Source organism: Plecotus auritus, assembly GCF_963455305.1.
Source record: "Plecotus auritus genome assembly, chromosome: 4".
NCBI lineage: Eukaryota > Metazoa > Chordata > Mammalia > Chiroptera > Vespertilionidae > Plecotus > Plecotus auritus.
This window is the reverse complement of record NC_137775.1, coordinates 10,881,164-11,025,342: the sequence shown is the minus strand read 5'-3', so window position 1 is coordinate 11,025,342 and position 144,179 is coordinate 10,881,164. Positions and strand designations below refer to the sequence as shown.

Here is a 144,179-nt window from a genome sequence, read left to right as displayed (position 1 = left end):
AAATAGTAGTATTTTAACACATAATACAAAGTCAACCAGTTATATTTTAACTAATGCAAATATTTAGAACTATACATTGCTAATTATGACACATGTTATGGACTGAATTTTTGTGCCACTACCCTTACCCCCCCCCCTCAAATGTCGAAGCCCTAACTCTCACTGTGACCACATTTGGAGATAATATTTATGAGGAGCTAATAAAGGGTAAATGAGGTCATAAGGGTGAGGTCCTAATTGGGCTTTTGCCCTTTGAAGAAGAAGAAAAGACACAGGAGCTCTCTCCTCACACCACAAATGAGAGGTCAGGTGAGCACACAGTGAGGTGGCAGCCACTTACAAGGCAGAGCCGATTAAAACAATCAATTTTATGCCACATTTAATACTGACACTTGCTAATATATGTAGGCCACTTATCACAAAGCACTTTTATATAAACTGTTCTGAAATTCCAGTAATAACTAATATATGGCGGTGGGCAAAAGTAGGTTAAATTACCAGCCCATATTACCTAAAAGATAAATCATAAGAAAGGATATGAAATAATAACAAGAAGGAGAAGAGGAAAAATAATAAGAAGAAGAAAATATCATAATTAATAAATAATAATACAAGAATAAACTCTGTTTCTCATACTCACAGCTATAAACCTACTTTTGCCAATCCCTGTACATAAGTTTTCCTTTTTTTTTTTCAAGAGGTAACTTTTTGCCTAAACTCTTTTCTCCAATAGAATGTTGATCCTATGTACAGTAAATTATGTTAATGTTTTTAAATTGTCCTTACAAGTTAATTATAACATATTCGCTGTATCTGTGCTGTCAGACACTCGTTTAATAAATGTTTGAAAGGGCTAAATATATGCAAAGGTGTTTTAGTTTGAACATGCACTTTTTAAAAATCTGCTTGCAAATTAATTCCTTTCACAAGCCACTGTTTCAACACTACAGATAATGAAATACAATGCAAATGAGATTAAGTCAAAGAGGAAGGCTGTAATCTTCAAGAGAACATATGAGCTACGTAAGCAAATATTACCAGAAATTAATTCCACACTATGCTATCTGGAGCGATTTACAAACCAAATTATGATTTATATTTCAGCTTAAGCTAAAGAATTAGACTGATAGCATCTATGCATAGCCACTGAATCAGACTTGAGAATGGTTTCCCTGAACACATACGTACAAGTGAAAAGCAGGAAGCATTGGGGAGAAGCAAACTTGAACTGAAGCTGACTCTGCCTTGCTGCCTAGCAAGCAGCCCCCTGGAGGCCTGGAGGCCTTCCTCAGGTACTGCGTCCGAGGCTGCCTTCCCCAAGCTTCTCCACCCCTCTCCCACCAAACCTTATCTGCTTGGCCCTCAGGCTAGTTTTCTGTTCGGAAACTGATAAACTAATCTCTCTACAACGGGGAAGTCACTGCTTATTATCACTCCTTCCTGCCAATTAAACATATCTATATTTAAACAATGCTCTTACAGAGACCATGCTTAAACTTATGCAATCATTTTGATGATGCCAATGCTAGTCTTTGGTCTCTAGTTGTATTGGCTTTATTGATATCTATCAAGTTTGATTAATGATTTTCTACAAAGGAATATAATATCACAAGAGTCTCTTAAGGTTCGAGATAATTCAATATCACCCTTAGACCCATTAATACAATTATCAGTAAAGAGTAATTTTTAGCTATAAATCAAAACCTATTAGTACTTTCAAATCTAAATGAACCTAGTCTCTTTCTATTTATGGTTATTATCTTGTCAGCACAGGCTGCTATAACAAAATACCACAGACTAGGTGGTTTAAACAACAAATATTTCTTTCTCACAGTTCTGGAGGCTGGGAAGTCCAAGATCAAGGTGCCAAGAGATTTAGGTCTGATGAGACCCACTTCCTGGCTTGCTGATGGCAGCCTTTTTGTTGTGTCTTTACATAGTGGATAGAGAGAGGGGGAGAGAGAGAGAGAGAGAGAGAGAGAGAGAGAGAGAGAGAGAGAGAGAGAGTTTTGTTCCTGTTATAAAGATACTAATCCCATCATATACTCTCTACCCTCATTACTCCATCTAAACCTCATTACTTCCCAAAGATCCTACCTCCAAATACCATTACTTTGGGGTTAGGGTTTCAACATATGAATTCATACAGGACACATTTGGTCCAATGCAGTTAGTATGTGTTATTACAAGGTACATAGAATAAGAAATAATTCCTCCCAATGAATGGAAATTCAAGACTTAATCTCTGACTCACAATGTCCAGGAGACATGTCCTCTGGGGTTGAACTGCCAGCAAAATGGGAGTGTGCCCAATGTATGGTTTAAGAGAATTTCCAATGTGAAACAACATTTTCTTGAGGAGCATGTAACTCTTCATTTCTGGCAATCCCCCATGAACCCCAAGGCCACTCTGGTTCTGGGAGGTTTTGCCAGGGAGAAAAGGATATGACATAAGGATAGTCCATCTACTCTTCATGGGTCTGTGAGACTCATCCCCAAACACCATCAAATCCCCCCGGGAGCTTGACCCCTGGACACACCATCCTACAATGGCAGTCTGTGTGAGTCTTGGGTCACCAGGGAATTACCAATGTATCATGCCAGGAAGTGCTTCCTAAATGCTAACCCTGGGAACCCAGCCCTTTTATCACTTTGTAATAAACTGGAATTTCCAGAAATTAGAACCCGAATCTAAATTTCTGTGTTCTTGAAATCTAAAACGAGAGAAGAAATCAACCAGGCCTGCTGTTGGTCTCAGCATCTAAAATAGTTGCCTGCTGATTCATAATGTAGGCACAGGGGTTAATTTCCTCCTTTCAGAAATCTGCTTGTGTGCACCCAAAATTATGATTATCTGTGTTCAACCATGAGAGCATGACAAGCTGATTGGCTGCCAGCTTGGCCCTTTGCCTTTCCCGATTTAAATAAATAGATCTGGCTTTGGGCAGGTTTTCCAGACTGACGTGCGCTCCAGACATGCATGTTATTGTATTAAGATATATAGCGACATAAAAATATTTGTATAATCAATATATCCTGCTCAGCTCTAAAATCCAGGACAGGTTTTCAAGTAATCTCGTTTTCATAGATCAAGTAGGCTAGTCAGAAGCAATGACGAATGTTGGAAGAGACGGCATGTTTATTTATAACAGATTGATATTATATCTAGTTTCTGTGTACTAGGAAACGGAAATAAGTTTGTACAAACCTTTCCCAGCCCCCATCACCTAAAACACAGGAGGTACCTCATCGGAGCCCTTTTACTATATAATGTAAAATTTATCTTTACACAGGGTTATCAATGGCCTATATTTTCACCTATTGACTTATCCCAGGCTTTTTTTGCTTGACTGAAAACATTCCGTTAGAGTAAGGCTGTGCTTTAAAATAGACCTTTTCCTAACATGGTCCCTTTAACGGGTCCCTTTGAAGTATCCTACCTTTCCTAATTGTTTCACTTTAGTATACCATCAAAGGGGAGGAGTGAATGAAAACAAATGAAATTGAAACCGGGACCTGGCTAGGGGTGCTGACGGCTCTTCATTTAAGAGAGTGGTTTCTTTTCTCTTATATTGTAGAATCTGAAAATACCCCTTGAAATTTGGTCAGCCCAACAGGATCCACCTCCACACTTCCTTCTTCCTGGATTCTCCCATCTCATTTGGCAAAAAACTGTCAGGCTCAGACTCTTGTAGTGGGCAACTGAAAAAGACACTAAAGAAAGCAAATAGCTGGGCCCGCTGTGGCTCAGTGGTTGAGCATGAGCCTATGAACCGGTTCACGGTTCACGGATCGATTCCCAATCAGGGCACATGCCCAGGTTGCAGGCTTGATCCCCAGTGTGGGGAGTGCAGGAGGCAGCCAATCGATGATTCTTTCTCATCATTGATGTTTTTTCTATCTCTAGCTCTCTCCCTTCATCTCTGAAATCAATAAAAATATAATTTTAAAAAAGAAAGCAAATACACGCTATGAACCCAGGAGCACATAATTTAAGTTGGAATATGACTGATATAAAGAAAGATACATTAGACAATGCACGCCAATAAGATGTAAGCACTCACAGGTGCTACCAAAGGCAAACACAAATACTGAGGCTTTCGGGAGTATTTGGAAACAACCTAAATAAGGAAGGATCTCAGGGATGGATTATCCATCCTCTGTTCCTTGCATTTCTTCAACATCAATTTAGTCTTCACTCCATGGCCATTGGATGAACATGGTTTGTTTTTTAATTCTCCCGAAGATTCATGAGTGGAGAGCTTAGATCAGCCGTGGGCAAACTACGGCCCGCGGGCCAGATCTGGCTGTTCTATCCGGTTCTCTTGCTCTCCCCTCCGCTCCTTTACTTTGAATTTATATTAGTTCACACAAACACTCCATCCATGCTTTTGTTCCGGCCCTCCGGTCCAGTTTAAGAACCCATTGTGGCCCTCGAGTCAAAAAGTTTGCCCACCCCTGGCTTAGATCCTTTTTTTCTCACATCAGATCGCTTTAAAATGCAGTTTTATATTCTAGAATATGATGTAAAATCACCATGACATTTTTCCTTGTTTCTTCTTCCTTTTAAGATCTGGTTCAAATTGTTTCTTTAACGTACTTAGAAATCAAATTTCAAGTTTCAAAAGTAATTCAGACTTATTTCCCTAAATAAAACAATCCATGATGAAATTAAACATTATTTCTCTTCCTAACCTCCCTCCATTTTCCTTTCCTGAGATAATATCCTTATCCATGCTTACACAATTAGATATAATACATATGCACAAAATTAGGGTGTTTGTTGTTTCTTTTTACTAATATGAAAGCAGCGCACACTTTATTCCACTGCTTACTTGGCTCACTCAGTATGCGTCATGGACAATCCTCTAGTTCAGTGGTCGGCAAACTCATTAGTCAACAGGGAGGCAAACCGCGGCCTGAGCCACAGTTTGCCGACCACTGCTCTAGTTGCTTCTCTTGCTGGTCACACAGTATCCCACACCACCAGCGTTCCTCCGTTCCCCTACTGATTGCTGCTTTCTACTTTTGTGTTTCTCCAAACAATGCTAAAATAAATATTTCCATATATCCATCCCTTCTTCTACCCACTAGGCTTTAAAAATTATAACAGTGGTCAGTGGACTTTTGACCTAAGATGTACTCCTACCTCAGAGGAAAATGGCTGCCTAGAATTTGCTCCTAAAAACAATTAGCCTGTCCAGGCCTAAAAATTCAATTGTGATCATTAGTAGCTTAGTTCTTCTAGGACAGTGGTCGGCAAACTGCGGCTCTGTTGACTAATGAGTTTGCTGCCCACTGTTCTAGGACACTGTTTTCCCAGCAGGTTTCATCAAACCATTTCCAGTAAATGAAAACTCAGATTTTTTTCAATCTACTTAATTTGCACCATTGAAACAAAACTTTTTATAAAACCACTCATTGGAAGTTCTTATGTTGTTTTCTGCTAGACCAGTGCTTTTAAACATAAAAGTTGAAAGGTCAAACAGGTCACAAGTTGGCAGTAGGGGCTCCTGAAAGGGCCATGAACCCTGAACTCTTTGGCATGGGACCCCCCAAAGTGAAGAAGTTGGGAGCCAATGGCTCACGAGGAAGGCCTTGCTCTCATTCTGAAGAGTTACGTGTTCTTTTGACACCCCTTTCCAATATTCCGACCTCAGATTTATTCTTATTGACCAAAAAGACTAAAACAAAACAGAAAGTTCAAGGGTTCTGCTTTCTCCAAGCCACTTGCTCAGCTCTCCATGTCCCAAGGTCATGGCCAACTTTCGGTTCCTTAACTGGGCGGGCTTCCACCTCCTGCTGCTCTTTGCCCTCTCCACCCTCCTCTTCCGGTCCTAGTCTAAGTAGTTCTCCCTCAGTTCAGCCTTCCCTCTCCCCTACACCCCCTACGTTGGCTCATTTGGAGTTTGGAGATTTCTGACACTATTCTTATGCTGACCATGCTCCTTATTGGTTTTTATCTTGAGTATATGTTTTTCACACCAGCGTTTGTACCTGTCCCTTGAGATCTAACGCTCATTGGAGAGCTCCTGGTGCATTGGTTCTGTTGGGTGTGGCATGGGAGTATGGGCTCCCTTTCATTTTCAATTATACCAGTTGTAATTATACAATATGAGTCCCAGTTATGAGGTCATCAGGCTTTCTTGAGCCTCCCTCTCTTCCAAATCCTGGGCCATGGATTCTGTCCATCTTTCCCCTGAATTTTAAGAAATCAGCACTCCGAAAATTTAGAGTGCATAAACACCATACACAGCTGAGTTTCTCTTGCCAGCTATGCCACGCTTTCTCCCAAGGTGCCCATAAGTAGCACTGTGTGAATTCAAGTGTTGCCTTGTTCATTGAAGTTTATTGAAGGGAACAGTTTCCCTAGTCCAGCCATGGGCAAACTACGGCCCGCGGAGCCGAAAGAGCAGAGGGTTCTCTTGCTCTCCCCTCCGCTCCTTTACTTTGAATTTATATTAGTTCACACAAACACTCCATCCATGCTTTTGTTCCGGCCCTCCGGTCCAGTTTAAGAACCCATTGTGGCCCTCGAGTCAAAAAGTTTGCCCACCCCTACCCTAATCCCTTCTGCATCATCTGGGAAATGATATTATCAACAAGCTAAGTCAGGAATTTTTCTGGGGCTCTGCTCTAAAAGGAATGAGATGTCCAGAGGAGACTACCGTCACTGTTTTTCTTGACCTGTGCCTGGGAGTGTCTGCCATTTTCTCTGTCTTATTCCCACCCCCAGTCACTATCACTTCTACTCACTTTCTGCAATAGTTCTGCCTCTTTTTTAAAAAAATATATTTTATTTATCTTTTTTACAGAGAGGAAGGGAGAAGGATAGAGAGTTAGAAACATCGATGAGAGAGAAACATCGATCAGCTGCCTCCTGCACACCCCCTACTGGGGATGTGCCCGCAACCAAGGTACATGCCCTTGACCGGAATCGAACCTGGGACCTTTCAGTCCGCAGGTTGACGCTCTATCCACTGAGCCAAACTGGTTAGAGCAGTTCTGCCTCTTTAAGGACATGTGGAAATCCTCCACTGTTCCTTACCCCATCCTCCCAAAAACATACACACACACACACACACACACACACACACACACACACGCCGAATCACACAGAAAAGAAATGCCAAATGGACACAGACACATTTGCCAGATCCCACCCTATTTTCTTTAATTTTCTCTTTGCTCACCTAGTTTCAAACTTGTCTGTGCTACAGCCTCTTCTCCCTGTTCCCTGTCCCTCACACACACTCACATTCACACTCACACTCACACACACTTATAAGCACTTATCCTACTAGACACAATGCCAGTCACATCTGAGAGTTTAGCTTGGTGCCTAGGGCATGGCTGATGTCCTAGGCAGACAGAACTCTGCTCCTGAGGGGTTCAAATCACCTCCTAGCTTATCTTCCATATTCTCCTCTTCAGCACTGGGTCCTCCAAAACACCCCACCCAGAGCTAGAACTGTTTGGAAGTCTCTCTATCATCTAACTATCTATCTATCTATCTATCTATCTATCTATCTATCTATCTATCTCTCCTTCACTCATCAATCCCATTCACCCTGTGCTCTCACGTTTCAGGTTTGTGTTTTTCCATGCAAATGTGTCTCCTTCATTCATTTCTTTGCTCATTTACTTCCATTAGTAGCTGCCTACCCTGTTTCTAGCCCCACCCCCATCACTGATTTTACAAACCAATTCGAAGTATAGATAAGCAATGATAATAAATTCTAAGTCCTACATTTGAAATAAAAACTATCAGTTATTTGACAACAGAGAAGGGGGCAACTATTCCTGCCTGACCTGTGAGGGAAGACTGCAGAGAAGGGCTACATGTGAGTTGGGTCTTAAAGGATGGGTGGGAGAAAGGTCATGGTAAGGCTCAATATGGGAATAAGCAGGGGCCTGTGTGCTTCAGTGTGGGAAGCATGTGTGGGCAATGCTTTGTTCACCAGTGTCATGGAGATCCTGGAAGAGTACACAGTGGGCCCTTAGTATTTATTTTGGATTTTGGATGAAGTAGAATAAAGCAGAATTTTAAAGAATATTCTATGCCATGCAGGGAAGTCTAAATTTTAGTTTATAGACAGTGAGAATTTACAAAACTGTTTTACTGTAAATCAAGGAAATGGCATAATTACATCTGGGTTTTTAGAAAGGGGTAACTCAAGTCTGTGTATAAAATAGATTTCTAAGGGAGAATTTAGGGAGGTTGTGAATAAAGCATCATGCTAGCAAACTATTTTTAACGGCTATATTGATTTGTATAAAGTTTATCCCTTCCTTTGCTGTATTTATTCCAAATCTTGGTTATTCTTGGGGAATCATACTTACCACCCTGTGTTAGTCTCTTAACATTGACGTTTAGGTCTGTCACCATACAGTTACCTGCAACCAATTTTGTTTCTGCCCCTCCCAATAGTTTTCTCTAAAAATCTCACTCATGTTCACACTTTTTTCTAATGATACTTGCTTTCCTCCATAATATCCAGCTTTCAAGGATTTACACTCACTCTCTGTCTCCATTTTCTTTTTATTTTTTTTTTAATTAAGGTATTATATTCTGTCTCCATTTTTAATCCCATTGGCTGCTCTGTCACTACAAATCTGTCACTCTCTGAGTTAACTTGTGAGCATGTTGGCCTTTTGACAAACCTCTGGGAGATACAATGCCTTAAGTACTTACATAAAAAACTGTAAGGCCAAAACCGGTTTGGCTCAGTGGATAGAGCGTCAGCCTGCGGACTGAAAGGTCCCAGGTTCGATTCCGGTCAAGGGCACATAACTTGGTTGCGGGCACATCCTCAGTAGGAGGTGTGCAAGAGGCAGCTGATCGATGTTTCTCTCTCATTGATGTTTCTAACTCTCTATCCCTCTTCCTTCCTCTCTGTAAAAAATCAATAAAATATATTTTTAAAAAAACTGTAAGGATGAATATTTTAGGCTCCATATCAGGCCATCATGGGAAATGTTTGGAAGCTAACAGTTCACTTAGCAATTGGTCAGTTCTCACCACATAACAAAATTCTTATTTCTCCTTGGTTTGGCGCCAGCCCCCACCCAACCCCTCCTTTCTGTAAGTTTTTGGGTGCAACTGGATTTGGGGGAGGTAGTGTCAGATGAGGTGGCAAGGTGATTGTCACCGCCATATGACCCAGCATATAATACCCACTGGGATACATTTAAGAAGAAATAAATTATAGCTCTAGCATTTCAAGCTAGAGAAGAGATTTGCTTTTTAACTAAAACAATCCTAGAATTTTGGATCCGATCTTTTTTTCCTTCTGGTTTCTCTGAAAAGTATTTCCCGCATAATCCTGTGGCAGCCCACGGGCCCATGGCAGTTCCACACACAATGAGCACTCTGAACTTGGGACGTCTTCCCTTCCCGCTGGCATCCTCAGTGCTCGGATCAGCACATCACTCACCACACAAGACAGGAGAAAGGTTTCCCTGCACCAACATACAGTCTTGAATTCCTAAGCCAATCTCATTTATAAAAAGCTAAGCACCCATGGCATAACTTGTGATTGATCCAAAAAGACTTTCCCTGCACTTTGTCAAGACAAGTACTGCAAATAACATCTAAAAACATTATCAGACTTGGTCTCTAGACACTCCCTGTGCTACCCCATTACTTTTAATTTTTCTGGAACTTGTACCAACTGTCAGACTAGCAAAAGAGAAATGTACAAGAGCCATTGAATGGAACTTGATTTTTGTTTTTATTTCTTTTTATTTTTAACAAAGAAATCTAAAGAAATATTTTATTCATCGGGATCTCTTATGGATATTTTTCCTATTAAACTTCTTGAAGATTTCCAGGATAACTGGGCACTTGAGCTGCAGACCTAGAAGGAAACAGGCAGACAAACCTCAAGAGGGCAGAGTTATTTTTATGCCTCCTAAGGCTGAGGCCTGAGAGTCCTATAAAGGGAACATTGTGATTGGTGGTCTATGGTAAAGTAAGCTGTTGGCCCTGATTCTTTACCCTTCTCTATACCGATCCTGTCTTTTAAATTTTGGTATTTTGCTCATAATGGATTTTTTTTTGCATTGTTTTTTATTTTAAAACGCATTTTATTAAGATATGGTTTATCTTGATTAAATATCTTGGCGCAACGTTGAACTTTTCACTGAAGACAAGTGCTTACTTGCCACCTCACCCTCCTCTTTGCACTGCCCACAGCCTGAGCCATGGGATTTTGAAGTTCCTCCACCTACTAGACACAGTATATTTCTTCTCCTCTTTAAGCTTAGCTGGGTGACATGCTGTGACCAATAAAATGAGACAGAAGCAATGGTATGTCACTTCAAAACCTCAGCCTGAAGAGGCCTTGCATGCTTCCACTTGCCTTCTCTCACTTCTACCATCACCATGAGAAGAACTTGCCTGTGGTCCCAGGAGAAGAGGCTCTATGGAGCAGCGAAGAAGAGATCTGTGAGCAGAGGCAACCCAGCCAAGTCCCATCAGCTGGGCCCATTCTATACCAGACAACCTCCAGGCAATGCACAGACCTATGAGCTAAATAAATGTCCATTGTTAAGCCTTTGTGATTGTTTGTTACACCAAAATGTAGTACACATAATAATTATTTCACCCTGGCTGTTTAGTGTGAATTAGTCCTATTGACCTTTGTCAGTAATTGGCTTCAGAATGGAGATGTCTACGCTCAATGCAGACAACAAAACATAAGAGAAATTTCTGGAACCTTCAGGGGAAATTACTCCTTTCTTTTATGAGACATATCAAGTCCACTCTTTATTCTTTCTCTTCCTTACTTCTTTGTGGATAAGAAAGCACTGTAGCTCTGATGATGGCCAATAGCAGCCATTCAAAGACCTCCAGTGGAACTAGCCTGAAAACAAAATCAGGCAATAGAGGAATACAGAGCTGTGACAATAACAGGAAAAATAAAGCAAAAAGCTTGATCAAACCACACCTGAAGTCTGACCTACCTCTGGATTTTCACTCATGTGACTCAGTACATGCCCTTATTGTCTAAGCCAGTTTGAGTTGGGCTTATGTTTCTTGCAGCTGAAAGCATTCTTACGAGGGAATTCAGATCATATGACTACTGGACTCACTTTAGAACCCTCTCTTTACATCAATCTAGGCTTAATAAATGAAGCTTCTGAGTGATCTGACCTAAACTCCATAAATTATTGAAAGTTCCATGCTTCTTCCCTCAGGCCTTCCTCCATAGAGAGCTTTACATGGCTTAACTGCCTTCATTGCAGAGCATGCCTCTCCCTGCCTCGATGTGGCCATAATTTCTCACCATTCCCCATGCTATTTCTACTTTAAAATGGAAAAGAGAGGGAAGTTATTAAATCAATTATAATATTTTTATATGATAGAATATTTTGCATGCATTAAAAATAATTTATTAACTCAGCAAATATTTACTCAACACCTACTCTGTTCCAGGAACTGTACTATGGAAGGATACTTGACGATATAGTGAATGTTAAGTATAGACTATAATACATACTGTGGACGAAAGAGGCCACATGCTGACCTGACAAGCTCAGGGGAGGCCTGCATGGCAGTCTTGCAAACTCAGAGACCTAAAGTAACCACAAAGCATGGTCTGAAATTAAACTTGAACTAAATGCAGTTATGGTGGACAGTTACAACCTAGGCCAGTATCTTCACTGACAAAGTCAACCTTTACAGGAACTGAGCCTATCTGTCTTTTTGCATCTATGATAACATACCCTTGAAATGTCTGGGTAACTTGTAACTTCCCTTTTTCTGGAGCCCCTGGGGCACAACCAAATGTGGTGGGTGCCAGGACAGATACCACAAATTCCTTCATTATCATGTTAATTGTTCCTGCATCCACCTAAGTATGTGTCCATCGTTTCATTTTTTATCCAATCCCAGGGGTTTTCCCAGCTTTGCTTTATCCCACCTCCTTAATCTATCACCAATGAATTTCATGTAACACACCTATGTCCCTCCTTTGATGGCAATGTATAAATACAAATGTAACCCGCCATTCTCCAGAGCATTATCTCAATTCTTGAGGTTCTGCTTCCTGGCATATGTGACAGTTTGGCTCAAATAAACTCACAAAAATTATTTACAGGTTTCAATGGTTTTTTTACGTTAACAATACTTACAGTATGGTCTTAAATACTGCATGTGAAAAAGGAGTGTGTACACATATGTACACAGACCTACAAAGAAAATAAGACTGGAAAGATATTCTAAAAATAAAATAAGGATTATCTCTGAATAGTGGATTAATGAACAGTTTATTTCTTCTTTGTGCTTTTCCATACTTACTTATCATATTTTTATGATTAACTTCTATTATTTCTGTAAACAGAAAAAGTACCCCCAAAAGGAGATTATGCTACATTTTTAATAAATCTTGAAGTGTTTATTATCTAACCTCGCTAACATTTCTTTCCTTTTTTTAATGAGCCTTGATGTTTAATAGATACTTACACAAGGTTGTTATGTGTCAAAACTAGAGACAGAACAAAGGAAAGGAATATTTTTTAGTAATCTAAGAGTCATAGTTAGTTTTTCAATTGTGTCTCTTTTCATGCCAGATTTGAAATTTGGAAAAGGGTAGAAGAACCAGACAGATGCTGCAGACTACGTTTTCTGCTCTGACCCCCTCAAAAGCCTGAGTACACTTCTAGGGGCAGGAAAAGGAGAAATAGAGAGGGTGTCATGAGACTCAGCAGTCTGGGGGCTACAGAGACAGTGCAACTAACTCCTTCCATCCCATTTAGCAGGAAGCAGCTGACGTACCTTTCACCCTCTGACGGACCAGCGAGGGGAAAACCCACATTATGCTGAAACACTTCCAGGGCCAGCCTGCTTACTATTTAAGGGAAACACCATTTTTAAAAGAAAGGGAAGTAGAAAGGAAAATGAAACTTTTTTATGATTTCATTTCAAAATGATAATACAATAAGTTATCCTAAAATATAATACAGTAACTTTATCTCAAAATGATAATGCAATACTTCTATTGTACTACTAGAAGGAATTGGAATAAAGGAAGATAAATTGGAATTGTTAAGGCTGGATTGCTTTACTTGCATATAAAATTGAGTATGCATAAACTACATTCAAAAATTATAAATATATTTTTATTGATATTTTACAGAGAGGAAGGGAGAGGGATAGAGAGCTAGAAACATTGATGAGAGAGAAACATAGATCAGCTGCCTCCTGCACACCTCCCACTGGGAATGTGCCCGCAACCAAGGTACATGCCCTTGATCGGAATCGAACCTGGGACCCTTCAGTCCGCAGGCCGACGCTCTATCCACTGAGCCAAACCGGTTTCGGCTCAAAAATTATATTATATTATTACAAACACATTATCTTATTCTTATTGATTTTTAAAACTCTTTCACAGATGTTATTACATTTGATTCTCACAGCCTCCCTAAGGAGAACTTAAGACAAATATTCTTCTCCCTATTCGTTATTTCCCATAAATGAGAACCATAGAGACAGGGCTAGGATTCAAGCCCAAGTCTTACATGGTCCAGGATCTTTTCTGCTAAATAACTCAAATATATTTGTTTTGCTGATTAGACATTAAAAAATACTTCATTTCCCTCTTTTTAACATGTGTATTGAACTAAAAAAATTGATCACACTGGGTAAAATTTTCCACACATGGAAGCACCCAGTACAGTCCCCACTTTCAGTGGCTATTCCAAAAATATAAGATGACTGACATGCACTTGATCTTAATAAGGAACAGACCTCTTTAGAAAATTATAGCCTTTATATCACATTTTTTCATTACTTTTCTCTCTACTTGAAAATCGCCTACATGCTACTGAAAGATTGCATCCTGGGGGATAAAAAAAAAATTGTCTCAAATATCAAAGGACTTGAGGCCAAAGTCTCTTAAGGTAGCAATTTCTCCCTCTCCTTTTTTTTTTTTTAATCAACTCAGTAGAAATTAATTTGAATCATACTTTTAAAGAAAACCAATCTGATCTCGAATAGCTCATGTGTAAAATGAAAAAGAGTAAACTTAGGAACCACACAACCCTCTGAAATCAGTTCTGCTAAGAAAATTGCCACAGTCAGAATGGTTTGCTGCTAAGAAACAAGTTGGGCTGGGTTTGGTGAAGACCGAATCCTCCTCTCAGACAATCAGCGTGGTCTGTGTCTGCACGACAAACAGTAAACACACATGGATGTGTTTATTGAAAAGTTTAATAAACCATTCAGATGGTTTCAAAAATCAGAAGAGTTGGGCCCAACCTTGGCAAATGTGTGAATTATTCATGTTTCTACCTGATAAAGTTCTCAAAGGAAGTATCCTCCTCGCTGGGAACCTGGGAATGTGGTGCTCTGCACCACCTGCCTGCATAAGAATCATAAACTTTGCACGCCAGATGGAAAATCACTTCCTAGAGACTAGGGTCTATGTTTCTTTAAAATGACTTGGTTAATTTCCCACTGAGAACCCATGGTGTGCAGACAGAAAGAATGCAACCACAGGCTTCCAGACACTTCCAAGCTGGACAGTCGGGTGTGGCCATGAACCTCCTGCCTCTGAATCACCTGGTACTTGTCATAATGCGGATCCTTGGGCCTCACCCAGACCTTCTGAACCAGAAGCTCTTGGAGAAGAGCCTTGGAATATGCATGTTTAACAAGCTCCCTGGATGATTCCCATGAATTTTGAGAGCCACCAATCTCCTAGTTCCTAAAGATGTAAGATCAACCCAAGCAAGGGTAAGCTAATGTAATTCAGAAAAAGGGGCTCAGGCCCAGCGAGGGTGGAGTACAAACAAAGGAATGATCATAGAGGATTGGACTGGTCAGGCCAAACACCTAAGCAAATGCTAGACAGAGAGAGGTTCAAATAGTAGTGAGTAACAAAGAAACAACCTTTTGCCCACAGGGGAGTAAGCTGAGCTCCCCATCTAGCCCACACCTATGATAGCAACTAAAGAGGTCCAGACAGTATTGACAGAGCCACCAGCTGGTCCTGATGCATTGTGGGATCTGCCTCTTCTCCAGCACCAGGCCTGTATTGCCACACAGTGTTGCTGTGTGCATAAACTGAAAACAGTGAGGTTCTACCCCAATGGTGTGCTGATTAACATTTAACAATGGGTTCTCCAGGAAGAATGAGACCCTGACTTATAGCATTTGTCCATTTCCATGATATAAATTCTCCCACCATGGCTAATTTCAAGCCATTTAACATGATGTCAATGAATGTACACTTAGGAATCTAGTTACATAATGGTTCTCATAAGCCAATGTGAACCAGCAAACATACCACACACACATATACCACACATTTCTCACATAAAGAGAGTCACCACTTTCATATCATTTTGTCCTCACATTCCTATATCTAAAAGAAGTGTTCATCCAGTCCTATAATTGAACATATAACTATTCTTTGCTAATAATGCCTTTAAGAAGGTATCCATTTCTATACAAAAAATGATTTTTTCCTCTAATTAAATAAAAAGTCTGAATTCAGAAAACATTTACCACAGTTAACCTATCCATTAGAATCAAATAAAGAAATTACCATGTGTCTATGTGGTAGCAGAATAAGGACTCCCCCACCACCAAAAATGTCCACATTCTAATCTCTAAAACCTGTGACTCGGCTAAATTACATGGCAAAGGGGAATTATGATGGAAGATGGAATTGAGTCTGCTAATTATCTGACTTTAAGGTAGATTGTCCTGGATTATCTAGATGGGTCCAGTGTTATCACCAAAATCCTTAAATGTGGAAGCAGAAGGCAGAAGAGTCAGGGTCAGGGTGACGGGATGTAAGAAAGACTAAAGGCCATTGCTGGTTTTGAAGGTGGAGGAAGCAGCCAGGACCCTAGCAGCATACATGGGCCTCCTCTAGAAGCTGGGAAAGGCAAGACAATGGATGCTCCCCTGGAGCCTTCAGAGAGAAATAAATGCTGCCGACACCTAGATTTCAGCCCAGTGAGACCCATGTTGGACTTCTGACTTCCAGAATTTATTACTCAGGAAAATAAATCTGTGTTGTGTTCAGCCACTAGGTTTGTGGTCATTTTTGACAGTAGCAATAGGAAACTAATACAGCCTGCTTTTCAGGAATGAGGCAAACTAACGCAAGAACAATGTATAACTAGAAAGCCATAAATGGCCCTGGAAATGCTGATCACATTTGCCTGTAGTACAGAAATCTCTAATTTGTTGCCTTTACCTTTTCTCTAAGTGCTAAGAGACCCATTGGTCAAACTGTCACATATTGCAAGTGAGGTCTAAGAGAGATTAAGCGAGTGGCCCAAAGCCACCCTTTGAGTTCACTGGCATCAGAACCAAGACTCAGAGTCTGAACCCTGCTCTCAGCCCTTGGTTTCTCCACTACAGCCCATGACTTGGATTCTGTGAAAGACAAAGACATAGAGCTTTATTTTATCCTCGGGAGTCAAAGGACAGCTATTGATTGTTTTGAAAAAATAAGTAGAAATTATATAGGATTGCAAACGATAGGAAAGGGCTCCTAGTCCCTTATCTCCTTACTTTGGCCTCCTTACTACCCTCTTTCTCAATCTTCCTCAAGATGAAGAAACACTAAGATGGCTTTTGAATGCAAATATTGACTGGGCCACATTTGTTCTGGGGAAGGATCACTGGATTTTAAAATGTCAGGCACATTACCTTCTATCATGTTTTCATTTCCACATGACAGAGAGGTAACTAGCCCAGAATCCACCTCCTTGGGACAGGTTCTGGCATCATTCTCCTTTTCCTGAGCATTCCAGTCTTGGTACCACATGGTGGTTGGATAATGGTAGATCCAAGATGTGGGTTGGGGTTGGGAGGAGAAAGGTGAGCTAGAGGCCTGACCTGCCGTGAGCTCCAGCTCAGACTTATCAGAGCTCTGCTTTGGAGTGGAGATGTGAGTAAGAAGTCTTACTGGGCACTTGTTCAATGAATAGTAAAGTAACATGATTTTTGTTTCTTATGGCTCCTTAGATATATGGCTCCCTTCACCTCTCAAGAGGAGAGGCATTGCAGAAAGCCATCTTTAGGAAGGCCAAGGAGGAAAAAAGAAAACAAAAGAATGAACTACTGCTATACACAACATAAGCAAAGAATCCTACAGACCTTATATTGACAGAAAGACGCCAGACACAAAAGAGCATGTACAGTTCTGTTTCCATGTATATGAAGATCAAGAACAGGCAAAACTAATCTACGGTGGATGAGTGGTTACAAGGAGAGTTGAGAGAGTGGAATGATACTAAGAAGAGCCTAAAGGGAGCATTCAGTGTGCTTAAAATATGCTGTGTTTTGCCGAAACTGGTTTGGCTCAGTGGATAGAGCGTCGGCCTGCGGACTGAAGGGTCCGGGGTTTGATTCCAGTCAAGGTATTATATTTAATGTACCTTGGTTGCGGGCACATCCCCAGTGGGAGGTGTGCAGGAGGCAGCTGATCGATGTTTCTCTCTCATCAATGTTTCTAGCTCTCTATCTCTCTCCCTTCCTCTCTGTAAAATATCAATAAAATATATATTTTTTAAAAATATGCTGTGTTTTGATTTAATTGGTAGTCACACAGGTGTATATATATGAAAGATATTTGTTGACCTGTGGCTAAGGGTTGGGAACTCTAATACAAAATCCTGTTTCCTACGTGAAATGCTAATTTTCAAATAGTTCTGTAAATGAAAGTGCATTTCTAGTTTTAGAGCTCTCTGATATCCTTAAAATTAGAAACATAGAAGCTACATATACTCTTGTTAGGTATAAAAGTATTTCATTTAAGTCATGTTAAATTGCAGTTCTCAGCTTAAATTTTCTTTCTAATGAGAAAGATCAATGGAGAGGCCCCACATCATCCAGTGTCTCCAAAGGGTCCTTTTTTATTTGAGGAAAGGCAAGGCAAGAATTAAACATTTTAAAAGAGTTACCACATTTGGGTTTATCTGTAGAAAGCCAAAGTGTTTGCCAACATTTGAGATTGTTCACTGTGTCCTCTTTGCTGCATAAATTTTATGTCCTAAATCTCTTTTTATAAAAAAGGAAATGAAGAGGCATATAAAAGTCGTTTCAGAGAGGTGACTGTGGTATACAAAAATTTTTTAATCATCTTGTTGAAGAGTTTAGAGGCGATGTTATAAAATATGCATTTACTGGTATTGGAACAGATGAAAACAGTATTTTAATTTTTAAAGACGAAAAGAGCTATTTTAAAAAGCATGTGTTTTTCATAGCATACTTTATACCAATGATTCTAAGGTTTCTATTAAACAGAAAAACAAATTACAAGTCTGGCAACCACAAAGATGGAAGGGGGAGAAGTCTCCATAAGTGAAAGGGATGGTAACCAATAGTAAAGTGATGACAAAATACCACGGCATATTGACAGCATTGTTAAAGCTCCAAATTATATTTAATGATAGCTAGCTGATGTCTGGGGGTACGAGAGCCCATGGATGTCTGACTGTTGACGAGAAAAGAAAAAAAGAGAAATGAGGGCTCACGTCTTCTCCAGAGAACAGCTAAGTTAAACTGATCCAGCTGAGACACAGCAGCTTCCAGGGTAAAATAACTTCTATTCTAATCAAGTAGGTACATGGATCAAGCCTGGCCCTCCCTTGCATGCACAACCCAGGCTACTTTATCAGCCCGTGGGGAATAAATTTAGCACCCCAACAGTAGGTCTGGATCCAAATTCCAGAAACACCAGTTCAGGTCAGGACTCTTGTCTCTAAGCAGGTGGAACTTTGCTTGTCAAAGGCAATTTAAACGTGGTATTGAGTGTCATTTGAAGCTCAGCGAAATCCCTGTTCCTTAGAAATGTAATATTTACCAGGAAATTGTGAGCTAAGTAGACTGGGTCTGGTGGAAGGGTGTGAGTGTTTAAGGGTGTCTACACTTTTAATAGAGAAACTTAATATTTGCATAAGCAAAGAAGATTATTAGGCTAACTGATGGCCGCATTCATATGCCAAGCATCAAAGTCAGACATTATATGGTCTGCTTTTCTAGGTAACGATTACAAATGCTAGACTTGTCACCTGGCAAAATATATTTGGAACTAATGGAGGGAACTTGAGAGGACTGTGTTCCTTGGCTGAATAAAGATCCCTGCCATTTGAGGAAACAAAGGATATCAAGAAGAAGCAAACCCACATCACTACCCATCATTTCAGCATCAACCGGTAGATCCCACTGTGAATTGGTCCCATTTGTAAAAATTAAACCCAAGAGAAAAAAAAAACCTGAATTTAATATTTAAGGCAATATTCTCTTAACTCTTTTTAAGAGTTCAACATTCTTTTGTGAAAGAAATAGTCAACTGATCAAAGTTTAATTATGTACTTTTCTCCTGGTTTTAGACAAAGCACAAACATTGAGAAGTTTTGATAATGATGTCTAATTCTCAGAGCTGTTAAAATGTTGTTACTCATTAGGAGAAAGGAGTCACGCTATCATTGTTACAGAAAAAGATAAAGATGTTTTTAATTAGAATTAAATGGGTAGTTTCTATATCAAAACTTTTTTTTTACCTAAATTTCACAAATTCCTATGACTATCCAGACACAGAAACCTGAATTTAATTTGGCCACCTACCATGCACAAAACATGATGTTGATGCTGAGTGGAAGCCAAGATTTTTACCCGTCACCACCCTCCAGAAATTTACAGCATGAAAGCTGGGTGCAGGCAGTAAGTTCAGCAGGAAGAACTGCCATTTTAGCCAAACCAAAGGATTGGTAGGATATCAACATACGAAGATTGACAGAATTTTCCAAATGAATGTCATGAACAAAGTTTCCTCTGAATGCTGGAAGATACTCCCTCCACGGCTCTGAAAATGCAGAGTAACTTAATAGCTTCATTTCTACAAACCCTGGCATACAATTTCCCTAAAAGGAATTACTAAAGTTCCTATGGGGCGGGCAGTGTTGTTCATACAAGGAGCTCCCCAAGTTCCGAATGGACACGCCTCTCACACAGACCCATCTCTGCAGGCTGTTAGGTGGGCAGTCAGTTCTGGGGCACCAACCAGAGCTCTCCTTGACTTTGGACACTAAAGAATCTGGCAGGGTTGACCTCTTCTTTCCATGGCATAGGCCCAGCCTGCCTCTTGCCAGCTTCAGGGAGGGTCAAGTGAATGCTTTGCAGAGTGCACTGAAAGAGGAACCTATTCTGCAGGCCCATCACAGGAGTTCAGAGATGTGAAGGCGGCTGCTGTGGGTTGTGTTGGTCTGAGCACCCAGTGGAATGAGCAAATGGCACCCGGTCTGAGCCGGTTAATCAAGGGAGAGGAACGAAGGCTACACTGTAGCTTCTTTGGTAGGGTCTGGAGGCCAAGGAATCCCCTGGCCTCACAGTGAGGTGGGAATGGATGTGCTCGGTGCAGGGACTGTTGGTGACCATGGACAAGAAAGAACTTCTACTGTAAAGAGGCAACATCTGCCCGTTCCCGGAGGGAGTGTGTCCCCACAGAGGGACTTTATGAAAACAAAGGCTACGTCAAATGAGCGTTCTGACATTAATGCTGAGGATTGGTATGTTAGCTATCTGTGGCTGACAGGAGCAAAGCCTTCTCTCTACGTCAGGGGTCTGCAACACCGCGGGAGGGAGTTCTCATTCCATCCAGGAACTGCTGAAGACCAGGTAACTGGGAAGCAGAGCGGGAAAGGAAGCAACAGGAACATCAGTGCGCCTGCAGAGATGGGGACAAGAACAATGTTGGCATGGCAACCACATCCCCATGACATAGCGAGGTGAGCCACAGCAGAAACCTGCCGAGGCGAAAAAGAGTGGGTCAGGTATGTGCGGCATTGGCCTCGGAGAAGAACTTCATGACCAAAGAGAAAGTGTGAGCCATGGCAGGAAAGCCGTGACGTGGCTACGTCTCCCTTGATTTCCTTGGTAGAGGGAGAGTTAGCCCTGTGGGTTAATATTTTCTTGTTTTTACCCAACTATTTTGCTCCAGTGCAAGCTGAAGTAGTTTGGGAATTTAGGATATACCTGTCTTCAGAATTGTATCATTTCTAAATCTGATCTAGACAAAGTTAATAGGTTGGAGTCTTAAAAAAAAAAAAAAAAAAGGCGGGGTGCGGGGAGGAAGAGTTTTGACTCATTTGAAATAAGGCTGGAAAAAATGCATTTTAAATGACAAGGGTTCGGAGCCCTGTTTTAAAACACAGCAGTTTCCAAGGTTTACAATTTTGTGGGTCTCTAATGGCGAAGACCCTACAAAGCAAACCCAGCGTTGCCAGCATTCTCTTTTAGAATGTTCTTGGAATTTGGTTGAGGTTAAGGATATTTCCATAACGTAAGTCTACACCTTAGCTGTTTTCCAGCATCTGAACATCACTGTTACTGCGACTGCTTCTCTTATATTTTACTGTGGCCTTTCTCAGCTTCCCACAATTGGGATAGTATTTCATATCCACAGGAATGGAAATAATAACCAATAGCTCACTTTCCTCTTCTGTGGTTTCTGTTTGTGTTTTTCTCCTGCTTTCTTGAGCGTCCTCAGCACCCCTCCTCCACTACCACTTACCCCTTCAAGCACTGCTTCAAGCATCTTTACTGAAAGCAACGTTTTATTGAAGAGTAAGATAAAAGGAATATAATGAGGGCTAATGCCTAGAGGCTGACATCTGAGGAGCACTGAACTTGAAGCCAGAAGGCCAAGGTTTCAAGCTAATCCCCAAGCTCCACACCGAGTCTGCAAGATTCCCTAATGACTATAAAAGGTACAAACTCCTTCGCCTGGAATTCAGTGTTTTCCCCAATCTGACATTGACCTGCATCAGTGTGCTACCACAGTACCCACATGAATTCTCTTCTCCTGCCAGCTGGGAAGTCGCCCCTGAGCAAGGCATGCTCATCCCCGATGTCTGTGCTGTGCTCAGGGCTCCACTTGCCCATGACTCCAGCCACATCCTTCCCCGCAGCGCTCTTAATGACCTGGAACCTGCTCACAATGGGTCACCATACTCAGCTGCTGAAATAGGGTTACACCCCCAGTTAAACGCAGGGTATATTAGGTGATATTAGCTTTCGGTGAAGTCACCTTAAAAAATCTTTAAGTCAAAAGAATAAAAGGAACCGAAAATAGCATCTGGTGTTACTTGAATATAAAAGGGAGCAGTAGTCAAATCCCAGTGCTGAAAGGATGTGTCAACAAAAGAAGGACTGGTCTGCGTGAAATCTAGAAAAAGGAAACCCAACAGTTTACCTGGCAGACTGCCCCTTAGCAGGGAGGAAAATGCTGAAATCTCATAATCTGGTCACCTCACTGCTGAAACCGCCCCCACTCCTTACTTTTAAAAAATATATATATTTTTATTAATTTCAGAGAGGAAGGGAGAGAAAGATAAAAACATCAATGATGAAAGGAAATCATTGATCCACTGCCTCCTACATACCCCACACTGGGGATCGAGCCTGCAACCCGCGCATGTGCCCTTGACCAAAATGGAACCTGGGATCCCGCAGTCTACAGGCCACTGCTCTATCCACTGAGCCAAGCCAGCTAGGGCCCCACTCTTCACTTTTGCTCAGTATTCATGCTCACCCAGGAACCTCTGGTCACATTTATATTCCCATGCAGGTTTCCTTACAGAAGAGAAAGGCTGATTGGAGAGCATGAAAATCTCAAACCTATGTCATCGGTTTTGGACTTCGCACCTTCATCTTCTGTGCATTTGTTCCGCAGGCACCCATCACTGAGAACCTAGCCAACGTGAGGCACACCAACCAAATCAAGTCTGTGAGCCGCACAAGCGAAAAGCCAGAGCACAAATGTGGTAACTCCTGGAGGCAAGGCTTTCAGAAAGCCCTGTGTGGGAGGCCAGCCTGATCCCTGCAGCCTCACCCCACTGTCCCTATACCTGCCACACAATGTCCCCTTGACCAGTCAGGGTCTGGAGAAGAGGGGAACCCACACCAGGTACCTTAACAGCGAGAACTTAATAGCAAGAATTGGGCACTAGGCGGTGACCAAAAATGCAAAAAAGGAACACCAAGTTTTCATGGCTTTAACCAGTGCAGAAAGTAGCACCCACCCCTAGGGGTTGGGGGAACAAAAGAAAGAGGTTTGGATTATTACAATCTAGAAAGTTAGAGTAATGTTATGGGCTAAATTGTGTCCCCTCCCATTCCCCCAAAAATCATAGGTTGAAGTCCTAACTCCCAGCACCTCAGAAGGTAACCATATTTGGAGATGGGGTAAAGAGGTAACTAAGCCCTAACCAGTTTGGCTCAGTGGATAGAGCGTCGACCTGTGGACTGAAAGGTCCCCGGATCGATTCCGGTCAAGGGCATGTACCTTGGTTGCGGGCACATCCCCAGTAGGAGGTGTGCAGGAGGCAGCTGATGTTTCTCTCTCGTCGATGTTTCTAACTCTCTATTCTTCTCCCTTCCTCTCTGTAAAAAATCAATAAAATACATTTTTTTAAAAAAAAAAAAGAGGTAACTAAGTTAAAATGAGGCCATTATGGTGGGCCCTGGTGCAATATGATTGGTGTCCTTATAAGAGGAGGAGATTTGGACACAGATGGGCATAAAGGAAAGACCAGGAGAAGATAAAGGAGAAGATAGACTTCTACACGCTCAGGAGAGAGGCTGCGGAAGGCGCCAACAATACCTACACCTTGTTTTTGGACTTGTAGCCTGCAGAGCCATGAGAAAATAAGTTTCTGTTGTCCCAGCCACCCAGTCTGCATGCAGCACTTTGTTAGAAAACTAACACAAACAGAGAGGAGGGGGTTCCTGCAAAGCTGGGACTCAGAAAGCTAAGAAGGAGGCATGAGCTGCTGGTATTGGCGTTTCTGAGAAAGCAGGCGAGCAGGAAAGAGCATGCATACCCTTCTTCCTCTTCCTGCAATCCAAGTTCTCTGTGGGGCCCCCTATTGGTAGAACCTAGCAAGGATCCAACAGGCAAAGCAGAAAAGTGGTTTGCTAAGTCCCAGCTCCATTATAGTAAAGCAGAGGAAGAAGGATGGTTTGAAACTAAGACAATAGCTTAATAACTGACATCATATTGTATTTATACATATTCGTCATCATCTCTCCTCCAGTCAGAAGTAAGCTCCACAGGGAAGAGATTTTATTTTGTTCACTGTTATGCCACCAACATCTAGAATAGTCTCTGACATATAGTAAGAATTTAATAAATAGATGTCAAATAACTAAGTGAATTTGTATCATCACCCAAAAAAAAAAAGGGTAAAAATCAAAGACTATAGTGACATATGCTCTCCAAAGTACCTCATAATCAATGCATTAGTTAGGATTAGGTTGGCTTCAACTACCAAAGAGAAACAAAATGGTAATGGCCTACAGCCATGGTCGGCAAACTGCGGCTCGCGAGCCACATGCGGCTCTTTGGCCCCTTGAGTGTGGCTCTTCCACAAAATACCACGGCCTGGGCGAGTCTATTTTGAAGAAGTGGCGTTAGAAGAAGTTTAAGTTTAAAAAATTTGGCTCTCAAGAGAAGTTTCAATCGTTGTCCTATTGATATTTGGATCTGTTGACTAATGAGTTTGCCGACCACTGGCCTAGAGTAAGGCGGTTATTAATATTTCCTAGCATATGGGGTATTGAATCTTGAATACAGGTGTTGGGTTTTGTTTTTTTTTTCCAAGGACAAAGTGCATTTTTCATGGTACTTGCCCCAGGCTTCCTTTGGACTTCAGCCACGGCTTTGCTTTATCTCCACGTAGACACTGGAAAGCTCCAAGACCGGAAGCGTGTTGGCTGCTACTAGCTGAGGGCGAGTAGGGCCCTCCCTTTCTGTAGGGCCACAAGGAGGAAAATGTTCCCCTCTCAGTTCCGGAAAAGAATTTGCTGGTGCTATCCTGAATGTAGACAGGTTACTTTGCCACCGTGATTATAAAAGCAAATCTTCCTTCTGCATTTACTATAAATGATATGCATCTGCAACTGCTTGTATGTGATTATCTATAATTTCTAATTTCCTTATAATGAATATGTATTTCTTATGTAATAAAAACGTTTTCCAAAAGCACAGTACAGTAGTTGTTTCCAATTTTCATGGTTACAGAGTGAGACAATCTTTTTAATGCCTTTTTTCTTTTTCTTTTTTCTTTCGGAGAGTGACCTAGTAGAAGGAGCGTGAGTCTGGGAGCTGGAAACTTCCAAGTTCTTCTCAAAGCATCGCGAGTCCCTTGCTGTGTAGACCCTGCAATTCCTTTGACCTCTCTGAATCTTGGGTTTCTTGTGCAATAAACAATGATACTCAGGGACACTGAAAAGTACAATTGGTTAGTGTTCACTATACCCATAAAGGCACAACTTTTTTACTTAGAATAAGTTGAGAATTGAGTCAGAGGCATAACATCTAAATAAAAGCTGCTTGTATCAGCTCTGTGCTGTGAAAAAATGGTGCATCCTTTGAGTATATTGTAAAGATCAAGTGTTTCAGTAGGCCAAAGCCTCACAATTCAAAACCTGCTTTAGTTGCCATGGAGAAAGAAGATTGGAAACATTGCTGTGTACTTTACTCACTTGCCAAGTATTTACTAAAAGCAGTCTATGAACATAGCTCACTTGTGGTAAAGGTAGCCTCCCCCATGTTTCTTCTTAAATAATCTAAGCAGGGGTCCTCAAACTTTTTAAACAGGGGGCCAGTTCACTGTCCCTCAGACCGTTGGAGGGCCAGACTATAGTTTAAAAAAAAAAAGAAAACAACTATGAACAAATTCCTATGTGCACTGCGGGCCTGGGACGAGTTGGCTGCTAAGCAAGACAGGCAGCGGCACCCGGCAGGCTGGATAAAAGTCCTCGGCGGGCCGCATGTGGCCCGCGGGCCGTAGTTTGAGGACCCCTGAAATGTATGCCCAGAGATAGCCCTGGCGTCTCTGTTCATTACACAAGCTCTCTCCAACCACAGCGGACTGCATTGAAGTGAAGAGCAGGCCCATGAGGAACTGAGCCGGTCAGATTCAGTCTCTGTGGACTGAGATTGAGTCAGGGATCACTTAGAATTTGGGGTGGCTGCCATATGGGGCCATGGACAAGTAAAAGAGCCTGGGTGCAGCCAGGGCAGGGGAGCGTGCAGAGTGGAGAGACCTTGACACCAAGGAGAGAGAAAATGGGGGTGGGGAAGAGAAAACTGCCTGAGGCTGGGTGGTTTCCACAGACCAGGAAGAGCTCTCCAGCAAACTCTTTTCTCAGAACAATTTGAGCAGGTTCTATTTTACTGCACCAATAATCCCTGATTTAATTTATAGAACCTCGCCTTTCATGGCAGTGAATCCTAAGCTAAAATTGCATACACCAGGAAAAAGTCCACCAAAATCCGGGAACTAGTAGAAAGTTGCCAACTTCTTATTCTGCCAAATAAGAAATAAGAAATGTTACATTGTACTATCATCAACACAGTGTTATAAATTATAATGGATGTGTAATATATAACATTTTAAAGTTGAATAGTTTTATTTAAAACTCATTGCATTGTTCTTTTTTCTATTTTTTATTAAAGTACAGTTTGCATATAGTAAATATCACCCTTTAAATGTACAGTTCTTCAAGTTTTGAAAAATGCATAAAGCTATATAATCCCACCACAATGGAATAGTTAAATAGAATAGTTCCATTATCCTAAATGATTTGCATGAGCCCTTTTACAATCCACCCCTATCACCACCCTCACCTCCTTGAAACCATTGATCTGTTTTCCATCATTATAGTTTTGCATGGGAAGATCTATAACAATAAAAGCATAATATGCTAATTAGACCAGACAGTCAAACGACCTTCCAGACATCCTTCCCGACGAAGTCACCATGGTGGGGGCTGAGGCAGAGACGGTCAGGGGTGATCAGGCAGGCAGAGTGGTTAGGGGTAATCAGGCAGGCAGGTGAGCAGTTAGGAGCGATTAGGCAGGCAGGCAGAGTGGTTAGGGGTGATCAGGCAGGCAGGTAGGCAAGCAGTTAGGAGCCAGCGGTCCTGAATTGGGAGAGGGATATCTGACTGCCAGTTTAGGCCCGATCCCAGAGGTCCCGGATTGCAAGAGGGTGCAGGCCGGGCTGAGGACTGCCCCCCCCCCATGCATGAATTTTGTGCACGGGGCCTCTAGTTAGTATATAAGTGTAATGATATATGTAAACTTTGAGTCTGACTGCTTTCACTTATTGTAATGTATCTGAGACTTAGCCATTACTGATCCTGGCATATGCATCAGTAATTCACTTTTTATTACTATGTAGTATTCCATTAAATGAATGCACTGCATTTTACTTATCTGTTACTCAGTTGGGAGACATTTGGTTTGTTTCTGGTTTGGGGTGATTATGCATAAAGCCACTGTAAACATTCACATATAGGTTTTTGTGTGAACATAGGTTTTCATGTAACTTGGGTAAATACCTAGGAGAAGAATTGCTGGATCTTACATTGAGTGTATATTTAACTTTACAAGAAACTGCCAAACTGTTTTCCAACGTGGCAGTTCCATTTTGTAGCACACCAGCAATAGATGAGAGTTCTAATTGCTCCTATCCTATCCAATGCTTGATAATGTCTATTTTTTGTTTATTTTAGCTAATAAATATTTTATAGTATTTGTGGTTTTTTGCATTTCCCTAGTGATTAGTGATGTTAAACATCTTTTTATGTGCTCATTTGCCATCTATGTATCTTCTGTGATGAAATGTCAATTGAATTCTTTTGCTCATGTTTTAATTGGTTTGTTTGGTTTTCCTATTCTTGATTTTTGAGAGTTCTTTATATAGTCTGAGAATAATTCTTTTATTAGATATATGCTTTGCAAATGTCATCTGCCAGTCTGTGGTTTTTCTTTTCATTTTTTTAACTGCTGTATTATTCTTCCTTTTTTTATTTTAACTTGAACAGTTGAAAATATTGTCAAGAACATCATTGGCATGACAGTGTTTGGGAATCCCTACTATGTGGAACACAGAAAATAATGACAATAATTTTGAATAATTTTGTTCGTGAGCTAGTGCACACATAACCTTACTTTAAGATGGGTAGGCAGCTCTACTCCATGAGGTCATTCAGGGATCCAAGTTTTATCTATCTTGTGGCTCCATCATCCTCTGGCATACTGTCTTCATCTATTTAATTGACACTAATTCACCATCCTTTAATTGCATTCCTACCCTAGGGAAAAGAGGAAGTGGAGGGCAACTACTTCCTTTTTAGGACATAACCCAGAAGTTACTAGTCACTGATCCCCAGCTAGCTGCTAGGAAGGCTTGACAGTATACTCATGATCTGGGCAGTGAAGTGCTCTCCTTAATTCTATTACTATGGAAGAGTATATATTGGAGGACAAGCACAGTTCACCAGAGATAAGAAATGGAGCTATTGTACCTCAAATCAGATTTTCTTACTCATACTCATAGACAACCAGAAAGCAGTTTCTTTTTAAAAGCTAAAAAAGGCTTTGCCCAAAGCTACTTTTAAGGTAAATATAAAGTGGAATGTGATTTTCCTTTGCCTTGGAATTCACAAAAGGAGTTGGCAAAAACTGAGGACAAAAAGGGAGCCAAGCATCAATTGTGTCAGACACTCCCAGGAAACCAATACCACACACCTCCAGCCTCCCCCAGCCTCCCAAAGGCTGAGTTAGTGAAGAGGTTAGATAGAGGAAGTTGTTGAGTAATTGCCCTGTGGGAATGTAATTTTCTGTGGTAAGAGATCATTTCTTCCTCATCCTAGGAGAAGGGAAAAGAATGTGTAACTTCTCAAAGCTAAGTGAGCAAGGCTCAAGAAAATCACTCCTAAGAATGTCTTATCCAGGGGAAATTTTGCCCCCCGGGGAAGATGACCAATAATGCTGGTTTGAGTTGGGACCGAGGAGTTTTCTAGATGTCTTAGTATCCTATTGCTGCTATAACAAATAAGCATAAACTTGGTGGCTTACGATATGAAAATGTATCATCGTACAGTTCTGGAGGTCGATAGTCTTTCTACACTAAAATCAAGGTATTGATAGGACTGTGTTCCTTCTGGAGGCTCCCAGGGGAGTCCATTCCTTGCTTTTTCCAATTTCTGGAGGCTGACTGCATTTCTTAGTTCGTGGCAACCTTCCAGCTTCAAAGCCATCAATTGCATCACTCTGATCTCTGTTCTTGTAGTCACGTCTCCTCCTCTGACTCTGGCACTCCTGTTTCTTTCTTATAAGGCCCTTCATTATTACAGTCATCCAGGATAATCTCCCCATCTCAAGACACTTCACTAAGGGACTTTATCTGCAAAGTCCCTTTTGCCAAGTGAGATAACATACTTATAGGTTTGTGGAATTCGTTTGTAGATCACTTTGGGGTTGACATTATTCTGTGTACCATACCAGGTCATGGGGCTTTCAGGACAATTGGTCACCAGGAGACATTTGGCAATATTTGGGGATGTTTATATTTGTCACACTGTCATCTAGAGGATAGAGGCAAAGGGTGCTGCTAAATATTCCGCAATGCACAGGGCGGTCCTTCCCAACAAAGAATTCTTCAGCCCAAAATGTCAAAAAGGTTGAAAAACTAGATTAGAGGTACCTACAAAAGTCATGAATGGCACTGTAAGTGGTGAAATTGATGATTTTCTCTCTGCCTACCTGAACTGGGCAAATAGAAGACAGATGTAGGAGATTTTTGCTGAATACCTTTTTATAACTTTTGATGTTAAAACTACATAAATATACTACCTATTCAAAAAAAATCAAATGTTTTGAAACTCTACCTTGTAAAACATAGAAGATCGCTATCTATGACACGTAATTCTTACTCAGATAAGAGAGAGTCTAAATGCACATACCATATACTATAGTTAATTATTATACTTCCTATTTCCTTTAAATGAGTCAGAACAGAAACATCAGCATTAAAGTCATGAAATTAGTATTTGCTACAGCTTTTAGTTGCAAACAGCCTAAAGGTAGTTTTAGAGGCATTATTTGCAATACATTACAACACTCTCAAATGCATCTTAAGTTAAAGGATACTTAAGTTAAATGATACCACATATAAATATAGACCTACACAGAGCAATAAATAGCATTGAAAATGGTAACTGCTTGGGTAAATATATAAGATTGTTTTCTATTATTATTTAAATTCCCTTAAGAGAAAATTGATTTACTGTTTAAGTAAAAACAATGACAATGAAATTTAAAAGTATACAGGAGAAACCAAGATGGCAGCATAGGTAAACACATAAACTGCTGCCTCGCACAACAATTTCAAAACTACAACTAAAAGACAAAACAGACATTATCTAGAACCACAGGAAGGCTGGCTGAGTGAAAATTCTACAACTAGAAGGAAAGAGAAAAACACACTGAGACTCAGAGGAGCTGTAGGAGGCAGAGGTACTGAGACACGCGCACACGGAGAGGACTGGCAACTGAGTGCACGGCTGGCTTTCTCAAGCAGGAGGGAGACAAAAGCTCCCGACTGCGCTGAACTCCAGTTCCGGGTGAGACTCTGGGGACCCAGACTCATTCAGGGAGAAACTGGACTGTCTGGCAGTGGGCAAAACTCGAGGGCGGCTTTCTCTCAGAGGTGTTTGCAGCAATTACCACAGGACACTGAGACACAGGGGCCTATTAGGGCAGGGCTGATGGGAAACCAATGCTGTCTGCTCTGCCCTGAGACTCCACCCCATTCAAGCTGAGCACAGAGGCTTTTGCAAGTCTTCTCCCATAAGGGTGTCTCCAGCACAGAAGTTCTCCAAGCATAGACACAGCTGATCCTCACAGCCAATTGGCCTGGAGGTCAATTCCTCCCAGTGATACCAACAACAATCAAGGCTTAACTACAACAAGACTGTGCACACAGCCCACAAAGGGGTGCACCAAGGGTGTCCACCTCAGGTAACTGGGGAGGCTGAGCCACTGGGCCCTATAGGACACCTAGCACACAAAGCCACTCTATCAACTCAGGGAAGCAGCAAAAATGTGGAGACAAAGAAACAGATCACAAATGACAGAAATGGAGGAAAACAAATGACTGGATATAGAGTTCAAAACCATGGTTATAAGGTTTTTCAAGAATTTTCTAGAAAAGGCTGATAAATTTAGCGAGACCCTCAAGGATATGAAAAAGGACCAACTAGAAATTAAGCATACACTGAAATAAAAAATATTATACAGCGATCTAACAGCAGACTAGAGGATCGCAAGAATCAAGTCAAAGAAGCAAAAAACACTCAACTGGAAAAGAAAAAAGAATCCAAAAATATGAAGATAGTGTAAGGAGCCTCTGGGACAACTTCAAGCATACCAACATCCGAATTATGGGGGTGCCAGAAGAAAAGAGAGAGCAAGATACTGAAAACCTATTGGAAGAAATAATGACAGAAAACTTCCCCCACCTGGTGAAAGAAATAGACTTACAAGTCCAGAAAGTGCACAGAACCCCAAACAAAAGGAATCCAAAGAGGACCACACCAAGACACATCATAATTAAAATGCCAAGAGCAAAAGACAAAGAGAGAATATTAAAAGCAGCAAGAGAAAAATAGTTACCTACAAGGGAGCACCCATACTACTGTCAGCGGATTTCTCAACAGAAACTATGCAGGCCAGATGGGAGTGGCAAGAAATATTCAAAGTGATGAATAGCAAGAACCTACAATCAAGATTACTCTACCCAGTATTCCAAAAAATTCAAGAGGAAAGAACACTTCCAAGCTCCTTCTATGAAGCCAGCATCACCCTAATACCAAAACCAGATAAAGACAACACAATGAAGGAGAATTACAGGCCAATATCCCTCATGAATGTAGATGCCAAAATCCTCAATAAAATTCTAGCAAATAGGATCCAGCAGTACATCAGAAAGATCATACACCATGACCAAGTAGGATTTATCCCAGGAATGCAAGGATGGTTCAATATCCGCAAATCAATAAATGTGATACATCACATAAACAAATTGAGAGATAAAAATCACATAGTCATATCAATTGATGCAGAAAAAGCATTTGACAAAATCCAACACCCTTTCTTGATAAAAACTCTCAACAAGGTGGGAATAGAAGGATCATACCTCAACATCATAAAAGCTATATATGATAAACCCACAGCTAACATCATACTCAATGGGCAAAAACTAAAACCATTTCCCCTAAGAACAGGAACAAGACAGAGATGCCCACTCTCACCACTCCTGTTTGACATAGTACTGGAAGTATTAGCCATTGCAATTAGACAAGAAGAAGAAATAAAAGGCATCCAAATTGGAAAAGAAGAAGTAAAGCTGTCCTTATTTGCAGATGACATGATATTGTACATAAAAAACCCGAAAGACTCCATCAAAAAACTAACAGACTTAATAAATGAATTCGGCAATGTAGCAGGATACAAAATTAACACCAAGAAATCTATGGCATTTCTATACACCAACAATGAACTTACAGAAAGAGAGACTAAAAAAGCAATCCCATTTTCCATCGCACCAAAAAAATTAAGATACTTAGGAATAAACCTAACCAAGGAGGTAAAAGACCTATATGTGGAAAACTACAGGACACTGAAAAAAGAGATAGAGGAAGATGTAAACAGATGGAAGAACATACCATTTCATGGATTGGTAGAATCAACATCATTAAAATGTCCATACTACCCAAAGCAATCTATAGATTCAATGCACTCCCCATTAAAATACCAACGGCGTATTTCACAGACCTAGAAAGAACTCTCCAAAAATTCATCTGGAATAAAAAAAGACCCCGAATAGCCACAGCAATCCTGAGAAAGAAGAATAAAGTAGGAGGGATCTCAATACCAGATTTCAAGCTGTATTACAAAGCCACTGTCATCAAAACAGCCTGGTACTGGCACAAGAACAGACATATAGATCAATGGAACAGAATAGAGAATCCAGATATCGACCCAAACCAATATGCGCATTTAATATTTGACAAAGGAGGCATGAGCATACAATGGAGTCAAGACAGTCTCTTTAATAAATGGTGTTGGGAAAATTGGACAGATACATGCAAAAAAATGAAACTAGATCACCAACTTACACCATACACAAAAATAAACTCAAAATGGGTACAGGACTTAAATATAAGACGGGAAACCATAAAAATACTAGAGGAATCCACAGGCAGCAAAATCTCAGACATATGCCAAAAGAACTTTTTCAGTGATACTGCCCCTAGGGCAATGGAAGCCAAACAGAAAATAAACAAATGGGACTACATCAAAATAAAAAGCTTTTGCACAGCAAAAGAAACCATCAACAAAACAACAAGAAACCCCACTGTATGGGAGAACATATTTGCAAATGGTATCACTGATAAAGGTTTAATTTCCAACATCTACAGGCAGCTTATACAACTTAATAAAAGGAAGATAAATGATCCAATAAAAAAATGGGCAACGGACCTAAATAGAAGCTTTTCGAAAGAAGACAGAAGGAAGGCCAAGAGACACGTGAAAACATGCTCAAAGTCACTAATTATCCGAGAGATGCAAATCAAAACAACAATGCGATACCATCTCACACCTGTCAGAATGGCTATCATCAACAAATCAACAAACGACAAGTGTTGGCGAGGATGCGGAGAAAAAGGAACCCTCGTGCACTGCTGGTGGGAATGCAGACTGGTGCAGCCACTGTGGAGAACAGTATGGAGTTTCCTCAAAAAACTGAAAATGGAACTCCCATTTGACCCAGTAATCCCACTCCTAGGAATATATCCTAAGAAACCAGAAACACCAATCAGAAAGGATATATGCACCCCTATGTTCATAGCAGCACAATTTACAATAGCTAAGATTTGGAAACAGCCTAAATGCCCATCAGCAGATGACTGGATCAGAAAACTATGGTACATCTACACAATGGAATACTATGCTGCCGTAAAAAAGAAGGAATTACTACCATTTGTAGGCACTTGGATGGAATTAGAGAACATTATGCTAAGTGAAATAAGCCAGTCAATGAAAGAAAAATACCACATGATCCCACTCATTTGGGGATAATGAAAAACATTATAAACTGATGAACAAAAAGATAGTTACAGAGGCAGTAAAGCATCAAACAGACTGTCAAATTACAGTGGTAAGGTTAGGGAGAGGTGGGGGAAATAAGAGATCAACTGAAGGACTTATATGCATGTATATAAGAGTAACCAACGGATGCAAAACATTGGGGGGTGAGGGCATGTATGGGAGTGGGGTGGGGGTGGGGGGCAATGGTAAGATATGTACACATATAATACCTTAATAAAAATTTGAAAAAAATAAAAATAAAAAAATAAATAAATAAAAATTAAAAAAAAAAAGATTACTCTACCCAGCAAAGCTATCATTCAGAATTGAAGGGCAGATAAAGAGCTTCACAGATAAGAAAAAGCTAAATAAGTTCATCACCACAAACCCAGTATTATATGAAATGCAGAAAGGTATTCTTTAAGAAGGGGAAGAAGAAGAAAAAGGTAAAGATAAAAATTATGAGCAACAAATACATATCTATCAACAAGTGAATCTAAAAATCAAGTGAATAAAAAAATCTGATGAACAGAATAAACTGGTGAATATAATAGAATCAGGGGCATAGAAAGGGAGTGGACTGACAATTCTCAGGAGGAAAGGGGTGTGGGGGTGCAGGAAGAGACTAGACAAAAATCGTACACCTATGGATGGGGATGGGGGGCGGGGGGGTAAGGGTAGAGGGTGGGGTGGGAACCGGGTGGAGGAGAGCTATGAGGGGAAAAAAGAGGAACAATTGTAGTAATCTGAACAATAAAGATTTATTAAATTTTTTAAAAAGTATATGAAAAGCCATGTAAAAATATAATAGCACAAAAAGAGGGAGGGGTAGAAATGAAACTATTGTAAGGTTCTATGATTCTATGTGAAATGGTAAAATGTGACTTCAAGGTAAACTATGATAAATTAAAGATGTTTACCAAAACCCTAAAGCAACCACTGAAATAACAAAGAAAAGAGTTAGAACTAATAAGTCAGCAAAGGAGATAAAATGAAATCATAAAAATAGTTATTAATTCAAAAGAAGACAAGAAAAAAAAAAGAGGGAATAAAAAACAGCTGGGACAATCAAAATAAATAACAAGATGACCAATTTAAATCTAACCTTATCAGTAATCATATTAATGTTAATGGAGCCTAAACATACCAATTAAAAGGCAAAGATTACTCATAATGAATAAAAAAGTGAAACTCTTGCCGAAACCGGTTTGGCTCAGTGGATGGAGCGTCGGCCTGCGGACTGAAGGGTCCCGGGTTCGATTCCGGTCAAGGGCATGTACCTTGGTTGCGGGCACATCCCCAGTGGGAGGTGTGCAGGAGGCAGCTGATCGATGTTTCTAGCTCTCTATCCCTCTCCCTTCCTCTCTGTAAAATATCAATAAAATATATTTTTTTTAAAAAAAGTGAAACTCTATATTTTCTAGAAGAAATACACTTATATAAAAAGACAAAAAAGGATCAAAAGTAAAAGGATGGGAAAATATACCCTGTTAACACTAATCAAAAGAAGACTGGAAGCTATGCTAATATCTGACAAAGTAGACTGCAAAACACAAAAATTACCAAAGATTACAAAAAGTAATTTTATAATGTAAAAGTGTCAGTTCATTAGGAGAACATAATAAATGCTTATGCCCCTTGTAACAAAATGTCAAAATATACAAAGCAATTGTTGATAGAACTGTAAGGACAAATAGACAAATCCATAATTGTAGCTGAAACATTCAATAACCCCTCTCAATAACAGGTAGAACAAACAGAAAGTCAGTAAAAACATAGAGACTCAAATATATCCACCAATTTGACCTAGTTGACATTTATAGAAGAACACAAAATACTCTTTTTTAGAACACTTACTATTTTAGATTATAATCTGAGCCATAAAACAAATCTCAAAAAAATCTAAAGGGTTCAAGTCATACAAAGTATATTCTCCAACTACAATGGAATTAAATTAGAAATTATGAAAATGGGGCAAGAAATAACTATGATTATTAAATGTGTGATTAAAAATGTTACTCACTGCATTTTTCTGACCATATTTTAGGGCAATAATCAGAACAAATACAAATTTAACAGGAATTGACTCTCTCAACTCAACAAAACCCAAGACTACGACTGAGTCACATGGATTAGTCACACACTGAAGGGGCTCTGCCTGCCACCGCTCTCAGGGAAAGCAGCTCTTGCCATGTACAAACAAAAAAAACCATTGCCTGCATTTTAAAAAATCTCTTCCCATCCACCCAAGGCCATAATACATCCCAGAAAAGCATTTTTGACTGTTGATTCTTAATACATTGCAACTGACTGGCCATTTAGGAGACCTGTAGAGGGGGGGAGAAAAGGGAGAACAGTCTTTTGTGAAGATTTTATTCCCTACCTTAATAAACAAAAGGTTGACAAATGACCACCTAGAGCAGTGGTCGGCAAACTCATTAGTCAACAGAGCCAAATATCAACAGTACAACGATTGAAATTTCTTTTGAGAGCCAAATTTTTTAAACTTAAACTTCTTCTAACGCCACTTCTTCAAAATAGACTCACCCAGGCCGTGGTATTTTGTGGAAGAGCCACACTCAAGAGGCCAAAGAGCTGCATGTGGCTCGCGACATGCAGTTTGCCAACCACGGACCTAGAGAGAGTAATCTAACAATTATTTAATAAATCAAACAATTCTCCAATTAGTAGGCTTGGGTGGTTCTTTTGTGGGAGCTCTCCACTCCCATCCCACTTTGCTCTGTTTGTACCACTTGGTTGATGCTAAGTGGGTGGAGATAGTGGAAGCCATGGATTTCAGTTCGTGACCTATGTAAATGGACTGGTAACCAAGAGAGGAATAAAAAAGTGACATAAGTATAATGGGACTATGGGAGGAGGGGAGAGGGCATGTTATACCTTTGTGTAATATTATCAGAAGTCTATTGATAATATCTAGAATTAATAAATCACAAAACAGACCGAAGAATATCATTTGGAAGTGCAGAAGTAACTACAAGAAGAAACAAAAAGAGAAGTGGTGGCTTTTGCACAACAATAGTGTCCTCTTAATGGACATTAGGTTGTTTCTGTCTTTGGCTTTCCTTTTGAGAGATCTGGGGTCATTAATGTTTCTGAGAAGAGGAAAGATGTGATCTCTGTTTAAAAAAAACACTTTGGTACCATATGATTTTACTTATATGTAGAATCTAAAAATAATAATAAACAAACAAACAAAACAAAAACAAACTCATAGATACAGAGAACAAACTGAGATCTCCAGGTAGAAAGGGTTTGGAGGAATGGGTGAAAAAGGTGAAAGGATTAAGAAGTAAAAAATGGCAGTCATACAGACAGTCACAGGGATGTGAAGTGCAATATAGGGAATATAATCAATAATCTATATATATAAAAGCCTAAGCGACCAGCTGATAGGCCGATCGTTCGGCCTGCTGACCAGTAGCTATGACGCGCACTGACCACCAGGGGGCAGACACTCAACACAGGAGCGGAAGCCACAGGTATGGAAACATGGAACAGACTGATGAATCTCAGAGGAGGCAGTGGGGGTGGGCAGGAAGAGATTAACTAAAGATCTTATATGCATATTAGAGGCCCTCGACCTGGCCGGCACCCTCTCTCAATCTAGGACCCCTCAGGGAATGCCGGAGAGCCAGTTTCAACCTGATCCCCACAGGCCAGGCCGAGGGACCGCACCAGTGCATGAATCCAGTATTGTAATAACTATGGTATCAAATGGAAACTAAACTTATCACTTCCTAAAGTACAAAAATATGTAATTACTATGCTATAAGTGTGAAAGTAATACAATATTATAAGTCAACTGTAATTGGAAATTTAAGAAATATTTAAAAAAGAAAAAAGAATCACTTTGGTTCCCGTGTTGAGGTGCAAGGGCAGAAGCAGGGCAAACCACTGACTTGAGAAAAGCTATTGTGTACAATCTTACAAAGAACCACGGTGAGTTCAGGATACTCTCATCAGAACATTGTTATCAGACATCATGTAAGTTCTGCTATCAAATATTGTTTAGTACTAATAAAGTTTACTACAAGCTCCTTCATGTATAATACAATTGCATCATTTTAAAAGTGTTCTGGAAATCAAGCTTTTCATTAGTTCGATTAACTATTTCTGCAACGCTTTGGGTGTGAGAGGTTTTGCTGGGCAAGGAGGAAAAGGCCCTTTCTTTCTCTACTGGCATCCTTGTCACTCATGTCTCAGGGGCTCTGGAGATGAGCAGGACCAGAGGAGAAGTTGCTGGTAGTACCGTAATGGGGCCACGAAGGAAGCTTGTGTTTCCTTTGGGGGTAGCCCTGAGGTGCACAGAGCCGAATAGTCTCTGTGAGTTTGTCACCGTCTATTCTCTGCTGTTTTGCAGAGAGGAGAGAGGAAAGGCACAGGGAACCAGAAAAACATCCACTCTACTGAGCAGCCTGTAGTGTGAGACAGAAACAACACAAGGACCACTTTCTTAGCATCTCTGAGCCTCGGGTTCCTCATTTGGAAAGAACAGTGCCCACCTTATAAAATGATTTGGAGATGAGAGAGATTATCCACATAAGATACTTTGTTTTTTTGTGTTTTTTTTTTTTAAATATGTATTTTATTGATTTTTTTCAGAGAGGAAGGGAGCGGGAGAGAGAGTTAGAAACATCAATGAGAGAGAAACATTAATCAGCTGCCTCCTGCACACCCTGTACCGGGGATGTGCCCGCAACCAAGGTACGTGCCCGCAACCAAGGTACGTGCCCTTGACTGGAATCAAACCCGGGACCCTTCAGTCTGCAGGCCGACGCTCTATCCACTGAGCCAAACAGGTTAGGGCCACATAAGATACTTTGCACAGTGCCTGGCACATACCAAGGACTTAAAAATATTTACTGCTATTGTGCAAAGTGTTTGTTGTTATGTGTTTAAAATGTTAACTAATTCATCATAATCACCATTTTATTCTTTGGCTTAACAATAATTTGATGACTGAATTAAAATGTTACACATCTTTATGCAAGTATCAAGGCTCCAAATATTATCTAGTGGGAAACTGTTTTGTGGCGCTTTGTTAAATTGAAATTAATGCTTACAACCGCCTTATAAGTAATACACCCAATGCATAAGTTCTCGGGTCTTTATTTATTAATCCACTTTAGAAAGTGTTCAGTACTAACCTGCCTTTTCCTGAACTCTCTGCAGGGAATAGTGCTATGTGGCAGTTAGAGCAAGCACAATGTCTTTATTTTAACACATATAAAAAATAAAACCAGAAACAGTACGGCGTTGAAAACGATTCCGTAACAGGCTGACCGAGAGTGGCCCTGCGCTTTGTGGGCTGGCTGGGAAGTTAATGTATACCTCAGCAGTTTGCATCAAAAGAAATGCCTTTCCATCAACTTTTCAAAAGCAGATTTCATTTTCCATCTGAAAAAGTCATAATTTCCTACTAGTCTTTTAAAAAACAAACCCAGAAAACAAAGTTTGCTTGTTATAGTTCCCCGTCACTCTGTGTGTAGAGGAGGTTTATTAGTTCTCCCCATTTAATATTTCTGGGAGCATTTCCAGTTTGGGGCATAAATTCACATGTTTCAGGTCCTCTCCTGCTTTACTTGTTTTTAAAACAATGTTTATTGTTTTTCTATTTACAAAATTAATACATCTTCAAAATTAATACATCTTCAACATAATGAAGAAGAGAAAATCTCCTATTCACCCAGAGGTAACCCATGTTAACATTTTGTTTTGTTTTCAGTCTTTTTTAAAATATATTCTTTTATGGTTACATAGTTGAAGTTAAACAATACATACAATTTTTAAAAATGCTCTGTCTCCTTAACATCATGGCAAAAGCATTTTCGTAGGTTATTAAAAATTCTTCATTTTTAAGGGTGCCAAATAGTCCAACACATGAATGCATCATAGTTTACACAGCTAGTCCCCTACTGCGATAGTTGAGTCTCAGATTTTCGCTAAAATAAATAATGCAGCGGTAAACATTTTTGTTCATAAAGCTTTTGTCAGCTTATTTCTTCAAGATTGGTTTCTGAAGGAGGAATTAATGTCAAAATGTGTAAAAACTTCTAGGGGTTGTGATAGGTACTGGCAAAGTTCTTTCCAGAAAGATTGAACCAGTTGCCTTTGGTGGGACTTCAAGGCATGATGGGCTTGCTGGCACTCTTTTTAATAGAAAAAAACTTTTTAGAGGAATTTTTAAAATGCTATTCACATCCTGTTTTGAAAAGACAAAGTTGAGTGACATCAAACGTTAGTAATAACCTAGAAAAACTGAAAATACCCATAGAAAGCATATTGTTGCCTTGGATAGACAGAAATAATTCACAAGATACGTGCCCCATGTAATAATATTGGGAAAAATATTTTTCATGTTCTGTGCATATGTCAGATCTGGAATTCTATTGATAGTAACTTAAATCTTTCCAAAATCAAAGATTTAAGACCAGGCATTGGGAAAAATTCAATAGCAGTGTGTAATTAAGTTTGAGAAATATGATTGGAACTATTTGACTATTAAAAAGATATTTGGGGGTAATATATACCTTATTTTTTTAGTGAATGAATTCTTTTAAGAGAATATTAGAAGAGTTTATAAAATATATTTTGGTGCCTTTCTTTCCCTGAAAGCAAAACTAAAACTTAGTGGTTGTAAACTGTACACCGTATTATTTAAAGCCGTGGTTCTCAAAGTATAATCCCCAACAGCAGGAACATCACCTGGGAACTTGCTAGAAACACAAATTCTCGGGCTCCAAGACCTAATTAATTGGGAAATGTGAGGGTAGTTCCCAGCAATGTGTTTTAACAAGCTCTCCAGGTGATTCTCATGCATCCCCACGTTTGAGAAAAACTGATTTAGAGTTTAAAGCAAATCAGTTTGCCCCCCTACCCAAACGCCACCGCCTGGGGCCAAGTGTCTCCAAGGCTGCCTCTGCCTCACCAGTTTTGCTCACCTACAAGTGTGGGAGAAGTCACTCTGTGTGCTCAGTACACGACTGTATGTGCTAAAGAAGATGGATAGGTGTATTAAAATACACATTTTAGAACCTTCTCCCCATTTCTTACTTTATAACAAGACAGGATTCTTTGTGGCTCCCAGACTTCTTAGGGTTTGTAGAGCGAATAGGTGGAAATGCAGAAACTGTTCAGAGAAGGAGGTGGATTACTGTAAGACAGGCCTAGGAGATGTGGGAGGCTGCTTCCCTGAGCAGAGATTCGGGGAAACGAACGAGACAGGATCCAGGCACAGTTGTGAAATCTCTTCAGAGTGCCCTGGCTTTCTCTCCCGGGTGGTGTGCCTTCGGTCTACCCATTACGGTCACGTGGGGACAGGTGAGTGTTTCTGAGCCTATCTATCATGCACCCTCTTGAAGAGCTCCCTGGGCACTGCAGTATTTCATCTCAGCAACTACACCAGGAGAATGTGGCCTCTTAAAAACAGCTAAGACGCAGAGAGGGAACATGACCTGTTGGATATCTCACAGATATAAGAGTCAGAGGCAAGTCAAACCAGACTTACCTGATTCCAAGGGCTATGTTCTTACGCTGTACCAGTGTCCCTGATTCCAGAGAAGTTCACTTCTCCTCCCTGGAGCCAACTTCCACTCCCTCTGATTGTGATCTTGACTTAGATGCTGCTGTTTCCGCATCATCTCCACAAGGAGAGTGAGCACGATTCAAGGGCAACCTCTTCCAAGATTACTTGTGTCTAAAAGGGAAGCTTGAAAAGGCAGTTCTTTACATCTTAACAATTTCGGGTGGCCGCTCTAGCAGGATAGCAGCTAATGAATAAGGTCTTTGAGAGTGGGTTAAGGGGAACTTTCCAGAAACTTTTTAATTCAGGCAACTGCCTATCCTGCCCACGAGTAAGGACCGATTGTTTATACGCTTTGGAGTATGTGTGTATTGAAAATTAGATCTAAATTCTTTGTTAGATATTTCCTCCTATTAGTTTTAGTGAGGTTAGCATTCTCAGAGCAACCTTTAAAAAAACACTTACTGAGCATTTACTGTGCATTCAGCCATAGGCATTGGGACACAAAGACTGACTTCAAGAGCAATCTGGGGCGTGGCGGGCGGGAGGACTACAGTTGTAACACTGTGTAACTATAACCTTGTTGTTAAAGAATGATGGAAAAGAAGGCAGGCACCCAATTCAGCTTGGGAGAAGTACCGCCTTGCTTATTCTTGAGGAAGGGACACAAGGTGGAGTGGACAGCAGGCCTGGAGGCAAGCAGTTGGGGATGTGGGAGATGAAGCATGTTGACATTGCTTCGGCATGAAGCTAGTGAAGATGCAGCTGCAGCGAGAGGTGAGGGAATTCACAGGAGAGGCATGAAGTTCGGAAACACTGCGTTTAGGAGCCTTGTCTTTCTGCTGTAGTCCATGGAGACTCTTAAAACGCTCAGAAGAGAAATGACATAGGTCAGTTTGTATTTTAGGTGTATGACCTGGCAAACGAGTGTTAGGTTGGAGAAACCCAAGAGATGTTGCAGTTACTCATAGGTGGTTAGATCCTAGTGACAACACCCCTACAAGACTGTCATTATTTCGGTTCTGAAACATTGAACTATTCACCTCATTAATTGTAATGATTTTTATTATACTTTCAAAATGCTCTTTAAAACAAACACACACATACAGTTATAACCCACAGTCCCCTCCCCTCCTTCATCCAACTCTCGTCCTCTAGTACAAAACTACCACTTCTTTGTTTCTTCTTGTAGTTACTTCTGCATTCCCAAATGATATTCTTCTGCCCCATTTGTGATTTAATTATTCTGGCCTTCCAATCACGTTACACAAAGATATAATATACCCTCTCCCCTCCTCCCACAGTCTCATTATACTTACATCACTTTTTCATTCCTCTGTTGGTTACCAGTCCATTTACATAGGTCTGAAACAAAATTCATGGCTTCTACTCTCTCCACCCACTTCGAATCAATCAAGGGGTGCAAACACAGCTCAGTGGGACAGGAAGGGGGTGCTCCACAATAGAACCACCCAAGCCTACTAATTGGAAAAATGTTTGATTTATTAAATAATTATTAGATGGCTAGTCAACCTTTTGTTTATTAAGGTAGGAAATAAAATCTTCACAAAAGCCTTTTTCTCTTTATTTCCCCCCCTACAGGTGCCCTAGCTGTCTCAGTCAGTTGCAATGTATTATGAACCAACAGTCAAAAAATGCTTTTCTGGGCTGTATTATGGCCTTGGGTGGGTGGGAAGAGGTTTTTTTGTCTGTACATGGCCAGAGCTGCTTTCCCTGAGAGTGGTAGCAAGCAGAGCTCCTTCCGTGTGTGACTAATTCACGTGACTCAGTCATAGTCTCAAGTTTTGTTGAGTCGAGAGTGTCAATTCCTGCTGAATTTGTGTTTGTTCTGATTATTATCCTAAAATACGGTCTAAAAATGCAGCGAGTAATGTTTTTAATCATATTTTTAATAATCACAAGTATTTCTCACCCCATTTCCCTCATTTCTAATTTAATTCCATCATAGTCAGAGAATGGACTTGGTATGACTTGAGCCCTTTGGTTTTTGAGATTTGTTTTATGGCTCAGATTGTAATCTAAGTTGGTAAATGTTCCAGAAAAGAATGTCTATTTTGTGTTCTTTTATAAATGTCAGTTAGGTCAAACGGGTGGGTATGTTGAGTCTTGTATGTTCTTACTGATTTTCTATTTGTTCTACCAGTTATTGAGAGGGGTTATTGAATGCTTCAGCTATAGTTATGGATTATCTATTTCTCCCCACAGTTCTGTCAGTTTTTGCTTCATATATTTTGAAGCTTTACTATAAGGTACATAAGTGTTTAGAATTATGTTCATTTAGGATTTTTTATTGTAAGATTTTTTATGTCATTTTATGTTTCAATGTTATCACATTTAGAATTATGTATGTTATAAGCTGCATAAACATTTAGGATTAAATTTACACTATACTAGTACTACTTGTAAACATACTTCAGAATATCTTGTACTCAATGATTTTTAATGAAGCAGTTCCATTTATGCTTCACCAAACATTTCTCCTTCCCCCAACCCCTCTGTCTCCAATGCTAAACTAAGAGGAAGAAAGACAATTCAAAATTTTTCCAATTATTATATTGTCATTTTAAGCCCCCTAACCAGAGGCCTGCATTCATGATACCTGGCTTGAGAAGGCAATTTCTGCAGCTCACATGGTTGTTTATATTGAGAAGCGCAATGCATTTGGAAACTTCCAGCTTGCCAACTTTTCAATCAGGGATACTAATGAAGATAGTGCCTAGAGAAATTAATTTACTCATCTGGTCAAAAAATTTTAACTCAATCCTCATATCCTGAGGAACAATAAGAAGGTTTCTAATGGGCTTTGGGTTATATATTTTTATGAAAGAAACAAAGGAATTTAATTAAGATTAAGAATGTTAAGGAAATAGGTCATATGATTAGCTATGAAATAACTAACTTTTGAATAAGCTCATTGTTGCTTAATTAAGATATATTGATTTATAGAAACTTCAGGGGTGCTTTTGTTCCAAATGGGAAATATGTTGGATATTTTAATATATAACTTTTATGCTTCTTAATTACCTATTGGAGCACTGTCAATAACATAGTGTTCTTTCAAAAATAAATTTAATAATTTGGTCCTTCCTCTATTTAAAAAAATCTATTTAGTTTATTTTATGCTCTTTCTTAAAGTAAACAAAAATTCTAAAATGCTACATGGCATAGTCTTATTGTTTAAACTTGCTGCTTTAGAGCCAAGCCCTTACTAATGACTTTAATTGCATCAATCATTCTGAAATTGTGCTTTTTATCTTGACTTGTTCAGTTTTCATGGACTCCTGATTATGAAACAGTTTTCTGATGCCAACACTGATAGAGTTCAATCTATGGTCCAAGGCACTGGGAAATGAGGTTAATCAGTTTTTGATGTCAAAAATTTACTGAACTACTCACTATTTATAAAGCTTTGTACTCATCAGAAGCACAATACGTCTGTCTCGTGAATCAATCCACTTGCCATTTCACTCTTAAATTCTGCAAAATTTCGTAGTCAATTTCTTCCTCCTGGAAGGCCACTAAGATTACCTACCCATTTATGTTTGTGGTTATGTTCATTTGTATAATTATTATGTAAATTATGTTAATTTTTATTATCCTAATTTGTATAATTTAATGAACATTCACTGGTATGTTGCTTCATAACTTGTTTTTAATGATACAGTTCTTATGATCTGTCCTCATAGCTAGACTAAACCCTTGAGGATAGACATGGTCTTCTATTGCTCAAATGACAAGTAACATCATTGAGATGAGCACTCAGTCACCTAGAAAACTTAAGTAATATTTCTAATGATCACATCCAGTCACTATGAAATTCTGAAGTAGGTTTCTGGATAATCAAAGAAAGTTTAAACTGAGCTTTATGCTCTACTCTAATATTTTGATATTTGACAATCCCTGAATGAAAAGGTTCTCAGTCACTTTCCGTGCACGGAGCCTGTGAGCCCCGATCATTCTGAATAAACAGGGGTTTACTATGTGGTATTCTGCATGAAGCAGGAACTCAGGGATTGTGTTTGATATTAACAAAACAGAACAAAATCCCAGAAAGAAGAAAAGCTTTTAAATTTCAATCCCATTATTTTAGATTTTGTGATAAATTGTCAAACAAGGCCTGCACTGAAGCATATTCTTGCTAAGAGAGTAGCAACTCTCTTAGCAACTTTCATATGCAATACAGCATTATTAGCAATAGTCACCATGCTGTACATCCTCTGGACTTCATTATCATATAACTGGAAGTTTGTACCTTTTGACCACCTTCACCGATCTCCTCCCCACCTCCCCAGTTACCAGTCTCTCACCTCTGTTTCTATGAGTTCAGTTTTTTCAGATTCCACATATAAGTGAGATTATTCCATTTTTGTCTTTCTCTGTCTGATTTATTTCACTTAGCATAATGCCCTCAAGGTCTATTCATGCTGTCTGAAATATTTTCTTATATGTAATGACAGTGTAAATTTGTTATATAGAAATCTACCATCTCATTCAAGATGATCAGTATCTCACTTCCTTTAATCCTACAGAGAAATCTGGAAACTACAATTGAAATTTTCTTCTTTTTGAGTCATCTTCAGTAAGCTGTCATTAATTCACTTCTTAATATGTGTTGCTATTGTTTATTTGTATGGGTTTTCTAGTCTCAAAATAAAACTGGTCTCTGATGCAGCTGTCCTGGCTTGTTGTTTGAATCTTTGCACATTCCAATAGCATTTTCCACTGGAATGTTGAATTTAATGAATGAAAAACCAGATGTTCCAGGTACATGCAGCCTGGGTTGAAAAGGGCATATATGACAGGGCCCCAATGCCTTTTGAAATAGTTAATATATCAGTAGTATAGATGTCAACTCTGCAAAATTTTATGCTGTAAATATAAGCTTGACATTTTCTGTTAAAGATAAATTTATTGCTTTCAAAATGCTATCATATCACTTCACAGACAATATGACTTCAGTTATACCATCTGATAATATAAAAACTCATAAAAGTGCTTATTCTGCTATAATGATACTTTAATTACTAAAAACCTTAATTAATCCAGTACAGTATTATAAAAACTATTGTTTCAATGGTAAAAAGGCAGAGACTAGAGAACACTCAATAACAAAGTTATTTTCTCTGAAAGAAAACAAAAACATCTTAGTAGGTCGATGCTCAACCACTGAGCCACGTCAGCCAGCCCCCGCTTATTTTTTATATGTAAAAAATAGTATAGTATTTTTCTTACTATACTGCAGGTTCCCCATTTATTTAAAAACTAGAGGCCCAGTGCACGGATTCATGCACCAGTGGGGTCCCTCGGCCTGGCCTGCACCCCCTCGCAATTCAGGACCCCTCAGGGGATGTTGGATAGCCAGTTTGGGCCCAATCCCCGAAGGCCCGATCCAGACAGGAGGGAGCCTGATCCTGTGCATCGAGGCATCTGTCCCCTGGTGGTAGTGCATGTCATAGCGACCAGTCGTTCAGTCGCTTAGGCTTTTATATATATAGATGCATGGTTTTATGTGACAATACATTGATTTGTGGAAATTCTAAAAATAATCATTTTATCTTTCACAATATGATGATCAATTTACTCTGTTTTGCATGAAAAATAGGGCCATCAACTTAAAACACCCAAAGAAGCCATTGGAACTATATCACAATTTAGTTGAAGGAAAATTTAGTTAAACTCTAGGGGATTTTAGATTATGTTCATAGCTACTCTAAAATGTTATATTAAAGTGGCTACTGTTCTAGATATCTCTGAAAATATGCATGCTATTTATTGGAGATGCATTTTCTTTGAGGGAAGATGTGTAGTTTTAAAATCAGAAGACATTTTAAATCACAACTCTACTACTATCTACATGTGTAACCTGAATCTGTCATTTAAGCTCTTTGAATTTGGGTTTTTTCATTTATAAATTGGAGATTATAGTATGTACTCTTGAAGACTATTCTAAGGAATAATTAAAATATGGACGACAGCCAAAACCGGTTTGGCTCAGTGGATAGAGCGTCGGCCTGCAGACTGAAGGGTCCCAGGTTCGATTCTGGTCAAGGGCATGTACCTTGGTTGCGGGCACATCCTTAGTAGGGGGTGTACAGGAGGCAGCTGATCGATGTTTCTCTCTCATCGATGTTTCTAGCTCTCTATCCCTCTCCTCTCTCTTCCTCTCTGTAAAAAATTAATAAAATATATTTTTAAAAAAATATGGACGACATTGTACAAAGTCTAGAACAAAGACAAACACAGAAACAGTAATTTTTCTTATTTCAGGAGCAAATCCCACACAGTGATATTATATTTTCCCACCTAACAGAACCTGTTTGAGAATGTTGAAGATAATTCTTTCTGCTTATGTTGTTTTTGAATTTTTTTTAAAAAAAAACATGCCTAGCTTCATTATTACTATCAATCATAACTTCTCATTGGGGATTTTCTTAAAGAATCTTTTTCATGAGAAGTAAATATGGGGATTTATTTTTTTTCTCGACCAGACAGCTAACTATGAACATTTTTACATATTTCATACATAACAGAAAATGAAAAGTATTACAGTGGGAGAGAAAAACTATGTTAAGAATTCATTTGATTTTAGTGGAAATTTTCATCTACAGATATAGTATTGGTTTGAAATATTTAATTCTGGTCAAGAGACTATAATAATTACATTAGTGTCTATTGTCAGCTGCCATTATAATTCACATCAGAAAGAATGTTAATAAGCCAGACAGTGCAGTGCAAATTAGGGGAAATGTATTTTTTCTATACTCAGGCTTTTGCTAGATAAAAATTAAACTAGATAACATTTTTGCTAGGTAAAAATGAAGCTTCTGGATGAGGACAGAAGATTTTTTCTCACTTTTATTAGAGAATTTTGGTCTCTAAGTATTAACAATATAGGAAGAGTATCTTGTATAGGACCAGGAAGATGATAAACTGAGGCTAGACCCTGTAATCCTAATAATTTGTGAGTGAATCCAGGTAAAGGAATGCATCCTAAAATGTCTATCTATTTTTAATAGTTACTCTGATTAAATTGTAAGCCCTTATTTGTATGCTTGACTTGAGAAACCCACAATGTCCTATTTCTCACACATAAAAGGAAAATCAGACAGAATAGCTTTGATCAATAAGACATGTTTACTGAATCATGGGTACAAGATGGACTAGAGTCGGATAATTTTGATTCTAGAACTGGTTCTACCAATAACTCTGACCTTGAGCAAATTGCTTAGTTTTTCTGCAGGTGAAATGAGGAAGTACAAATGAAATGGTTTTTAAAAATCCCTTCCTTCCAGTTATAAAATTCTACAATGCTGTAAATTATTTTTAAATTTCAATAAGACTGAAAGTGACTCTTAGGATGATTCTATTTTTTTTTTTTTTACATTTTCCTGATTGAATATTAGTCCTTGAGAATAGTTTAGTATTATGCAATAGAACTTTTGTCAGTCGTGAGTCTGAAACCATCTCTCCCCCTACTACCACATCCACATATCTACAATGCACGTGTGGGCGCGCACGCACACACACACACACACACACACACACACTCCACTATCTCGAAAAGACAGACCCAATGTCAAATTAAGGAAAGGACCAGGAGATCCAGCAGGGAATTAAGGAGGCAATGATAGGAAAAAGTGAGCTTAAAGCTAAGAGAGGGTGGGGGAAGTCAGCCACTGATCCTTAGCTTTGAGGCCTAAGTCACTGGAGTGGAAAGTTCTAGACTTTGCATCCTGCTGCATGGAAAAGGAGGATCCTGACTCAGTTACCCAAATGTATTGGATGCACCTCGGCAAACAGGAACCCATGTGTAAATTGAAATGCTGTATCAGGTGCTATGCCATTCGGGGTCTGGTGAGCATTGCTATGAGATAACCTGGGTAGAGACTGAGTGTTGCAAGAGGCCACCTTCCCTCTTACCCATGCAGTCATCATTAATTAGGCTAATTGGCAGAGGTTCACAGTAGGGTTGGCCAAAGCCACAACTCTGTGGGAGAGTGGGGGCTCTTGACATGGTGGTTAGGAACCATAGATCATCACCAGTGACACCAGTGACAAATCTCTGGCACTTGAGGCAACCAAAATCAGAAGGTATGGCCAGGAGTCAACAGTTACAGAATTTATAGCCTCAAGGGACATTTGAGTTCTCTCTCTTCTAATGGACAGTAACAGGGGAACTACAATAATACTAGGAGTCTGGGGGCGGGGGGCGGACTGCAAAGCTTGATAATCAACTCACAGGTTCTTGGGGCCATTATAATGTAGAGTCCAGGGTAACTGCAATCTTATTTATACACTGAGGCCTGGTGCTCAAATTTGTGCACAGGTCGGGTCTCTCGGCCTGACCAGCGATGGAGCCAATCGGGGCGTCTCGCCCAGTCGGCTGGGGGAGGGACTTTGGGAGGTTGGCAAGCCACGGGAGGTTGGCTGTGGGAGCACACTGACCACCAGGGGCAGCTCCTGCATTGAGCATCTGCCCCCTGGTGGTCAGTGCACATCATAACCACCGGTCGACCGGTCGTTCAGTCGTTCATTCACTTAAGCTTTTATATATATAGATTGACTTTGTTGATGTCTACACTGTATATATTATGCTTTCAATATTAAAATGTATTAAAGTGAAGGCCAACAGGAAGTTAATAAGAGGATGAAATGGTTATTTCTGCATGTTACAAAAACAACATTCATCAAGAAAACATGGTCAGGAGAAACAAGAACCCATGTTTATAAATCCTAACTCAATGAATGTCAGTTCACATTTTCAAATCTCTTACTGTTTATTTATTTGTTTTATCCTTGTGAAAGTTGTTTCATCTTCACTCACATACATTTTGTAAGGCCCTCTCCAACTCTCACAAGACTGGTCTGACTCAGAAACCATTGCACATATGAAAGCACCTTCTAATCATTTCTGTACCTCAAACGTACTGCCTGTTTTTTGCTGTTAATAGATGAGCTGTTGGAATCTAAAAACCTTGATATTATCATGTGGAAAGAAAAGTAGTTCAAAGAAAAAACAAAAGAACACCAAGTTCTTCAGTGAAATGCTAACTTTGAGTGTAACATAGACAGAGCCTTATTCATAAATCTGAGGTAACATTCTTTTAAATTTTATTTAAAGAAATGCTATAGTAGCTGAAACTGGAGTCTACAAGCTTTTCCTTAACATGTCATTTTTTCCTCCAATTAAGATACATAGACTTATTATTATAAAGTTCTTCAGAATTCTTAAGATTTTCCATTTTATAATAGCAAGGATTTCAACATTTATTTTGGAAAAAAAAATGTTTAGAAAATTTTGTGAATTTTTCTAGTAAGTAAACCAATAATTTGGCCTAGGAACATGAAGATTACCCAGTGCCTCTCCTCACCTCCACCTCTAAACAATCAAAGTTAACTTTCTTTTTCTTTGTATAGGAATTTTGCTCTTAGAGAAGTAAGAGGAAGGGAGAGAAGAGGGGGTGCTATTCCCCCGGTCTATAAAGTTTGGTTAAACAGTCTTACTGAAAACTTGCTGCGTGCTGGGCATTGTGCTCCTGCTGGGTTCACCCAACAAGAAACTAGGGAGGGACAGGGGACTCTGCACATACAAAGACAGAAAGCCCTGAAAGACCATACAAAGTTTATTAATTTTGTAGTTTGTACAATTTTTGAGAATAATAACTTTTTAAAAATCTAAGTGTCTTAAAATGTGACTCTTTGCACAACAGCAATTGTATTTTTGTTTCTGTTTTTTTAGTTTTCAGGCCGACCTTGAGACCTATGTGAAATCACTGACTCCTTATAATAACCCCTAGTCTTAGAGTCAGCCTGTCCTCCCACTCCAGGATCTGAGAATGAGACGCTGCTCTTTCCTGTTCAAAGATGGGTAGAGTTGTGAGTCACAGAACTATTCTGTTACAAATGTGATAAGCATTAGGGCCTTGAACCCCACAAAAGAGTGGATTGAATTAAGGATTTGAAACCACCTTGGTGCAATAATGGGTGCAGAGCCCAAAGGACTTACTCTCCAGATAACCGTGCCAATAAGAGCGGGTTCAATAAGGACGAAAACACAGACAGGAACAAGGGGAGAGTTCCCTTGCACCCTAAAGCCTTACTTATACACGTGGAAATTTACACAGCTCGGGAAACAGTTTTAAATAGGATGACGAACCAAGGAAAAGGCAAACTCCCCCTCTCTCCTCCATCCCATCACGTCCCCATCCCTGCCAAAGAGCCCACTGCAAACCAAAGGCCAAAGCTGCTCGGATATTTTTATCTGCTGCCAAGGTTTGTTTGTTTTGTTTTTTTAGTTCTTTTAACCGTCATGGAAATGAGGTCAGCACTCTGATTGTCATTTTGTTCCAGATTCTTGAAATAGTTTATTATTTACAAAAGATTTCCCTACTGAGTTAGGATAGGAAAAAAAAAATGTGAATGAGAAAACCTGGGGTCCTAATAGCAAAAAATTTCAATTGTCATGGCTTCAGTTAATTAAACAAAGATTATTCCTAAAGGACTTTTGAAGGAAAATATTTAAGAAACGTAGTTTTACTTTGTTTCCTTTTATTGGAGAGTTTTATTTGCTTGTTGATGTATAAGTAGTATGTTCATTGTTATAAATTCAAAAATGCCATCCCCAAAAGTATAAAGAATAAAACAAAGGTGTTGCACCTAATGTCACTACCCAATGTCATGTTTTGGAGTCTATCTTTCCAGACTTTTTTCTCTGTGTTCCCACATTCACACACACACCCCCACGCACTGTTTTAAGTGTGATATGAGTATCTATAATAATAAAAGCATAATATGCTAATTAGACCGGACAGCCAAATGACCTTCCAGACATCATTCCGGATGTCCTTCCAAACGAAGCCATGGTGGTGGGGGCTAAGGCAAAGGCGATTAGGGGCAATCAGGCAGGTAGGCAGAGTGGTTAGGGGCGATCAGACAGGCAGGTGAGTGGTTAGGGGTGATCAGACAGGCAGGCAAGCAGTTAGGGGCGATCAGGCAGGCAGGCGAGCAGTTAGAGGTGATCAAGCAGTCAGGCAAAGGGCTTAGGGGCAATAAGGCAGGCAGGCAGAGGCCATTAGGGGTGATCAGGCAGGCAGGGAGGTGAGTGGTTAGGGGCAATGAGGCAGGCAGGCAGAGGGGTTAGGGGCGATCAGGCAAGCAGGTGAGTGGTTAGGGGCTATGAGGCAGGCAGGCAAGCGGTTAGGGGTGATCAGGCAGGTGAGTGGTTAGGAATGATCAGGCAGGCAGGTGAGTGGTTAGGGGCTATGAGGCAGGCAGGCAGAGCAGTTAGGGGTGATGAGGCAGGCAGGCAGAGGGGTTAGAAGCCATAAGGCAAGCAGGCAGGCAAGCGGTTAGGAGCCAGCGGTCCTGGATAATGAGAAGGATGTCCAACATCCCCCAAGGGGTCCCAGGTTGCGATAGGGTGCAGGCCAGGCTGAGGGACACCCACCCCACCTCCAGTGCACAAATTTTGTGCACTGGGCCTCTAGTTTTTTTATAATCTGTTACACAATCTATCTACCTTCTTCACTTAATATAATATTGTGGCATCTTTTCATGTCGATGTATGTATATCTACATGATCCTTTTAAATCACTGCCTCATATTGCATTGTATCAATGCACCATAATATAGCTTGTTGCTTATATTCAGGTTGTTTTCTGTTGTGTGTTTTTTTCTATTTTATTTCTATTATACTGAAGATTGAAGAAAACATCCTTGAACACACTCCTGCAAATAAATGTCCAATTATTCTTTCCTAGGAGTGGAATTGCTAGGTCAGACAGTTTGCATATTTAAAATTCCAATACATGTTGTTAAATAGCCTTGTGGGAAGCTTACACTAATTCTACTCCCATACCAGCATATAAGAATGCCTCTGCCTCCACAATGCCAACATTGGTCCTTTGCTTTATTTTCATTTTTACCATTAAATACATTTAAAAATTAAAGTCATTGTTTTTGAGTGAAATTGGCTATTAAGAATGAATTTATTTTCCTACATTTATTGACTAGTAACAATACTCTTGAAAACCTATTTATGCCCTTAGTCCATTTCCTGTTAGCCTGTGGGATTTTAACCTTATAATTTTGAATAACCCTTTGTATATTAGGGATAGTAATATGAGTCTCCATGGATTATAAACTCCATTAAGGACTGATACCATCTTCTTCATCATAACATAGCCAGCCTCTAGTGCAGTGATTTTCAACCTTTGTCATATCCTGGCACACATAAACTAATCACTAAAATTTTGCAGCACACTAAAAAAATATCTTTTTTGCCGATCTGAGGAAAAAAAATAGGTATGATTTTGATTCATTCACACGAGACAGCTATTGCTGTGTTGGCTGTTGCCATTTTTTAATGTGATAACGTAAGGGAAAAGAGGTCAGTGCCCCTGACTGAATAGTCAGGTATTGCATGTTTTAAAAAATTCTTGTGGCACATGGATTGAAAATCGTTGCTCTAATGTAATGTCTGATTCAGGGTGAATACTCAAAAAATATCTGTGGTTTGACTGACCTTGTTCATTATGTTTGTGGTAAGTATATTTTTCCAGTTTATCTTTTTATTAATCTTTTTATTTATTACCACCCATCCAAAGGACTTAAATGTCATGTAGTAATCATCTATTAATATATTCCTTTATGATAGATGATATTTGAGTCATATAGTTTCCATATCAAGATTATAAAATAATAACCAAACATGTGCTAAGAACTATTGCAAACACAACATATGTTCATTCATTTAATCTTTGCAACAAGCCTTCTGTCTTGTAGAGTATATCGATGCATTTCCCCACACTCACACACACAATTATTTCTGCTTTTAAAAAACTAATCTAGCCATTCCCCTTCAATAATTTCATTAATTTAAATATGTAATATATTCACATTTTCTAAATCAGGAGGATAAAAAGAGATATCCCAATCTCTCGCCTTCATCTCAGTGCCCCCCATTTTCCTCCTGTGTGTGTGAGTCTCTCCCCTTTTTACACTAATTGTAGCATGCTTATACACACTGTTGTGTAACCTCCTTATTTGATTCACTTAATAAAATATCCATTGTTCTTAAAATCATTTTGTGAACTTTTGATTATGACTGAGTTAAATTTATAGCTTGGGGACAAATTTCATCTTTCACATATTTTCTTTCCACTCAAAAAGATATTATTTGTATTTTTCTAGTTTTTGTGTCCTTCATTAGGGTTTTTTAAGTTTTTCTTATAACTCCTATATATTTCTTAAATTTATTTCTGAATAATTGATCTGTTCAGTCTTTATCTAAAAGGCTGGAAAAAATAACTACTTTGTGTGTTTTTTTTAACTTGCATTTACATTATTACCAATGAGGTAACTCATTTTCATGCACTTATTGGCCATGTGTAGTCTCTGTAAGTTCGTCTTCTTATCCTCAACATCTGAAGGACAGGGATGGTGTGAGAAAGTTGCAGAACAACTAAAATCATTTCCAACACTTTAAAAATCTAATTCATCACTCCCACCAAAAGCAATTTCTTCACCTTACTCCTTCGTTTCTGTTAATAGCATAGCAATTCTCCATCATTCGGGCTCAAAAATCACAGTGTCTTCTTTGGTAACTTGTTTCTCCTTTATCCTCTACTTTATTTCATTTGCCTAAAGTGATTTTAAAATATCTACTGTTCTGACTCTTACTTTTTATTTCCACAGCTTTGTTCAAGTTCTCATACCCTTGCCTAGTAAGAGGTGGTTTTATGATCTCCCCACCTCTGTCTTCCTTCTCTCCCTAAACAGAGGACAAATGAAGTGCAAATGCAATTATATGTTACTAGAGGCCCAGTGCACAAAATTTGTGCATGGGGGGGGGGAGGAGGTGTCCCTCAACCCAGCCTGCACCCTCTCCAATCTGGGACCCGCCAAGGGATGTCCATCTGCCCATTTAGGCCCGATCCTACCGGGAATGGGCCTAAACGGGCAATCGGACATCCCTCTGAAATCCAGGACTGCTGGCTCCCAACTGCTCGCCTGCCTGCCTTCCTAATTGCCCCTAACCGTTTCTGCCTGCCAACCTGATCACCCCCTAACCACTCCCCTGCCAGCCTGATTGATGCCTAACTGCTCCCCTGCCAGCCTGATTGCCCCTAACTGCCCTCCCCTGCAGGCCTGGTCCCTCCCAACTGCCCTCCCCTGCTGGCCATCTTGTGGTGGCCATCTTGTGTCCACAGGGGGGCAGCCATCTTTGATCACAGGGGCAGCCATCTTGTGTGTTGGAGTGATGGTCAATTTGCATATTACTCTTTTGTTAGATAGGATAGAGGCCTGGTGCACGGGTGGGGGCCGGCTGGTTTGCCCTGAAGGGTGTCCCGGATCAGTGTTGGGGTTCCCTTGGGGCATGGGGCAGCCTGGGCAAGGGGCCTGTGGTTGTTTGCAGGCCAGCCATGCCCCCCAGCAACCCAATCGGAGGCCCTGGTATCTGGGATTTATTTATCTTCTACAATTGAAACTTTGTAGCCTTTAGTGGAGGCCAGGGCCAGCCAGGGTGGGTGGGAAGTTTGGCTTCCTTCATCGCTGGGGGCAACCCAAGCCTCTAGCTGGCTCCAGCTCCGTGGCCACCACCATCTTGGTTGGGTTAATTTTCATACCTGATTGGCTGATGGGTGTGGCTTGTGGGTGTAGCAGAGGTACGGTCAATTTGCATGTTTCTCTTTTATTAGATAGGATTCTTCACAAAACTTGAATGATACACCACTGCCTACCAAATTTAGTTCACATTGCTTTTCTGTCTCTCACCCCTATCCTACACTCTCCCTATAGTTCAGCAAAACCAAACTACTTAATGTTCCCAAAATAAGCTCTACGCTTTTCTGACTCTTTCTATGCCTTTGCTTCTGCCATCACATGTACCTGGAATGCCTTCCTTTTTATTTACTTATTTTAGTTTACTTATAATTTTTTGTTTCTTGCAAACGCATCCCTTCTTCAAGGCTCATGTGAAATATGATCTCCAAGAAATCTTTCCTGTGATCTCCTCCTCCTCTGAACTCCCAGGGTATACTTAAACTGCCTACCTTATTATTACCACCATTGTAAATTGTTTGAGCAAAGAGAATAAGTCTTGCATGATGGTGAAAAGGACCTGGGACATGGCATCAGAGGATCTGTTCAAAAGCCCACTGTTCACTTACTAATTGTTTTAGATTGGGTGAGTCATTTAACCTCTTGAACCTTAAGATCTTTACTTATGAATTGGCGGTGGTAGTAATAATGTATTTAACAAAAAAAATTGTGAAGAACAAAGTAGACATGTATGTGAAAAAACTCTGCAACTTGCAAATTACTATATATAAATATTGGTTAATAATTGGGAAATTTTGTATGCCCTGAGTTCCTACACATTTGAGCATCACACCAATGTATCAATGTGCCATATTCTATATCAGATGGTAACAATATTTTCTGATAAGTTTTGGCACCATAATCTAGTCTCAAAAATGAAAATCATGGTTACTGGAAAATAACAAATTTTTTTAAACAATGGTTTTATAGTCACTAAAAAGTGAAGAAGAACCCTAGCCGGTTTGGCTCAGTGGATAGAGCGCCAGCCTGTGGACTGAAGGGTTCCAGGTTCGATTCCGGTCAGAGGTACATGCCTGGGTTGTGGGCTCAGAGCATGGAGGAGGCAGCCGATCAATGATTCTCTCTCATCATTGATGTTCCTATCTCTTTCTCCCTCTCCCTTTTTCTCTGAAATCAATAAAAATATATTAAATAAATAAATAAATAAATAAATAAATAAGTTAAGAAGAGCCTTAAAAGTACTGAGTAAGTCCAGCTTACAGATAGGTGACATTGTTATAGATTGCAAAAAAATTGCAAATGATGCTGACAAAAAAACACTCTGAATGGAATGTATTTTAATTAAAGAGTCTCTGATAGATGATGAAAGACAGAGACAAAAATGAGAAGATTAGTAATTCTGATTTTTTCAAGTCTAGTCCTGAGGTAGAGCAGTTGAGTAGGTGAAGAGGACTATTGATTTCTCATGGCTCAATCTGCTATTATTATTCTCCTAAAATAAATGTTTAAATTATTCATAACTTCTGGTACCTCTACCCACAAAACACATACATACCATCTTTTGTACACATGAGAGCATTTGAGTAAAAGACCTTGTCTATCCTAGAGAGAAATAAGACAAGAATGAATGAGTGACTCTCTTTCTTTATATCACTGACTCCTTTCCATAAGTTTTTAACCCCCTTCTAACATTCTTATGCTGAGCAAAAGGTCTTGCTTTCCATATATATGAAAGGGAGGAGGCCCCCACAACCTCTCTAATGTCCCTCTTTTTCTAAGATTAAATTTCCCTACATTGCCATTCATCATTCTCCTTTTTTTACTTTTTATTGTAGTACAAGTATAATCAGTAAAGTGCCTAAATAGCACCTAACTTTTGTGTATATACCTCAATGAGTTTTTGCATATGTTTAAATCCAAACAACCATCACCCAGATCAAGATATAGAACATATTTATTGTGTTACATGCATTAGTAATTCATTCTTTTAAAATATGTAACAACTTTATTAAAATACTAGAGGCCCAGTACACAAAATTTGTGCACAGGGGGAGGGGGGTGTCCCCTCAGCCTAGCCTGCACCCTCTCCAATCCAGGACCCCTCAGGGGATGTCCGACTGCCAGTTTAGGCCCAATCCCTGGGATCGGGCCTAAACCAGCAGTTGGACATCCCTCTCACAATCCTGGAGCTGTCAGACTTTTTAATTTTTGCCATTCTGGTGAGTAGGTAGTGATATGTCATTGTGTTTGTAATTTGCATTTCCCTGGTATGAAATTTTTTTGAACACTTTTCCATTAACTTATTGGCCATTTGGAAATCATCTTTGTAGAGTACCTCTTCTAGAGTTTTTCCCTATTTTAAAAATTGAGTTGTTTAGTTTTTCTTATTGATTTGTAGAAGATTTTTACATATTCTGAGTGAGTCCATTGTCAGATATATGTAGTGAAATAGATTCTCCCTACCTTACCCACTGTCCTGATTGTGTCTTTTGATTAATGGAAGCTTTGGGTTTTTTAACTCCTCATTTAGTTCTTTGAGCCATCTTGAATTAATTTTTTGTGTATGGTGTGATGAGTAGCCAATTGCTCCAGCACCATTTATTGGGAATATTATCCTTTCCTCACTGAATTACAGCAATGCCTTTGTCATAAATAAAGTTCTATTTCTGGATTCTCTATTATGTTTCTTTGGTGCATTCATCTATCCTTGTGCCAATACCACACTGTCTTAATTACTGAGACTTTTAATAAATCCTTCAATTTGGTAGAGTAAGTCTTTTAACTTTATTCTTCTTCAAAATTGTCTGAGTTATTCTAGATCCTTACATTTCCACATTTTAGAATCAACTTTCAATTTATACACACACACAAACACACATGCATACACAAATATATTGGGATTTTCTTTCTTTTCTTTTTCTTTTTTTGGTGCCTCCCCAAAGAAGTTAAACTCTCCTTCTGTGTCTTCAATGTTATTCCCTATGCTTGTCTTGGATGCTCAAAAGCCATTACCTTATTCTTGCATCTTCAGTCTTTCCCAATACTTTGAATTTTCACCTCAGCATATAAACATGACCAAATGTCTCTTATTTCCTTCCAAATCAAAACAAACAAAACCAAATGTTTTCAACCTTACAGTTCCCTCACATTACCATCCTCTGTCTTTGCCAGTTAATATTTTTAAATATATGCAGATACATTTTAGTTATAAAATTTCAGGTGGAGTATTCTCTAGACAATTGGAAGATACTGATGGTCTTTGAACAAGATAAAAGACGTGACCTAGTCGTACTTTAAGAAAGATAACGTGGTAGCATGTGTATGAAATGGATTTGGTTTGAAGATACAAAGACCATGTAGGATTGCAAGAGCCCAAATGAGAGATAGAGTCTATCACTCTGCAGTTCAAAGCTCTTTGTTTTTAAAAACTTTTAATTTTGCAATGATTTCAAACTTAGTGAAAAAAATTACACAAAATTTGGAAAAGTAAAGGGAAAATATCCCAATGTCCAACAACTCCAAGACAATTATAATCATTTTATATATTTTTCTTGACTCTTATACACACTTCTTGGTGTTGTAATTCATATGTTTAATGTTTTTTAAAGTTTTTTTTCTTTTTCCTTCATTAAATATTATAAAGTTTTCCATATTGTTTCAGAATCTTAATCATTATTTTAAATGACTGCAACATATACAATTGACTATTCAAATTTTAATTTTTAAATAATAATGTATTCAGAAATTTTAGTTGCTCCTGATTTTTAGTCTTATAATAAATATTGCTATAAACATCTTCATTCATATAGCTTTCTCTTTCGTGACTGCCAATCTTTTTGAAAGAACAGTCCATATTTCATGATTTCATGCTCCTACCTACTGTAACACCTGAAACCTACCTGCCCCTACCTTACTCTGAAGCAAAGGTCACAATGACCTTCTAGTTGACAACCCAATCCTTCTAAGGCAATATCATTCTGAGGCTCTCCATAGCACTTAACACTGTTGGCCTTGAAATTCCATCCATTCCTCTTGATTTCTGTGCAATATACAGCCTGGGTTCACCTACTTCTCTGGCCATGTTTTCTCTGCTTCCACCTCATCCTCCAAGGTTGTATTGTAGACATTCCTCCTGTCCTTTGGAAATCTCATGGCTTTATTTATTTTCTCTCTGCGGATGATGTTCAACGTATATCCCCACCTTGGATTCTTCATTCTGAACTCTAGTCCCATATTTTTGCATGCTGATCATCTGCACCCAGGTATTTCTTTAGCATCTCAAATTAGGACTATCACAACAGTCATATTTCCTTCCATAATGTCTCTTCCTGTGTACCATAGTCATGTAGGCTTAAGCCCTAGAGTCATCTTAAATGCTCACCTCTCTGTCTTTGACTCCCCAACACTTGTTCCAGCATATAAACCTGGGACTGCTTCATGAATGGGCATGTGATTCAACCATGGCCTAGGAGCTGGAAGGGAAGTCAGCCAGAGGGTAAGGGGAGGGAAGTGGTTCTGGGAAATAGTTTCCCTTTCTTAAGAAGATCTCTTCTTCTCTGCACATTATGACTTCAGGATATGATACCTGGAACTGTCATTACCATCTTGTTATTAGTCAGAAAATGATGCCAACACCCCCCAAGACATCAGAGCAGATATGGAAAGAACCTGTACTTTGATGATAGTATCAAACTTCTGTTCTTCATCTTTCAAACCTGAAGACTACTCTACCTTGTAATTCCCAGATTTGTGAGGTATAAATTTCCTTACTGCTTAAGCCATTTTAAATTGGGATTTGTGAAATGCTGTTGAGACATCCTTAGTGATAGACTCATTATCTCTCATTTGGGCTGTTGCAATGCGACATGGTCTTTGTACCTTCAAATCAAATCCATTTCATACACATGCTACCAGCTTATCTTTCTTTCTACTATTAGGTCACGTCTTTTATCTTGTTCAAAGACCATCAGTAACTTCCTATTGCCTTACTCCACCCTAGGTAGCTTAGCATTTATAGTTTCATACAGCCCTACCCTCCTTTACATACCTCATGTTACAGATACACAGAATTAAGTTGTGTCTCTCAAATATGTCTCTCCCTTTTCTGCCTAGTTCAAGTTTTCTCTACCTGGAATTCTCTTGCTCCACTTCCTCCTGTCCATATTCGATCTGCTTGAAACTATCCCCAATGACGTTTCTCCTACTTCCACACCCTGCAAAGTAATCTCTCCTCCCCCTAAGCTTCTATACTGTTTATTATAATATACCTTGTACTAATGTATATAGTGTATAGTGTAATCTTTTCTACTACCTGTGCTGTTCAGTAGAATTTTCTGTGAAGATGGTTAATGAGCATTTGAAATGTGGTTAGTGTAACTGAGGGCCTGAATTTTTCTTTTTGTTTAGTTACTTTATTTTTTTAAAAAATTTTTTTCTTTTTTTTTAATTTATTGATTAAGGTATCACATATTTGTCCTCATCCCCCCATTCTGGGCACAGTATTAGACTAAAAGATTCCTGAATGTAGTACAGAGAAGATACTTTATTCTGAAATCACTACAGAGATCACCTGAAAGCACAGATTGCTTTCTTCCCTTCTTATTTTATCTGCATAGCTTGTAGATAATAGACACTGAATATTTATTGATTCATTAAATATGGAAATCATATTTACCAAATATGGAATGATTCCTAACTACTTGTGTTCCAAATTTAAGCAGATTAAATAGGGAAGAAAGGAAAGCTGAATGACCAAAACTTCCATTACTGAGAAACAGATGGCCAGTCCATTGTAAAAGGACCTCTCTCTCTCTCTATCTCTCTCTCTCTCTCTCTCTCTCTCTCTCTACCTGTCTTCCTCACAACATTCCTCCTCTTAGTCAAGTAGGAAAACTCTGCAGTTCAAAGCTCTTTTTTAAAAAAAAACTTTTAATTTTGCACTAATTTCAAACTTAGTGAAAAAGTGCAAGAATAGTACAGAAATTTCCACATTCACCAAGTTTTTAAAATACTTAAACATTTCTTGGAATTTAAAAATACCACGTGGTTGCCAAGGACTGGGGAGAGGGAATCCGTGTTTAGTGGGTATAGAGTTTCTGTGTGGCAAGCTGAAGAAGCTCTAGAGATCTGCTGCACAACAACTTAAATATACTTAACACTATTTAACATTTGAAAATGGTTAAGATGATAAAAAAAAACAAAACAAAAACATACCACCATCTTCAAGCATGAGAACAGTTAAGCCATCTTTCAGGGGAAAGCTATAATTTTATTATAGACTTAAAAAAAAAAAAAGCAAATATCTTCTCTTTGGTCCTGTGAATTATTCTTGTAGGAATCAATCTGTTCTTGTATTTTGGAAACCTCATTTTCTGGAAGTTCTTCCTTACGGTTGATTTTAAATTTTATACGATAATCCCCTTTTTCATCATATTCCAACCTCAATAAAAGTTAGTTACCTACAAGGGAGCACCCATATGATTGTCAGCTGATTTCTCAACAGAAACTATGCAGGCCAGATGGGAGTGGCAAGAAATATTCAAAGTGATGAATAGCAACAACCTACTCTACCCAGCAAAGCTATCATTCAGAATTGAGGGTCAGATAAAGAGCTTCACAGATAAGAAAAAGCTAAAGGAGTTCATCACCACCAAACCAATATTATATGAAATGCTGAAAGGTATTCTTTAAGAAGAGGAAGAAGAAAAAGGTAAAGATAAAAATTATGAACAATAAATACATATCTATCAACAAGTGCATCTAAAAATCAAGTGAATGAAAAATCTGATGAACAGAATAAACTGGTGAATATAATAGAATCAGGGGAATAGAAAGGGAGTGGACTGACAATTCTTGGGGGGAAAGGGGTGTGGGGGGTGCGGGAAGAGACTGGACAAAAATCGTACACCTATGGATGAGGACAGTGGCGGGGAGGTAAGGGCAGAGGGTGGGGTGGGAACCGGGTGGAGGGGAACTATGGGGGGAAAAAAGAGAAACAATTGTAATAATCTGAACAATAAAGATTTCTTTAACAAAATAAAATAAAATAAAATAAAATTGGTTCTTCGGTAAAAACAATAACCTAGATTTACCAATTTTTAGATTTTGTTCATCTCTTCCTGTATATGTGTCTGGAAGACGTGAGATTGTGTGTGTGTGTGTGTGTGTGTGTAAGACTTTTCTGAACAATTTGGGAGAAAATTGCATGCATAATCCTATTTACCTCTTAATATTTCAGATAAAGATATTCTTGTGCATAACATATTCAGGGAGTTTAACACTGATACAGTACTTTTATCTATAGTCCATATAGTGCATCAGTTATCACAATAATGTCCTTTATAGCATTTTTTCCTTCTAGTAAAGGATCCAGTTCAGGATTAAATATTGCATTTAGTTTCCTTTAATCTGCAGTTTTGTTTTGTCTTTTATGACATTCACAGTTTTTTAAGAAAACAGGCCAGTTATTTTATAGAATTTCTCTTTGAGTTTGTCTGATGCTTCCTCATGAGGAAATCCAGGTTAAAGCTCTTCAGTGTAGGTGCAAGGATGTATTGTTATACATACTTTCTCTGCCACCCACTGGTTCTTAGACTTGACCTACTCACACCTATAATATCCTTAAGTTTATAAAGAATTTTATTTCTATTAAAATATGTACATATACATTTCATTAAATACATTTTTGTATAAAATACATATTCTACCATTTCAAAAGCAACTGTTGGCTCTGTGCTTATAATGGCTTCAAAGACAAGTGAAATTTACTCAATAAGGGATTCAGTTTCTCTAATTCATTTCATCAATTATTTTAATATTGAGTATGAAAATAATTCCTCAGAGGACTACTGTAAAGTATTAAAGTTTAGTGATTTCTTACTACTCCCAGTGAATAAATTAAAACTATAGCCTTTCCATTTTTAAATCATAATTTACTTTTACATCTCTTAATGAACTCGACTATGTAGAGAAAATACTTAAATTCTGATTTATAAGTAGTAATAAATACTTTTGACTTTCTTAGTGGTAAAGGTTTTGAATTGGTACTATATCCCAAGATTTTAGGTATTTTTACATGAGTGAAGCGAAAAGAGCTGGGAAAAAACCCTTTAGAGAAACTTGTACTTAAGATGTGCTTTTAAAGAGGGAGGGAAGGAGGCTCTCGCTATAGGTATAGCGCTCACATTGGAAGCGGAATAAAAATGGCCCTTGAGGCCCTAACTCGTTTGGCTCAGTGGATAGAGCATTGGTCTGTGGACTGAGGGGTCCCAGGTTCCACTCCGGTCAAGGGCATGTGCCTTGGTTGCAGGCACATCCCCAGTGGGAGGTGTGCAGGAGGCAGCTGTTTCTCTCTCATCGATGTTTCTGGCTCTCTATCCCTCTCCCTTCCTCTCTGCAAAAATCAATAAAATATGTGTTTCTTTAAAAAGGGTCCTTGAGGATTTTTCTGGGGAGTAAGAATTGTTTCAAGGAAGAAACTGGCAGATACAGAAATTTTGGACAGGGGCAGAAAAAGGCCGTAGTGTTTTGGACCCCATGAAAGTGCTAGAATGTTTAAATAAATATTTTACATTGTGAGAAATGCCTGAGTGGGTTTTTTGCCTAGAGGAAATTAAATATTTCTTTAAGAAGACAGAACGAAGTCTGCCCTGCTCCCCCCCCCCCCCCCCCAAGTTAAAGTGTCTTTGGCTCTGATTCTAGGACTTCTAGGAACGTGCAATGAAAAGAAAATCGAAGCAACACAACGCTTGCAGCATTTCGTTTTTGTGTGTTTTCTCCCAGGCGCTCAAGAAAACGCAAACACGGGAACACTTTTGTCAAGTCCAGCAGCTGGGATCCGAGGCATTTAGGACGTCTCCCGCCGGTCACCTCCCCGCGCCCGCAGCTTCCGCGCCGCGGGGCTCCGAGGGGGTGTGTCCCGCCCCGCCGCGGCCGGGCACCAGCCTCCGCCGCGGGCCCACCTGCCGCCGTCCGCATCCCCGGCCCAGGGGAGGCGCGGGGCCGCCGCATCGCCCACCCGCCCTGCGCGCGAGGCACCGCCGGCCGCTTCCGCACGGCCCACGCGGACGGGGGCTCCAGTTCCTCTCTCCTTTCCGCCCAAACTGCCGGGGAAAACCCTGCATTTTCTCCCCACACGTACACCCTCCTCCCGAGTATGTGCGGCTGGGACCCCAAAAGTAAAAAAGTAAAAAGAGCGCCAGGGCCCCGGGCCCTCCTCTCGCATGGGCGCCAGTCGGCCCGCGAGGCCGCGTCCTCCCTCCAGCCTCCGCTAGACGGGCGTGGAGTCTGCGAAGGCCGGGGGAGGGGTGCAGGGCGGAGAAAGAGCATCCCCGCGCCGCCGCCGCCCGCCGCTCCCCCGCGCCCCCGCCGCCCGGCTGGGGGAGGCCTCGTCACAGCCGACGCCTCAGCAGCGGCCGCAGATCTCGCGGTGTTTGCCGGCGGCCGCGCCGCCATATTGTGTGACAGTATTTTGATTTGCACTGGGCTGGCCGAACCGCGGCGAGAGCGAGCGAGAGCTGGGGGGGTGGGGGGAGGGCAGCGAGCGCGCGGGGGGTGGGGGCAGCAGGAGGTAGGGAGGCCGAGCGAGCCCGAGCCGAGGGACCGGGAGCGGCGACGCCACCCAGCCACCGCTTCTGATCTGCAGCAGCCGCCGGAGGGGCGACCCAGCCCGACCCCCTCCCCTCCCCCTCAGCCACGAGCGGCGGCGGCGGCGGCGGTGGCCGGAGAGAGTTGGCGGCGGCGGCGGCGGCCGATCGGAGGGGCTGAGCGGGGAGGGAGGGAGGGAGGGCTGAGGTGTCCCCCCTGCCGGGCGGAATCGGAGGCGGCGGCGGCGCTGGCGGCGGCCGTGGTGGTGGAGGCGGCAGCGGCGACGGTGGAGACGGCTGCCCTAGTGGGAGAGGCGGCGGCGGCGGCCGAGGAGGAGGAGGGGGAAGCGGCGGCGAAGGGTAAGCGGACAGCGCTGCCGGGCCTCGGCGGGGTCCCCAGTCTTGGTTCTCCCCTCCGCTCCCTGCAAACCCCTTCGTCTGGTCGGGGCGCAGCGGATTCGCAAGGCCCCTGCGGGCGCCCGCTCCTTCCTCTCACTCTTCCTCCCTCCGCCTCCTTCCTTCCCCCAGTGGTGAGGCAGAGAGGGAGCCCCCCCCCCCCAAGTCCCTAGACCGGGTGGGGGTGGGGAGCATCGGCCGGGCCTGGGCTCTCGGCTGTATGTGTGGAGGGGGAGGGGGAGATTCATTGGAGTCGTCGCCGGGGAGAGCCCGGGTAGGGGAGGGTGCCAGGGGTGGGGTGGGCCCCTGCCGCCCCGGTGCCCCCGGCCACCCCTCAGGCAAGTGTGAGCCGTGGGGCCGGAAAACTTTGGGGGAGCCATCCGGATAAAGATGACCTACAGGCGAGGTGTTGGGGAGGGAGACCGAGAGGGTGCTGTTGGGGTCTGGGGGGAGAAGGTCGTTCCCTTTCCAAGGTTGGTTCTCTGCAGCCTTGAAGTGGGGAGCAAGCCCCGCTGTGATCAGGCGGCCCCCTCGATTGCACGAGATAATCCTAGTTTTCGGTTCGATCAGCGTCAAACCCTACGGTTGTGCTGTGGCAGGGCGGGTGAGCGGGTGGTGCTGAGCAGGTGACAGGTGTATCTTTCGGTTGCTGATGCTGTGGTGTAGCTCGGGCAGAGTTGTAGACCCAAGTGTCAGACCGTGTGAGTGTGTATTTATGTGTTTGGCCATGTTTCATTCCATATATAGTATATTTGAGATGTTAGGTTTCCATTCTTCAAGTCAGCTTAATTGTTGTGGAGAAATTCTTCAAATGTTTCTGATAAGAGGGGTTTCCAGGAGAGCCGGGGAGGGAGGGGGGTGTGCAGCTTCTCAGGGGTCTCAAATTCATAAAATTCAGGTCCCCAGTGCCAGGCTGTGTTCATTGCCTTTATTCATTGGAAAGTTCTTGAACACTAAGGTTATATTCGAGGCAGCAGTGAGGCAGTAGAATTTTGCATCCATTTTGTCCGTTTTAGGTAAGTTTGTCAAGTGTCGAATTTTAGGGTCAGGTTGATTCATATTTTACAAAAGGAACTAATTTGTGCTTTAGCTCACTCAAAAGAGTATGTTGCTCATTATGCAATTTCAGATTTGGCCGGGAATTTTGGTGGGCATGGAATAGAATTTTTGCTTTCAGTTTTTATACTACTACTACTCTTCAGACAGTAGCAGAGTATTGACATCTTTTTTTTAAAAAAAAACAAAAAACCTTTAAACTTTTTATGACAATGAAGTCGTGATTGATTTTAAATGTTGACAGCTTGAGACTTTAGATTTTGCATTCTTTAATAAAGGAAGACATGCTTTTCATCTTATTGTATGCCTTGGCTGAGCACATAAATGAGAAACAATGGAATTGTCAGATAAATGAGCTACAAATTAAATTAGGGCCAAGTTAGTTTTAAAAGGATCCTATAGCTTTTAAAAAAACGTGTATGGGACAAATATATTGAATGATGTTACTATCGGTGTGTTAACAGGAAATAGAACAAAAATTCCAGTGATTCAGAACTTCTGTTGGGGTTTTTCCCCCCTTAAAATCTACCCAGTTTTTAATAGAAGGTGCTTAAGATTTAAATCTTTAAGGGATCAACTGAAAGTTTAATGTGTTAATTAGATAAGTAAGTCATCCAATGAGTATACTCCATTATTTCAGTCTTCTCTTGGGTGCATGGAATAACTTTTCCTGAGTTTAAAAGTATTATTAAAGGACAGACACAACCCTCTTTAGTGAATTGTCACTTAGCAGAACCTGTGCTTTTGTAACTCATTAAGAAGTGGGAAACGGTCAGACTCTCGTATATTACAGATTTCCTGAAAAATAATTTTAACCTGGCTCAATCTCATTTGATTGAAATAGTACTTATATTTGGTCCTCTTTTTAGTGGACAGAAGTGCTTGCCTTCAGCTAAGGATATTGTTTAAAACTTGCATATTACACCTAATGAGATGAGGGGGCTTTTAAACTCTGCAGAGTTAATAGGTACTACCCAGATCCCCAATTATGTCATTATTGAGTATTGCTTCCTTAGTGTTAGTAACACATTATACTTGGGTAAATGTCTTAACATGATTGGTCTTGTGTGTCTTGATAGAAGTAAAAGTTTATTCTACTTCTGTAGTTTTTCTTGTAAGGAAAATTCTGAAAATACTGTTTAGGATGAAATGTATGTACATGTCTATGAACATACTAAATTTTGAAAAATAGGTGTAATGTAGACTATGAGTTTCATGCAAAAAAAAATCTGTGGGAATGTCTGAATTTTCTAAAACAGCAGTTTTTTAGTTATAGAAACTGATCAAGACTAAAAGTTTATCTTTTTAATGATCATCAACATACTTTAAAGGGAAATTTTTGCCTTGTTAAGGTATTTTGGAAAAAGTCCTTGATAACCTTTATAATATGTAAAGTTCATAAATAAAAGTATAATTCAGAATGGCTTCAATTCCATTATATCTCTACCTGTCTAGGCTCCCATGACCCACAGGAGTACAGTAGTAGTGTTTTTTCCTTATTTCATTTATATTATCTTTATTTGATCCATCAAAAATTGGGACTCTCTAAAATAGAAGGATAATGAGGTAATAACAGAGGCAAAGGTGATAATTGGGGCAGAATAGTAAGAAGGAGAAGATAGGGGGAAAGGTACTGGTAGAGGATTAGATAAACAGTTTTATGCAGCTAGAAGTTTGGAGATGTAGGTAGTGGTGGCTGCCAAGCACAGGAAAGTGATCATACTGTACTGAACTGTACCAAGGAGATTTGCTCTAATCTTTTGATAGACTCTAACTATATCATTTATTTTAAATCCTCTGTATTAAGATGGTAGGGATTTGGGGGCAATAAATTGTGTGAAATTTGAATATATGTATATTCATACTTATTACCTCTGGCTCATATTTCCAAAGTACTTACTGTATTTTAACATTTCACCTTATGATTCTGATCCTAAAAAATCAAGGACACTTGCTTAATCAGAAAGCTAATGAGCCTGAGTAAGTTTTCTCTTAGGCTAGTATGTATTGAATGTACTTTTTACATTCTCTTTAGTTAGCCACTAAACTTGATTATCTTGATAGTCAGATTAAGAATGGCTGTCTTTCTTTGTCTTCTAAGTATTCTATCCCTTAAAATAATATTTTTAGTAGTAAGTACTTACTACTTCTAGCCAGCTACATTAAAGTTATGCTTTTCTCTTAGACTTTTCATTTGGATTTTTATTGACTCATTTCAGAATATGCTTTGTTTCTAGTTTTTTAATCCTCAGAAAAACGAGTGAGCTACTGTTAAAAGCACTGCTAACCAGTTAATGTTTCAGAAGGAGATCCAAGTCAGAATTGCCACAAAATGAAATTGTGGAGATACATATATATCATATATATATATATATACATACATATATGTATGTGTGTGTGTGTGTGTGTGTGTGTGTGTGTATGTATATGTACACTAGAGGCCCAATGCACAAAATTCGTGCAAGAGGCTCAGCCCTCGCAGCCCCTTGCAGCCCTGGCCGGCCCTCGTAGCCCCAGCTTCATCCAGAAGGACGTCCCGACGATGGTCATTCTGCTATTCGGTCTAATTAGCATATTAGTTCTTTATTATGTAGGATAATCCCTATGAAAATTGATTAAAGTTTTGGCACTTAAAAGTGCATTCGTTTGAAATTATTTATGTAGACCCTCTTATCTCCTGACAATGCTTGATAAATGAGGCTTTGCTGAATGTGTATTTCTGACTTGCCTATCATTCTTAATGTAAAACTTTAATAAGAAATTTTATTATATTCCTAATTATCTATTCCAGTTCAAAATTTGGTATTAAGGGAGTGGTAAATTTCTTTTGACTTTTATTATCTTAATGTTAACCTTTTTAGTGTTTCCTACATAATAAAAGAAAGAGAAACTAATACCTACCGAATGCCTATTGGGTACCCAGCTTTCATTTATTTCACAAATATTTATTGAACACTTACTATGTGCCAAGGACCTTCAAGATGCTGGAAATGCAGCAATGGATATTAATAGACAAAATTTCTGTCATATAGTTTACATTTTAGTAGTGGAAGGCATACATAAGTAAAATGTAGTGTGTCTGGGAGAAAAAAGTACTGTGGAGAAAAATAAAACAGAAAAGGGGTTTGGGGAATGGATATAGCCTATTTGTTCTTTTAAAAATTGTGTAATGGCCCAGCCAGTATTTCTCAGTGGTTGAGCATGGACCAATGAACCAGGAGGTCAGGGTTGGATTTCCGGTAAGGGCACATGCCTGGATTACAGGCTCAGTCCCCAGTGAGGGCGTGTAGGAGGCAACCGATCAATGATTCTCTCTTCATCATTGATGTTTCTCTCTCTCTCTCTCTCTCTCTCTCTCTCTCTCTCTCTCTCTCTCTCTCTCTCTCTCTCTTTCTCTTCCTCCCTCCCTCCCTCCCTCCCTCCTTCCTCTCTGAAATCAATAAAATATATATATATTAAAAAACCCGCCGAAACCGGTTTGGCTCAGTGGATAGAGCGTCAGCCTGCGGACTGAAAGGTCCCGGGTTTGATTCCGGTCAAGGGCATGTACCTTGGTTGCGGGCACAACCCCAGTAGGAGGTGTGCAGGAGGCAGCTGATCGATGTTTCTCTCTCATCGATGTTTCTAACTCTCTATCCCTCTCCTTTCCTCTCTGTGAAAAATCAATAAAATATATTTAAAAAAAAAAAAAAAAAAACCTATGTAATGGGTATCCTTGCTTTCAAAAACAAAAACTATCCTATACATAAATTTTTTCTTTGACTAAAAATGCACTTTATAACTTGGGAACACAATTATGTTTGTACTTAAGAGTTACAGTTTCAATTAATATCAATTTCCTATTGTTAGTACTTCAGAAATCTGCTTTCTGACTCAGTAGAAAATTTGGAGTTGACTATCCTGGTAGCCACCTATTAGTTTTGTGATTTGGGACCAATAACAATGTCTTAGCTTTTCTGAGCTTGTTTTCTTTTCTGTAAAATGACTTATAATATCTGTAAGGTTGTTGTGAAGATAAATTATACATTTTATTTAAATTATATGACATAGAAGGGGCTCAGTAAATGGCAACTTTTTTGTTTACTGCCTATCTGGAGTTCTATAAAAATAGTTGAAGTTGGTGACTCTTCCAAATTCTCAAAGTACTGTGTGGGACATTGTTTAATGTACATTTGATTTGAACAATGAAAGCAGGCTTGCCTGATAGTATATAAGGTTAATTAAAATGCAACTGTAACTTATAGTCTCTAGTACTTTCTGGGGAGTCTGTATATACATGTTAGCTAGTCAGCATGTTATCAGGAGTAAACTTGCTGTCTTCCTTTTTCTGGTGAAGAAACATTGTGATACATCTTATATAGGTTGATGAGCTAGGTCTCAGCATTTTGACAAGTATATACAAATATTGTGTAAGATTCCAATTCATGGAAAAACTTTTAAAAGGTTTAATATAGTGCCTGGCATATTGTAAATATTCAATAAATGTTTGCTATTGTCATATTTATTGCTCCTTTATTGTGTGAAGAGAGGTAATGCAAAGAATTTACAAAGTATTAAAAAAAACTTTTACAAAGATAAAATAATGTGAATGAGTTTCTTGAGGAAAGGGTGAAATAGGCAGTCAAACTGCAATTGTTTTTCATTTTTTTATTGGGCAATCAAAATTGAATTTCTCCAGGACAGACCATGTTTGATTTTCCTTCCATCTTGACTTCACCATATCTTCAGCGCCTGGCCTATAGTCCAGAGCTGTCTGTTAAATGTCGAATGGTTCTTATTGATAGTTTTTCTTTGGTAGTAAGCACATTCTGAGTCTGAAAAATGTGTGGTCTAGACATGTCTTTGAATCTCAAATTTTAAGCACAGACTAAGATGTCATGCAAAGTCTTCTTCTGAATGCCATTTTTTTAATCTAGCCAAAAATTTGAAAAATATCCTAGAAATTGAAAAGAAGAAATCAGTTATTTGAAGCTAGATTAGTGTTTGTTAATTTATTTTCTGTAAGTTGTTGAAATTAAAGTGAATAGCATTTTTAAAAAGGAGAGTTGAAAAAATAATTCATGCATAATTATATGCTCTTAGTTGCTAAAAGACAATTTTATCTATCTCTGCAAGGCAGTTTCAGTAAAACTAGGTTTATACTGGCTTGATAAATTCAGTAGCTCAGTCACTTTTTTACACACACACACACACACACACACACACACACACACACACACACACACACAGTACCGGTTAATAATAGCGGATTTTGTAATCAAAGAAAACACGATAATTTCAAGAGAAACATCAAAAGTGCTTTACTCAAAGTAATGTCCGTCGCTACCTACACATTTCCCCATCTTTTTTTTCTTTTTTTCTTTTTTTTTTTTTAAACATTTTTTTTTTTTAATATATTTTATTGATTTTTACAGAGAGGAAGGGAGAAGGATAGAGAGTTAGAAACATCGATGAGAGAGAAACATCAACCAGCTGCCTCCTGCACATTCCCTCCCGGGTATGTGCCCGCAACCCAGGTACATGCCCCTGACCGGAATCGAACCTGGGACCCTTGAGTCCGCAGGCCGACGCTCTATCCACTGAGCCAAACCGGTTCGGGCACATTTCCCCATCTTTCAGGTAATTTGTGGATACCGTCCCAATAGAACTTTTCTTGTTTTGAGGCAAACCATTTAGAGACCTCGTTTTCCACTTCTGTGTACATTTTGAAGTGCTGCTCAGAAAGTGCGTGTGCCATCGATCGGAACAAGTGGTAATCTGAAGGAGCAAGGTCTGGTGAATATAGCGGGTGGGTTAATACTTCCCAGGCAAGATCTTTTAACGTGTCTTTAACTGGTTTTGAAGTGTGTGATGGTGCATCATCATAAAGCAAATTTACTTTGCCCTGTCTTGTGGAACATTCTGGTCGTTTCATGATCAAAGTGTGATTCATATTGATTATTTGTTGTCGGTAGTGATCAGTAGTGATGGTTTCACCTGGTTTTAGAAGCTCATAATACACCACACCTTCCTGATCCCACCAAACGCAGAGCATTCTCTTCTTTCCGAAGCGATTTGGCCTTGCAGTCGATGTTGATGGTTGACCTGGATCAATCCATGGTTTTGTGTATTTGGGATTTGCAAAATAAATCATCGCCAGTCACAATTCGATGCAAAAAAAGACTTTCTTTCATGCTATTGAAGCAACATTTTATTGATGACTTTTCAGTTTTCCATTTGTCTTTCGTTCAGTTGATGTGGCACCCATTTTCCTTTAAAATCTTTCCCATTCCTTGTAAAAGACCGGAAATTGTTTGCCGAGCAATGTTTAGTCTTTCTGCAAGTTGTTTTTGAGTTTGACATGCATCTTCCTCCAATAATGCTTTTAATTGTTGGTCTTCAAACTTTTTTGGTTGACCTGGACGTTCTTTGTCTTTCACGTCGAAATCATCACTTTTAAAGCATTTAAACCAGCGTTCACAAGTATCTTGAGATGGAGCATGTTCACCATAAGCTTCCCAAAGTATTCAGCAGCACTTTTCTTCAAAATAAATTAATGAATTATAACTTCCCGCAAATGCTCTTTTTTTGGCACAAAATTCGACATTTTTAAGTGTAAAAATATCTATGATGTTAACACCTTCAGCAAATTTGACATGAAGTTTTGAAGCTTGTCAATACAACAAAATAGCATACATATCAAATCGCATATATATCAACATATGTGTAACTCCGCATCTTTTGAAAAAAATCCGCATTATTAACCAGTACACCTAGTATATATATAATTCTTTTGATTTCAGAGAGAGAGAAACATCAATGATGAGAAGGAATCATTGGCTTGGCTACCTCCCACACACACCCCACGGGAGATGAAGCCCAAAACCAGGAATCGAACCCTGGTTCAAGGGTGGACACTCAACCACTGAGCCACACCAGCCGGGCTCAGTCATCTATATATATATATAAAAGGCTAATATGCTAAGTGTCCCTCCCACCCTCTGACCCGCCTCTATGACATGCACTGACTGCCAGGGGGCAGACACACAGGAGCTGCCAAGCTGCAGTGACTTGGCAGCAGCGGTTCTTGAGTGACGCACCCCGAAACCAGAGAGGAGGGAGCCCGATTCCTCATGGGGCTGTGCGATTCCACCTTCAGCCTGGGTTATGTTGTTGCTGGGGCACTGTCGGCCCCGAATCTGGTTTACTGCACATTTGCGTTTGTTTTCCACACCCTGAATGACAGCAACTTTGCAGAGTGCCCTCTCACACTCTGGGACCCCTAGCAGGATGTTGGAGGAGAGCCGGTTTCAGCCCAATCCCCACAGGCCAGGCCGAGGGACCCCACCTGCTGGAGTGACCCCACTCACTCCATAGACACTGGGGAGGGATTGAGGGAGGTTGGCTCCAGGGCATGTCCGGCCCTTCTCACCCAGTCCTGCCCCTCAGGCCACCTTCTAATTAATTTCCTTTCTATGTTCACAAATCCATGCACCAGGTCACTAGTTTTTTTTATATTGCTATGATGTGTTTTCACAGAAAAAGGGAAAAACATCCCACCTCACCCTATTTTAACAGTAACCCATATCTTAGATGTTTAAATCTTAGCACCAGTCAGCTTTTCCTGTTCTGTGGCAAGTTATCCTCTGCCTAATAAATAATAATTTTAGCTTTTCTAAAACTTAATACTTCCCTTAAGTTCTAAGACCTTTAGTCATTTATACAAAACTAGAGGCCTGGTGAACGGGATTTGTGCACTGATGGGGGGACATGGCCTGTGGGGATTGGCCAACTGTGGGAGCACCACTCATCCTGGTCAGTTGAGCAGCTGTGGACCCGCCCTCTGAGCGGCTGCTCATCTCACTCAGCTGAGCGGCGCTCTAACTGTGGGAGTGCACTGACCACCAGGGGGCAGCTCCTGCATTGAGCATCTGCTCCCTGGTCGTCAGTGCACATCATAGCGACTAATCAACCAGTGGTTCTGGTGGTCCCACCATTTGGTCGCTGGGCTTTTATTATATAGGATACTTCCTGGCTTTAAAGAAATAGCCACAAACATGTATAGGACAAATTGTTTTCTTTTCAGATTTGATGTGACACAATACTATTTTACAAGTGAGGTAGAAAAACATACAATTGAGTATTTTGATGCTCTTGTGAGTTGTTTGCTTGTTTTGAACTGTAACAGCTGTCCACTGGAAAAGGATACTACTGGTGAGTATTAGTTTGCGTGGCTTCAGAAAGAAAGTCTGATTTATCCACAAACAGGTACAACACAGATAACGGATGGCATTTTAAGAATTTGTAGTATTTTGTTGAAGAAAATGGCACTCTTGTTTCACTTAAGAAGAAAAACAAAAACAGTCCTAGTACAAGTCACAGAAGCCAAATAATAAGTTAGGAAAGGTCCTGTAGAGAGAGGCAGGAGAAGCAAGAGTAGTAAGATTTGTAGAACTTAACAGAGATTATGGTGGAAATATATACATGCTGATTGTTACTCATAAAATAATTCAAAAGAACTAATACATAAAGGATATGTGTGATCCCCACCCTCAACCTTGCTAAAACAAAACAGTAGGTCAAAAGCAATGCCACATTTCTGGGTATATTACAGGAATTAGTGCTACCATTAAAAACTTGAAAGTTTCTGGGGAGTAATTCTGTCCATTTAACTTGCCTGCTTGGCGCAGAAGACAGGTTCTGGGAGAATGAATTATTGCAACAACAACAAAGTGTGTGAAAGTAATATTCAATTAGTAAGTTCTACTTATTCACAGCTTTATTAACTATACTTTCATCTGAATTATTAAAGAATACTATTATTTTGAGTTTTACCTTAAAGTTTTACTCTAACATTTATATTAAGGAAAATGTTGTTTGACCTTTAATATCTTAATGTTAACCTTTTTAGTATTAGCAGAATTAAGCACATCACAAGTTTGTTTCCTGTCAATTTGCCATTCAGGCAGACCAAGGATATTGCTTGTTTCATCAGTACAGAGCCAGTAGTAATTGATGGAAAGATTTTCCATTCCCTATCAATGAGAGAAAATACTTGCCAATATAAACAAAAATTTGAAATCAGCTTCTTGACCTTACAAAACATGGTTCTCACATGCAAGTTTTGTTTAGTCAAAGAAATGAACAAGAACAATAATTCTGATATGAACTGGAGAGATAGGAGTAGAAAGGAGCCTACCTGGTTTTAATTTTCTTAGCAACTAAGGAAAATACTGCTTTTGAGTTGGTCTCTGTCAGCTGGTCGACCTCCACCCCTTTAAATATCTTAGTTTTACCATGTTGGGAGTCAGCGGGGTGTAACAATTAAGATCTGGGCTTTAAAGTATGATGAACCAAAGTTCAAATGAATTCTATTAATAACTATACTAGTAGCTATGAGGTCATAGGTTAACCATTCAAACTCTTTGAACCTAGGACTTTTCTTTAGGAAAAATACATTTGTATAGTAACACCTACTCTGCCTGGTAGTTTTAACTACATTATCTGTATTTCTTATGTTAGCTAGTACCGTACCTATCTGGAACCTAGTAGGTAGACATCAATAAGTACTAGTCAAAATGTAAAATGTATCCTGTGGTAACCTGTGCTACAGCTTTTCTTCACTATAATTCATATTAGCTTCATTTTTGAGCACCTTCTATTTAGTAAAGCTTAATTTTTAGAAGTCCAGTCTTTCAAATAGGACAAGGTGACTTCTAGTTCTAGTTACATTAACCAGGGGTCCTCAAACTTTTTAAACAGGGGGCCAGTTCACTGTCCCTCAGACTGTTGGAGGGCCGGACTGTAGTTTAAAAAAAAAACTATGAACAAATTCCTATGCGCACTGCGGGCCAGGACGAGTCGGCTGCTAAGCAGGACAGGCAGCGGCACCCAGCGGGCCGGATAAATGTCCTCCGTGGGCCGCAGTTTGAGGACGCCTGCATTAGACATATGTAACTTAAATAATGGGAAGTAATTTCATTGGACTTTTGCTTCGTTAGACAGTTTTTCCTTCACGATACTTGTTCATTTTTCCTCAACAAATAGAATGAAAAATAAATAATTTCTATACTGTTTAATTTGCTGGAACTCTTTAGACCAAGGGTGAAATAAAACATCACTGTTATTTTTTTAATCACAAAGTAAACATGCAAATTATTATTAATTCTTTGTATTTTTCTTACCCATTCCTATGGAAAAAAACCCACATTTTCAATTTAGAAGTAGTCTACAACCATAATTTAATTCTTTTGTATTTTAAGCACTAGAAAATTGGCACAGATCAGATTTTGAAAACACTTCAAATATGAGTTAAATGTACTATAAAACTTGTGCCACTTTATCTGTATAAAATAACCTTGTACTTTTTCTGTTTTAAGTTGCTAATATTTTTTCTGTTATTTCAACAATACTCTTTTCTATGTCCACGTTTACATTCAAAAGGGATATAGTGCTACATTCCCTGATGTTTGTTACTTAAATGCATTAAGCATAACTTGCTGTTTACCTTTTGACTAACATTTACCTGAACTGTACTTGACTAAGTACTGTTTGCCACTTTATGATGATTTTCTAAAGAAATGGAAAAATAAACATGGAAACGGTTTCCACATAGATGACTCTGCTTTTTCACATATAAAAATGTATTGACATGTATTGGTTGACCTTGCTTTTTCTTTCAGGTTTTCTCTTTGAGATTTTTCTAGCTGAGGTGATTGGTTGGCCTGAATGAGACATCCTCATTCTCTTCATGAGATTTTCCCTTCATGAAAATGGCATGAATTGATAGGATGACTATTTAGAGCAGTTGCTGAAGCTCTGCAAGTGGAACAAACAATAAGGACTTTGGGGGGAAGGTAACTGGTTCATGGGAAAATTGAACTTGTGTTCTTAGCCGAGCCACAGGATCAGTACTTCACCTTTTATAGGTATCACATGATCAAAAGACTAGCAAGAAACTCCATGGAGTTTGTTCCATACGCCTTCTTTGAAAAATAGGTGGCTAGCCCAGGAAATCTTGCCTGACTCATTCTTTCACTATATCTCATGTCTGCATTTTTTATCAGTCCATCTAATTCACTAATGCAGTAGTTTTGAGTTTCTACTGTGTGCCAGGTACTTTGCTAGGTGATAAGGAAGGAGAGATGAGTAAAGTTCTTGCCCTCAACAGACGTGCAAACTAGTATGCTTTGCTGTAACAAATGCAGTGACAGGGTTAAACATTGAACACTTCAGGAATCTATCGTAGGGAATGTCTGGCTCAGTGAGGGATAAAGGGATATGAGAAGGAAGTCTTCAGAGGAAAAGTGACACTTAATCTGAATGTGTGTCAAATAGATAGAAGTACAAGTTGGGAGAAGAAAAGCCATTTCAGTGAGAGAGAACAACATGCACAAAGGAAAGTCCACATGTATTCAGTAGTTCCACAGTGCAGTAGGCACTAGCACTGGGTTAATAGGGAATGAGGTGAAAAATTATGCTTACATGAAGATACTTACATGCTTTGTAAAGTGGATTTGACTTCATCCTATAAATGATGGAAGGCAAGTGCTTAACTAGAAAGATTTCTCTGGCTGCATTGTAGAGAATCTATCCTAATAAAGGGGTAATGTGCAAATTGGTCAGGGCGCCCTCACAGTAATGACCGAACAGCAGGCTGCATGGGGCGACAAGGCCGGCAGGGGGGTTAGTGAGGGACGACCAAACAACCGAACAGCAGGCTGCGTGGGGCGACCAGGCCAGCAGAGGGGGGCAGTGAGGGGCAACCAGGCCGGTGGGGGGTGGGGGGCAGTGGGGGGCAACCAGGCCAGCAGAGGGGGGCAGTTGAGGGCGACCAGGCTCACAGGGGGGCAGTTAGGGGTGACCAGGCCAGAAGAGGGTGGTAGTTGAGGGCGACTAGGCTGCCGGGGGGCAGTAAGGGGCGACCAAGCCGGTGGGGGGGGGGCAGTTAGGGGCGACCAGGCCAGTGGGGGGGAGGGCAGTTGGGGCCAACCAGGCCTGCAGGGCGGGGGGCTGTTGGGGGCAACCAGGCCAATAGGCAAAGACGGATGATCAGGCTGGCGGGGGGGGGGGGGCAGTTAGGGGTGATCGGGCAGGCAGGCAGGTGAGCAGTTAGGAGCTAGCAGTCCTGGATTCTGAGATCACCCCTTGGGGGATGTCCAACTGCCAGTTTAGGCCCTATCCCCAGGATCGGGCCTAAACTGGCAGTCAGACATCCCCCAAGGGGTCCTGGATTGGAGAGGGTGCAGGCTGGGCTGAGGGCCCCCCCTCCCATGCATGAATTTCGTGCACTGGGCCTCTAGTATATGTATAAAAGTCTAAGCGAGAGTTCAACCAGTAGCTATGATGCACACTGACCACCAGGGGGCAGACGCTCAAAGCACAGGCATGGAAACATGGAACACACTGATGAATCTTAGGGAGTAGTGGGAGGGCAGGAAGAGATTAACCAAAGATCTTATATGCCTACTAGAGGCCCTGTGCATGGATTAGTGCACCGGTGGGGTCCCTCGGCCTGGCCTGCGGGGATCGGGCCAAAACTGGCAGTCTGACATCTCCTGAGGGGTCCCGGATTGCAAGATGGCACAGGTCAGGCCGAGGGACCCCATCGGTGCACTGGGCCTCTAGTTTTAGAAAATAGCCAGTCGTGGGAGAGAGACAGATATCTGAGAGTTGATAAGGAGCTGAATTAGGTCTGTGATTAAGTAAAAGAGTAGGTGATGAATTGAGAAGCCAATACTAAGTATTAAGTAAAACAAGGTAAGGATTGCACATGCCCTGGCTTGAGTATTGCCATTCACCAATACAAAAACATACCAAGGAACAGTAACAGGTGAGGAAAATGTTTGAGTTCTGTTTGCTGATTTTAAGGTTTCTTTGGAGAGAAAAAGAGGAAGAAGACATCACTTTATATGGTGTGAGATGGGGAAAACTTCTCTGATTAGATGAGATTTGAGCAAGTACTTGAAGTGATCAAGGGAAGGTTTTCCAGATGGAGGCAAAAACCAATGCCGAGGCCTGTAGGTGGGAGCATGCTTGCAATGTTCCAAGAGCTAGAAGGCCAGTGTAGTTGGAGCTGAGACAGAGGGAGAAGGGACGATGACATTTGGGTATGTGCTTTTCATGTAGCATCTTTAGATTGTAGTAAGGACTTTAGATTTTATTCAGGATGAGCTAGGAAGCCACTGAAGAGTTTTAAGCCTTTTGCCCTCACTTATAACATGATTTATTTTTGGTCATTGTATATGTGTAATTTTGTATCATTTATCATGTGTATAGATTTATGTAACCATCACAGTCAGGATATAGAACTAGAACTATTCATTATCACACAGACATTTCTTTGTGTTACCCCTATATAGATGTTCCTCCACTTAGGATCAGGTTATGTCCCAATAAACGCATCGTAAGTTGAAAATACCATTAAGTCGAAAATGTAATACACCTAAGCTACCAACATCAAAGCTTAGCCTAGCCTATCTTAAACATGGTGCTTAGAATACGTTACATTAACTTACAGTTGGGCAATTATCTTGAGGTTCATCTCAAGAGTAATTGCCTTCCTCTTCTTATCAGAAGCAAGAATCAAAGGTATGGGCATTTTGTAGACAAGATGGGATGTGAAACACAAAACACAATGTTCAAAATGCTGCTGGCAGCACATAACACTGTAGAACATTGGTTGCTTGCCCTGGTGTTCTCGTCGATGATGGGGAGCTGCAGCTCGCTGCCACTGACCAGCATCACATGAGAGAGTATCTGCTGAATATCACTAGCCCGAGAAAAGATAAAAATTCAGAATTTAAAGTACATTTTCTGCTGAATGTGTATGCTTTTGCACCATGGTTAAGTTGAACTATGGTAAGTCAGGGACCATCGATATATAGTCAGACCTTTCCCACAACCTTAACCTCTGGCAATCACTGATCTGTTCTCTATCACTATAATTTTACATAAAGTACTTACATAAATGGAATTATACATTATGTTATCATTGGTTTATTTCACTCAGCATTATGTCCTTAAAATCCATCCAATATGTTGTGTGTATCAATAGTTCCTTTCATTTTAATGCTAAGAAGTATATATCGTTGTATGGCTGTACTACAGTTTGTTTAACTATTGACTGACTGAAGGACTTTTCGGTTTCCAGTTTGGAATGATAAAAATAAAACTGCTGTGAATTGTTTTGTACAGGTTTTTATGTGAAAATACATTTTTATCTCTCTAGAATAAGTTCCCAGGAGTGCAATTGTTGGGTTCTGTGATAAGTATATGTTTAACTTTATTAGAAGCTACCACTTTTCCAGAGCAGCTGCATCATTTTACATTCCCACCAACAATACACGTGGGATTCAGTTTCTCCACATCCTTGCCAGCATTTGGTATTATTTATTTTTTATTTCAGTGATTCTAATAGGTATGTAGTGACATCTCATTGTACCATTAATTTGCATTTCCCTAATGGCTAACGATGTTGAGCATATATTCATGTGCTTTGTTATCTATATGTCCTTTGTGGTGAATGTCTGTTCAAGTCTTTTGCTCATATTCTAATGGGATTATTGATTTCTTGTTGAATTTAGTGAGTTCTTTACATATTCTGGATACAAGTCCTTTTTTGAGTATGTGATTTGTAAGTATTTTCTCATGGTCTGCAGCTTATCTTCCTCTTAACAGTGGCTTTTGCAGAGCAAACAAAAAAAATTTTTTTTAATTTAATAAACCTTTATTGTTCAGATTATTACAATTGTTCCTCTTTTTTCCCCCCCATAGCTCCCCTCCACCTGGTTCCCACCCCACCCTCTGCCCTTACCTCCCCCGCACTGTCCTCATCCATAGGTGTTTGTTTTTGTCCAGTCTCTTCATGAACCCCCCATACCCCTTTCCCCCTGAGAATTATCAGTCCACTCCCTTTCTATGCCCCTGATTCTATTATATTCACCAGTTTATTCTGTTCACCAGATTTTTAATTCACTTGATTTTTAGATTCACTTGTTGATAGACATGTATTAGTTGTTCATAATTTTTATCTTTACCTTTTTCTTCTTCTTCCTCTTCTGAAAGAATACCTTTCAGCATTTCATATAATATTGGTTTGGCGGTGATGAACTCCTTTAGCTTTTTCTTATCTGTGAAGCTCTTTATCTGACCTTCAATTCTGAATGATAGCTTTGCTGGGTAGAGTAATCTTGGTTGTAGGTTCTTGCTATTCATCACTTTGAATATTTCTTGCCACTCCCGTCTGGCCTGCATAGTTTCTGTTGAAAAATCAGCTGACAGTCATATGGGTGCTCCCTTGTAGGTAATTAACTGTTTTTCTCTTGCTGCTTTTAATATTCTCTCTTTGTCTTTTGCTCTTGGCATTTTAATTATGATGTATCTTGGTGTGGTCCTCTTTAGATTCCTTTTGTTTGGGGTTCTGTGCACTTCCTGGACTTGTAAGTCTATTTCTTTCACCAGGTGGGGGAAGTTTTCTGTCATTATTTCTTCAAATAGGTTTTCAGTATCTTGCTCTCTCTCTTCTTCTGGCACCCTCATAATTCGGATGTTGGTATGCTTGAGGTTGTCCCAGAGGCTCCTTACACTATATTCAAATTTTTTTATTCTTTGTTCTTTTTGTTTTTCCGGCTGAGTGTTTTTTGCTTCTTTGTATTTCAACTCTTTGACTTGATTCTTGCAGTCCTGTAGTCTGCTGTTGGGTCTCTGTATCATATTTTTTATTTCAGTGTATGTTTAATTTCTAGTTGGTCCTTTTTCATATCCTCGAGGGTCTTGTTATATTTATCGGCCTTTTCTAGGAAATTCTTGAAAAACCTTATAACTGTGGTTTTGAACTCTATATCCAGTCGTTTGTTTTCCTCCATTTCTTTCATTTGTGATCTGTTTCTTTGTCTCCGCATTTTTGCTGCTTCCCTGAGTTGATACAGTAGCTTTGTGTGGTAGGTGTCCTATAGGGCCCAGTGGCTCAGCCTCCCCAGTTACCTGAGGTGGACACTCTTGGTGCACCCCTTTGTGGGCTGAGTGCAACAGTCTTGTTGTAGTTAAGTCTTGATTGTTGTTGGTATCACTGGGAGGAATTGACCTCCAGGCCAATTGGCTGTGAGGATCAGCTATGTCTAAGCTGGGAGAACTTCTGTACTGAAGACACCCTTATGAGACAAGACTTGCAAAATTGCAAAAGCCTCTGTGCTCAGCTTGGATGGGGCGGAGTTTCAGGGCGAAGCAGACAGCCTTGGTTTCCTGTCAGCCCTGCCCTATGAGGCCCCTGGGTCTCAGTGCCCCTTGGTAATCGTTGCAAGCACCTCTGAGAGAAAGCTGCCCTCGAGTTTCGCCCACTGCCAGACAGTCCAGTTTCTCCCCGAATGAGTCGGGGTTCCCAGAAACTTTCCCGGAACTGGAGTTCAACATAGTCGGGAGCTTCTGTCTCCCTCCTGCTTTAGAAAACCAGCCACGCACTCAGCCTCCCGTGCATTCAGCAGTCAGTCCTTCCTGCGCTCGCACGCGTACGCCTCCCGACCTCTGTCTTCCGCAGCTCCCGAGTCTCAGTGTGCTTTCTTTTTCCTGACAGTCCAGATTCCCCCTGAATGAGTCTGGTTTCCCAGCGTCTTGCCCGGGACTGGAGTTCAGTGCAGTTGCGAGTTTCCTTCTCCCTCCCACTTTAGAAAACTGGCCGAGCACTCAGCCGCCCGTGCTCACAACCGCCCATCCTCTCCGCGTGCGAGCCTCCGTACCTCAGCCTTTTGTAGCTCCTCTGAGTCGCAATGTGCTTTTCTCTTTCCTTCTAGTTGTAGAATTTCCACTCAGCCAGCTTTCCTGTGGTTCTGGATAGTGTCCGTTTTGTCTTTTAGTTGTAGTTTTGATATTGTTGTGCTAGGCAGCAGTTTAGGTGTTTGCCTATGCCACCATCTTGGTTTCAGTCCTCAAAAAAAATTTTTTTTTAATGAAGTCTAATTTATCCACTTTTTCTTTTATGGATTGTGCCTTTGTTGTCAAGTCTGTGAATTCTTTGCTTATCCTCAGACCCCAAAAACTTTCTACTGTTTTCTTCTAAAAGCTTTATATCTTGCATACATAATTCTATAATCCATTTGACTTAATCCTATATAATAAAAGGCTTATATGCAAATTGTCCCCTCGGGGGTTTGACCAACTGGGAGTTCGACTCCTTGTTATGACGTGCGCTGACCACCTGGGAGAGGTGCGGAATGAAGAAAGGACCCAGCTGGCAGCCGGGATAAGGCAGGCCTGGATTGGCCCTGATTGCTGGCCAGGCCTAGGGACCCTACCTGTGCACAAATTTCATGTACCGGGCCTCTAGTTTTTATATAAAGGTGTGAAGTTTAGATTGAAGTTTATTTTTTGTCTATGGATGTCCAGTTGTTTCTACACCATCTGTTGAAAAAAAATATTCTTTCTCCACGTCCTGACCAGTGTGGCACAGTTAATTGGCCATTGGCCTGTGTACCGAAAGGTTGCTGGTTTGTTTCCCAGTCAGGGCACATGCCCAGGTTGCAGGCTCCATCCCTGGTAGGCAGTATGCAGGAGGCAGCCAATCAATGTTTCGCTTTCACATCAATGTCTCTCTCTCTCTCTCTCTCTCTCTCTCTCTCTCTCTCTCTCTCTCTCTCTCTCTCCTCTCTCTCTCTCCCCCCCCTCCTTCCTTCCCTTCCTCCCTCTCCCCCTCTCTCCCTCTCTAATAATCTTTTAAAAAATTATCTTTCCTACTTTGAATTGCACCTTTGTCAAAAATCAGATGACTGTACTTGTGAGAATCTATTTCTGAATTCTCTGTTCTGTTCCATTGATCTTTGAGGCTATCCCTCCATCAGGAAGTACTGTCTTGTTTACTGTAGCTGTATAGTAAGTCTTAAAATCAGGCAGTAAATTCCTCTAACTTAATTCTCCTTATTCAGAATTGTTTTAGCTGTTCCAACTCCTGAACATGTAAAGTTTCAAGTCTACAAAATAATCCTGCTGGGATTTTGGTAGGAACTGCATTAAAACCATAGTTCAATTGGGAAATTGACATTTTTATTTTGTTTTTTATTCCATGGACACGGTATCTTTCCTTATATATAGGAGGTCTTTTAAGATTTACACCTAGAAACATTTTTTTGGAGCAATTGTAAGTGCTGTTGTGTTTTTAATTTTGTTTTTCAGTTATTCATTGCCAGTTTATAGCAGTGTGGTTGATTTCTGTGAGTTGACCCTGGATCCTGAGACCTTGCTAAGCTAAAGTATTCTAGGAGTTTTTTTATTGATTCCGTATGTTTTCTAATGTGTCTGTGAATAGAGACAGTGTTTTCCCTTCTATGTTCCTTTTATTTCCTTTTCTTGCCTTCCTGCTCTGGCTAGTATTTCCAGTACTGTGTGTCATAGGAGCGGTGAAATCAAACAAGCTCGTCTTGTTCCTGATCTTACAGGTGATGCATTCAGTCTCTCACCATTAAATATATGTTAGTTGTAGGTTTTTTGCAGATTCTGTTTATTAGTTTGACAAGCTATTTCTAGTTTAAGAATTTTTATCATGATTGAGTACTGAATTTTGTCAAATGCCTTTTCTGCTTTAATCGATATTGTGATCATATGGCTTTTCTTTAAACTGTTAACTGATGGTAACTTTTCTTTTTAAAGATTCATTTTGACTGCTCCCTGTCTGTTCTCTGTGTCTATGAGCCTGTTACTATTTTGCTTGTTTGTTCATTAGATTCCACATATGAGTGATATCATATGGTACTTGCCTTTCTCTGACTGGCTTATTTCACTTAGCATAACGTTCTCCAGGTCCATCCATGCTGTCACAAAGGGTAAAATTTTATTCCTGTTATGGCCAAGTAGTATTTTATTATGTAAATGTACCATAGCTGTTTTATCCACTCATCTACTGATGGGCATTTGGGCTGCTTCCAAATCTTGGCTATTGTAAATAACACTGCAATGAACACATATTCATTTGAATTAGTGTTTTGAGTTTCTTCAGATAAATGCCCCCAGAACCTGGCTGGAATGGCTCAGTGGTTGAGCATCAACCTATGAACCAGGAGATCAAGGTTTGATTCCCGGTCAGGACACATGCCCGGGTTGCAGACTCGATCCCCAGTGTGGGCATGCAGGAGGCAGCGGATCAATGGTTCTCGCTCATCATGGATGTTTCTATCTCTCTCTCTCCCTCTCTGAAATTAATAAAAATAATGCCCAGAAGTGGAATTGCTGGGTCATAAGGCAGTTCCATTTTTTATTTTTTGAAGGATATAATAATTATTGTTAAGCCTTTTTTTATTTGTCTCTCTTGATCCCATTCTTTTCTGCATTTTATCTAAACTTTCTGACCCCCTTTTAGTAAGTTCTTGGTCTTCAAGTCTCCTCTCTTCCTGCCTAGCCTCTTTTCCATTATTCCCAAGGTCAATATCACCACCTTCTGCTGAATTTCACTAAAGTTATCTTTCTTTGTAATCATATATATGTATATTATGCATTTAAAATGGAAATATGTAGCTTTCTCCAGACTAGCTTAGGGGTCCATGACACCAGATCTAGTGGAACCAAATTGGAGATGGTTAGGAAAACCATGTCAATAAGTTTTAGTTGAAGTGCTAAGCAGGGGAGAAGCCTAGTGAATTTTTCATTTGTTTGTTTTAATTATGAAATAAATGTTAATTTAGAACATTTTAAAATTGTATTAAGTTTTTAAAAAGAGGGAAGACCTCTTTTTAGCTCACAACTATAGGTAAGCTAAGATTCCAAGGTAAAAAAAAATTGTCTATAATCCCACAATCACTTTTGTTACCCTCTTATTGTGTATCTCTTCCAGTTTATTAATTTCTTGTTCAAAGGAGTATAATATTTAAAGCGGTTATATAGGGTCATTTCTTATTCTGCTAAACAGTACTTGATAGGTCAAGTGGGAAGTCCTCGTGGGCAGGGAGGTAAGCTGTGGGTCAGGTCATTTAGATGTTGGATGATTGGGATAGGGTGGTAGTAGTAGGGGTGGAGTAGGCTTGACTGTTCCAAGAGCTGTTTAGAAAGAAGTACTTACAGGACTTGGTGGGAAATACTGGGGCTGAAAGGCATGGAGTGTAAGGGAAAGTATCAGAAAGGAATAGGGTGCCTAATTTAGGATTCTTGGAATAATAATGCACAGATCTACAATACCTTATCCAAAATCCAGAGGACAAATGTGTTTTAGAATTCAAAATTTTTAGTTTTAGAAAGCTAACATATTGTATATTCTATAATACAAAAGCCTAATATGCAAATTGTCCCCTTGGGAGTTCAACCGGGAGACTGGGAGTTCGATCACTCACTATGACATGCACTGACCACCGGGGGCAGTGCATAACGAAGGAAGGCCCCAGCTGGCAGCTGGCAGCCCGGGGAAGGGAGGCCCGGATCCGTAGCCGGAAGGCCCTGGTTGGCCCTGATCACCGGCCAGGCCTAGGGATCCTACCTATGCATGAATTTCGTGCACTGGGCCTCTAGTATTATATATTACTTAACACCCTCAGTGAGGTCTGAGGCATCACTCAGTAATTAAACACTAATATTTCTGTCATGAAACATGGAAATATTCACAGTAAGTAGGCCAAATATAGCTTATTAATAGTCTCATATCAGTTCAAAGCAGATTTTTGCCACTACCAGATGAGTTTTGACATGAAGTTTCATGAAAAAATCTTTTCAGTACTTTTTAGATTTCAGTACTCTGGAAGTGATTATAGGCTGTATTGACTAGCATCCAGTGAGGAGAGTCTTAGGAATTGTGTTTTAAGGAATAGTTATTAAATGGATGAGCTTTAAAGGAGCTGAGAAAGGTAAAGGAAGGCAAGAGAAGAGCTTAGGTAACTTCAGTTATCAGGCTAAAAAAAGAATTGCTATGTCTTATAAAAATGAGAAGTTGAGGAGGGAAGCTAATTTAGAAAAGAGTTTAAGTTTTAACTTGCTTCGCACGAGTTTCCCTTTTATGTTTCATGTATTCCATATCGTGGGTAAATGAACTTAAAAGTTCAGATGTACTGATGTCTAACATTTCCTTTTAAAATAAGCTCTGGATTTCGAGAGCCTGCAGACTTGTAGGTTGGGAGTGGTTGGAAAGGTGTTCCTAGATAGCTAAGAATTGGGGCCCTGCTCATCTGGAAACTAGACTGAAGGAGTGGAGTTGAGGTACTTGTCCACTAACAGTATTCTTTTCTGTAGAGTTGAATCATTAATATGGCCATATTTATAATGATATAAATATATTCAAAAGGAGTAATTTTTTGCAGCAGCAGTGGTAGCTGATACGTTTTGAATGCTTACTATATACCAGGCACTGATCCAAGTGCTTTATAGCAAGCAGTCTAGTGATACCTGTTTCTGCCTTGTAGATTGGGGCATGATGTCAACCCAGAGCATAGGTAGTGGTGTGATTTTTTGATTCCCAGTTCACTTTAGAAATCTGAAATACAGATAATTAATGCATGAATATAGAGAATTGAGTAGGTTCTAACTGTATTGCTATTCTGTGACTTTTTAAAAAATCTACTTTTAATACTGGACTCAGTGCATTAATACTGTCATATAAAATCTCTTAGAAATAGGGACAAGTCTTTAACAAATATGAAATAAGGTCCAGTAATTACACTTAAAATTAGTTTATTTGCTTTATATTTACTGTGTATAAATGTATGCATTTATTTTGTTATTCATACATAATAAAAGATAAATTTTGTCATAAACTTTTATTCAAATTCTACCAATTTGTGTTATTTGAACTTTGTTTTTCTTCTATTAAATAAAGGTGTTGGACTGGATAGTCTGTAAGGCTCCTTTCTGTATCGAATTCTATGATTCTGAATATTTAAGTTTCATCAAGTGAAATAGAAAACTTAAACTTTAATTCAAAGGAGATTCTCCTTATATTATGCTCTTAAGTGTAGATGAGATAGATGCCAGAGGAAGAAGGTAGAGAATGAGCGTCATAACTTTGCACCTACAGACTTTTGGTAAACATTAAGAACAAACACAGAAATAAGGATCCTTGGAAACTAGAAAAACAGTGTTGACCAGAAAAGTTTTCAAGAAAAGAATGATCACTAATCATTCAAGTTAGTAATCAATCAATGAAGTTAGTAAGTATAGGAGAAGGAACCCTGGGCCTGGAGTTGGAAAGCCATGAATGCATTTCTGTCCCTAACTCTGCTGCTCATTGGAGTTTTGGTAATCAGTAAATTACGTAATTTTCTGAACCTTGCAAAGTGAGAGTAATAACTCTAGCCTTTCTCAGTGGTTTTCATAAGGATCAAATGATAATGGTGAATTAGAAGTGCCAAATAAAACTTAAAAATATTTATGAACCTAAGTTATTGCAAAAATGTGAAGGAGGATCCTTAAGAGGTTCGATTTGGTGATTTGAATAAAACTAATATCAAGGGAAGAAACTTGAAGGCAGATTAAAACAAGTTGAAGCCAAAGTATAAGTATTCAGTAGATAAGTTTGGCATGGTATGAATGGTAAGAAATACATGGACTGGCATAGCATATTCATTCCTTACATTGCTTTTGCAGGTTTTGTATTCATGTTTGTGTTTCTTACTGGATTAGAAGTAGGTAGAGGACAGGAACTGCAGCTCACTCTGTTTCCTCAGTGCCTTGAAAATAGCAATTTCAATAAATAGCTTTGTGAATAAATACTTGCTAAACAGGACATAACTGGTAAAGAAAATTTTTGTGATATGAGTGTGTACATGGATGTATGTGTAAGATGGTGAAGACTTAAACATGTTCATAGGTTGAAGAGAGAGATTGAAAAGAAAGGGGTTGGTTTCATCAAGAAAATATGAAGGATAGGATCTGGAACCACACATAAAAAGCGCTAGTCTTACTAGTTAATAGGAGATTTCCCCCTGAAAAAAGCACCAGACCCAGGAGGAGGTTATACTGTTGAATTCCTTAAAACATCAAGCACCAGATAACTATATTAGAACAGAGAAGGCAAAAAGGTCAGCTTCCCAGTTCTTTTTACAAAGATAGCACATAACATGATAAAATATGAGCCCAAAAGACTATACACCAATCTCACAAAAGTTACCAAAAAAATGCTTAATAAAACTATCAAATGGAATCTAGCATTACATTAGCAGAATAATACTGTAATCGGATTCACCATAGGATTATCAGGATAAATCAAATGCATTCATATTAGTAGGTGAGAGGGGGGGGATGACTAAGGAACCAAAAGGGGAGAAATGAACGTTTACTTCTGATAAGAATCCTTAGTGAAACAAGAATAAATTATTGTACTTAAGATTTTATATATCTCAGACCAGAAGTCAGCATTTTTTATGGTAAAAAACTAGAATTCCTACTTTATTATTTAGTGAAGTACAAAATTCCTTTTAAAAAGCCATGAATCAAAAAAAGTGTGGCCAGCATTAGTATTATGTAACATTGTCTTGGGAATGCTGGCCAATGTATTTAGACAAAAAAAATAAACAAACAAAATAGGTGTAATTATTTGAAAAGAAGGAGGCAAATTCATTATTTATAAGTGACATTGTATGTGTAGAAAAGCCAAGAGAATCAACTGAAATATTACTGTGAGTAATGAGATTTCAGTATGAAACCTAGTTAATCTAAAGTGGGGTTTTTGTGTGTGTGTGTTTATTTTTGTTGCTGCTTTTATGTCCTTTAAACTATCCATATGGGTTAATAGGGATTCTCATTCTTAAAATACTTTTTTTTTGCCTTCTGGGGAATGCACAGATTATTTAATTTTATCTCTAAGTAAATTGCAGTCTCTTTTGAATAAGACACTTTTCAAGTTAACTTCTAAAAACTACTTTGAGCCCAGCGGGTGGTCAGGGTACAGGCCTGGGTTGCAGCTAGATCCCCAGTGTGGGTTGTGCAGGAGGCAGCCAATCAATGATTCTCTCTCAACATTGATGTTTCTCTCTCTCTCCCTCTTCCTTCATCTCTGAAATCAATAAAAATATATACAGAAAAACTACTTTGAAATAAAGTTGCAGCAGTAAATACATTTAGAATGACTTTAAGGGTTTTTTTTATTCCTGTGGCTGAGATACTTGCTCTATTGCTTAGTAATACCAGGAAAGGTGTAATCTGATCTTTGAGCCTTATTTGGTAAATAATAATTTTGTGTGGAACCCCCTGTTCTATCAGTAAGAGGAAAATTATTGCACAAATGTTAAGGGTTTTCTTTGCCCTTAAGGCATTTTCTGACTTAAAGACCTAAGTTGTATCATGTATTGATACTTTTGTTTTTTAAGAAGCACTGTGTAACCTTAAGGAGGGGTATTGACAAAAGTATTTTCTACTTTACTTGGAGAAGAATTACATGTCTTTTTGTTTGCCACTAATTCTCTTTATATTCTAGATGTAAATTCCCATATTTTTATTCATCATTAACTCTCAGAATTGAACTCTCTCACACATTTACCTTGTAGTTCTGCAAGCAATGATGAAAAATGAGTTATATCTCTTAGGATGTGATGCTTACACAGCTGTTGCTTTAGCATTTATGAAAATGAACACTGAAGTATACCCATGTTTAGAATAAAAAATGTACTGAATACCTAATATTTGCCAAGTTTTTAGGTGCTTTATAGACATTAGCTAATTCTCATGGCAATCCAGTGAGGTGGGCAGTGATGCCCCATTTCATAGAAAGGAATCTTCTGCAGAGAGTTTTAGTCCAAGGCTAGATCTATCCCTCCCAGACTCTTTTTTTTTTTTTTTTTTTTTTTTTTACCACCAACGATATGCCATCACAGTGATGGAAAATTTGCATTTTTCTTAGAAACTACTTTTACACTATTTTGCTTTGTTGTATTGTTAGTTACCAAGAATGCAAAAAGTTATTTGAATCCTTGTCTTCACTTTTTTTTGTTTGTTTTTGGTCCTGTTAAAATTCCCACAAGCAGCCATCATTTGGCAGCAGCAGAGAATTCAATTTATGTTGACTGCTGTGGGATTGATTTCTTGGAGAAACTCCTTAGGGTGCTAGCCTGCCAAATATAAGGACATTGTTTGCAGGCCTTAGTGATCTAATTAGTACACCAGTCTATCACTTTTAATATCCTACCATATCTGTAACCTTTGTAGTTGTATGGTTGTTGTTTTTTAATTTGGACCTAACAAAAAATTTTTAAATCATTGAATCTATTTTGGTAATGGAAAAAAAGAATTTCTTATGAGCTATTCTTTGCCTCCCTCTTTAAGAATTACCAAGTTTGTTTGTTTTTTATTAGAACTTGGAATTAAATTCACTGTTTGGATGTATCAAAAGCATTTTTTAAAGAAATCTCTGAGAATTGATTTTAGGAAATTAGGGGAACAGTTAGAAGACTACTGTAAATAAGATAGCAAGCAAAAGAGAAAAACAAAATGACCTGAAAATGAGGACTTTGGAAAGTTTTACCATTGAAATTGGGTTTATTGTTTTTCTCTTTCTGTTATACTCTGTGGTCTGATGTCGGACAGTCTATTGCTAAAATCCACTAGGGATTTCATAAAAGCTACTATTTCAATTTCTAGAATCGGGAGTCCAGAATAGAGCTGGGAAGATAAAAATAATGACAGCTAATGTAAATAGCATTTTCTGATAACTTATAATTTAAGAGACCCTCTTTCCACTTTTAAATATTTAATCTGAGAGACATTGGGAACTACCTCACTGCTGTTAGATCTCATAATGTTATCTGGTCACGTTTCTTGTTCTGCCTACCTCTAGTTTACTCTAGTTTCTCTTCTGCTTTCAAGGCTCCAGACCCCGTTCCTGGACCTGCCCTGGAAAAGAAGTATCCAGTAGAGATGAGCTCACTGCAGTTACTTAATTAAAAATTTGTAAGCTGCAAAAATGGCAGTGAGCCAACCAAGAACAGCTACAATTTGAATTTTTCTATTTCCAGGTATGCTAAAGTCAATGGCACCAGTCAAGCTTAGCCTATGTAACTGCCTTACGATGAAATCTATAATAACCAAAACTTTACTTTCAAAATTTGTGGTCATCTTGCTTTAAAATATAGTATCCTCCCTAACATCTAGGTAACTTGCAGCTAGTATTGACCTTAACATACCTTTTGCCTGAATATTTCTAATTGAACTGTTTGCTAGTGGTAGCAAACTAATCCAGAAACAATTTAAGAAAAATAAATTTGAAATCCTATTGAATTAATCCCTGTAAATGTACAAAAAGTAATCTGGTCTTCATTAAAAAGTAAACAACAACCACAATAGAACCGTCTTCCCTTCAGAGGTTCACATATAGTATAAGTAAGATAGGGAATTAAGTAAATGAAACTAGTTCTCCATCCTGAGTTTCTCAACCATTGTATACTACAAATGTCTTCACGTAAAGGGTAAATATATTCTTCAGTAATTGGAAGTCATAAGTAAGATTTCTGGATATAACCAAGTAATGTATTATATAGAACTGTTACCTGAAGAATTTAATTATTTTAAATGTAAGTATATAACTAATATTTGCTATATTTTTTTGAGTGTTCAAAAGAAACCAGACTAGAAAGTAGTTGGAATTTTAGCAACAAAATTAAAACTGAGGTTTCCTGCTGCCTTAGATTTTAACCAAGAAAAAAACTTATGAATAGTTTGAGGGTTGAGGTCAGTTAGCTTTTAAGGACCTTTATTGCTTTTACCAATTTGTACAGATTTAGAAACAGAATTAATCCATAAAAGGTGAATTTATTTACTTAAAAAGTTAACCATACATATCTTTTTATTTTAAAGTTCAATTCAGATAGGTTAGAGATTACCAATATTGAACAGAGGAATTTTATTATCAATTCCAATTGTTAAGAGATGATACTAATATTCTAGCTTGTGCTTTCTTTATATTCCTCTGTTGTTAATGTATAATGAATTTAATGTTAGCCAATCTAGTTAGCATTAGGTCACTGGTTATATGCCACATTATTTGTTTGGTAAAATTTGTTTTGGAAAAAAAATTTAATCTGAGCATTGAATTAGGACTGGAAAGGAAGCTACTACTAAAATTATAGGAGCATTACCACTGTTAAATGAATTAAAGGAGAAATTGTAGAGGGAATTGCATCTGAATTTCAAGTCTTATTAGTTATCACTTGGGCTATCAGTAATGGTAAAAAATCTATATTATTGAATGCAAGTTGTGTTTAAAGCACTCTCTAGACACAGTAAAGCTGTCAAAATGAATAAACTTTACATTCAGTGAGTTTACAGACAAGTAATTTTTTTAAAATATAATAATAGAGGCACAAACAATGTACTTGTAAGTACCAGAGAGCATCAATTTTTTAGGAAAGGTAATATTTCTACTGAGCCTTGAAGGACAGATAGAATTCTTCAGGGAGAATGGAAAGAGTATTTCTAATTTATGGAAATGAAAGTAAGTAATATGATCTAGAAATTGTGAGCAATCCAGTGTGCCTGGAGAATAGTGGGGTACAGGATGATATGATGGGTGATGGAGCTATGCTATACATGCTTTCAAAAGTCAAGTGAAAGAGAGTTTGATTTCATTCAGTAGATAATGGAATCCATTGAAGACATTTTAGCCCTGGTGTATTTAAATCCATGAGTCTTGAAAAACTGAATGTGGCAGAGCAAGGGTTGCTTGATAAAGTTAAAGATTAGGCAGTAGTAATACCTAATAAAGGGCAACATTTATTATTATATGTCAGGGATTGTGTGTGAAGAGTTTTATGTGCAATTTCTCATTTAATCCTTCCTACAGGAATGTTGTGAGAAATAATACATGTTAATCATTTAGTACAGGAGTAGTAATTATAAGCTCAGAAAATTGTTCTTGTCCACATTTATGTGTGATAAATTCCTATAAGAGTGTTGCATTTATTGGGAGATTCTTAAGACAGTAACAATAAACTTACTTTTCTACTACCCCTTACCTCTTTCTTTTAAACATTTAAACAGCCGAAACCAGTTTGGCTCAGTGGATAGAGCGTCGGCCTGCGGACTGAAAGGTCTCGGGTTCGATTCCTGTCAAGGGCATGTACCTTGGTTGCAGGCACATCCTCAGTGGGGGGTGTGCAGGAGGCAGCTGATCGATGTTTCTCTCTCATCGATGTTTCTAGGTCTCTATCCCTCTCCCTTCCTCTCTGTGAAATATCAATAAAATATATTAAAAAAAAAAAAAAACATTTAAACAAGGGGTGGGGGACCTTTTTTCTGCCAAGGGCCATTTGGATATTTATAACATCATTCGCGAGCTATATAAAATTATCGACTTAAAAATTAGCCTTTTATATTTGGTCAAACATTTAATTAACTCACCCCTAATGCCTTGGCAGGGTCAGACCAAATGATTTTGCGGAACTGGATGTTCCCCACCCCTATTACTTAGTTTGAGGGCTTCATATTAGTTTATGTGGAGTTAGCCTTAGGGTAAAAAAAGAGAGAGATAGACCAGGCCTTTTTTATTTTTTTTAGCCAGTGGATTGATTATAAGGTACAAGACTAAACATAGAGGTAGTCTTGAATAAATTAAATTAATTTAATTAAAACATAACTGTAGATCTCATCTGTCAAGCATCCCGAAAATTGATAATTGTTGCAGCTGTTAACAGCTATGTTAGTAACATTTTCAACATAGATAACAGACCTTTAAGTATTTGAAATTACATATAGTTGGCTAAGTACAGGTACTTTCAAATAACTCATTCCATCCTACTATTACTCTCCTACCCATGTATCAGAACACAAGTTATGTTATGTGAAAATATATAGGAAATAATTTCATAAGGAAAATATTCTGCTCTAATTATCTCAATTGTTTATGACTAATTATACAAATAATACATGCATATATATTCTTATAAAAAATGAAAACATAGCAGAGATGACTAAACCTCCTTAGACTATCTTCTATCATGAGTCCCTTTACCCAGCTCCCTCTTCCAAATAATTAGTGATATCCTTTTAGAACCCTTCCTATACATACATATAAAAATATCTGTTTAAAATTTATCTCTCTTGTATCTTTTTAAAAAAACACACAAATCTATAGTACATGGGTTTTGCATCTTTTTTTCATTTGGTAATGTCTTACAAATCTTTCCATACAATTATCTGGATATCTTACTCCACTTTTTAAAACAGTTGCATGGTATTCCTTAGTACTGCTATACAATGATTTACTTAATCATTCCTCACTGAATATTCAGGTTGTTAATACACACTGAGGTGGTCATCCTTGTATGCTCCTCTTTGAACACCTGTGTTTGTTTCTAGATTAGATGCTTTCATTTATATAGATAAAGAGGTAGAACTCTGGTACTTTATTACTAGCAACTAATTTCATTCAACCCATCTCACAACTGATTGTAGTAACAGTGAGTAGTGACACTACAGTTGATCTGCTACTGACTCCGTTGAAACTAAATATATCTGTTAATATGTCTCTCCGTCATTCTCTTCAGTTTAAAAAACCATAGTATAACAATTGTCTTCTTTGCTTCATATGTGGGGAGGATAAAATGATATAACAGATGTGCTGTGAGAAGTCCAGTATAAATCTGAAATCTAGACTATAATCTTCTCAAAAGCATGGACTATTTTATTCATTTTTGCATAATAAGAGCACATTGCATGGCATATAGTAGGCAATGTTTGTGAAATGGATCCCAGAAATGGTGAACTAAAAAGTGGGTCATATCTATGAGAAAGTTTCAGACTAGTAGAATTTTCTTATATGTATATTTTACATTATCTGAAATCTGTATATTTTTCACTGAAAACTTCCCACCTTTTCATCTTCATCTCACTTCCCACCTGCATTATAGCCATAATTCCTCAAATTTATCATGTTCTATCATGGCTTTTCCCCCAATACAGTCACCAGTGCTATCCTGCAAGACGTTTTCTATTTTTCATGGCTAAGCTTAAGCACTACATTCTTTGTGAAGTTTCTCCTGCCTGTCCTTAATTCCTGAGTTTAGGCATTTCTTTCTCTTGACTTCATTGCGGCTTATACACCTCTACATGGCACAGAGGGAATATTGCTGAATGAATGCATGCCCACCTCTGGGACATGGTAGAAAGTCACAGATCCAGGCAGGGCCTGGAACTTCAGAGATAAATTATCTGAATCAAGAAAGTGAGAGGCATGCTGTTTTTGCTGACGGATGTAGCATGCATGGTGCAAAGGAGGGCAATATAGATCTATAATGTAACCCTGCCTACCCCTCTTCAGCCTCATCTTTCATCCCACTTTCTCCTTGTTGGTCTCAGTCCCTGCACTCCAACATCAGCCAGCTACTTATCTTTCCCAAACTTTCCATGCTATTTTACTCCTTGAAGTCTTTCCCCAGGCAACTACTTATGTCTGAATTATTCTTTTTTTTAAAAATATATTTTATTGATTTTTTACAGAGAGGAAGGGAGAGAGATAGTTAGAAACATCGATGAGAGAGAAACATCGATCAGCTGCCTCCTGCACACCCCCTACTGGAAATGTGCCCGCAACCAAGGTATGTGCCTTTGACCGAAATCGAACCTGGGACCTTTCAGTCCGCAGGCTGACGCTCTATCCACTGAGCCAAACTGGTTTCGGCTGTCTGAAGTATTCTTTTCCTCTCACCTATCCACCTAGTAAACATATTTTCATCTTCCAAAGTCCAGCTTAGCTGTCACATTCTGTAATGAATCCTTTCCTAAATCCTCCCTTTATATCAGAATTAACTGATCCCTCCTTTTCCCTTGTGTACTGCACATTATATCTGTAACTACTCAGTTACTACATCTTTGATGTTTGTTTTTTCCTTCTAAAATTCGTTGAACATAGGGAACTGTGCTTTTATTAATTTTAATATTTTAGCACCAATTACAGTATTAAATTGTAGGCACTTAACAGTTTTATTAAGTAAGCTATATATATACACACACAGACGATACATATAAAAATATAATATATAAAAAATAACATTATAAAATGTTATTTCATAAAGATGCTAATTAAATTATCACTTGCATATATTTTACAGTTCAGAGTTCATATTTCATTAGGAAGTCTTTCTATATTTATGGATAAATATTATAGGATGAAATTCTCATTTCTTTTTTATTCAGTTATACAATTAAAAATATTATTAATTGAATATTCTCTAAGGGTACTTATAATTATTTGGAAAAATATGAAACAGATTTATATGTAATAAATCTGCTGAGATAGGAGTTTCTATACAGTTCTGAGATGATTCTTGACAATATAACAAAAAATTCATTTACCATAGCCATAATAAGACGAATAGCCAACTATACAATCAAGTGTTGGATTTGAAAGACTGGCACATACTTAAGAAAATTATTGCATTGTACATATTGTATTTTAGAGACTTGATTCGGTTCAATATTGTTTTATTAGTTTTAACTTTGCTCATGTTGAATTCTCTTTCTTTTTAAGATTCTGAGTGCTATTATAGTGATGAAATCTGATTTAAATGTTTTCCTTTGCACATAAATTTTATCTTTGTTAGCAGGCTTAGAGGTCTCATGATTTACCATAGTTGTCAGATTACCAATCAATTGTATGTGTTTAATTTAAAATTTGCCAATTTAACTTTTGGTTAGTGATGAAAAGTCTTAAGACATCAATAATAACATTATGTCTCACTTGTGAACTTAGTCATCACACTCCCAGTCACTCCCAGTGTTATCCCAGAGCCGTAACACATACCTGGCATCTGGCTGTCAGTTGCTTCTGGGGAACAGTCAGCGGAGAGCCATTCATTAGAAAGACGATGGGCACAGTGACGTGAGAACAGGAAAAACAGAGCCCAGAAAGGGTTGAAACTGCACGGGATCAGCTGGTGAAAGTTCTCATAACTTTCTCTTAATCTTCATAATAAGAAGCCACTTTAGATTAATATTTTAACCAAATTGTTATAATCACCACATGTCATTAAGTTCACTGGTTCATTACAAATGTTTATGGTTAATGTGACATGAAAATTGGTTCTTTAAAGTGCTTTCATTTTCTTTCTATTTTCCACCTTTTACTAATAAATAGGACCTTATTATCATACCACATATTTATATCATCTTTTTCTTAAAGATTATATTTATGCACAGGATGGATTATCCAAAAATTAAGTAAAAAGAGGGGCACTAAACAGTAACTCTGTTTTTATCTTAAAGCCCTAATGTATTGGAAAATAATGAGAGATGAGTTGGAAAATACACAAAAAGGTCGTTATATAATATGTTTTGATGAATTATAACCATTTTGTCTTAGATTTATTGCACTTTTTTTGATCCTTAGAAAATGGTAGCACTCACCACAAAACCACAGTACATAAATTGCCAAGTGTGGCTGAATTGCACATTCCTTTTAGAAGAACGTATTACTGGTAAGCCTTTTAGCCATAAGAAATGGTCAACATTCATAGACTTGAGGCAGTGTATTAAAAGAGAAAATTGGGAAGCTTTATTTTTAAGAAGAGGTAGTGTAGATCATTATGTTACTTCATCTATTAATGTTTATTATTTTTCTTTAGAAAGTAAATTAGTATAGGATTATAAAATTGAGAAATCTGTTGTTTGGTAACATAGTTTATTGCTCCCTTCTAGCTTATAAAGAACTCTAAATATAATAGTTAACCTAAATTAAGTAGCATTCAGATGATTGCTTTGGTGTGTTACTGTTATTTTATTTTTGCAAATAACTGGTTAACTATGTAAAACGATTGAATGTGACATCTGTTTTATGCTAAAGACGGGTTATATTTATCTTGTTTTTAATCTTGAATGGTGTTAGTATTTGAATTTTAGATTTTTTATTACATAGCTATAATTTTTATACTTGAACTTGTAGAAAAATAGCTTGATATTATAGATTTGGGGGGAGGGAATTTTGCTTTGCCCTCGTAGATTTGTAACATCATGTTCCAAGAAATATAATTCTACTAATTTGCTGTTAAAAATAATTGTAAAATTTTTCATGTTTAATGACACTTGTAAATTATTTTAAAGTTAAAAAATATGAAGTGCACACTCATCATGTGAGGAATACAACTGTTCATGGCTTGTAGGCAATTTGAGTCTTAATTCTTATGTACTATAACACCTCATTGACCGCCCCCCTCGTCATCGGGGGACGAGGCATTCTCTGAATGTGCCATGTAATTTAAGTTTACCTCTTAAAGCACTGAATCACAAAAATAGACAAGAAGACTGGTTGTATTGCTTACTTTCCCTCTGAAATAAACAGTACATTTCATACTTGAAATTTCATGATTCAAGCCATCATCTTGAATGAGACTTATATTGTGTGGTTGTAATTTATATCTGGTAGGTAATAAAACATTAAAAGGGAAAAAAATGTGAAGTGCATCAATTATTACCTAACTGGCACTTGAGGACATATTTACATAATACATCAATAATGTAAAAGGTGCTTAAAATTGTATATGTAATTAGGCAGGTAATATAATTATTTTTCTGGCTAAATCCTAAAATCTTCCTTCAGGCCAAAAGGTTTCAAAACTTGCTTTAACTTTTATTTAAAAAATTATAGCATCATCCTGCTATTTTTATTGCATATCATTGCTTCTTTCTATCATAGTTATTCTTTAAAGTATAACTGCAGTGTGATAATGTCAGGCAATCCACAAAAGAGACACATTATAATTAGTGATAAGAAACTGTTAACATCATATTGACAACCAAAGATAAGTTGAAACGTTCTGCCTTCCCATTAGACATCCTGGGGAAGTTAATGTTAATAGTTGTTGGGTCAGAGGGGCTTTGCAGTAGTTCTGTTAACATTTGACATAGGTATTTATTTCTAAAAATCACCATGCTTTGCAAATTGTAACAAAAAAACAAACAAACAGGGTTTATGAAAAAAATAGAATTTGGGATACAACACTCAAAAACTTCATTAAGTGAACATTAAAAAAAAGATAGGAACCTTAAAAAAAACATGGTAGTATAAATGTTAAGCGGTTAAGAAATATATAAAAACTTATACAGCATTTATACAAATAAATATTGTTCTTTGCTTTGAAAAAGCCTGAAGTTTGCTTATGGAAGTGAACATAAGTGTGGCAGCTTATTATTGTGAAGTGGTTAAAGGAGGGTTTTCTGAAATTAGAAGGAAAGTTGTAACACAAGATGTGGATGGGTGTGACCGACTGACTGCATACAGATGCAGTGAGTGAGGGACCTACCAGATGTTTGAGGTGTGCTCATATTTACATTTTGTGTATTAACTTGTTTCAGGTGAATATGATTTTCTGCATCCATCTAGTATTTCTCACAGACAAAATCACAGCAAAATTTAATTAATGCTCAAATTGTTCCCTAATATATCAATTATATTGGAACAAATATGCAGTTTCAAAGCAAGGTATTATAGCAGCACTGACTTATAGCTGAGGGTAAGGAAAACACTTTAGTTTGGAGAGACTACTACTTTTTATAGTAGTCTTTAAAATATATATGTATTTTGATGCATATTTAGAGATTCCTTGCAACAAATATTTACTAAGCATCTTCTAGTTGCCATACACTTTCTAAATATTCAGGATACAGTAGTGACTAAGTTACTTTCTCCACTTTGAAACCAATGTTAGTATAAAGAATTTGTTGCCAAGAGTTGGTTTTAAGAGTAAAATTGGAGAGATGTGTGAAAGAGGAAGTCTAGCAAGGAGTCTACTGGGCAACAAGGCTTTTCTCTAACCTATCAAATTATATACTTTTACAAGATTTCCTAGGTCCTGTGTAACTCAAGATTCCAATATTCACAGAAAAAAATTACCATCTCCAGAGGTTACATCCCAAGTGCCCATCAGTAGATGAGTAGATTTAAAAAAAAAAAAAAACTGGTACATTTACACCCTGGAATACTATGCAGCAGTAAAAAAGAAGGATCTCTTACCCTTTGAGACAGCACAGAGGGACCTGGAAAGTATTATGCTAAGCGAAATAAGCCAGTCAGAGAAAGACAAGTATCACACGATCTCACTCATATGTGGAATCTAAAGAACAAAATAATTTACTTCCTAAATATCTTTTAAGTTTTTCCTTCTATTCAGTCTCCATTGTTTTCTCTGCAGTTACAAGCTGTTACATTTCCTGGTTAGACTACAGCAGTTTTCTAACTGGTCTTCTCACATATTCTTTTGCCCTTTTCTCTATGTTATAGCCAGTGATTCTCCATATATACGTAATTTCTCGATCATGTCACCTTTCCTATTTCTGAGCTTAAATCTTTCAAGTGGCTTCCCATAACTCTGAAAGTAAAACCTCCAAATTTCAATGGCCTATAAAGCACTCCATGATTTGGACCCTACCTTTCTCTTGCTCCATTCTCTACAATTTCTCATAATGTACCATACCACCTTTTAATTTCTGTTTTTGAATGATGTGAAAAAAAAAGAGTAAAAAAATTGATAGCAAGATAAACTGAGATGGCAGGCATCAGATCAAGTTAAAATAGTTATCTAAATATGAACATGTGTTTAATCCATGGGTTTCTGTGGCCTGGAGAGCAAGGGCATTATGAATGACACATAGTAAAGACTGAATTCTATTGTGTTCCTCCAGTTAGTATTGATATTTGGTTGGTTGCTTTGTTTGCTTGCTTGCTTGCTTGTCTGTTTTAGTTAACTCGGCTGAACTCAAACTATAGACTGAAATCTCAGTTTTGTTATTTCAGCCTTAGCCTGGCTGCTTGGAATCACTCACATATGTGTACATTGGGGATCAGAGACGTGTGTAGACAGAATATGTAAAATTTGGTACTTCTGTTCTTTCTGTGATTTACTCACTAGTTTTCAGCTTTTGTGGTTATGTCAAAGTCTGTCCTTTGTTTCAGTAAGTGAGTAAGATTGCAGGTTTTCTGTCTAGGTTTTATCTACCCGAACCAACTGGGGCCAGCTTTCTGGCTATAAGCTATTTTTAAAAATGGAAAGTCACCCCATGCTGTACTCTCCTAAGTACTGACTCCCTTCTCCCCATCCCTAGCACCACCACCACCTCCACCCCATTGCTGTTTCTGCTTTCTGCCTTCAAGTAGTTGCTTTTTATACTTTGTCTATTGTTTATAGTTGTTCTTGGTGAGAGAGTTGGTAGTAGGAGCTACTTAGCCATTACAGGAAGTGGAACCCCCAAATACATTTGTACATTTGAACAGTTTCTTCATTTGTGTACTTGAGAGTCTTTAAGAGAAAAGCAAGTGTGATAGTTTTTTAAAGAATTTTAGAGCTTTCTGTATATGTTTTAATAATGAAATAAGTTGAAATTTATTTTTATGATTTATCCTCTTTTAAATAATAAAATGTTCCTGAATTAGACTGAAAATGTATTTGCTTCACCCTCTGGATAAGCTTCTCCTTCTAGATATTTGCTTCTGGGAGCAGCAAATATCTAGATCATTAGAAATGTCTTAAAACAAAATAATTTGAAGAAATCAAACAGTAAAACCTTCATTTCATCAAAATGTTGCTTCTTTGACCTAAATCCTGGGGATACAGCAGTAAGCTTCAAAGTTCTTAATCCTGTGGAACTAACATTTTAGAGATACCTAGATAGATAATAAGTATATGTCATGCATCGATAAATGCAGTGAAGAAAAAGGGTATAAGAATGTGATGGGTTGGTAGACAAGTGTGGCATTATTTTAGATAGATTGATTGATCAGGGAAGCTGTTTCTGAGGAAGTGACATTTGGTTAGAGCTTCCTGAGGTAAGAGAAGGAGCCAGGCAAGCACTCTGAGGGCAGAGTATTCCAGGCACAAGGAAAGGAACAGCCAGTCCAAAAGCCTTGGGGAGGAATGAGATTGGCCTCTGAGAAATCACAGAACCAAAGGCGCAGTTCCGAACTGAGGGGACAAGGAGAATGGTAGGAGACGAAGTTTGAGGGGTGGTAGTTAGCTAGGAGTTGTTTGTTGTAGGATTTTGAGCAGGGAGAATGATTGACTTAATTTTTACAAAGTCACACCCCTCCATAGAGTAGGGGGGGTGCATGTAGAACAAGAGTAGAGGCTTTCAATCTAGGTGAATTATGATGGTGGCTTGGACAAAAGTAGTAACAAGAGATGGGGAAATTCAGATTCAGAATTTATTATTATTTTTTTTTTTGCAGATATATTTAACATGATTTGATGATGGATTAGATATGGGATGTTAGAGAAGGAGCAACTGTATGAATGATGATACTGTTTGCTGAGATGAAAAAGACTGGGAAAGGATTGTTTTGAATGGGGGGGAATTAAGAATTTGATTTTGGACACACAAAGGATTTTAGATATACCGAAGGAGATATGTCAGGCAGGCAGCAGGCCATATTAGTCTGGGACTCCAGGGCGAGAGCTCCCTTGGAGTTGGAGATACAAATTTGCAAAGCCTCTGTTTAAAACAGTGTGTTTGGATGAGAATACCTTGAAGAGGAGTGTAGGTATAGTTGAAAAGAAACGCTAGACCTGAACTCCCTAGCCCACCAACATTTAGATGTCAAGAAAAGGAAGAGAATCTGAAAAAAACTGAGAAGGAGCTGCCAGTGGGTAGGACGAAAACCAGAAGAGTATAAAGAAGTCAAGAAATTGTTTAAAGAATGAGGGAGTGACTGATAAGAGGTCTGTAAGATGAAGACTGAGGACTGACCGTTAGTTTGAAAATCCGAAGATCTGTGACAGTTTTGATAAGTACAGTTTCAGTAAGAAGAGCGATGAAAGCCTGATAGGGGTAGATTTATAAGAGATGAGGAGGAAGGAAATGAAGGTGATTAAGTGTAAACAACCCTTTCCAGGAGTTTTAGTCCAGAAGAGGGAAGGGGCAGAGAAAAGTCAAGGGTAGCTTTCTCAAGATGAGCAGCACCCCTTAAATTATTTCTAAATATCGTTTACTAATTTTCAGTACTTTCTCCTGCAGTCCTTTTGTAGAAACCCTTACTTTCAGTGCTGAAATTGTGTGTGTATGTGTCTTACATAGATACAGAGTCTGGAAATCTATATTGCAAATGACTTGGTTTGACAGTGCTTTCACCTAATATGTAACCAAGCTAGTCACATAGAATTAAGTAAAATTTAATCAAATGATAAAAATCTGAAAGGCTGTACTGTGCATGCTCTCTAAGTGACTTATTCTGCTGAGGACTCAGGAATTCTGTCGTAACTAAATTTACTAAAAAATAGTTTAATATCTACTGTTATGCTGAAAACTGCCTACAAAGTGCTAGATTTACAATAATGAATCAGAGAGACCTAATTTCGATATTCATGGAGTTTACAGACCTGTATTTTCTTAAGGTTATGTTAATGAGGTTAAAAGAAATACTACAGATAAGAAATTTGTTTTAAAGAGACTGTCTTTTTGTTAAATTTATCCTAAAATGAAATGTATTTTAATTATTAAGCAAATGCCATGATTTTAAATATTTTAATATGCTATTTTAGTTTAATATACTTATATACTATTTATATCCCAAAGAGGCTTAAATAAGAATCAACATGGTTTACATTAGGAATAAAAAGGTAGACAGTTCTCAACTTTGGCCACACATTAGAATCACTTGAGGAACTTCAAAAAACTTATATGCACAGGCTCCTCCCCAACCAATTAAATCAGAATCTCTGGAGTTAAGGCCAGGCATTAATATTTTTTAAATACTGATTTAATGGAAACACAGAATAAAGTGCTACTATGCCCCTGAGGATGAATTGATTACACACTTAAGGATTAAGTCTATCTGAAAATTAACAGAAAATATCAAATGTATTGGGTTATGGTAATTTTTAAACAAAGCATGCAAAGTTATTTGTAGAACCAAAGTTTTTCAGGTTCTTAATTTTATGTAGAGTAAATGAGAATTACTCTCCTCAGGCCATCCTCTAATCATTAAGAAAAAAATCAGTAAAGTTAGTCACTTTCCCCTTTTAAAAGAATGAGGGAAGACTACCTGGACAATAATTTCTTATTTAAATACCTATGGGCACAGCTGCTTGCCATCACGAGTTAAAAACTGAAAAGATAGTATAACTTATGTGGAAAGCATTATAGGACTAAATAATATTTTTATAATTTATATTAAATGTTAGGTACTAGAGCACAATACCCTTTTGTATTGAAATTTTAAATCCACAACAATATTCATTCTATAATCAGTTCTCATTAAAATTTTTTTTCTTTCTTTCACAGAAAATGCTTGGACAGAAGAGATGAGTACTATTTCCACTAAGGCCTAGAACTGCCTACTGTATAAGTAGTCCTGATCGGGCAATATACGAATGGCCCAAGGAAGCCACCAAATTGATTTTCAGGTTTTACATGACCTGCGACAAAAATTCCCTGAAGTACCTGAAGTTGTTGTATCCAGGTGCATGTTACAGGTCAGTGTTCAATGATTTCTGAATTTATTAATACAAACCTGGTATTTTGTTAAACATTGGAAGAAAACTCTTTTATCTTCTTGTTGGCATTAATGTGCTATGATGAAAAGAGATGAGCTTTGGTGTCTGATAGTCATGTGGCCTTTAACAAGTTATTTAGTCTCTGTATCCCATCTGTAAGATGGACAATACCTACCTTGTAAAGTAGATGTGAGGATGAAATGAGATCCCAGTAAGCATTGGTATATGGTTTATATTTACTATGAGCTTGCTTTACTTTTCCCCCTCGTATTTTACCAGGTCTTCATGTGAAAGTGAGAAAACTCATTAAATAGGAGTCAAGACTCTTGGGTTCTAATCCTAAATAGGCACCCCAAGCATATTTGGCAAGTACTATGCCTTCTTTGTACTTGAGTTTTGTTATCTGTAAAAATGAAGGAATTGACTTGACAAACCCTAACAACCCAATTCTAAAGAAGAAAGTTTGTCTTTATATTTTTAAATTAATCTGTAAGTTTTCCAATTAATATCACTAAACAGATAATAAATTTTTATATTTTTATTAGTATGCACAATTTCAGAAATCCATAATTCTAAATAATTAGTGATATTGTGCCTTTTCATTTGATTAAACTGGAAATCTGTCAAAACTATTTTTCAGTTTGTTCAAATAGAGCTAAAAAAGAGTAATTTGGATTTAAACATATTTACTCTTGACAAATTTATTTTTAAAGTTTCAATTTGTATGAAAATTTTAAAGACTCCGTATTTGTATTTGATATTAAGTAACTTCATTTTGTTCACACCCTTATTACCTTTTTTTAAAAATATTTTTATTGATTTCAGACAGGGAGGGGGGGAGGGGAGAGAGAGCGAAAGAGAGAGAGAGAGAAACATCAATGATGAGAGAGAATCATTGATCAGCTGCCTCCTGCATCCCCCACACTGGGGATTGAGCCTGAAACCGAGGCATGTGCCCTAACTGGGAATCGAACTATGACCTCCTGGTTCATAGGTCGATGCTCAACCACTGAGCCACAACCAGCCAGGCCACCCTTACTACCTTTATTCGTACATGTAATTGGTGTGTGCCTGCCTTCACTCTAACCTTGTTTGATATCTCCCATCCGTCTTCCTCACTTTTGCCAAAGTGTCTTTCTAAATGCTGATTTTAGCATATATTTATCTGCTTAAACCTTGTTATTGTTCTTCATACCTTCAGAATAAAGTTCATATCTTCACTGGGGAATAACTAGGTCTGTAATCTGAAATTTGCCTTCTTCTGCAGCCTGATCTCTAGCCCAGTCTTTCCTCCTCACAAGCTATGCTGTAGTCATCCTCGATTGGAATTCTCCGAATATGCCTAGCTCTTTAAATAATATAGTGTTGAAAATGTTTTAATACTATAATGCCACAAGAGTAGATCTTGCGTGTTCTTACCACACACACACAAAATTTGACTCTCTGAAGTGGTAGATGTGTTAATTAAATTGATTGTGGTACTTTCACAGTATATAAATACATGAAATCATTGCATTGTATATCTTTTAAAAATCATACTGTACAACCTGAATATATACAATTTTTATTTGTTAATCATACATCAGCAAAGCTGTGAGGAAAGAAGTAAAAATAAAATTTAAAAACAATAAATAGCATATGTTTTGGTGATAAACAGGTTTGAGTTCAAGTTTTGACAGTTACTAGGAGTATTTAACTTCTCTGATCCTCATTTTTCTCAGCTGTACAATGGAGTCTTTCGGGTTTTTTATGTACAATATCATGTCATCTGCAAATAAGGACAGCTTTACTTCTTCTTTTCCAATTTGGATGCCTTTTATTTCTTCTTCTTGTCTAATTGCAGTGGCTAATACTTCCAGTACTATGTCAAACAGGAGTGGTGAGAGTGGGCATCCCTGTCTTGTTCCTGTTCTTAGGGGAAATGGTTTTAGTTTTTGCCCATTGAGTATGATGTTAGCTGTGGGTTTATCATATATAGCTTTTATGATGTTGAGGTATGATCCTTCTATTCCCACCTTGTTGAGAGTTTTTATCAAGAAAGGGTGTTGGATTTTGTCAAATGCTTTTTCTGCATCAATTGATATGACTATGTGATTTTTATCTCTCAATTTGTTTATGTGATGTATCACATTTATTGATTTGCGGATATTGAACCATCCTTGCATTCCTGGGATAAATCCTACTTGGTCATGGTGTATGATCTTTCTGATGTACTGCTGGATCCTATTTGCTAGAATTTTATTGAGGATTTTGGCATCTACATTCATGAGAGATATTGGCCTGTAATTCTCCTTCATTGTGTTGTCTTTATCTGGTTTTTGTATTAGGGTGATGCTGGCTTCATAGAAGGAGCTGGGAAGTGTTCCTTCCTCTTGAATTTTTTGGAATAGTCTGAGGAGGATAGGTTTTAGTTCTTCCTTGAATGTTTGGTAGAACTCTCCTGTGAAGCCGTCTGGCCCCGGGCTTTTGTTTGCCGGAAGCTCTTTGATGACTGCTTCAATTTCTTCCATAGTTACTGGCATGTTGAGCTGTTTAGATTCTTCCTGATTGAGTTTTGGAAGGTTATATTTTTCTAGGAATATGTCCATTTCCTCCAGGTTGTCCAGTTTGTTGGAATAGAGTTGTTCGTAGTAATTTTTAACAATCCTTTGTATTTCGGCGGGATCTGTTGTTATTTCACCTCTTTCATTTCTGATCTTGTTTATTTGGGTCCTCTCCCTTTGCTTCTTGGTGAGCCTGGCTAGAGGTTCATCAATCTTGTTTATCCTTTCAAAGAACCAGCTCTTGGTTTTGTTGATCTTTTGTATTGTTTCTTTGGTCTCTATGTCGTTTATCTGTGCTCTGATCTTTATTATTTCCTTCCTTCTGCTTACACTGGGCTTTTCTTGTTGCTCTTTTTCTAACTCTTTGAGTTGTTGGGTTAGGTAATTTATTACCCCTGTTTCTTGTTTTTTGCAGTAGGCTTGTAGAGCTATGAACTTCCCTCTCAAGACTGCTTTCGCTGTGTCCCATAGATTTTGGATTGTAGTGTTTTCATTGTCATTTGTTGTCATGATGTTTTTTATTTCTTCTTTGATCTCTCTGGTAACCCAGTCATGGTTTAATAGCATGCTGTTTAGTCTCCATGTGTTTGATTTCTTTGGGTTGTTTTTATTGTAGTTGATTTCCAGTTTTATGCCACTGTGGTCTGAGAAGATGCTTGATATGATTTCTATCTTCTTGAATTTGAAGAGACTTTGCCTATGTCCCAACATATGGTCTATCTTTGAAAATGACCCATGTGCACTTGAGAAGAATGTATATTCTGTGGCTTTGGGGTGAAATGTTCTGAAGATGTCAATTAATTCCATCTGGTCTAGTGAGTCATTTAGGATTGATGTTTCTTTGCTGATGTTTTGTTTAGAGGATTTGTCCAATGGTGATAGTGGGGTATTAAAGTCTCCTACTATGATTGTATTGCTGTCAATGTCTCCCTTAATATCCTCCAGGAGTTTTTTTATGTATTTGGGTGCTCCTGTATTGGGTGCATATATGTTTACCAGAGTTATTTCTTCTTGTTGGATTGCTCCCTTTAGTATTATGAAATGGCCTTCCTTATCTCTTGTTATGTCCTTCAGTTTGAGATCTAATTTGTCAGAAATAAGTATTGCTACCCCAGCTTTTTTTTCAGTTCCATTTGCCTGGAAAACCTTTTTCCATCCCTTCACCCTCAGTCTGTGTGCGTCTTTTTTTCTGAGGTGGGTTTCTTGTAGACAGCAGATATATGGGTCGTGTTTTCTTATCCAATCTGTTACCCTATGTCTTTTGATTGGGGCATTTAATCCATTTACATTTAAAGTTATTATTGATAGGTACTTATTTGTCGCCATTCCTATTCTTTACCCCTGTGTTACTTCTTCGCTTCCTGTTTCTTTCTTTCTTTCTTTTTTTTTTACAGTAGACCCTTTAGCATTTCTTGCATTGCTGGTTTGGTGGTAATAAATTCCCTTAGTCCTTTTTTGTCTGTGAAGCTCCTGATTTCACCTTCAATTTTGATTGACAGCCTTGCTGGGTACAGTATTCTTGGATTCAGCCCCTTCCTTTGCATGACTTTGTATATTTCATTCCATTCCCTTCTGGCCTGATGAGTTTCTGTTGAGAAATCAGTTGCTAGTCTGATGGGGGTTCCTTTGTATGTAACTTTCTGTCTCTCTCTTGCTGCTTTTAAGATTCTTACTTTGTCGTTGGTGTTTGCCAATTTAATTATAATGTGCCTTGGCGTCGGTCTTTTGGGGTTCATTTTGCTTGGGACTCTGTGAGCTTCTTGGATTTGTGTGGGTTTTTTCTTCCCTATATCTGGGAAATTTTCTGTCATTATTTCTTCAAAGAGGTTTTCTATTCCTTGCTCAGCTTCCTTTCCTTCTGGAACCCCTATTATGCGGATGTTGTTTTGTTTCGTGTTGTCCCAAAGTTCCCTTAGACTCTCCTCCTGCCTTTTAATTTTTTTTTCTAGAAGTTGCTTTTCTTGGGTATTTTTTTCCATCTTGTCTTCTAGCTCACTGATGCGGTCCTCTGCTTCTTCTAGTCTACTCTTGATGCTTTCTATTGAGTTCTTTACAGCAGCGATGTCATTTTTCATTTCTTCTTGGTTCTTCTTCATTTCCTCTTGGTTCTTGCTCATATTGTCGAATTTGTCTTCCATTCTTTTCAGCCACCTTATGACCATTTCTCTGAATTCTTTTTCTGGAAGGTTGCTTGCCTCCATTTCGTTTACTTCCTTTTCTGGTGATGCCTGCTTTTCTTTCATATGCGGGCTGCTTCTTTGTCTCCCCATGGTCTCTCTTCTCTGGGTGTCTGGTTATGTAGTTCTCTCTCTCCTGGGTTGATTTAAAGGCACAAAATACAGCACTACCAGGTACAACTCACAAGGCACTGAACAGAAATGTATTCACGATATTAATAACCTCCAATAAAGGTGACCACCAGAGAAAGGCAAATTAGGTGATAGGAGAGAAAGAAGAAGAGGAAAAAAGAAAGAAAGAAAGAAAAAAAGAAAAAAGGAGTGTGAAAATGAAATTGGGAAAAGGGAAAGTAAAGAGAAAAAAAAAAGTAAGAGAGACAAGAAAGTGACTAAGAGAGAAAGGGGAACAGACTATATATATTGGGGATAAAACTCCAATAGAACAATCACTAATCCCGGCAAATGCCAGCAACAAGTGCCTGGGGATTAATACAAACTACAACACCAACTAATATGGATTGAGGCAAGGGAAAGCTGAAGCACAAAACAAACAAAAAAATAAACAAAAGAAGAATAAGCAAAACAATCTCACAAAAACAGCATAAAAATTGGATATAATCTACATTCAAGCAAACAACAACAAAAGGACAGAGAGAAGGACAAGTTTATGGATAGCTCAGACAGCGAAGGGAGAGGTGTATGTGGACTTGGAGCAGGGGATTAGAGATTAGATATGTAGGTAGGGTGAAATTTTAACAAGGGGTAAACAGAAAGAATAGGGAAAATCTAAAGCAGTAAAAGGGTAAGACAAACAGGACACTGAAAAGGGGGAGGTTAGGAAGAGAGTGATGGCCTAAAGGTAGAGTTGAGATAGAGTAAAACGATGCTAAAGGAAAGATAAAAAATAGAATGTAGAACCCTAATCCCAAAATAAAATGAAGAGAAAATAAAATGACACTTTAAAAAAAAAAGATAAAATAGCAGTAGTAATAATACGGATTGAAAATAAAAATGTAATCATTAAAAAGGTAAAATCAAGTGATGAAAAAAGAAAAAAAAGTTTCTTGATTAAAGGATGCAAAAAATGAAAATAAAAAAAAATAAAAAAATAAAAAAATAAAAGGTAAAAATAAAATGTGAAGTAGTGAAGGTCATTCACTTCCTCTGTTTTTCTGTTTGGCACGCCTGTTTCTCAGTCCAGACAGTATTGCAGTTCCCTGCGATCCACTGCTCTTCGGTGTTGTAAGCCAGTCCTGATTTTAAGCAGGCGGTGTGTCTTAATTTCTCGTATTCCTTTATTTTTGATTACGCAAGAGTCAATTTGTGATTCAGCCCCTGGGTGGCAGTGTTTCTGGATTGACTTCCGGGTCTATCTATGGCCTCTCTAGGCAGTGTTAGAGCCTTTTTTCTCTGTGGCACTGCCACCGGCCTGTGGGCGTGGTCTGCCTCAGAGCTGACTCTCTGATGGTCACTCCCCGCTCCGATCCCCAGGTTCCAGAAAAACAACTTTCCCCTGCAGTCTCCCAGGGTGTCCCCAACTGGGTGATCCTATGTATTGGGCTTAGTAATCAGAAGCAAGGATTTGAAGAGGAAAAAGCCCAAGTGTGCGAACTCCAGGACTGCGAGTAAACCCAGGCACAAAGGGAGCGCACGGGCTGCGCGTAAGTCTGGACAGCCTGAAATTCTTAGGGTGTCCCTGCACTTCAGATCAAAATGGGTTGCTTTTTAGAGTGCCCTTCTCTTAGCAGCTCTGAGGACCCCTTTCCACAGTCACAGATCACGCCAGCCCCTACAGCCACGGATTTTTCTAGGCACAGACTTCCCTGGTCCTCCAGCTCCCGCAAAACGCGCGTTCCTCTCTCCCGCCGGGACCAGAGACCTCACCTTATCCCAGGCGAAATCTGACCTTTCCGTGGTGGAGTGTAGAGCTCCTCTGAACCCGTGTGCTTGCGCCAGTTGGGGAGCGTTGTTCTGGGGCTCGCAGCTGTTCCTGGGGTGCCGCAGTTGTGGATTCTCAGGCTTCAGATAAGCTCCACTTTCCGGATCAAGATGGCGCAGACTCCGCGTCCAAGCCCGCAGCTCCGGGAGGGGACCCAGCCGCAGTTGGTGCTGCCAGGTCAGGGGAACCCCGTTCAGCAGTCCCCCACCTCCTTCTGGAATTCAGCTGTCTCCCAACCAGCCAACAAACACTCCTTGTGCGTCCCTCAGCTGTTCTTTCTTTCTGCTCCGGGACAAGGCTCGGAACACGTCTGTCTATTCCGCCGCCATTATTCCCTCTCCTCAGCTGTACAATGGGAATAAAAAAACTTCATGGGGTATTAAATATGATAATACAGGTAAAGCAACTAGGAGGGGGCGTAATAAGAATGGAGTCAGAGATTAAAGAAAGTATGAGGAGGAGCATAGGTAGTGGGAGAAGCTGTCTCCCCTAGAACCCAGATACCTCTTCCTAACTTTTCAAATAGAACTTTGTGATAAAATAAGACTATGCTGAGAATGTTCTGTGAGTCAAAGAAAAATATTATAGGTTCTTCAATAAAATTTTATGAGTTATTATTGAAAGAACTGTTTAGAACACTTTCCCAATAGCACACAGCTCTAGAGATTTTGAAGTACCTTAACTAGGACTAAAGCATAGAACCTTTTGTAGAATTATTTAAAATATTTTCTGTTTTTAATGTTCAATTACAGTTGACATTCTATTTAAAATATTTTCAAAAAATAACTGTATTACTCTTACAGTATGATCTTCAGGAGGGTGTATTAAGCTGAGAAAACAAAACAGATCAGTATATATAAATGAGAGCAGGGGGAATAAATATATACATGTTTATATATTTGCCCATGTTTGCATGAAAAAATGCTGGTAGAGTGAAAAACACAATTAATAAAAAGACTGTTACCAAAAGTGGGCAAGAGGAAAAAGTCAGATATCACCTTCCCTGTGCTAATCTGATTTTACAAATCAACCTTCCTACATACAACATGAACTCTGTTTTGCTTGCCAGTTACCCATGAGGCAGACCATACACTCTTTTATATTCAGTTATTAATCATTCTGGGCACCCAGTAATGTGCTGTTTAGCTGATGTAACAAGAAATTTAACAAGAAAGGAACAGGGAGACCAACTCGGGGGATACAACCAGGATGTAAGTCTTGCCAAATTTGGAGAAATAGTTTTAAATTGTAAAGGTAAATTAAGCTACATCTAAATGTAGTATAAATCTTATTTAGTGACAGCCTTTCTTTGAGAGCTGCTCTCCCTTTCTCAATTGTGTTGGTATCTGTCCTTTCTCTGAAGAGATCCTCCTTATAATGTACTGGTTTGGAACTTTTCTAGATGGAAAAAAACACACATAGTATACAAAATATAAGAAATGAATAGTGGGCCGGGCGGCTAGCGGCATGGAGGTCCGCGGCCTGCCCCGGGCGGGGACGTCTCCCTGCACAACTTCAGCGCGAGGCTGTGGGAGCAGCTGGTGCACTTCCACGTCATGCGGCTGACGGACTCGCTCTTCCTGTGGGTGGGGGCCACGCCGCACCTGCGCAACCTGGCCGTGGCCGTGTGCAGCCGCTACGACTCCATCCCTGTGTCCACGTCCCTTCTCGGAGACACTTCAGACACAACCTCCACTGGCCTTGCCCAGCGCTTAGCCAGGAAGACCAACAAGCAGGTGTTTGTCAGCTATAACCTACAAAATCCAGACAGTAACTTCGCATTACTTGTAGAAAATAGGATCAAGGAAGAAATGGAGGCTTTTCCGGAAAAGTTCTAGCTGAGGCGGAAGTGAGGATTTCTAACTTATGTACAATATACATTTAAATAAATGAATTGAATTCCAAAAAAAAAAAGAAAAAAAGAAATGAGTAGTTACAGGATCATGCCCCACTGGCACTTTTCTTCTTAAACATCATGCTTCTTAGGAGGACATAAGGCTCTATCCTCTGTTCTCTTCTGGGCTTTATTTACTGCTCAGATCCGTTTCTGGAACTACTCACATCACTTCCTTGTGCTCTGGAGTCTCTAAGATAGCTATATTATCAGTAGGTATAGTTCATATCTTTATAATTGATGTTTGGTGATAAATCTTAGAATAGTATGAAAATATAGCATAGTTGGTACTTAGATTTTTTTAACTGAATTTTTCACCAATTCTCTTAATATGATTGAATCTGTAAGTTTAAAATTGCTATTTCTTTTCAAAGTAATGCATTAAGTATTGTTCATTCTTTTTTTGTAAAACTTAGTATTTGAATAGCATATCCTTAGTTGATGCCTTCTTAGATGACCTCCACCTATAGTCTTTATCCATATTTCTGTTAAAACACCTACCATTCTGTATTATATTTGTGTATACATTAATCTCCTCCACTGGACTGTGAATTCTTTAAGAGTAGTGATTGTGTTCCTTTCTACTTGCCTAATGGGTGCTCAGTAGATACTGGTTTAAGGAGTGAATGAATAAGAGTTTGAGAAGGATGATCATAATGTATACTTTGATTACTATCTATAATCTCCATGTCTGTACAAGAAGCTTGGGGAAGAATGAAAGAGGAACTGGAATTGTGGTTCAGGTTCTTTCGTAGCTTTGAAGAGATTGCAGATTTATATGTACTAGTATACAAAAAAGTGATGATGCTCAACCTTTAAAAAACTCATCCCACCTGTTTTGATACACTTAAAAGGACTCCTGTACAGTTTCCCAGTAAAAGTAGTAAGGGCTTATTTGAGAAACAGTTGATTCCAGGTCTAGGGTATGGAGTGTACAAGGTGATCTGAACATCTTGTCATGTCGGAAAGCATGGGAGCCTTGAAAACTGCTGGGTTCATGTCAGTGTACATAGGAAGCAACGTGAAGTTATTCCTGCTAGCCTAGAGATAGGATAGAATGACCCCAATCAGTTACACACATCAGAGTGTTAAAGACACAGGAGTTTATAATGATACAAAAAAATCTTAGTCACCTTTGGCGGTTGCTAGGGTACCAATTCATTACTCTACAAACCAGTACAGAGAAATTATTTATTTATCCTGCCTACTCTGTGCAAAAACTAAGCATGCCTACATATTCTACAGTAACCTACAATATTTACTCTCTGTTGAACTTCAGTACCACTTATTATTTGGCAGATACTCAATATTTTAATGTTACCTTTTCAAAAGCACATGCTTGGTTTGTCTCTCTAATCTAGCTGCAAACTCTTCTAGGGAAAAATTGGGTTTTGTATGTCATTGAGTCTTCTACAATCTCAGACAGGGTTTGTGCGTATTGTGGGTGTTTAATAAATATGTCTATGGATAATTTATGAATAGTGATTAGTCTCTTCTGAGGATTCTTTAGAAAAAAGCTGGTTGGTTTTTTGTTTTGTTTCTTACTTCTCTGGAGTGGATTTTCCTATGGTGCTACCTAAAGACAGATAATGAACTCAGTTACTCTGGAGGCTATCTGGACGCATTTCATTTATATATGTGTTTGGAGGTTGTTTTTTTATTTATTTAAATACTACAAATTTTTTGAAAGGTCATTTTAAAAGGATTTGTATAGCACTTAAAGGTGTGAAATATGTAATCATACAAGTAGTATATGCTTAAGTTGAATGTTGAGCACTTAAATTGTATTTTTAATTAGGTTGTAATTTTATTTTAATTACATGAGTTCATTTTACTATAAAATAGCTTCTAAAATAAAATAATGGCTTGGTTCACTTAGCTATTGCTAGTTAGAGAACTTTTCCATTGTATTGGTAATAAGGATTTTTAATTCAACTATTTGCATTAAAATATTTCTTCTCAAATTAGTTTCAAATATATCTTAAAATTTTATTAACTAACATTTGTTGATTATGTAATATTTTAGTAGTGAGGAGCATAAACATTAGCTTATGATTCTTAACATCAAGCTGTTTTTATTTTATTTTCTAGAATAATAATAACCTGGATGCCTGCTGTGCAGTTCTCTCTCAGGAGAGTACACGGTATCTTTATGGTGAAGGAGACTTGAATTTTTCAGATGATTCTGGAATTTCTGGTCTACGCAATCACATGACTTCTCTCAACTTGGACTTGCAGTCACAGAATGTTTACCACCATGGAAGAGAAGGAAATAGAATGAATGGAAGTAGGACTCTAACGCACAGCATTAGTGATGGACAACTTCAAGGTGGTCAGTCCAATAATGAACTATTTCAGCAGGAGCCACAGACAGCACCAGCTCACGTTCCTCAAGGCTTTAACGTTTTTGGAATATCCAGTACATCTGGTGCTTCAAATTCAGCACCACATCTTGGATTTCACTTAGGCAGCAAAGGAACATCTAACTTTTCTCAACCAACTACCAGATTTAATCCCATCATGGTAACTTTAGCCCCAAATATCCAGACTGGTCGTAATACTCCTACATCTTTGCACATACATGGTGTACCTCCACCTGTACTTAACAGTCCACAGGGAAATTCTATCTATATTAGGCCTTACATTACAACTCCTAGTGGTACAACTCGACAGACACAGCATTCTGGCTGGGTATCTCAGTTTAATCCCATGAACTCTCAACAAGTCTATCAACCTTCACAACCTGGTCCCTGGACTACTTACCCTGCATCTAACCCTTTGTCACATACCTCAGCCCAGCAGCCAAATCAGCAAGGCCACCAGACCTCTCATGTCTACATGCCCATCAGTTCACCCACCACCCCACAACCGCCAACAATTCATTCGTCTGGTGGCTCACAGTCTTCGGCCCATAGCCAATACAACATTCAGAATATCTCAACAGGACCTCGAAAAAACCAGATTGAAATCAAACTTGAACCTCCACAGAGAAACAGCTCTTCAAAATTGCGTTCTTCTGGACCTCGAACTTCCAGCAGTTCCTCTTCTGTCAACAGTCAGACCTTAAATAGAAATCAGCCCACTGTTTACATAGCTGCCAGTCCCCCAAATACTGATGAGGTGATGTCCCGTAGTCAACCTAAGGTCTATATTTCAGCTAATGCCACCACAGGAGATGATCAGGTCATCCGGAATCAGCCTACCCTCTTCATATCCACAAACTCTGGAGCATCTGCCGCCTCCAGGAATATGTCTGGGCAAGTGAGCATGGGTCCTGCCTTTATTCATCACCACCCTCCCAAAAGTCGAGCAATAGGCAATAACTCTGCAACTTCTCCTCGAGTGGTGGTCACTCAGCCCAATACAAAATATACTTTCAAAATTACAGTTTCTCCCAATAAACCCCCTGCAGTTTCACCAGGGGTTGTATCCCCTACCTTTGAACTTACAAATCTTCTAAATCATCCAGATCATTATGTAGAAACAGAGACTGTTCAACACCTCACGGACCCTACTTTAGCACATGTGGATAGAATAAGTGAAGCACGGAAGTTGAGTATGGGATCTGATGATGCTGCCTACACACAAGGTAATAATAATAATAATAATACTGAAAGGGGATCATTTTCCATTCCGGGCTTAGTGCTGTACATTTGATTTCACTGCAGAAATGAGCATCGGCATTTTTACTTCATCTTTTAAGAGTCTTTGCAAGTATTCATACAAATTTTAAATTTCAATTTTGTTATTGTATGTAACTTGAGTTGTGAAATGTTTAGAATAATCAACTCTTGTTTTCTTAATGTTTATAACACATTTTCAGTTACTGTTTTACCTATGGTGATCCTTACTTTCCCTTTAAAATTACTTCAAATAGCCGAAACCGGTTTGGCTCAGTGGATAGAGAGTCAGCCTGCGGACTGAAAGGTCCCAGGTTCGATTCCGGTCAAGGGCACGTACCTTGGTTGCGGGCACATCCCCAGTGGAAAGTGTGCAGGAGGCAGCTGATCGATGTCTCTCTCATCGATGTTTCTAACTCTCTATCCCTCTCCCTTCCTCTCTGTAAAAAATCAATAAAATATATTTAAAAAAAAAATTACTTCAAATAAAAATTCATAAAACCATTTTAATAAGAGTTAGTGGACTAAGTAGTAAATCTGTCTTCTTTGATCAGAATTCTCTTCATTTCTCTAATACATGTTCTTCATCTTACTTTATATCAAAGTCTATATTGCTATGAGTCGTAGAATAATTTAAAGAAAAAATTGAATCCTATTCTTAATATTTGTCTCTTTCAGCCTCACTTTAAAAAATAAGTTAATGCAACAACCTTTCCTCTTATTTGGAACTGTTAATAAGAATGTTAGTTTTAAATCTATCTCACTTCAGTATCCTTTTCTGAAATAGATTAGTTGATACTGGCATAGTACTAAATTAAATATATATTAATTTATGTTCATAAGAAATACGTTGGCCCTAACTGGTTTGGCTCAGTGGATAGAGCGTCAGCCTGCGGACTGAAGGGCCCCAGGTTCGATTCCGGTCAAGGGCATGTACCTTGGTTGCGGGCACATCCCCAGTAGGGGGTGTGCAGGAGGCAGCTGATCGATGTTTCTCTCCCATCGATGTTTCTAACTCTCTATCCCTTGCCCTTCCTCTCTGTAAAAAATCAATAAAAAAAAAAAAAAGAAATACGTTGTTTGATATGCCCTCTGCTATAGAATGAGCAGAAGAAAGAGGTAAATTAATGAAACTTTTACCAGGAACCTGCTCATCTCATCACCAAGTCTGCCACCATTACCACCACCAGCCCAAATGAACAAAATTACATGAGTCCTTAAAGTACTACAGGAATCAGAGACAAAAATGAGTGCCGAATAGAAAAAAAAAAAATTTAGAGAGAAATTTCAGCTTAAAATCTATAGATATGAAGAAGAGTCTTATTTTACCTATTAAGAACAAATATTGAAATGCAAAATGCTTACCAGTAATAAGGATACTGGCCAGATACCTATCTATACTTTTCTCTTTCGCTCATACCACCTGACTCTACTTAATTTCTGGAAAGTACCAATAAATACTTTATCATTCACTGTATTCTGAGACTTTCTGGTGTTTTCTCCCATTCATAGAATATGCTTTTTGTAATATTGGCAACTCATTCAAACCAGTTTTCTTGGAGGGGGTGGAAAGGCTTGCTTCCTGTGTTTTGTTATAATAGCCAGAGGCTCTTACAAAACTGACGTTGCTGCCAAAACTGGTTTCTTATTCTCTAATATCTGTACAGAAATCCACCTGTGGTATTGATCTAACTGGTAAACTACAATGTTTTTTTTTTAATTACTTATATAAATATATAAACATTTTTAATGATATTTTACTACTTTTTTTTTTCATTTCACTTTTTATCTGTCTATTCTTATATCCATGCCAGTACTACACTGTCTTGATCATTATTACTTACTTTTTAAGTTCTGAAATTGGGATGTGTAAGTCGTGCTTTGTTCCTTTTCAAAATTATTTTGTCTGTTTGGGATCTCTATTTCATATAAATTTTAGAATTAATCAATTTTAATTTTATTACACTCAAATATTATTTTCCTACATATACTTGTTTTTTAAAAATTTTTTAATTAAGTATATGTAGGAACAGAAGGTTGTATAATGAAAAGTTACCCTCACCACAGACAACTAATAGCTATTCACAAATAGTTCATTTTCTATTCTGCTGGAAATTAAAATTATGTATCAAGCATATATATATTAACATCTCTTTTAAAAAATGGGACATAGTATTTTGCTCTTTTTCTTTATCTTTTTTTTTCTTTGACTATTCCAGGTCAACCAGTGTATATCTCCTTTCTTTAAAAATGGCCACATATTATTTTGTACATAATCTCTAACTAGTCCTTTCTTGATAGACCTTAAAATCTTGCTTTTACAAACTGCTGCAGTAAAAATTCCGTATATACATATTTGTGTCGTTGTCCAAGTATGTTGGCAGATATTACTCATAGTGGAACTGCTGTCACAGGATATATGTATTTTTTTATTTTGATAGATGTATCATTTAGGCTTGGTTATGCTGCAGTGACAAACTGTCTTCAAAACAACAAAGGTTTATTTCTAGCTCACTTGCCATTGTAGATTAGCTAGTGGGATCTGTTCTATATCATCCTCACTCAGGGACCCAGTATGAGGGAAACTCAGTCTCTCGATTTCCAAGACAAAGGAAATACAGCAAATCTACACTGACTCCTTAAGCTTCTGCCCAAACACATGTTACTCTTTAGCTAAGACACGTCACATAGCCACACTTAATTCAGACAGGATGGAGAGGCTCAGTTCTATATACAGTAGTGCCCTCTTATCCGTGGAGAATGTGTTCTAAGATCCCCAGTGAATGCCTGAAACTGCAGATATTACCAAACCATATATACATATATAAGTATACATACATAGATATATATATGTTTTACTTACACATACATATCTGTAATAAAGTTATAAGTTAGGCAGAATAAGTGATTAACGACAATTATAATAAAACTAGAGGCTTAACGCATGAAATTCATGCAAGGGGCTTGGCCCTCACCGCTGCAACTTCGTCCAGAAGGGTGTCCGGGAGGTCGTTCGGCTGTCCGGTCTAATTAGTATATTACGCTTTTATTATTATAGATGAGTAATGATAGCAATATGCTGTAATGAAAATTATATGAATGTCGTCTCAGTCTCTCTTCCTCTCTCTCTCTTTCTCTCTCAATATCTTATTTACTGTACTCACCTTTTCAATTATGGCTTCTCTTTGGAACATATGAATGTGTCGGGATGGCCAGCATCACCACTCTTGTGCTATGGGGATTAGTAAGTAAAATGAGGGTTATTGAACACAAGCACTGAGATAATACAGTTTATCTGATAACCAAGAAGTGATTAACAAGGTTGGGCGTGGGGAGGTCATGGCATGGATGATGCAAGATTTCATCATGCTACACAGAACAGTGTGCAATTTAAAACTTATGAATTGTTCACTTCTCGAATTTGCGATTTAATATTTTCAGGCCATTGTTGGCCAAGGGTAACAAAGTGAAACGGCAGGTTAGGGGATTACTATACCTAGAAGGCAGAGACCCAAAAATATTTGGTGAAGGGAACGACTTCCACAGAACATGTTGCCAATTTTAATTTTGAGACTCTCCAAAGAGATTCTTCTACTAGAGTATAAACTGGTAGAATGTTTATTTTTCCCACATTTATAAATGGGGAACATTTGGCAAAATTTTTAAGAAGGTACTTTTCTTCCATCCCTCTCCCACCCACATTATGTAAGTGATTGAAAAAAAACAAATTTTTATCATTCTGTAGGTAAAAATGTCCTGTTTTGGTATTTTTCATTTACATCTTTAAATATGAGTAAGTCCTGGTTGGTGTTGGCCAGTTGGTTGGAGTACCATCCCATGCACCAAAGGGTCGAGAGTTCGATTCCCAGTGGGCTTACACCCAGGTTTCAGGTTTGATCCCTGGTTGGGGTGTGTGCAGGAGGGGGCTGACTGATGTTTCACTTCTCACATCGATGTTTTTTTCTCTCTCTCCCTCTCCCTTCCTTTCTCTAAAATCTTAAAAAAGCATGTTCTCCAGTGAAGATTACAAAAAATATATGTAAATATGAGTAAGATTTCAAGTATTAATTTTTTAAGCCATTTGTATTTCTTATTTTGTGAATTTGCCTTTTTTTTGTAGAATGCCTAGTCTATTTTTCCTAATGTTATTTTAACTTGGTCAGTAAATTTTTTTGTTTTATATATTTTACTTTTATATATTTATGCTTATCAACCTTTTTTTCTTCTGGTTTCTGGGTTTGGTTTTATGTCTTATTTATAAAGCTCTTCTCCATTCCAAGATTTAAAAAAGAAGAAGAAGAAGAAAAATCTTATGTATATATTTTCTTTAATTATAATACTTCTCCTTTAAAACCTTGAACTGGCCTTATTCTCTTTCATATGGCATCTCTTCAAAAACTTGAAATAGCTACTATATTCCCTTTTAAAGTATGAACCTTTCTAAACTATAAACATTCCCAGTTCCTATAGTGGTTCATCCAGTTCATCTTTGAGGCTCTGAGCTTTGATGTGTCTAGATCCCATTTTTCTTTTTCTCTAAAACAAAAGTTTTGAACAATGTCTCTACCTTAACACTGTAAGATTGCTTTCAGCATCTTAATGATATACAAATGAATGCCAACAAAGTATTATCAATCAGAGGCCTTATGTTTACCTATTATTAATAATGATGTACAAATAATTGAAATTTCTTAAAAATAATTACAGAGGTTAAACATCATTTCTCATAGTCTTCTTGCTATATTTGTTGCCCAAATTATGGGCCTACTTGCAGAACTGTTGCAAGATCTGATTTTAAACTGACCTTAAACATGGCAAAATAGATGAAACATCATGATGCTTTATTTTAGAATAATTGCCATCTCTACATTCTTTGCAACTCAATCACCAAGTAAGTGACTGTAATTAGACAGTGGTGTATAAAACAGATATTCCTGCTGTCAACAGGTACACTCTAGAAAAATCTTGATTTATTTTAGAAGCTGACATTGTACCTTCTTAGGTACAGTGACTTAGATATGTACCTGACTGAAGCATATAAAACTTACCATGATGGGCAAAAACTTAAAAGAAGTAAGTACCTATTACATTTCCAATGGCAAATTAAAAAAAAAAAAAAAAAAAGGCCTAAGCCCTAGCCGATTTTGCTCAGTGGATAGAGCATTGGCCTGTGGTTTGATTCTAGTCAAGGGCACATACATGCCCAGTAAGGGGCATGCAGGAGGCGACTGATCAATGATTCTCTCTCATCATTGATGTTTCTCTCTCTCTCTCTCCCTTCTCCTTCCTCTCTGAAATCAATAAAAATAAAAAAGGCCTAAGATCTTTGTATCCATAAATAGCTGGTACATTTTCCAATGGCAAAGGTATTTTGTTAGTATGCACATTTCATTTTCTTTTTTTAGCTTCTGGAGAAATTAGACATTATTTAAACTATAGAATGCCTAAAATTACTAAAGCTTACACCATCTAGAGCTTCAGGTGTGTTTCTCTAATTACAAATAAAGTTAAGTAAAAAGTTGTCTTCATTGTTTATCAGAAACTGACAAAAGTTTAGTAAAGGCTAAGTTTTCTAAAATTGCTATATAAAACATCTAGCAAACTTAGTGTAGTTCTTTGAGAGCCCTCGTTTTTTAATTAGTGGTTATTTTAACAACCACAAGAGGGAGTTGCATGCTTAAATTATCTTTATTAAATTTAATTTTGACTGAAAGATGGTTTAAAAAGTACTAAATATTTTCTATACCTGTTATTTCTCCTTTTTTGTTTATTTCAGAGGACAAAATAGGTAGGTAAGTTTAGAAAACCAAAGAAGTCAATGTACGATAGAGAGGTGTTAACTAGATCACTTATTTCCTTATTAGAACAAGCATATAAAAAGCCACATTTCTACAATGTCAGCAACCTAAAAGTCTTGCCATATCTCAAAAGCATATTGTTTTACTAAGTGAAAAATATTAAGACTAAATATAGGAGACTTTAATATAAATCTCAACTTTTCTGTCAATATTTTATTTCTTGGACTTAATATTAGAATTTTACTCTATTATCCATTAAAAGTCAAATCGTTTCATTATTTTACACATAATAGATACCCATCAAGTGACTATAATTTTCAAGGTTTAATACAAAACTTAATTCAGTTTTTACTTTCAAGGAACTTGAAGTTTAATTGAGAAATATACTTGATAATGAAAAATCTAAAGTTCTGAATTTTTCCAAATGTGAAATGAAATGAACTTATCTCTTAGTGTGATGATTTATTCTGAACTCTGTTTCAGATAAATTTCATATCTCTGCATTTATCTCTTCTTTTGGAGAATTTGCTAGTTCTTTCATTTGGGAGTTGTTTCCTCATTTTGGTTGTCTGTTTGGGTTTGTGACTATGTTTTAGGTAGATCCTCTACACCAGTGGTTCTCAACCTCTTTAATGCCTTTTAATACAGTTCCTTATGTTGTGGTGACCCCCAGGTTGAGAACCGCTGCTGTAGAGCCTAAGACCATCGGAAAACACAGATATTTACATTACGATTCATTAACAGTAGCAAAATTACAGTTATGAAGTAGCAACGAAAATAATTTTATGGTTGGGGGTCACCACAACATGAGGAACTGTATTAAAGGGTCGTGGCATTAGAAAGATTGAGAACCACTGCTCTACAGTGAGTGGCCAGATTATTATGATCTCTGAATGCATAATAATCTGGCCACTCAGAGTGTGTGTGTGTGTGTGTACACACACACACACACACACACACACACACACACACACACACATATACATATTAGAGGCCTGGTGCATGAATTCGTGCATGGGTGGGGTCCGGCCAGCCTGGCCAGGAGGAGGGGACATGGGTGGTTGGCTGGCCTGCCTGCTGGTCAAACCCCTGGTCGAGGGGACAATTTGCATATTAGCCTTTTATTATATAGGATATACACCTAGTGGCCAGATTATTATGCGTTAAGAGATCATAATAATCTGGCCACTCAGTGTATACCTCTCAATCTCTAGTGCAGGACAGTGTTAAAGGCTGTTTCTAATTGGATTAGGCAAAGAAGTAGCCACAGGGCAAGGTGTTTTCCAATAGGGTGTATCGACTGTCTTCCCCCCAGGCAAGGCAAATGTCTATGTGGGAAAGATGTCCTCCTCTGCGTGAGGGAATGATTCAGCCCAGGAAACGGGGTGTCTGCCTTCTGAGCTCTGTCCCCTGAGTTCCCAGTCCTGGGTTCTGCTCTCAGCTCCAGTCCATTTCACCCTCTCTTTGCCAGAGCACAAGGTGGGTGGCTCCACAGGGGATTTTTGTGTGTTGCCCAAACTTTCAGCTGCCACTCCCTGGCAGACAGTACCCCACTGCTTTTCACAGCTAGTTGTTATGTGGGTACCCCCCTCAGTTTGGTGCTCTCTGCTGGGGAGCCCAGCTTCGGGATTAGATCCCAGAGTTCTCAGTGGCACCCCCCACAGCTGAGATATCTCTCCAGGACTTCAGTTGCCATCTGTGGGTGCCCGGCCAGTCCTTTCCCGCCTCCACCCCTCCCACCAGTCTCTATGCGGTCTCCACCTTCATTCAGCCCTTGGTATCAGGGTTCTCGCCTGTGAGTCTTCCACTGATTATTCAGGAAGCCTTTCCGCATTTCGGTTGTAATTCCAGCTTGTTCCCGGGAGCATGTCCGTGCAGCATCCTCCTGCTCTGCTGCCATTTTTGGGTGTGTGATGATGATTCATAAATACAGTGTAATGATCTGTAAACTCTTGAAATAGTGGTTCAATGCAAATACCACAGATGAAACTGCAGTATAGTCTTTACCCAGACATTATGGTTTAAATATTTGTATGTAATTGGATATTTCATTTTATCAAGGTATACATATTTGCATACATTGATTTATGTTCTACTATATGCACATTATATATATTGCTTCTGTACATAGACACAATGATGTGTCTGAGTGAAGTCTTTTTTTTTTTTTAATCCCTTGTCCTACCTTCAGTGGACTCCCTCAGTTTAAAAGCTCTCTTCAGCCATTCTGATTCCCAGTTTCTCTGTTGTCTCTTTATACTAGTAGAACTTCACTTACTCAGCTATTTAACATTCTGGACCAACTTTTTATTTATTTGCATTGTTATATCCTCATATATTCCATCACCTTGTCTTTTCATTCTACAATTGATTTTTGTTCCAATCTATATATGGAATTTTCATTTCAGCAGTGTGTTTTTAAATTTCTAATACCTAGTTCTCTAGCTCCTTTTTCATAGCAGATTTGTGTTTTATGGGTACATTATTGTCTCATCTGTTAATGATATTTATTAGAATTTAAGTTCTCAGCTCTCCTCAATTATCTCCACTTAACCTGGATTTAGTCTTTCCCATTGTTTATCTAGATCTTTTTCATATCAAATGTTCCTCAGATGTGTTGTGGTCCTTGTCTATTGGTTCATATTTTTTAAGAATAAAGGACTATGGCCCTAGCTGGTTTGGCTCAGTGGATAGAGCGTTGGCCTGCAGACTGAAGGGTCCCAGGTTCGATTCCGGTCAAGGGCATGTACCTTGGTTGCGGGCACATCCCCAGTGGGGAGTGTGCAGGAGGCAGCTGATCGTTTCTCTCTCATCGATGTTTCTAACTCTCTATCCCTTTCCCTTCCTCTCTGTAAAAAATCAATAAAATATATTTTTTAAAAAAAATAAAAAAAAAAGAATAAAGGACTATGAAGGCTAATTGAAAATCCTCTGTAAAAAGTGAGATTAGTTACTTGGCAGACTGCTTTGTGTTGAATAAGTCAGGAGCCAGCTGCTACAAGAGAACACTCCATCATCACCACCTAGCATTCTCTATGTTTGTGGACCAGCTTGAGAAATGTGTTTGGGCGCCTTACAAATAAGCTTACAGGTACTTGCCCTTCAATGGGATGGGGAGAGGTTGATTGTTCTATAAACAGACATCCAATTAAGCTCCTGATTTCTGGCCCATTCCTCACTTCTGTCTCCTGTTGTTACCTGTATTCTCCAAAGTCTGGAGCCTCTAGATTTCTGCAGGGCAAGTTCTGCCTCTTTGTGTTAAGTGCTCTCCTTATCTATGAGACTGTAGCTTTCTTCACCCTCCTTCATAAGTCTATGCCATTTCATCTGCTCTCGTTCAGTCTTCCAGAAACTGGCTGAGATCTCTTGTCCATTAATTGCCTACTTTCTCTTGTACCATTGGATTGTACCAGTTTTATTCATCTCATTTTCATGGGGTTTTGGGAGGCAGTAGAATATATATAAATACAATGCTCAAATTATCCTTAAACAAAAATCCTAATATTTATTCTTCATAGCTTGGCTTTTTAAGTCCATATTAGTCTGTCTATCTGTCTATCTATCTATCTATATAAAAGCCTTAAGCGACTGTTACAACCAGACTACTGGCCAATAACTACGATGCACCCTGACCACCAGGGGGCAGACGCTCAACGCAGGAGTGTGCCCCCACAGCCAACCTCCCAAGGTCAGCCAACCTCCCGCAGTCCCTACCCCCGGCTGGCTGGCCCCCATCGGCCCCAATCGGGACTGGGCAAGACGGCCCCATTCAGCCCCATGATCGCCAGCCAGGCTGAGGGACCCCACCCATGCATGAATTTGTGCACCAGGACTCTAGTATATAAATAATAGAAATGGAGAGATTTTTTTCCTTCAGCTTAACCACTGGAGTCTATAACAAATCACCCCTCCTATATAAGTGCGTGTTACTGGATGTGCATGAGCTTATTAATTCATGTGTATGTGTGGTTGGTATAATTTTGTTTGATAACAGTTATTTCATTATGCCAAAAGAAAGAAAAATGTAAAAAGCCAGTCTAAGGGATTCCTTAAATCCCTATTCAATCATTTCCCATAGAAGAGGTAGAATTTTCTAGCCTCTTCCCATAACTGTAGCCCTCATTTTTATAAGCTTTCCTGAGTCTCTTTCCAAGCTTTCCCCTTTTTTTAGACCCTGGAAATATAATTGTCATGGTTCTTTCTTCCCAATCAATACCCAGTCCTTTTTCACTTAGTGAAAGCTGATCAGAGTGAAAATGTCTATAAATAAACCATAAATATTTTTCTTCATTATTAGCCTAATATTGTTTCTTAATGGATATGTACTGTAATATTTTATATGATGCAATTTAAAATTGAAAAAACTACAACTAGAAAAAAGTGTTTCATTTTAGCCGAATTTTTAGAGCAATTTTTAGAAATTTACCTTGACACTCTTTTCTTTGTAATTTATTCTTCAGATTTCTATATAAAAATCCCAGACCACAAATGAAAAGGGAACTAGACACATAAAGATCCAGGCACATAGAAGAAAGAATTGCTAAGAAATAGAGATCAGAACTCTTTCCTACTGTTTACAGAGCATTTATAGCTTGTTTGTAATTAATAGACATACTTAAGAGATCTTGAGTAGTCTATAAACTAGGTTTGTCATTTCTAAGTAACATAATCATTCTAAGATTTTATTTTTACAAGAAAGAAATACCTCTTAAATTCTAAGACAGTGGATTCATAGTATTATTTTAGGGCTTCCATTTAAGCATAGATATATCGTATTCATATTTGGTCATAATTTTTCTATTGAGACCTTCTCTTCATTGAGTATTTTTCCTCTGTGGATCCCATTGTAGTAGCTACCTGGTGGTGGATGTGGGTTGCTGGAGCAGTTTGCATTTGCTTCTCCCAGGCACCCCAAGAAAATCACCAGCCTGGGGCTAATCCTATATAATAAAGAGGTAACATGCAAATGGTCATTACACCATGACAGTAACAACCAATCAGCAGGAGGGCGGGGCAGCGAGCTACAGATTCATGCACAGGGCCACTAGTGGTTATAATAATTTCAAACCCTGAAGTCTCTGTCTGCCCTGTGGTTTAAATTGTGACCACTCAAGTGTGATATAAACTGAATTTCAATTTTTCAGGAAATCTTTTCTCATCCCCCTCTCCATAGATAATATTGAATGACATCACAGATGTATATCTTATTTTCTAATTTCAGCATAAACAAACCATCATTTAGTCATTAGAACCACTAAATAAATGTCTTTAATTATTCTTTTACACATTTAGAAAAAAATATAGCGACTTTTTTTTAGGAAAAAGTCTTCAGCATTTTAAGAAATGCTACTTTTAAATAATTATTAATTTAAACAAATTGTTAACTAATGCCACTTAAGACATGTTGGTAGGTGGTTGGAGTTTAGAAATGAATGAAAGTATATTATTTCTGGTTTGCCTTTGCCTTTCCCTACATTCCACTTCCTGCCTCCATCTTTTCTTGTTGCCCACTCAAATACTAAAACCCATGTCCTCATCTTCTTTTAGGACAATAAATAAACCCTAATGCAGAATTCCTATATTTTGGTAATAGAGGGATAAAACTGCAGTTTAAATAAAAAAATTGGGAGGAGGGGGCAGGTAAAGGCATGTACTGGGGGGAAGGGGAGGCCGGGGGAAGGTCAGTGGGGAAGGGAAAAAAAAAAAGGAGACATATGTACTACTATTTGTAATACTTCAAACAATTAAAAAAAATAATAATTAAAAAATAAATAAATAAATAAATAAAATTAAATTAATAATAAAAGCTTGAGCCCTAACCAGTTTGGCTCAGTGGATAGAGTGTTGGCCTGCGGACTCAAGGGTCCCAGGTTTGATTCCAGTCAAGGGCATGTACCTTGGTTGCTGGCACATACCCAGTGGGGAGTGTACAGGAGGCAGCTGATCGATGTTTCTCTCTCATCGATGTTTCTAACTCACTATCCCTCTCTCAAAAAAATCAATAAAATATATTTTTTAAAAATAATACAAGCTTGACAAAACAAGCTGGGGTAGACAGGTTTTCAATCAGGAGTATGTGTACCTTCAAAAACACCTTCCTGTGTTACACAATATATATTAAAATGGCAGGGAAGATACCAGGATTTCAGTGCTTATCAGAATTAACCATGGTTTTTAAAACTGAAACATAATGCCCTCATATTTGTTGCTTCCAGTAAATAAGAAAGGAAAATTACAGAGGGAAACATCTGTGGATTGTATTAGTGTCATATTTTTGTCGGGAAAAATTGTCAACTGTTTAAAGTTCATTTTGAAGTACTTGAGCCTAACAGCCTTCTCCAGTCCACACCCTAATTCTGGTTCTAGAATACACGACTACATTAAATGACCTGAATGCATATTAATATGCCATAGCCTGTTCCTTATTTTCTAGATTCATGGAAGTTTGAGTTTAGTTGAAGATGATTGACTGTTCAGCATTAATCTAATCTGTTTAATCTGCTTGTCTTTTAATTTTAATCACTGTTTTTCATTTTTAAAGGTTATTTATTGTGCTTTTCCAAATCTGTCTGTTTTCTCATGGTAGAATCATCCCAAGCTGCCTTTTAATAGAAGTGGACTCAGGTATCTTCACTTTCAGTCCAGTATCCTAAAAAAATGAGCCTCATACTGTCCAGGGATGGCTCACAAGAACATATATCAATTTTTATGGCTTAATAGGTTTCCCAAGCAGTTCATCATTCATGCTACAAGATTACTTGTGTGCTTTTTAAAAATATCTTAAGAAAATACTTTTATAAAATGTGATTGGAATATAAGAAGATATGTATTTGATTTCTCTCAATATATAGTTTTTACTCTGCAATTCCAATAACTTAATGTTAACATTTATGTGGATTAAAATCAATCTGTTTTATTTGTTGATTCATCAAAATAAATTAAAACTAATCCACCCCTTCTAAAATAATTATAAAATGTTTCTATTAGAATACCTTCTGCATAGTTCAGACATATCAGACTTTTTGGAGTAAAAGGGCTTTCAGAAGGTCAGATGTAGATTAAGTAGTAGTAAGTAGGTTAATTGACTAGACTAGAGCCTTTAGAGAACTAATAGCCTAAAAATGTTGTCTTTGGCCATAAAGTGGGTTTATCCAAACCCTTAAAATTTTTTTTAAAAGAGTGACATTTGTCCACTTAAATAATTAAGGTAATTTTCAAGTTAAGAAGTTTTGAAGTTTCTAAACTCACAATATTTTGAAATGTTTAAACTCGCAATATTTTGTTTTAATGTATCTTTGGCATTCTTGGCAAACTCTTGTCACAGAAATATTCATTTGTTTTGTTTTCCCAAGGCTGCTGAAAGGTTAGTTAATTGACTAAAGTGGGTGAGTCCTCATGTTTACTAATATGTATTGCAGCTCTATTGGTACACCAGAAGGCCAGAATGGAACGACTTCAAAGAGAACTTGAGATTCAAAAGAAAAAGCTGGATAAACTAAAATCTGAGGTCAATGAAATGGAAAATAATCTAACTCGAAGGCGCCTGAAAAGATCGAATTCCATATCCCAAATACCTTCAGTAAGTCTTTCTATAACTGTTGTGACCTCTGTGCTTGAACGTGTGAATAGGCAATCTGTCATAAGTATAAAAGCTTGATCTAGTTTTAAAAGCTCTTAATTCATACTTGTTCTTCTGTTCTTACCTTCCCCTGCCAAACTCAACTTTTTCTAACTAATGACACGAGAATTCAATGTAGATCCTTCTCACATGGAATTATCTTTCAGCTGGAAGAAATGCAGCAGTTGAGAAGTTGTAATAGACAACTCCAGATTGACATTGACTGCTTAACCAAAGAAATTGATCTTTTTCAAGCCCGAGGTAAAGTTCAGTGCATATTCAGCAGAAATTCAATGTATAAAATACCAACTCTTTTCCTGTGGCTGAAAACAGATTTATCAATCATAATCTTATTGTTTCAGATTTGACTTAGATCCAGATAGTGCTAAAGAACTATTGGGTTTTTATGTTCTCTTTCCCCACCTCCCCTCCCCCAAAATATTATATATTTGGTTGAGGAATAATTTGATACATTTATATCCTTCAAATCTGCTTCAGTCATGTGTTAAGGGAAGACAAGGATTAGTATCTCTGGCTGCACTGGCAAAAGTATTAGCTATTATGTATTAGTGAAATGTGTTATTAGCTATTACGTATTAGTGAAATGTGTTACAATCACATTTACTAACATTAAAATGTATGTGCTCATACACCTTTTTTGTATTTCCCGTTTGTCCTTTTACCTTTCAAGAATTATGCTTTTCAAAATATAATTTAAAAAGCATCCCCACCTAATGACATTATCTTAATTGACAAATAGGGAAGAGAATAAAAATATGGCTTGTACATTTTTAGAACAATGATAGTTTATTATGCTTGAACTATTACTGACAAGTAATCAATACTTATTGTAGTTAAAAAAAAGTTTACAATTTAATTCAGTTTCATAGACAATTAGAATGAAATTTTATAACTTAAACCTAATTCTGAGGTTGGGAAATAACAGAAATATATAAAATGGAAAAGATAGGAAAGGGAAGGAAGCCAACAAAAAAAGAAGTCCTTAATCACACTTTGGAGTGTGTGCCAGAATCCATTAAAACTGAAAGATGATTCATTCTATTTTCTTTTAAAACGTTAGTAAGCTGTTTATCTTGAAACATTCATAGCAAATGCCATAATTTAACTTTGGAGAGAAAAAGAAAGGGCTGGTCTAGAAACTATAATTCTGAACTTGTTCCTTTTGTTTAAAATCTGAACCATTATATTACATCAGTGCAAGGTTTTTATACTTATTGGAGGCCAAGCTGTTTAGTTGCTTAAGGCCATGTTTGGTCATTTAAAATTATATTTTAAATTGTTAAATTTTTAGGTATTTTATTTTGTCCCATAGAACAGGGGTCTGGTTCTAATTATATCACTGTATTACTAGCATTAATTTGACTTCTTCCCCAATTTACCACTTATAACCTCTCTTATGTACTATGCCTATCTCAGCTGTTTTGAAATCCTTACATATAATTTGAGATTAGAGGTACAAAATAAATGAAAAGCATTTCTGTGATTATTTTTTAAAATAAAATATTTGGTTTTTAAAAAATAAAATATTTGGAGCTATAAACATTGAAATATTTACTTTTTATATATTTCAGGACCACATTTTAATCCCAGCGCTATTCATAACTTTTATGACAATATTGGATTTGTAGGTCCTGTGCCACCAAAACCCAAAGGTTAGTGTATCCATTAAGTGTGAAAACTGTTACATATTGAAAGCAAGATTTCAGAAAACATTATTTTTAGCAACCTTCCTCTCTAGAAGTGCTTCAAACTTAGACATTTTTGGATGGATTCACTAGGAACATATTTGTTGATTTTTATTTATATGCTCAGGGTTGGGGAGGATGCAAAAGTGTAATGTATTTAGCTCTTAAAAAAAGTAGATGTCCTTAGGATTCATTATACACCCCCAAAATATCAATCTTGGCCCCCCCCAAAAAAAAAAAAATCAGGTGCAAAAATTTGTATTCTTTATAATTTTTGACATGATGAGGAAGCTATAATAGGGAAGTTTGTTTTTCATTAGTAGCCTGTTTTATTAAATTTGTGCATAATTCTGTATAATCAAATACTCTGAATTTCAGATAAGTGATTTTTGAAAACTATAACCTTCTATCATTTTACATCATTGACATTAATAGAGTATATGCTCTCCAAACTAGGAAATGTCAAAGTATATGTGTGGAATTTTTACTCCAGGCATTAATTTAAGTATAATTTAATTAGGCCTACCTAATCACAATATTTTTTTACTTAAATGTTTTTAAACATAGCTGAAATGTAATGAACTGTTACTATAGCAGAGCAAAAGTGAGACTAGGGCATTTGGCACAGTACACAAGTATTCAGACACTGGGTGCTATTTGGTGTTAAGGAATAAAGAAAATGGTGGCATAGCCTATTTCCTTAAAAAAAACAAGTAGGTATTTCAGATTCTGAATGAGTTGCCTCTAAATTATCTTTTTACTCTTTCAAAAACTAGAATCTTTCTAATAAAAATTTTCTGTTTTGCTTCAACATAAAGTACTTGTGTGTTGAGGGTAGGAGAGAGGTGGAATATATATAAAATAAGACAATTATTAAAGTGGGATAAGTGCATGAGGGTTTATTTTACTATTCCCTCTACTTTCGTATATATGTTTGAAATTTTGCAGGGTAAAAATTTTTTTAAAATTCATTACTTAAAAGCTTTTTCACAAAATATAGAAACTTGTAGCTGGTTATTTTTTAAGAAATAGCAAATCAGTCATTTTTCCTTAAGGCTAAAATGAGAAGTTATTAGTTTCACTGGTTTATTTAGTTCTTAACATCAGATCTGCTTCACAATGCAGTTCTTTAAATAGCTGAAATTACAGGTCATCTTTTGCAAAGTAACTTCTTTTTTTTTCAATTCTGATGGTTTAGTTTCCAAGTACCTTTAATAAAAAGATTTGTAATTCTAAGTACTAAGTGAGATTGTGCAGATGTAAGAAAACCAGTAGAGATTTTTCATTTAAAAAGGTATAGCTTCTCTATTAATTGCCTTAGATATTAATAATTAAGAAGATGCTGGTATTTAATAATAGATTGAAATGTTATTCTAGATTGAGTTGCCCCTCCTACCTAAAAATCCTTTGTAGTTAAACCAAAAGGGTAGACAGTTTCAAAAAATGTGCCAAGAATGTTTTCTAACACCTGAGTAAATCTGAAATTCTAGTAACTAGGATGGATCCCCAGATTAAAATAATCATTCTGTAACGTGTTTCCCAAGTATGGAGTATGAAATAAATTTAGATGGCAAAAAGTCAAACTTTTTAAACTGTATTCATTTTAAGGTGTTTTAGGGGATACTAACTAGTATAGTCAGATCCTTGATTTTTCAAGTATTTTCGAGTTGCTCGTGCACGTGCCTAAAAATTGTGACCAGTGCCTGAAGTTGGGAGTGTAGCAATAAAGTGCTCCTGAAAACTAATCAGTAAAGAAAGTACTGCTAAAGGGGCACGAAGTACTACACACCACTTAATTATTTTTAATTTGTTATGAAATTTTTCTATATTTCCACCTGGTAGTACAATAGTTTGTCTTTTAAAATAGCAGGAAAGGTATCATTTAGTTACTGTCTCAGTAACTGAATGATAGTAGGAAGAATTGGCAAATTAATACATATTGTTTTAATAGTTTAAATCATTAAATTATAAACCTGACAGGAGAGATCTAATAATACATTTTCTTTTAAACTTTCCCAAAATAATTGGAAGGAATACTATTCCAAATTTATAATGGGATCCCCCTAAAAAAGATCCGTAAGTATAATTTCACTTTAGTCACAACTTTGGAGAAATACAGTAATTCCTCATATTTAAGATACCTCTATTCATTCAAACACTCTAGAACATTGGCCTCTTAAAGCTGCACTGACTTTATACTTATCAGTAAGAAAGATTAGACCTAAAGGATATGTGATTTATCTAAGATCGCAGAGCAAAGAAATCAGGAGTTAGTAGCAAAGCCAGATGTAGAACTCCATTCTCACAACCTTCAATCTAGTGTTCTTTCTACTGCTTCATAATAAATTTGATTTTAAAATAAAAAATGGTAAAATTTTTACCCTGTTAACTTCTCCAGGGTCTCTTATCAGTTAATAAGATTATAGAAAATATTTCATCTTTGTGTTCAAAGCTTACATTTTCAGCAGATAGAGAACATTTAACAAAAACTTACATTCCTGGTAGAAAACAGAAATATAAATACTGCTCAGTGGGACATGGAACTCTAACTTTAATGAGCTATAACTTCACTGTAAGTATTGTGTTGTGTTGTAGTAGGGCACCTTTCCACAATCTTAGGTGACATTATGGGAATCTTTGCTATCAGTTACTATATGATTTGATTTCCCTTTTCTCCTGCTGTAAATTGGGGGAAATGCTGGCTTCCCCTTTAAGAAGATGTTGAGGTGACTGACTACATAGCGTCTATGTAGCTATTCCCCAGTGGAGAAGTAACAACTTGATGGAGATTGGTGAGGACCAAGCTTGAGTGTCATTTTCAGTTAGATGCTTCATCTGGTTAACAACTGACTTCATGCTGTGCAGTACAAATAGTGCTTAAGATTGCCAGTAGTTTATGACGTGGTGGTTTTCCCTTCTAAAATAATTACTTTTCTTCCTTACAGATCAAAGGTCCACCATCAAAACACCAAAGACCCAGGATACAGAAGATGATGAGGGGGCTCAGTGGAATTGCACTGCCTGTACTTTTTTGAACCATCCAGCCTTAATCCGCTGTGAACAGTGTGAGATGCCAAGGCATTTCTGAGCCAGTAGGCCTTACATCTTCTCCAAAACCACATCTGAAGTTCAAGAAACTAGTCTGTCATCAGGGGGAAAGTTTCACTGCTACTTAGGATTTTGTCAAATTGAAGGTGTGACAAGATGGTGTTGTGCTAATAATGTTAAATGTCAGCCCACGGAGCTAATGATACCTCAGTCTAATATCATGGGCAGTTGAAATTCATCATGTGAAAGGTAATCTGCTGAAAGACTTGGTTGCCCGCTGCCTAACCATGTACAGTGTTACCAGTAGCCCATTACGGATAATTCTAGAAATGTTAATGCCTACTTGTTCCCAGTACCTTTTTCCCCTCATGTCACTACTGAATTTTGACAGGAGGAAGGAATAAAATGATGGCTTTTTTTTTAAGCTTTCAGTGAAACACTACAAACGTGAAGAAAAAGAACAAGGTTTAACTATTTAAAAACTGTTTGCTGCCACACAGTGCCCACGGATAGGGGAAGAACTTCGCAAATCTGTGGTACTCTGGGCCTTGTCTTTGTCTTCCCTCAAAACGTCTCCACTCTGAAGCCAGCATCTAGGGTCTGAAGATGAAAAGGAAAGCAGCATGCATTGTCTGTACAAACGTGCAGTGAAGTACCCCAAAGCTTTCCTACTGTACAGATCTCTCAAGTCTGCTTTAAGTGATTTCTTTTCTCCTTTATTATTTCCTTATATTTCTATATGTATAGTGTAATAGTCTTGTTAACTAATTTTCTTTTTTCCTTTTAGTGATTAAGCACGATCATGTCCCTTTTTAAGCCTTACCCAAAAGAAGCAATGCCTTAAAATAAAAAAGCATTAATGAAATGAAACTATGCACAAAATAACTTTCCTCTACTTACTCTGTGCTTTACCCTCATGAGTGCCGATATTCTGTGAAGACATACAGATGCTGCACAATGAATTGCAAAAAATATTACAAGACCTTTGTCTATAGGTCACACTATATACTGACTTTAGTGGTGGGTGACACAACAGTGTTCTGTCTTCCACAGGGAAGCTTAAAACAAGATATTTTTAACCCACTGAAAGAGCAACAAAGTTAAACTTGCTTCATCTGCCTGGTGTCCCACAGAACTTCCACAAGAGATTACTATTGGGAAAGTACAATTTCAAAACCAGCAACAGCAGCAGTACCTACAGCCCCTTTTTTTTTGAGAGAGAAGTTTAAATGCTTTACTGTTGGGGCAATTTGTTTCTAAACCTGACTTGGTGGCAGTATCATGTGTATTTATAAACAAGGCTAGTCATATTTAGGACAACTGAAGAAAAGCTGGAAAAAAGAAAAACAAGCAAACTTGAACACTGAAGCAACCTCAAGCATCTCTTTATTTTCATGATATATTTTTATAAGGAAAATAAATATTCAGATGATCAGGAATGTATATAACTAAATAAAATCAAGAAAAGAAATAACAGTATGCATTTAAAAAGAATTATGAAATTATATATCAGTGCTTAGAATGGGGCTAATGGAAGTGCTGAAATGTAGCAAAAGATAGGAGACAATGTAGACTGTCACCCATTGTAAATGTTTGCAAATGGATATTTTTAAATAAACAGGATTATTACAGGTGATCTACATGAATGTCAAAGCCTTGAGTTCCAGGTTTTGCACTGTGTATATGTGAAGAACTATGACAGTCCTAGTCCATTAGACAGCGGACCCACAGCCCTTACATTTGATGCATTTGCTTTAAAATAGGCCTTGTTTTTCAGCTTCCTCTGCAGTTCTATGTGAAGATTGGTAAATCAGTTTTTACTTGTTTTATTAATAAAATGTAATTTGGATATCTTGAGTTGATGGTTTTGTGATTTAGCTGGGTAAACTATCTTTGTAACAGATAAGTTATTTATAAAAATTAAAAAACTTATATTCTAATGTGGATTTTGTGACTTGTTTTTAAAGTTTGTGGGACAGGAGATAATTTATAGTTAATTGAAACCAGAGAAAACTCATTGTCTGGAGTCTTCTCATGACATCATGGCATTCAACTGCATTTCTTAGATTATTTTTATTAATTTCCCCAGGCTTTTTAACTGATGAGAGAAACCAGGTTTCAGCTGAGAAAAAAAAAAAAAAAAAATGAATATAGCTTCTTTTTTCATAGTTAGAGCTTTTCCTTTCCTTTCTTTTGGGGTTTTTTAAAGTTTACCCCATTGTTGAAAACGTGATTTCTTGGGTCATTTAGCCTGAGGAGTCATTTAGTTCATGTTTGCTCTCGAATAATGTGTAGGTGCTGAGAATGGTGTTTCTCTTGAAGAGCACCTTTGTATTAAGAATTTTCTACAAATTATGACTCAGTTTTTCTGAACTTGAAAAGAGTAAAGTAGCACTTACTGATCCCCTTATGACGTAACTATAGAAAATCCTGCCTTTGCCTTGATTGGTCTTTTAAACCTGGTGGGACAGAAATATTCTTTACCAGGGAATATGAGGCCTGGACATGGTGGTGGTCTGGAGACCACCTTCCAGGAGTCATTGCACTAAGATACAATTACAGGTACTAAGAACTGCAAATGGAAAGATGGACTTCTGTTTCTCGTCATTATCTCTGGGTGCTGACATTCTCTATATTTTAAGGAGGGTGGATAGCAAGCAGTGCATGCAAACTGGACTTCTCAGGAAAACCTATATTAACAAAATGTTGACCAGTATCTACTGTTATAACAAATACATTATATGGAGATGCATGTTGTATTGCAAATTAGTATGGGGGAAAATAAAAATTTATTTTGCTGTTAAATTTTTTATTTTTTAAAATAACCTGGATCAATCTATAGTCTTATGCAGAAAACCATAGCTAGTCCAATATTAGCTATTAACTTTTTTTTTTTAATCCTCGCCAGAGGATATGTTTATTGATTTTAGAGAGGAGGGGAGAGAGAAAAAAATCAAAAAACATTGATGGGCTCCCTCCAGTACGTGCCCTGACCAAGGAATCAAACCCGTAACCTACATATGTGCCCTGACCAGCAATCACACCGCAACCTTTTGTTGCACGGGACGACGATCCAGCCAACTGAGCCACCCTCGCCAGGGCTTAGCTATTAACTTTAAACGTTTTAATCAAAACATTCATAAATAGCAAAGTTAACTCACATTTCTAAGTTTTCTCTACCCCAATTTAATGTTGATGGGAAGTTTTTAGTGAGCAATGATAGGTTTAAGAAGTGAATGGTGTAGGATACAATATTCAGTCCATGAGTAATTAAAGTTGGCTGCATTGCCTTAGAAAATATAAGTCTGTGGTGACAACAAAGGACATTCCAAATTTAATATCTGCCTGCTGGGTATTAGCATAGTTTTCCATATAGTATTACAAAATACTTCTATTTCTCTATGACAAGTGAACACATTTCTGGCTTCAGTTTTCAGAAGCTACAATTATATCCATTTTACTTGGAGATAAAATCGCTCTGGGCTGCATTTTAATTTTTATGGCTTTCATCTGAAAATATAATCCGGCAACAGAAAAAAAGGACTTTTTCTAAAGAAAACAAAATTTTGTAGCTTTATATTTCTTGGGTTGGGTTTTACCCCTCTATGTAGCAAGCTGTTTGGATATTTTTTTTTTTTAAGGGAGTGTAGTTAATCATACAAAAATGTTTGGTAATGCATTGTGTTTGTAACTACATTTCTTCCTATATTATTGGTTCAAAAATAGAAGTGCTGTGTAGTATAATAGTTAATATTGATTTACCTAGTTGCTTGGAATGATTATGAAAGCAATTGAATTTTAACACTGACACATGTTCCCCAGGTAGACTGCGCAAATCGCAAGATTCAAGACAGAGTTGAGTTATGCCATCTCCCCAGACTCACTCCATAACCTTGGGATACTGCCTTGTTTTTTATATTAACGTCAACCCAGCTCACAAGGTGTTAGGGGACTAATGTGAAACTTCCTGAACCAACCCCTTCTCTCATTAGGAACTGATTACCCTAAAGTAGTAGGTCATGTTCTTGTACAAATGAGTTTTAAGGCATTTTTTCCACAGTGTTAGTGAACAAAGTGGTAAGTTTGCTACTTCTCTGAATTGGTCTAGAGATATATCAGGGGCTCAGAATTTAATAGTTAAGTCACTATGGTTGAATTCTTTGCTTTATCAAAAGTTTGGTTGCTTTGCAAAGATATAATTATGCTGACCTAAAGATCAAGTGTGTTCATATTTCTGTTACTTGTCCAGCTATCTAAAGAATGCACATTTTATGGAGCATAACAAATTATTTTTCTAGGAAAATGAACACTTTCTTCAAAGGACTTACACCAATGTTTGTGCAACTGCATATTCCTTTTAAGCCTAAAATTGACCCAAGGTACACTTCATTCTAGCTTCTTTCTTTACAGATCTTCTTTACCTCCTCCTTTTCTGAGGGCAGGGATACATTCTTCCTCTGATCTCAACTACATAGGAGAACCATTACAACTTACAGATCTGCACTCTGAAACTTTATAATCCTCACAGCACAGTGGACAAATATTGCAGCACCTTCGCCATGGAAGTGCTTCCCAGAGATGCTAAAAGAAGAAAAGGACTAAATCCCACTCACCAGTTCTAGTAGGCTGAGTGCCTTTTCTCATTCTGGTCTAATCAGCCCCCGTCTCCAGCTCTTACACCTCGGCACACGGCAGCTAGATAAAGAGAACACCGAGGGAGTCTGCACCCTGCTGTTGAGAAATCCGTAAGATTCTGTTGTCTGGTCCTTACCTCCCTCTTCTAGATGATTTGTTATTTTCCAACAGAATGCTCTTACATAAATCCGGCCTAGTCACTTCCCTTAATAGATATTCCACATTCCCATTAATGTACTTTTGTCCATCTCACTTCTCATCTCTCTACTTAAGTTTAACTTTTAAGGGTCAAGATTATGAGACCCTTCCAAACTGCACCTTTTCTTTGCACTTGATGTTTTCTGCCCACTTGGCATTCATTGCTACTTTGACCTCCCCATTCATGTACTGATATGATAGGTGTTATGACATACCCCTCTGTGTCCCCCACAGTAAATACCTTTATGCATAGTAAGAGGTCAGTAATTGTTGACAGTGATAATGATTCTTGCAGGCCAAATTTATTTCTAACATTTAATTCCAAGTTAATCAGTGGGTACATCCATTTTGAATTTGGTATACATTTTCTCATAGGACCAATCCTATATAATAGAACCCTAATACAAATCGAAGGATCACTATGACACGCACTGACCACCAGGGTCAGCGTCTCAATGCAGGAGCTGCCCCCTGGTGGTCAGTGGGCTCCCACAGGAGGAGCACGGCTCAGCCAGAAGCCGGGCTCACGGCTGGCGAGGGCAGCAGAGGTGGCGGGAGCCTCTCCTGCCTCCGCTGCCAGCAGGCAGTAAGGAGGGACTGCAAGAGGGATGTCTGACTGCCTGCTTAGGTCCAACCCCCCCCCCCCCCCCCGCAGACATCCCCCAAGGGGTCCTGGACTGCGAGAGGGCACAGGCCGGGCTGAGGGACCCCCCCCCCAATTTCGTGCACCGGGCCTCTAGTATTATAATAGGTTTCCAGACCAACCTGCTAGTTAACTGGAGTGCTTTGCATTTGAAATATGGAAATAAGGTACAGTACTATTGGGGTATGTAAATGTAATAGTGAAGGTAACTGAGAATGTTTATTATCTCTACGTGGTTCTGGAAGAGGATGGGAGAGTATAAACCTCTGTAGATATTCCAGGAAATCAAGAAATAGGCATTTGAAATTGAGGATGCTGATTCTGAAAACATCCGGTTTTACTTCAAAGCTTAAATTTTGCCTTTTCTTGGATACAGATATTTGAGTGGCTTCTTGTTCTTTAACAAGAGGATCAATTTTTTCCCCTCGAGATCGAAGCACAGAGGGATGAGGGACTCTTTCCTGAGAAAAACTGGTCAGGAAAAGAGGAAAGAAAGAATAAAATGAAATGCAAAGTGTGTATAACCCTCTCCTCTTCCCCAAGGAAGATGTGACAAGATGGGCTTCTGACGATAGGAATGGAAAGCAAGAACTATTTGTATATTTGTAGATTGGTTGTACATAACCAAGACACTCTGTGAGGAATGCCATGAAACAAGTGTGTGTTTTTTTACATGAATTGGCTTGGAATCTTAATTACTACTTTCTGGATTTTAGCAATGATTTCACAAACCCTTTCGCTGAAGTTGGGTTCTTTTCCTAATAGGACTGTGCACACATCTAAGGACACTAATTTACCAACCCGGGCGGGCAACCACACTCTGCTAAGCTACTGAATGTGAAGCAATTTCATTTCAGTGAATGACAATAGGTGCTTTTTGTGAAGTTGCTCAAAGCATCATTTGATGTCAGACAAAAACAGCAAAGTTTTAAAACGTGCTACCTGAATTTTCTATTGTTGATGACTGTTAAGATGCTGCCATTAAATGCACTGGCTTCACATTACATGAAACAAATGGCCCCCACATTCTAAACAAGTGAAATAAAGAATAAATGACTCACTGAAAACCTTAAACCCACTGTCATTTTTTTCCTCTGTGCATATATGCTCTGGTGTCTACAGTTGCTGGCTGCAGTGCAGAAATCTTGAGACAACTAACTCCCCCTGAGAGTTGTATAAGGCTTTCATTTTCATAGTAGCTTGACATAATCATCCATCCACAAGTAAAAGGCTTTTATTACTGTAATGAGTCTCATTGATTCTGTTTTCTCAGTTTTCTACAGTCATGATACAGAGAGAGAAAAAAACCCCCATCATTCTCAATGCAAGTCACACTTCTGCTTTCTCTTCTCCAGGTAGAATAACTACCTTCAGCCTTTCTTCACACAATCTATTTTCCTTCCCTTAGGGGCCAGCTTCCTCTACCACGTTTTATGCATTGTGCTTGGGCATTGGACCTTCGGCATCCTGGTTCATTCAGAAAATGGGCTGAACGCGTGTTTTCTGGCCCTGGCATGCCGTGTGCTTTTGATTATGTGTCGGGCGTAGTGGAGGTTTCCCACTGCGGCGTTCCTCACAGCACTGTGCCTGCGCTTTTACATGGACCCCGGCTGACCTTAGAATTGTGCAATCCAGTCGCTCCTTCCGGTTTTTGCTTTTATTGTGTGTGTTTTTTAATCCATCAGTGGTTTTACTTCAGAGCTATTGACTTTATGCTATTTTGTAGAATTTTTTTTCTAATAGTTTAGATTATTTACTGGTAAACTTTACTTTCTCTTTCATTGTTTACATTTATCCTCTTTTTTAAAATATATATATACTAGAGGCCTGGTGCATGAAATTTGTGCACAGGGGTGTGTGTCCCTCAGGCCAGCCTGCACCCT

The 144,179-nt window shown here is 38.4% G+C and overlaps 2 protein-coding genes across 5 annotated transcripts; both read left to right on the top strand.

The window, feature by feature from the left end:
* The first annotated feature begins 65,675 nt into the window (after positions 1 to 65,675).
* Positions 65,676 to 139,892, top strand: TAB2 (TGF-beta activated kinase 1 (MAP3K7) binding protein 2). Of its 4 annotated transcripts, XM_080665810.1 has the most exons (8): positions 65,676 to 66,044; positions 92,874 to 93,022; positions 106,266 to 106,456; positions 117,122 to 118,619; positions 131,867 to 132,027; positions 132,234 to 132,327; positions 133,659 to 133,739; positions 136,718 to 139,892. In XM_080665810.1, exons 3-8 carry the CDS (start codon positions 106,355 to 106,357, stop codon positions 136,858 to 136,860), a joined length of 2,079 nt encoding a protein of 692 aa, XP_080521936.1. In that variant the 5' UTR covers positions 65,676 to 66,044; positions 92,874 to 93,022; positions 106,266 to 106,354; the 3' UTR covers positions 136,861 to 139,892. The 4 variants fall into 4 exon arrangements, with proteins under 4 accessions (XP_080521936.1, XP_080521937.1, XP_080521939.1 ...); XM_080665811.1 differs by lacking the exon at positions 92,874 to 93,022; XM_080665813.1 differs by lacking the exon at positions 132,234 to 132,327.
* Positions 114,270 to 114,974, top strand: LOC308245897 (proteasome assembly chaperone 4-like; the record flags this gene model as incomplete). Its single annotated transcript, XM_080663831.1, has 2 exons — positions 114,270 to 114,347; positions 114,600 to 114,974. The coding sequence occupies 2 exons, from the start codon at positions 114,270 to 114,272 to the stop codon at positions 114,972 to 114,974; spliced, it is 453 nt and encodes a 150-aa protein (XP_080519957.1).
* Positions 139,893 to 144,179: the final 4,287 nt, after the last annotated feature.

What these genes read in the sequence shown, in the direction of transcription:
- TAB2 (XM_080665811.1), top strand. Translation starts at nt 106,355, where the DNA reads ATGGCCCAAGGAAGCCACCAAATTGATTTTCAGGTTTTACATGACCTG. An exon ending in CCATATCCCAAATACCTTCA is followed by an intron (nt 132,028 to 132,233) that starts GTAAGTCTTTCT and finishes ATTATCTTTCAG; the next exon opens with CTGGAAGAAATGCAGCAGTT. An exon ending in TGTGCCACCAAAACCCAAAG is followed by an intron (nt 133,740 to 136,717) that starts GTTAGTGTATCC and finishes TCTTCCTTACAG; the next exon opens with ATCAAAGGTCCACCATCAAA.